General features: G+C 31.6%; 1 protein-coding gene across 1 annotated transcript; it reads left to right on the forward strand.

Annotated features, from left to right (window-relative positions):
* The first annotated feature begins 11,497 nt into the window (after positions 1-11,497).
* On the forward strand, positions 11,498-14,371 carry LOC139882379 (trihelix transcription factor GT-3b-like). The gene is made up of 2 exons (XM_071866712.1): positions 11,498-11,895; positions 13,805-14,371. The coding sequence occupies exons 1-2, from the start codon at positions 11,638-11,640 to the stop codon at positions 14,345-14,347; spliced, it is 801 nt and encodes a 266-aa protein (XP_071722813.1). The 5' UTR covers positions 11,498-11,637; the 3' UTR covers positions 14,348-14,371.
* Positions 14,372-144,179: the final 129,808 nt, after the last annotated feature.

Consider the following 144,179-nt stretch of genomic DNA (forward strand, 5'->3'; position numbering starts at 1 on the left):
CGTCTTAGTTTGACCGTGGCGACGGTTTAAGTGCGAGTAGGTCAGAAATTTCAGCACAACGTTACAAAGGCGTAGTACTTTTCGGAAGGCTATAAATCCTAAACCGTATATCAGATTTAGGCGAGGCCTAAACAAAAAGTCATCTACTCGAAATGAACTATCCGAAAATTAATTTTCCAGAAGTCCAGGAGTCTGATCAGACCCAGAAAAACAGCAAACATGTGCTCCGGTACGATTCTTGGTGCTTGATGCTCATCACGGTTCTCATCCTTGATGCTTGTAGCTTCAAGTGTACAACTCATTGATGTGTTAGCATCACTTTGACCAAGATTCAACTTTCAACACACAATATGTTAAGACCAAGTAAGAATACAACTCACTTAGAAGTTTTAGAAGGATGATGAACCAAGGTTACATCATATTCTTAGTCTTAACACAAATACAAGTTCTATTTACAACTAAAGCTACAAACTTTCCTTCAATCAAACAAGTATGAACACAAACTTGATCAAACAAAGTAATGAAACCCTAAGCTAGAGAGATTGGATCCTTTTCACACAAGTTATGAGATTACAAAGCTAGAAAGCTTGAATCTTTGGTGTTCTTGAAGATCTTGAAGCATAAAGCTTAGATCTTCAAGTTACATGAAGATCATAAACACAAGTTTTGATCTTTATAACAAAATAATGAGATCATAAGTTAGAAAACTTAGATCCAACAAAAGAAATGAAGATTCAAAGCTATAAAGCTTGAATCTTGGTTGTTCTTGAAGATCTTGAAGCATGAAGCTTAGATCTTCAAGTTACATGAAGATTACAAACACAAGTTTGAATCTTTACAATAAAATAAAGAGATTAAAAGCTACAAGATTTAGATCTAACAAAATAAGTGAAGATTCAAAGCTAGAAAGCTTGAATCTTCCATGTTCTTGAAGGATTCAAATCCAAGTTTGAATCTACAAGATATAACAAGATCTAAAAGCTAAAGAGCTAGACCCTTTGATGATCATGATGTCGTGAATGAGAAGGGAAGAAGAAGAAGAAGAAAGTTTAAGACTTACACTTTTTAGAGTGAGAAAGACTAGAGAGAGAATTAGAGAGTATGTGTGTGTAATTTGTGAATGAGATCAAGTGTGAAATGGGATAAATAAGCTTGGTATTTATAGAAGGTGAGGGTGTGGGGAGCTGGTGGTGGCCGTAGGTATTGATGAGGGGACAAGGGGGACAACTTTTGTTTTTTGGTTAATGGTTGTCTAAAGTTGGTGCTTATGTTGGGATCCCATGCAACATTAAGGATAATGGTAAGCAAAAATGCTAGTATGTTGGCTCTTATAAATGGGAATTTGTCTTACATTAATATGGGTCACTAACTTATTAAAATTGGGCTAATTAAATAGTCCACTAGCTAGTGTAGGGTGGGCTAAAGTCCAACAAGGTAGAAAGTCCAACAAGACTAACTAGTGTGTTCTAGTAAATTACTAAGGGTAATTAAGCATCCAAAAACCCAAGTAATTGTTATTATAAAATAACAATTAGTATTTCGTAGTCATAATATTCCGATTATGACCAAAGTTAAACGTGTACCGACAAACATAGCTCGTTCTAAACGTTAAGTGACACTAACGGTCGTAAAGGCTTTCGGGGATCAAGTTAAGTAACCTACGTACTTAAAGGCACGCTTTAACATATAAACGAAAGTAATCCACATGTAGTAAGATCCCAGAGTATAATATACCTCAGTACGCACAAATACGCAGTTTCGTGAAAGCACAAAGCACAAAAGCAAGTCGAAAAAGTCGGGTTGTTACACCATAAACCCAAAACACCAAACCCTAAACCTTAAACTCTAAACCGTTCGTGTTAAAAACTCAATCTAAATCCTAAATCTAAACCCTAAATCTAAACCCTAAACCCTAAATTTCTAAACCCTAATATCTAAACCCTATGAACCCTAATATTTAAACCCTAATAGCTAAAACCTCAACATACGCTCGAAAAACATGATAATTGTTATATATTACTTCTTCTAGCGTTTTCCCGCCAAAATAAAAACATTTATCACAAAGTGTCTTTATTAAATGTTCATATTTTCATCTCATCTATAATGTTCGTGAACAAAGTTTTTTCAAAAAACGAAAAAAAAAGTTTTTGCTTCCCCCCGCTTCCCCCCGATTGGTTACTTCTCTCTTGATCCTACCACTATATATATATATATATATATATATATATATATATATATATATATGAACAACGATAACTTCTTTATCTGAAAAATTAAATCTCACTACCACCACTATTAAACTCGTCTCTTTTTTATGAACACATCAAAACTAACTTCGTTTCCATCTGACACTTAACGCGCCACACGTGATTACACGTTAAGTGTCAGATAGCAGCGATGATAGTACTGTTGAGTTCGTAAAAATGACACGAGTTTAACGGTCGTGATGAGATCTAATTTACATGGATTAGAGAGTTCAGAATTTATAGGGGTATGTTTAGATTTTGAATGAGCGAGAAAAGATAGAAAAATGAGTGTAGATTCATTAGCAATATTACTTTATTCTTTATTCCATAGATTAACCCTAGATTACTTTTTTCTATCAATATTAATATTATCAATAAATGTAACAGCTAACTTATTGATAACTCCTAAATTATACAGTTTTTTAATAACATTTTAAAGAGTTATCTTAGTATTTTAAAAACATTTTAATCCTAAAACACACTAAAATGGGTAGTATGGGGAAAAAAGTAATTCTAATGATTTTATCAAAATTATGTATCAAACAGGGTCAAAAACAAGGAAAATTTCAAGAAAGGCTATGAAGCCACCGGCCAGGGTTCAAGGAAGCCGCCGGCTTTGGAGTAAAAATGCCAGAATGTTCTAGAATTGCTCGCAGAATTGAATAAACTTGTTGATCAAGTAAAATACAGTTAAAGCCACCGGCTTCATATTGAAGTCGCCGATCTAAGTCACACGGTTTCTCGACTTGTTGACCAAGTTCATGTAAAAATGGAAACAAAATCAAAAAGATTGCCGGATCACTGAAGCCGCCGGCCTGCCATCAAAGCCGTCGGCTTAATTATGACGGTTACGTGTTTTATGCTTGCAGATCAAGGTTAACTTGCAAAAGGAGTCACTGACCCAAGGAAGCCGCCGGCTTCTTCCTGAAGCTGCCGGCTTGGCTACCGATTTTAAACAGTATAAGTAGATGGCTCCTGTTACAATTTTCAATGTACAACTCAATACACTTCAGTTTAGTTCCGTTTTTTTTAGGGTTTTCTCTAAAACCCTTAGATTAGATTTATTTTCCATTGTAATCAAGAATTATTCAAGTTATCTATTGAAGTTCTTTTCGTCTACCTTTTAAGGTATGATTCTATCTTTACTTTATTGTTTAATCTGTTTTATTTACTTTAATTGTTCATGTTCGTCTTCTGCTATGAACTAAACGTTCATAGTGGTTACGTGGACGAAAACTAAACTTTCGTCTGGGAATCAGATGAAGCCGCCGACTTCACCAGTCCAAGCCGCCGGCTTGGCTGGAACAAAGCCGCCGGCTTCATGCTTCATTCGTACAGTTTCTGGTTCTTTTCCATATCTGTATGGTCGAGTTTCTGTGATGACATTTGAATTGTTTTGAATCTGTTATGCTTTAATATACTTGTTTGCCATGCTTAATGATTAGATAACATGATTTTAGGATTGATTAGTACTTAATCCGATGATCTATTATTCAATTCATGCCACTTGTTTAGATCTAGTCCATCAAACTTGTTAAATTGAATTGCATTCAACTAGCTTAAACAACATAATGGTGATAAACTTGTTTAATTTGAATTACGCTTATATATTAAAGTTTGATATTGTTAGGCTTAATCGAAGAACCTTTGTTTAGATTTGTTTAATTAATGATTGCATGAGAACTTAGTAGTAATTGACTTTCAGCTAGTAACTTGAGTTGATCTACTTGGTGTTTAATATCTTATATAAATTGTCAGTCTATTTGCATGCTGATCCTCATCACAAGATTAATATATATCATGTAATTGAATTAAATATGAGGAATTGAGATGTTAGTCATGCACATCACGTGTCTAGCATATGCTTTAAGTCCTATCTATTGAATGATATGCAACACTTAGCTTAACCTATAAAGGAATAATAGTTGGTCTATGATTATTATTCTGCTTTGTGTTAATATAAGTTATGAAACTTGCCTAATATGATTCTCATATGAGTTATTTGTTCATATAACTGCTTTTACTTTTAATTGTTTATTATGAATCTTCAATTCCTTGTTTTGTTTTATTATTTTGTTTATCTTTTAAAATCATCTCTTTCCTAAGAGATAAGAATATATCCTATAAAAGACATAAAAATTTATCTTTAATTTTTAACAAGAATTAAACTAAATAAAAAACAACTCTTATCCGCATCTACGCTCTCTTGGGATGATAACCTAAAATACTACATCTGATTGGGTTTATTGCTCGTTAGAGTGTTAAAGTGTATTAAATAAAGGTTTTATAAATTTAAAAGTTGAAAGATAAGTTAAGCACTACTGCACACACTTTTGACACATCACTTATCTGTCCAAGAGGATTCACATTAGATAGTTATTCATCCGTTAGATCACAGATAATGCTGCATTTGTCCCTCGTTTCCCGCGTACATGGTAAGACAAACACCCCACATACACTAGTACTGGGGCGTTTGTGAGCGTTTGTCGGCCGACATTTGTCAAACTAAAACTTTAAATGAGAGAAGGGTGAGATTGAGGTGGCTAGCTGTGATTGGTGGCTGGAAATAGTCGTTGGTCACTAGGATTTTGATGTTGATGTGAGAGGAGTATTGTTTTAGCCATGATAGGTAATGTTTAGTTATGAGTTAGTAATAGGATTTCGATGTTGCTGTGGTGCTAATGTAACATGTTAAGAGGATGAATTGTTTAGCAAGCAAGCTTTGCATCAGTGTATCATTTATTTCAACGACACCTATCATTTGCACAAACACACACGTTCGGGAGGAAACTCGAATCGCATTACAGGAATTCGATCCTTTAACCATCCCGAGGGGCAGGCGGACGGGGTTTGAATCCTGAATGGATCCGGGGAAAAACCCCCCCTTGGGGTCAATCTGGATATTCATATTTCAGGCAGATTAATTAATAAGATGGGTAGAGCGAGGCTCGAACCCATGACCTAACCTCCAGCCCCAACACACAAGGTGAAGAGGATGACGTTGAAGCAATGCTTCGTTGACGTCTTAGGTCATGTTTGATTTGTATTTAATGAACCTAATAGAATAAAGATTAAATGTGGAGAGCGTAATAGAGTGACATTTGTTTTTAACTTATTAAATAAGATTAGGATGCATCTTAATAAAACAGTTCAAAAAATAGAGGTTAATCTGGTATAATCATTTATTTATATCGTTATTCAGCATATTAAACAAATAATAATTATTTATGTATCACTTTTTACTCAAATACATCTTATATGAATTCAGACTATAAGATTTAATGAGGAAAAAAGGGCTTTTAATTATAAATTGTAATTGTAATTATAGTCCTCATACAGTTATATTATATTAGAGATATTGTGAAGTAATTAACTATTGTATAAAAAGTGAAAAAGAAAAACCGGTCATAAGTCACTGAGAATCTAAGACCCACCAATTATTCTTTGGTAAGCATGACTTATGATGATGTAATGCGAAAATAAAAGTTACAAAAAGCTAATCTGAATTGTTTCATCTTCCATTCGAGGGGGCTGGTTCAATCCGGAAGCTTGGGCGCACAGTGTTTATTTACTAGAACACTCTTTATTTTCGAGAGTTATGTGCAGTAGTTAGAGTTTTTTATGCTATTTTGCAAATTATCTACTTTTTTTTTTTTATAGCGATTTTGTATCAGCGAATCATTTATTTCAACGACTTTCATCATTTGCACGTAACACAAACGTTCGGGCGGAAACCCAAACCCGATCGAGGGTACACGGAACACATCCATACGGGTAGTGTCCGGGTGGAAGTACGTGAACGGATCTAGTAAAACCTCTCAACCGGGCTTATTTTAAAGAGAGACATTTTCTCATGAAGAGATTTAAAAAGGTGACATCAACTCAGACATCCCACTTAATGTGGGGGTGAATATGAGAATTAATTGTGTGTGTTAAGATTCGAACTCGCATCTCCGATGTGAGAATAATACGTTAATCCACTAAACCACATCCACAAATTCAAATTATTACTTATTACTAGTTAAAGACCCGCGATTTCGCGGGGTTTTTGAAGGGTGAAATCATTTAGTAATACCATATTACGGAGTATATTGTATTTGTTATTTTGCTTTGAATTTGGTTATCCGAACAATCTAACAATAGAAGTTGATCAATATGAAGTTGATGTTTCCATAAAAATACTATTTCTAATATATTTATATTGTCAATTTTTTCTTTAATATACAGAAGAATAAGATTATATAAACATAAGATCATATATTTTAGTTGTTTAGTTGCAACTTGTGTTTAATGATAAGATCCGTAGCATATAAAAATTACCATCATTCATCGATTGACATATCATAAAGTTCAATTACATGCCAAACTATTCAATGGTTACCATAAGTTACATCTTAAAATGTTTAATATTTACATGTCTAAGCATCAAAATAGAAAGAAACTAAATCCATATACATTAACACTTCTGCACAAACTAACGGACAACCTGCATAATCAAAAGACTTTGATACCGAAACAAACTGTTACACCGGGTGAGTTCCATCTAGGACCATGATGAACCTGCGTTCGTCACGCATGAACGCAATCAAACACTTGTCGTCCGGAACATACCCATTTACAGTTAAGAACTTTAGCCACCCTTTAGAAACATACTTTTTCTTTGATATTTTTTCTTGCTTCAAACACCATATATGAATTTTTTTTGTTCAGATCGAGACACTCATTGTCATAATTACTTGGTAGTTCAGGTAGTTTTTGAAGCTCTTCCGGCAGCCGCTAAATCACATTCATATTATAATCGTTAAACAGTCCATAACTATTTGTTAATAACATGTTAAAAAAAGAAGTAAAGCATATATAATTAAGCTTATATATATATATAATTAGAGTTGTACCATAAATGAATTTAGTTTGTACTATAAGTATATATAATTAGAGTTGTACCAAAAATATTCAAAGGATATTTAACCATAGAACAGTTACATCTTAGTTAAATACGTCTCAAGGCTTTTTTATAAACAACATTCTTGGTGGTATTTAATCATTTCCATTGTCGTCCAATATGATTGGTTTTAATCTGTTTATTGTAGTCAAATACGCATGTTTGCAATGATTGTTTATTCATTTTATTAAAAGAAGTAAATACATATTAATAATTTTTGTAATATGATGTATATGCTACATGACAAATATAATTTATCATTTTTTTTGTTGTCATCACAATGGATGATAGAATGTATGTTGTAGGAAAATTTAATGGCTTGAACAATTCAGTTTGAGAAAAATGTATTCGGTCATATTAAACATAACATCATGTTGAATGTATTAATGTGGGTTAAAAAAGTTAGAATAAAATGTGTTGAATTGGGAAAACTCATTGATTACGTCATTAGACCAGGATGTAGACTAATGAAAAGTATGGTCAACTATTTCAGGTGTTTTTTTGTACTGTTGGGCTTTGGTTTGTATTTGATCGTTGTAGTGTAATTTTAGAAAAAATTGCATATTTTTTAGGAAAAATGTACCTCTTTCCTTCTCTCCCCAAATGCTTCTCCATGGATATCTTATAAACAAGCTTCTATTTTTTTTATGGTTCTAAAATCATTTGTCTCATCATCAAGTCAGATATCTTTTACTTTTCATAGATTATAATTTTTACAAATCTTCTTACATTTATCTCTATTATCTTTTCAATTGAGATTTTTTAATTTTTATTCAATTTTATTGATTTCTACTAACTGATATAGGTATTGAATTGAAATAATTTTCATAAAATTTATTTTGAGACTAAATGTGTTATTTGAAGTACCCACACCTACATTATGCCCAGCTTGCAGCTCATCTTTCCCAAGTCCTAACAGACCATTAGCGAATCTCTTAATGTCACCCTTAAAAACCATATAAAAAATTATGCACACATTAATCCAGACAAGAATAATTTATATGGCTAATAAAACTCAAATATTATTCAATTTAGGTTATTTCACATATATAATAGGTCAGATGGGTATAAAAAGTTAAGCTTAACTCAAACCGTTCAGGTGAGCTAAGAATCACCCAACGAGTACTCAAATATCTAAACCTCAATATCATATTTTTTTAGACTTAAAAGAAAAGAGTTTTAACAATACCATTTTTATATTACATTTTGTTTGAGCTAACGCAAAAGACAATTGTTACCGACAAGATCTACTCGAAACTCTGAACCAGTTTAAGCCTTGAAAAAATAACTCAATTTGTCATGTTACCTAGCGGTTCCCGTCTTCATAAGAGGCAAAAGAATTTCTCTAACCTCCATCTTCATCATTAATGCCATCAAAAGTATAATATGATGCCATCATAAAAAAAGAAAGAAATACAAACACTTGTAGAAAAAATATGAATCCACAAGCAACAAAATCATAAATTGAAACCGACCAAAACTCTAAAACTTAAACCCTATAACTTAAATCCTATATCATAAATTCAAAAATCTAAACCCTAAACCCTAACCTGTAAACAATAAACTCTAAACACTAAATCATAAACCCTATACACAAAACTCTAAACCCTAAACCCTATATCTAAACCCTAAACTCTAGAACCTAAACCAAACCTAAACCTTAAACCACCAACGCTATACCCTAAACACTAAACCCTAAATTCTAAACCATATACAATAAACTCTAAACCATAAACCCTAAATCCTAAACCACCAACCCTAAACACTAAACCCTACACGCTAAACCCTAAACCCTAAACAATAAACCCTAAACACTAAACCCTGCACATTAAACACTAAACCCTAAACATTAAACTCTAAACTCTAAACTATAAACACTAAACCCTAAACACTAAACCCTAAACTCTAAACCCTAAACACTAAACCTTAAACCCTAAACCATATACACTAAACCCTATATCTAAACCCTAAATCAACCTTAAACCCTTAACCACCAACCCTTAACTTTACACACTAAACCCTAAACCTTAAACACTATACCCTAAACTCTAAACCATAAATTCTAAAATCTAAACCCTAAACCCTTGTACAAAGAACATGAATCCACAAACAACAAAATCATAAATTGAAACCGACCAAAACCCTAACATAAATTCTAAACTCTAAACCCTAAACTTTAAACTTTAAACCCTAAACTCTAAAATCTATACCCTATAAACTAAACCCTAAACCCTATATGTGAACCCTAAACCATAAAACCCTAAACCGTAAACCCTAAAATTTATACCATAAAAACTAAACCCAAAACTCTTAAGCCTAAACTCTAAATCCTAAACCCTAAACCCTTAACCCTAAACTCTAAACACTAAACCGTAAATCCTATACACTAAATCATAAATTGAAACCGACCCAAAATCCTAAATCATAAATTCAAAAATCTAAAGTAATTTGTAAACAATAAACCTTAAACACTAAATCATAAACCCTATACACAAACTCTAAACCCTAAACCCTATATCTAAACTCTAAACTCTAAAACCTAAACTAACTCTAAACCCTAAACCACCAACGCTATACCCTAAACACTAAACCGTAAACCCTAAATCCTAAACTCTAAACCCTATACACTATACTCTAAACCATAAACCCTAAACCACCAACTCCCTAAACACTGAACCCTAAACCCTAAACACTAAACCCTAAACACTACACACTAAACCCTAAACCCTACCGAACCCTACACACTAAACACTAAACCCTAAACAATATACCCTAAACTCTAAACCCTAAACACTAAACCCTAAATCCTAAACACTAAACCTTAAACACTACACACTAAACCCTAAACCCTAAACCCTATACACTAAACCCCAAACCCTATATCTAAACCCTAAACCTCAAACCCTAAATCAACCCTAAACCCTTAACCACCAACCCTTAACCTTACACACTAAACCATATACCCTAAACCTTAAACATTATACCCTAAACCATAAATTCCAAAATCTAAACCCTAAACTCTAAAACCTATACCCTATAAACTAAACTCTATACACTAAATCCTAAACCCTATATGTAAACCTTAAACCCTAAACCATTGTCAAATGAATTTAGTTTGTACTATAAGTATATAAGTATATATAAATAAAAAAGGAATAAAATGTGCAATGAAGAAGAAGTTGGAGTTGCAGGCGTTATGTAATTATTTTGGGTATGTTAAAGCCAAATATATTACTCGTAATTACCTATTTGCCTATTGGAATAAGTAAAGTAATTTAAATAGCAGGTTAGTAAGTTCGGTGTTTAAGCTAATACCGAATCTAATTATTTTGAAGGGTAATTAAGGAACATTAACATAAAAAGATGATTTATTACCTAATGGTGACAAGGGATGAATATAAGTCTTTGGATCAAAGGGTATGTGGAAGTCATTTTTTGAACCAATGGTTAAGATGGAGGTTTTACAAACATTTATTACTTAATAAAAACCCTTAATGTATAGTAGGATAGGATGTAGCAGTACTAATTAGTCATTTTTAAATGTACTAGATCGGCAGATCATACAAATCTATTACGGAGTAATTTATTTGCTTTTAGTGTAGTTTGTTTAGTCGTTTGTCGGTGATTGTTGGTGATTGCTCGTGTAGTAGTGTAACTTTATTTACTGGTCACACATCGATGAGTTGGTCCTATTCTATATGTATTTAATTTTTTATTTTTTTTTGGTAAAAAAGTATACATGTATAGTATGTTTGCACGTCCCTACAATATATGCGAGTATCTGATAATGTACGTAATCAAAGTATGCGCATTGTTTTACCAATTTAGTACTGCCAATTTTAAAAAAGTGGCAATAATAAAAGTATGATACTGTTTAAAAGTCTTCTGTAAACAAAAATTAAGCTGATAGTTTCCGCGTAGAAGGATGAGAACAAGAAGATATTGGAATAAAGTCAATATACAATAATATTAATATTTAATATTTAATATAAATATTTAATTATATTTATTTGGTTCCTTCAACTATATATATTTTTATTTTTACGGTAATCTTTGTAAAATAGTACTCCTTACAAAAAAGATAAACAACGCATATGGACACAATTTTTATAAAAGATATTTCGTTTTCATGCCAAAAACACAATCAAATTACAACTTGGCATTCTTTTTTGCCACCTTAGCAAGAAATACAATTATTAAAATTCATGCGTATAACCATTTCACACCTTGAATTCACACAAACACGCTAAATCCATCATATAAAGCCTTTCAAATTCTTCTCAACCTACCTTCTTTCAATCCTCCCTGATTCATCTACTACACCACCAACAAATCATACTTTCCACCCATCTCAAACCTTAAACAGCATACATGTTTATATCATTTATGATTTATGATATAATATTATAATATAATAAAATATATAAATATAAATATAAATATTTATTTATGGAGCACGGACACCTTCATCATGGTATGGATCCAAGTATAGGTAGTGGCAGCAGTAGCGATAGGTTTCCGCAATGGAGTGTTCAAGAAACACGCGATTTTTTGATGATACGAGCAGAACTGGATCAAACGTTCATGGAAACAAAACGTAATAAGGTTTTATGGGAAGTGATATCCACAAAGATGAAAGAGAGGGGGTATAATCGCAGTGGTGAGCAGTGCAAAGCTAAATGGAAGAATCTTGTCACCCGTTATAAGGTACGTTTGCGCAATTCGAGTTTCGATAGATCTAGATAATGATAATATGGATACAGATAGAAATCACTTGTTTATGATTAAGGCTTTCTTAGTTATAAACCCTAAATGCCATTTATGTTTAGTATGTGTGTATATATATGTATACCACACTCAATATTTCTTAATCAAACGGTCTATTTTTTTGTAGACAATTAAATTGGAACACACTATTAGGATTTAATTAAGTAATTAAACTTGGTAAACTGATTAATGTTCTACCTAGTTCTTGCTAAGCCGAGGTTGTTAATAAAATAGTTGTTCCGGCAAAAAATGTTTTACATAGTGCTTCCTTTCTTAATTAAACAGGATATTTTTTGATCTGTAGACGATTAAATTGAAACAAATGACCTATTAATATTTGAGTAATAAAGTTGGTAAAGTGATTAACACTTTACCCAGTTCTTGATAGGTTGAGGTTGTTAATAAAACGGTTGTTCCAAAAAAAAATGATTTACCTAGTTCTTCCACATTATAGTGCTGATCATATAGAAGATAAACCATAAGATTACACCTAAACTTTGATAAAGCAACTTCTGCAACTCTGCAAGATATACAGATACTCTAAGTTTCCATACAAATAGATTCCTTCCTTTAATTCTAGTAATATTTTTCTAATGAAGCTTCCCTCATTCTATTTATCGAGCATAATTAAAATACGTAAACTCATTGAATTTTTTTATCCTTACGGTTAAGAATGTTCCATAAAAGGTATATATGTAACCCAGATCTAGCAAATGCGAGTGAAAATTCAAAATTGTATGTGAAAATTATTTATGATATGTATTCTTATTAGTATTATACATATGCTGAAGCTAGTAGATCGACATTGTAGACGTCGTAGGTTAATTAATTCAAGATCAAATGCATGTTGTTCCCTATTTCTCATGTTACTTTTTATATTAAAACTATACAGTAGCTAGGGTCATCAAGGCTTTTTAAATTCTTATTATGGACCATAGATTGTTTTACATAAAAAAATAAAAATAAAACAAACGTATCTTGTTGTCATGATCGGTCAAGTGAGAATATATCCATTGGTTATAATAATGAGCATAACATATGAATTCAGTAGTGACGGAGCTTGAACAATTTCAATTAAGAAGGTGAACATGACATATTAAATTACTTGAAAGATTTGATAATGATTTTAGCCTAGAATATAAATTTATAGTGTGTTAGATTACATATATGTATTTGTCAATCAATACGAATAGTAAATAAACTATAATGTATAGAGATTTCAGATAGGACACTATAAATATGAAGTAACCATAAAACTGAAATTTGTAGCCCTTTGAGTTACGCCCGTCTAGGTTTTTAAATCTACTAAATTGGAGTAAGTATGTAGTAGATATGACTAAAACGGTGACAGCTCGCAAATTTTGTGAGCCTTCACTATTTTGGTCTTATCTCCTTCTTACGGACTCCGATTTCGTTGGTTTAAAAGCCCAAATTTGCGTAACTCAAAGGGTCACAAACTACATTAACTACTAAAATTTTTGAGGTGGTCAAGGCCCCTCTCCGCTCTCATTAGGCTCCGTCATTACATATGATAATAGTGTGTTAATTAAGAAGTGTTTATCTTGCTGCTGCTGTTGTTGATGATGAGTATCTTACATTTAGTCTTAAGTAAATTAAATGTACTCTTATTATTGCTATGGTTTGCAAGCAACCCAAACTTCTATTACATAAGGATCTAAGCTTTAGATTGATCAATTATTAGATGGGTGCATGTATATATATGACTGTATGAGTAACTTACCAAGATTTAATTTACTTCCTGTAATTAAATGATCATATATATGGTAAGTATGTGTGTTTATTTATGATATAATGTGAAAAAAGCTAATATCGGTTAATAAAAATGTAGGGATGTGAGACGATGGAACACGACGGTATGAGGCAACAATTTCCGTTCTACAATGACTTGCAAACGATTTTCACAGATCGGATGCAAAGGATGCTATGGATGGAATCAGAAGATGTAGCAACTGGATCCAAAAAAAGAGCGATGCAATTATCATCAGACGAAGAAGACGAAAATGAAGAAACCGATCTAGAAAAGATCATGACAAGTGGTATCAAACACACGAAAAAGAAAGCTAAAACAGGTAGCATTGGAAACAATCTTAGTGGGAGTGTTGTTAGTAGCATAAAAGATGTACTAAATGAATTCATGAAGCAACAGATGCATATCGAAATGCAATGGATGAAAGTGTTCGAGGCTAAAGAAGAAGAGAGACGATTGAAGGAACTCGAATGGCGACAAAAGATGGAAGCGTTGGAGAAGGAAAGAATGGTTATGGATCAAAGATGGAGAGAAAGGGAAGAACAAAGAATGATGATAGAAGAAGTAAGATATGAAAAACGAGATGCTCTTATTAATGCCCTTTTGGATAAGTTTAGAAAGTGAGATATGTAATTTAAGTTAATATTGTTTTTTCATTTATTTAGTTATAATTCAACTCACCGACTAATTTCAAGATAATTATTTCTTTTGCAAGCGGCCTAAGGCCATTTGTAGTGGTAGTTCTTGTTGTAGGTTCGTGTTGTGTATTTTTTGCACTTTTTTGATGACTAGGACGTGTTGTGTTGTTCAGTGGAGTAGTGGTGGTATTGTGAGTTGGTGTTGTGAGTTGGTGTTGTGTTAGTGGAATGCTGATGTGGTATTTAATTTTGTATTTTTCTGTTTTATTTATTTGTTTTATTTTATTTTTATTATTAAAAATAAAAATAAATATTTGTTATAAAACTAAAAAGACATAAAATTAATAACATTAAATAAAATAAAGTACATAATTAAAAATCCAAAATAAAAAAAATACATAAATTAAATACTTAATATAAAAAGATGAAATAACATAAAGTGAATCTAGGCATTCAGGTTAGCGTCGATGTTCAAGTTGTCTTTCATCTGTTTAGGAGTCCCGAACGCCAAAAGATTTGATAACGAACGGGTACTTGAGAGTGGTGCATCGTGATCATCAACATTTGCATTTTGTGAATTGTTTGGAGTGTTAGCCATTTTTTTGTAAATAAAGATGAAATTGGGAGTGTTTGAAGTAAATTGTGTGTATTTTTGTTGAGTAAAATGGGGATATATATATAATAGTAAAAATAATTAATTTTTTTTCCAATGGCTCCCTCATCAACAGATATATTTTTTTGTGGCCAACCAAAACCAGACACGTGGACAAAACGTCCGTTGAAAGCTCCGTTGGAGTCTCACCAACGCCGGCAAAACGCCGGTTGCCAACGCCGAGATACGGCGGCGAGTTGGCATTTTCGGCACTCCACGTCGGCACCAACGGAGTTGAATAGGGTGCGATACAAGTCGTCTAATTAATTAGTTTAATAAATGGGAAGTGATTCTCATACCTCACTTTTTGATCCATGTACATCTAATTACATATTTTATACTTAATTATACTTACAATAATAATATAAGTTTAACTCTCTAAATTAATCTAAGAGCATAACTGTAAATTTATAAGATAAAATTATATATTGATCAAAAGGTGGTATGAGAGAATCATCTTCCTTTAATAAAGTGTATGCTTAGATTTTTAAAACCAATTATTCATAAGAGATGTCTTTATCATATATAAATGCGTATCGTCTAATCAAATTATTCGTGTGATCGTTTTTAATAAGAAATACAGAATAATTAATAATTATAATTAATGTATATTATTAATTATTAAAGGAAACAATGTGATAATGATGACGTAATGATAATAATAATAATGATGATAATGATAATGATAATGATTTCAATAAAAAGATCGATTGATAGAGCTAAAGAAAATATAATTCACCGCGTTAACATCTCAAATCATGATTCATGACCACTTACAAAACGACGTCGACAACCGCTTTCATACAAACACACACGTACCTGGAGGGATTTCACATTCCTTCTTTTGACCCAATTGTTTGTTTATTATTTGTAATAATATATAATCAATTTGTAAAAATTTATTAAAATTGACTTCCTTTTTTAACATGAAGAGACGGATCAGGTTGACGCTTTATCATGTTTCAATATAATTATATAGAGTAAGAGTATATATCTACTCCGTATCATGTATCATCATGATTTATGATATAAGTAACTCATACGTGTATTTTAAAACGTTAAAAGGCAAAATAAATAAATACTTTAGTAGAACCAGTTTCTTATGAAAAATAATAAAATGTTCATATAAAATAGAATTGTTAATTATGATAGAAGCAACAAAAACGAGTTTTTTTTTTTTTTAAATACTTTAAGATTAACTATTAACTATTTTTTATAATATAACATCATTTCAACATTATTAATCGTATATATCATTTTTACTAAAAAAATGCGATACACAACTAATTTTATGATACATACTATAAAGGTTAAACCACTGTTGCAAAATACCCCGTCTCGAGCCGTCTCGACGCCCGTTGCGACGGTTTGGTGACTAGCCCGTACCGTCTTGAAGAAAACGTCTAATATGATAGTCAACGGTCAAAATTCGGGTCAAAGTTGAAAAATATTAGGTCAAAGTCTCTCAAAATTCGAAAAAGCAAGAAATTCGGTAAAATCGGTTAAATTTGTCGTATTTTAGTTTGAATTTTATGTATTATATTAACGGTGATAGCGATTATGAGTACAAATTCGGCAATTAAAGTCTTTGGCTTTAAAATATGTACACATATATACTTATATATTTAAAAGTCAACTTTTGTCAACGTCCGTCTCGACCATTTTAGGACCCGGCCGTCTCGACTCCGTCTCACGTCTTTTGTAAACTTGGGTTAAACTAATTACTATTAATGTAACATTTCAAGATTATTAATCATATATATCAATTTAATAAACTTTCGGCCACATCTATTTTTTAAGGGTGATGATATATTCACCATGATTTTTATTTCTTCCACCATAAGTTATGCATTAACAGGTTGTATCGTACAATCTGTTAATGCACAATTATGATGGAAGAAGTAAAATTCATGGTGAATATATCAATCTCCTTTTATTAAAGGTTAAACTGATTACTATTAATGTAACATTTAAACCTAAACCTAAGTAATAATAATATTAGTTGATACTTAATGGCCAAATATAACCAAATATAATTAAAATGATAATTTTCTGCTATCAAATTAAAGGTACTTGCAAAGTAGACCACTCATTCACGACAAAAACGTATACATTGCTTTTAGTTCACCTCATTTTGTTAAAAAATGGTTAAAGTGTAAGTTCTATTACGCGGAAGATTGAATTAGTTATTTTTGTTATAATGCATCAAATTATTGAAGTAGAAGTCAAGAAATGGTAGCTAACAATTTTATATAATTCACAAAAGTCAAATATGTAACACTCTTTGTAGTATAAATATGCATCAATATGTACAAGATAAACACACCATTCTAATATACTTACATCAAGTATTATACTTCTTTCTCTCATATGCATTCTACTCTTATAGTATAAGAAGTTTGTATTTAGATTAGCATACTAAAAGTTGTTATAAACAACTAAAATTATAACACGTTATCAGCACGAAGTGCTCCGTATAATCAAGGTTTATCTAAGCAAGTACAAGTCACTAATCAAGGCAAGTGTTCAAGTCCGGCAGTACACTGCTTCGGACCGGTGTACCCTGGAAACAGACGCAGAATCTGTTTAAGGGAATTGTGTCAAACACAAGCCCGGTTCAACCTTCAATTCGGTTAGATCGTTCTATCTTTTCGTTCTCATTATAATTATGTGTTATACATGATTATTATGTTTGTGATAATATGTATAATCGTTTCAGTTTCGTATATAATTTACCTACAAACTTAAACAGATTCGTTGTACGAAACTGAGTGTACAGATATACATTTTGTGATTTAAGGTATTACTGATTAAATCATTAGATTACATTAAGTTTAAATCAGACTATGTTTTATAAACTGAGCATACGAAACTCGGGCTGACTTTAAACAGATTGCAAAGTTGCTTGATACTTTATTGCCATAGCATGTTGATTTATTGATAATTGATTATGATTGGTGCATGTTTATATTGGTATCTTTGCTACATATGCTGCAATTCGAGGACTTGTTAACATGAATGCTTTAATTGGTCTTACATGTTATATAAGGCTATATGATTTAAAATAAATTATAGTTTATAATTTATATGCTTATTAAACTGTATCAGTAAAATATGTGTATCACCAGCTATATTAATTGGTGTCTTTAATTAATATGTGGTTATTAATTAATTAATGTTTATTGATTATTGAGGTTTATTAATGATGTTTAATAATCTATAATTTATATGTGATGTATATATATACATGTCTATGATACAGATGTGATTAATTCTGTTAATTGAGAATAACATAATATTTTAATAAAATATTTTAACTACTCCGTATTAACATAATATAATAAAATAATGCCTCTCAGATATTGAAAATAGCCATTTGAATTTAAGTATAGAGAAAAAGACGATGTTTGTATTGGATTATTGACTAGTGAGTTTGACATCAATAATTGAGAGGATAACAAACAGAAACACTGAATTTATACATAATCAATTAATTTGGTGGCTATGTAGGATAATATTTTAATCTATCCTATTATATATTATTAATCTATGCTTCACATGTATCAAATTGTTATTAGGCTAGTAGCCATATAACCTGAATATATGCTAGATTTATATGCGTACAGCGTACTTCACTATATGGTCTTATAGAGGCACATGTATTATGCCTACCTGCATGACGTCCCGTTATTCATACAGATAGTAATTAAATTTTAAATAGAATTTATGGCAATGGAGAATGCTATTCTTGCTATATATTTTCCGTTTATATATTGGTGGGAAGACCAGAATTTGACAAAGATATAAATGTTTATTTGTAATATATGTGAAATAAGTCATGGACGATAACTACTTTTATGTAAATATGCATAATTGATGATGTTCATGATGTTTTAAGATTTGAAGTAGAATCGGAGTATGTATAAGTGGTTGTCCACATTTATATGCAATTTTTGGTGAATATATTGTTGCGTGATTTCAATATGATTGGCTGTTAATTTTGGATAATTAATACTCTGTAGTAGGGAGTTCGTTTTATGAGGAGTTGTTATTCTCAACACGTGTACACGAGATTTATATTTCGCTAGTACAATCGTTGTTGGGACTGTACCACCACTGTCGAATGCGGGTATTTCTCATGTTGAGAAACCTGAAAAGTTCACTTGTGTGAAATTTAAGCGTTGACAGAAAAAGATGTTCTTTTATCTAACCATGCTGAACCTTGCGAGGTTCTTGGTTGAACTGCTCCCAAGTTAATGAAAGGGAAGATGATGCTCAAATTGTGAGCGCGATTAAAGTTTGGAATCATTTGAATTCCTTGTGCGTAACTATTTCTTGAATACATGAACATCTTATTTAGCTCTACAAATAAGTCCCAAAATAAAAGAAAACGAGAGTGAATCTGTTGAAAAATCTTGATTAAATAAACCCTGAGCTACCTTGAGACTTGAATGGTTTGAATTTTCTAAGATGCCTGGCTTGTTATGTATCACTCATAATTAAATGATTTTAGACCATAACACATATGTTTATTAAGTGTTATCTTTTATGTACTTCAGATTGTAACTTGTTTGTAGGTAATATAATTTGATTATCTTGTTGAAATATTACTCATTATTTGCTTATCTTATTTGAAGTTTTAGTATGAATCTTGCTGAAATACAGCATCAATTAAATGGTAAAAACCTATGTATTGTAGATAGTGGTAACATACACACTATGATCAAATCTAAGAAATATTTTATTGATTTAAATCAAATGAAGGAATTATAAATACTATATCAGGTCTTGCAAACTTGATATAAGGAACGGAAAAGGCAAAAATTCATATTACCAAATGGTATAAATTTTCTGATAAACAATGCCTTGTTTTCTCAAAATCAAAGAGAAATTGATTAAGTTTCTCTGATATATATATATATATCATAATGGATATGATTATCAGTAAACGATAACAGATAATGAGAAATATCTATGTAGCAACGGAAAATGCATATGATGAATGAAATGTCCCGTTCATATTGTTTATAAACGTTCCATATTAATTGATTTCGTTGCGAGGTTTTGACCTCTATATGAGACGTTTTTCAAAGACTGCATTCGATTTTTAAAACAACCATAACCTTTATTTTATCGATAAAGGTTTAAAAATATTACGACGATTATCAAATAATGATAATCAAAATATAGCGTTCTCACACGACCATTACATAATGGTTTACAATAATATTACACAACAATATATGTCTTCGAATGCAGTTTTCAAACAATATTATACAAGCATGGACTCCAAATCTTGTCCTTAATTTAGTATGCAACAGCGGAAGCTCTTAACAATTACCTAAGAATAAACATGCTTAAAAAGTCAACAAAAATGTTGGTGAGTTATAGGTTTAACCTATATATTTATCAATCGTAATAATGGACCACAAGATTTCATATTTCCATTTTTCGTAAACATCATCCCATACATAGAGATAAAAATCATTCATATGGTGAACACCTGGTAACCGACATTAACAAGATGGATATAAGAATATCCCCATCATTCCGGGACATCCATCGGACATGATATAAAAACTCGAAGTACTAAAGCATCCGCTACAACGGATGGGGTTTGTTGGGCCCAATAGATCTATCTTTAGGATTCACGTCAATTAGTAGACTGGTTTACTAATTCTTAGGTTACCAAGCAAAAAGGGACATATTCGGCTTCGATCATTCAACCATAGAAAGTAGTTTCACGTACTTGTGTCTATTTTGTAAAACATTTATAAAATTGCATGTATTCTCATCCCAAAAATATTAGATTTTTAAAAATGGGACTATAACTCACTTTCACAGATTTTTACTTCGTCGGGAACTAAGACTTAGCCACGGGTTGATTCACGAACCTATAACAAATATGTACATATATATCAAAGTATGATCAATATATATTTACAACATTTTTATTACGTTTTAAAGATTTGAGTTTGTTAAGTCAGCAGTCCTCGTTAGTAACCTCAGCAGTCCTCGTTAGTAACCTACAACTAGTTGTCCACAGTTAGATGTACAGAAATAAAGCAATATATATTATCTCGAATCAATCCACGACCCAGTGTCTACAAGTCTCAGACTCGATCACAACTCAAATCAAAGTATATATATTATTTTGGAATCAACCTCAACCCTGTATAGCTAACTCCAGTATTACTGCATATAGAGTGTCTATGGTTGTTCCAAATAATATATATAGATGGGTCGATATGATATGTCAAAACATTGTATTCGTATCTATGGTATCCCAAGATTACATAATATATGTTAGAATACATGTATAATACAATATAAGTTAGTTAAGTTATGATTTGTATAGATTTGTTACAAATTTCACGTAGCTACAACAAGCAAAATTATCCAATCTTGTTTTACCCATAATTTCTTCGTTTTAAATCCGTTTTGAGTGATTCAAGTTTCTATGGTTTCATAATGAATTGAAATTTATGAAACTAAACAGAAAAAGTATAAGTTTATAGTCAGAAATACAGGTTACAAGTCATTTTTTAAAGAGGTAGTCATTTCCGTCGAAAGAACGACATCTTGATGACCATTTAGAAAAATATACTTTCACTTTGAGTTTAACCACGATTTTTGGATATAGTTTCATGTTCATAAGAAAAATCATTTTTCCAGAAGAACAACTTTTAAATCAAAGTTTATCATAGTTTTTAATTATCAAACCCAAAACAGCGCGCAGTGTTACTACAACGGCGTATGTCCGGTTTTTCGGTGTTTTTCGTGTTTCCAGGTTTTAAATCATTAAGTTAGCATATCATAAAGATATATAGCATGTGTTTAGTTGATTTTAAAAGTCAAGTTAGAAGGATTAACTTTATTTGCGAACAAGTTTAGAATTAACTAAACTATGTTCTAGTGATTAAAAGTTTAAATCTTCGAATATGATAGTTTTATATGTATGAATTGAATGATGTTATGAACATCATTACTACCCCAAGTTTAGTAGGTAAACCTACTGGAAGTGACAAAATTTGATCTAGCATCAAAGGATTCTTGGATGGCTTGAAAATTCTTGAAGTAGAATCATGACACGAAAAACAAGTTCAAGTAAGATTTCCACTCGAAATAAGATTGTTATAGTTATAGAAATTGAATCAAAGTTTGAGTATGAGTATTACCTTGAATTAAAAAGATATATTACTGTAAATAAGAAATATTTCTTGAGATTGGATGATCACTTGAAATGGATTTGCAAGATTGGAAGTAAGCTAGTAAACTTGAAAGTGTTCTTGGTGTGTTCTTGAGTTGTTGTTTTGTATGTTGATCTAGGTTAGGATTTATGAGCTAGATTGAGCTAAATTTTAATGAAGATGATGAAGAACACTTAGAACAATGGAAGAACACTTAAGAGAGAATTGTTTGATGCATGAAAGTTGTGATCAAAATGTGTTTGTGTGTGTGCCCATTCACGTGAACTAAGGGTGTTCATAAAGGCTCCATTAGTTTGTAATTTTGTGTAATCATTCATGCTAGTTGCCAAATGATGGTTCCCACATGTGTGGGTGACTCACAAGGGCTGCTAAGAGCTGAATTATTATGTGTATATACCAATAGTATATACGTCTAGGAGCTGGGTATTGTACGAGTACGAATACGGGTGCATACGAGTAAGATTGTTGATGAAAATGAATGAGAATGCAATTGCAAGCATTTTTGTTAAATATAAGTACTTTGATATGTGTCTTGAAGTCTTTCAAAAGTGTATGAATACATCTTAAAATACTACATGTATATACATTTTAATTGAGTCGTTAAGTCATCGTTAGTCGTTACATGCAAGTGTTGTTTTGAAACCTTTAAGTTAACGATCTCATTTAATATTGTTAACCCATTATTTATTATATCTAATGAGATGTTAAATTATTACATTATCATGATATTATGATGTATGAATATCTTAATATGATATATATACATTAAAGTGTCGTTACAACGATAATCGTTATATATATGTCTCGTTTTGAAATCCTTAAGTTAGTAGTCATGTTTTACATATGTAGTTCATTTTTAACATACTTAATGATATAAATAATTATCATTTTATCATGTTAAGTATAGTGTAACAATATCTTAATATGATACATATGTACTTAGTAAGACGTTATCATAACGATAATCGTTATATATATCGTTTCGAGTTTCTTAATTCAATAGTCTCATTTTATGTATATAACTCATTGTTAATATACCTAGTGAGATACTTAACTATCATAATATTATGTTAACTATATATATGTCCATATATATATCAACATATAGTTTTTACAAGTTTTAACGTTCGTGAATCGCCGGTCAACTTGGGTGGTCAATTGTCTACATGAAACTCATTTCAAATAATCAAGTCTTAACAAGTTTGATTGCTTAACATGTTGAAAACATTTAATCATGTAAATATACCAATTTAATTATATATATATAAACATGGAAAAGTTCGGGTCACTACAGTACCTACCCGTTAAATAAATTTCGTCCCGAAATTTTAAGCTGTCGAAGGTGTTGACGAATCTTCTGGAAATAGGTACGGGTATTTCAGCTTCATTTGATCTTCATGCTCCCAGGTGAACTTGGGTCCCCTACGAGCATTCCATCGAACCTTGACGATTTGTATCTTATTTTGCTTGAGCCTTTTAACCTCACGATCCATTATCTCGACGGTTTCTTCAACGAATTGTAATTTTTCATTGATTTTATTTTCGTCTAAAGGAATAGTAAGATCTTCTTTAGCTAAGCACTTCTTCAAATTCGAGACGTGAAAGGTATTATGTACATTGACGAGTTGTTGAGGTAATTCAAGTCGGTAGGCTACTGGTCTGACACGATCTAAAATCTTGAATGGTCCAATGTATCTTGGATTTAGTTTCCCCCGTTTACCAAATCGAACAACGCCTTTCCAAGGCGAAACCTTAAGCATGACCATCTCTCCAATTTACAATTCTATATCTTTTCTTTTAAGATCCGCGTAGGTCTTTTGTCGACTCTGAGCGATTTTCAACCGTTGTTGAATTTGGATGATTTTCTCTGTAGTTTCTTGGATTATCTCCGGACCCGTAATCTGTCTATCCCCCAATTCATTCCAACAAATCGGAGATCTGCACTTTCTACCATAAAGTGCTTCGGACGGTGCCATTTCGATACTCGAGTGGTAACTGTTGTTGTAGGAAAATTCTGCTAATGGTAGATGTCGATCCCAACTGCTTCCAAAATTAATAACACATGCTCGTAGCATGTCTTCAAGAGTCTGTATCGTCCTTTCGCTCTGCCCATCAGTTTGTGGATGATAGGCAGTACTCATATCTAGACGAGTTCCCAATGCCTGTTGTAATATCTGCCAAAACCTTGAAACAAATCTGCCATCTCTATCAGAGATAATAGAGATTGGTATTCCATGTCTAGAGACAACTTCCTTCAAGTATAATCTCGCCAACTTCTCCATTTTATCATCTTCTCTCATTGGCAGAAAGTATGCTGACTTGGTGAGACGATCGACTATTACCCAAATAGTATCATAACCACTTGCAGTCCTTGGCAATTTAGTAATAAAATCCATGGTAATGTTTTCCCATTTCCATTCCGGGATTTCAGGTTGTTGAAGTAGACCTGATGGTTTTTGATGTTCAGCTTTGACCTTAGAACACGTCAAACATTCTCTCACATATCTAGCAATATCGGCTTTCATACCCGGCCACCAAAAGTGCTTCTTGAGATCTTTGTACATCTTTCCCACTCTGGGATGTATTGATTATCTGGTTTTATGTGCTTCCTTAAGTACCATTTCTCTCACATCTCCAAACTTTGGTACCCAAATTCTTTCAGCCCTATACCGGGTTCCGTCTTCCCGAATATTAAGATGTTTCTCTGATCCTTTGGGTATTTCCTTCTTCAAATTTCCCTCTTTTAAAACTCTCTTTTGCGCCTCCTTTATTTGAGTAGTAAGGTTAGTATGAATAATTATATTCATAGCTTTTACTCGTATAGGTTCTCTATCCTTTCTGCTCAATGCGTCGGCTACCACATTTGCCTTCCCCGGGTGGTAACGAATCTCAAAGTCGTAATCATTTAACAGTTCAATCCACCTACGCTGTTTCATGTTCAATTGTTTCTGATTAAATATATGTTGGAGACTTTTGTAGTCGGTATGTATAATACTTTTGACCCCATATAAGTAGTGCCTCCAAGTCTTTAATGCAAAAACAACAGTGCCCAATTCCAAATCGTGAGTTATATAATTTTGCTCGTGAATCTTTAATTGTCTGGACGCATAAGCAATTACCTTCGTTCGTTGCATTAATACACAGCTGAGGCCTTGCTTTGAGGCGTCACAATATATCACAAAATCATCATTCCCTTCAGGCAATGACAATATAGGTACTGTAGTTAACTTTTTCTTCAACAATTGAAACGCTCTCTCCTGCTCATCCTTCCATTCAAATTTCTTCCCTTTATGCGTTAATGCTGTCAAGGGTTTTGCTATTTTGGAGAAATCTTGGATGAACCTTCTGTAGTATCCAGCCAGTCCTAAAAATTGGCGTATATGCTTCTGATTTTTTGGGGTTTCCCACTTTTCAACGGTTTCAATCTTTTCTGGATCCACCTGAATACCTTCTTTGTTCACTATGCATTCGAGGAATTGAACTTCTTTCAACCATAATGCACACTTTGAAAACTTAGCGTACAGTTTTTCTTTCCTCAATAATTCTAGCACTTTTCTCAAATGTTCTTCGTGCTCTTGATCATTCTTTGAGTAAATAAGTATGTCATCGATGAAGACAATGAAAAACTTGTCAAGGTATGGTCCACACACTCGGTTCATAAGGTCCATGAACACAGCTGGTGCGTTAGTCAACCCAAACGGCATAACCATAAACTCGTAATGACCGTAACGCGTCCTAAAAGCAGTTTTTGGAATATCATCCTCCTTCACCTGCATTTGATGATATCCGGAACGTAAATCAATCTTCGAGTACATTGACAAACCTTGCAGCTGATCAAATAAATCGTCCATTCTCGGTAGTGGATAATGGTTCTTGATGGTGAGTTTGTTCAACTCTCTATAGTCGATACATAATCTAAATGTACCATCTTTCTTTTTGACAAACAAAACAGGATCTCCCCACGGTGATGTGCTTGGTCGAATGAAATCACGCTCTAAAAGTTCTTGTAATTGGCTCTGAAGTTCCTTCATTTCGTTGGGTGCGAGTCTGTATGGAGCACGAGCTATTGGTGCAGCTCCCGGTACAAGGTCTATTTGAAATTCAACGGATCGGTGTGAAGGTAGTCCAGGTAATTCTTTCGGAAATACATCGGGAAATTCTTTTGCAACGGGAACATCATTGATGTTCTTTTCTTCGGAATTGACTTTCTCGACGTGTGCTAGCACAGCATAGCTTCCTTTTCTTATTAGTTTTTGTGCCTTCAGGTTACTAATAAGATTTAACTTCGCGTTGCTCTTTTCTCCGTACACCATTAAGGGTTTTTCTTTTTCTCGTATGATGCGAATTGCATTTTTGTAGCAAACGATCTCTGCTTTCACTTCTTTCAACCAGTCCATACCGATTATCACATCAAAACTCCCTAACTCTACTGGTATCAAGTCAATCTTAAATGTTTCGCTAACCAGTTTAATTTCTCGATTCCGACATATATTATCTGCTGTAATTAATTGATGTTATGCGAGGTGTATACGAAATAGTTATATTTTTACTACGAAATACTATTAAATACGATACAATTTTACACAAGTTATTTATTTATTTATAGAGTGGATATAACTAAACCTTGCTACAACACTTATAGGCAGTGTACCTAATCGTACAGTAGTGTAGTTTTTAGTAAGTCTGGTTCGTCCACAGGGAACTCGCCAAGTTTAACACTATATTTTTAACTTATAATTGTAAAAATATAAAAATATATATAAGTAGTATTATTATTATAAAAGGGGGTTTTTACCGTTTAATGACCGGTTTGTCGATTTTAAAACTTTAGTCGCAGTTAAAACCTAATGTAAAATATTAAAAATAAATATAACTTAATTTAAAGCGTAAAGTAAATAACGATAATGAAATTGCGATAAATAAAAGTGCGATAAAATAAAATTGCGATAATTAAAGAGAACGATAATTAAAAGTTCAATTAAATAAAATGACAATAAATAAAAGTGCGATAATTAAAAATGCAATTAAATATAATGACAATAAATAAAAGTGCGATAATTAAAAGTGCAATTAAATATGAAATAAAAGAATTATGCTTATTTAAACTTCCATAATCATGATGTTTGACGTGTTGATTTTTAGTTTATTCCCATGGGTTAATTGTTCTTTGTCCTGGATTATTCAATATGTCCATACGGATTTGTCCATAATAGTCCATCAGTCATAATCATAAAATGCGGAAGTCTTCGTCAAATTATTCTTATTTCCGAAGTCAAATATTCCAACTAATTGGGGATTCGAATTGTAACAAGGTCTTAATACTTTGTTTAATGAATACACCAGGTTATTGACTGTGTGTAAACCAAGGTTTTACTACTTTTTTAAAAATTACACCAATTACCCTTGAATGTAATCCACCCCTGTTTCAACAATTCTATTAACTATTAATCCAGTTCCGTGTCCGGTAAAATGAACAATTATTGGTATTTATAGATATCCCGCCCACCGTACCCAGTCAAGCGTATGTGGTTATATATAAATACGTTAAATTATAAGTCTATATATTAAATTAGCGAGGTATCGTTTAGTTAATATAAAACCCATTAATAGCCCATAGTCTAATTTCCACAAGTGTCGTTCTTTTATTCAAACCCTAATTATGGTACAAAGCCCAATTACTCAATTTTAATATTTAGCCCAACATCACGTTTACTTCGGCTTAAATAAGCATAATAATAACTTAGCTACGAGACATTAATGAAAATAATTTAAACATAACTTACAGTGATTTATTAATAGCGTAGTGTTACACGGACAGAATTTCGACTTACACCCTTACAACATTCACTAACATACCCTTATTATTAGAATTAAAATTAAAATTAAAATTAAAATTAAAATTATAATATATATATATATATATATATATATATATATATATATATATATATATATATATATATATCTTTACGTATGATGAAAAGAAAAAGAAGTGTTAAATATCGATCGAATGCGTTGCCTTTTATAGGCCCCATTTCAGTTTTGGTGTGCTCCGCGATCTTGAAGTGTTTCTCCTTCACAGCTCCGCGATCGCGGAGTAGTGAATTACAGCTCATCCAAGTTTGGCTCCTAGCTTGTCGACGGATTTTTTTAATAAATAAATATAATATATATATAATTTTAAGAATTATTTATATATTATATTATATTTATATGCATAGTTGACTTGTAATTTTCGCTCCGTTGCATCGTGCGTTGAAAGTTGACTTAGGTCCCGGTTCCGGATTTTCGAACGTCCTTGCGTACAATCTAATATCTTGTACTTTGCGTTTTGTAACTTGTACTTTTGTAATTTCTAGACGCTTCTCATCAATAAATTGAAACTCTTGGATCGTACTTTGTACTTTTGAGCTTTTTGGTCATTTGCGTCTTTAAATCGTCAAATCTGCCTTTTGTCTTCACCTTTTAATATTTAAACGAATATCACTTGTAAATAGAATAATTGAAACTAAAAGCTTGTCTTTCTTGAGGAATAATGCTATGAATTATGTGTTCGTTTTTAGCATTATCAAATATTCCCACACTTGAGCGTTGCTTGTCCTCAAGCAATATAGTCTTGAAATAAAAATACTAGAATCACTTCTTTATTCTTCACACTTTGTACATCAGTGATTTATATACGGCGATATGAACAATGGTAGTAACGATGTGGTTTACAGTCCCACATGACTATGAAAATTTAGATCCTTAAGAAAATTGGATCTTTATGAAAACATTTGATCTTTTGAAAATTAAATCTAGCTTTTACCCTAGATAAGTTTTCTGAAATAACCCTTCACCGGTGTTTGCAAATTGTTTTTGTGGGTTTGGTGGGTTTCAGATTTGAAAATTTTAGCTCAAAACTTATGGTTTTGTGTCACCCACTTCCTAACCTTGTATTGGGAAAGCAACACGTCCAGTATACTTGCTTCGTATATTACCTTTCAGTAAACTACCATCCGGTTGTAAAGGAAAGCGTTGAACAAGCAACTGTTGAGGCAATGTCCCCTGACATGCTTTTAATTATGGTCTATAACGTGTCAGATGCAATTACTAACCTTTGTAGGAGCAATAGTAAAGCTTACTGATAATGCTAAAAACGAACATATAATTCATAGCATTATTCCTCAAGAAAGACAAGCTTTTAGTTGCAATTGTTCTATTTACAAGTGATATTCGTTTAAATAATAAAAGGTGAAGACAAATGATAGATTCGACGAATTGAAGACGCAAACGACCAAAAAGCTCAAAAGTACAAAATACAATCAAAGTGGTTTCAATTTATTGATGAGAAACGTCTAAAAATGACAAGAGTACAAGTTACAAAACGCAAAGTACACGATATAAAATAGTACGCAAGGACGTTCGAAAATCCGAAACTGGGACATGAGTCAACTCTCAACGCTCGACGTAGCAGACTAAAAATTACAAGTTAACTATGTATATAAATATAATATAATATATAATTAATTATATAAATTATATATATATTATATTTATATATTAAAACCGTCGGCAGACTAGGATCCAAACTTGTGTGAGCTGGGTTTACGAACTCCGCGACTTGCGGAGTTTGTAGTGTAAAGGGACCGTGACTCGCGGAGATACCCTGGACAAAAATGCCTATAAAAGCTAACGCATTTTGATCGTTTTATTTATTCTTTTATCAATCTCTCTATAAACGTATATATATATATATATATATATATATATATATATATATATATATATATATATATATATATATATATATATATATATATATATATATATATATATATATATATATATATATATATATATATATATATATATATATATATATATATATATATATATATATATGTATGTATATATTTATATTTTAATTTTACTTTTAATTTTAATTTTAATTTCTAATAATAAGGGTATGTTAGCGAATGTTGTAAGGGTGTAAGTCGAAATTCTGTCCGTGTAACGCTACGCTATTTTTAATCATTGTAAGTTATGTTCAACCTTTTTACATTAATGTCTCGTAGCTAAGTTATTATTATGCTTATCTAATCCGAAGTAATCATGATGTTGGGCTAAAAATATATAAATTTGGGTAATTGGGCTTTGTACAATAATTGGGGTTTGGACAAAAGAATGACACTTGTGGAAATTAGACTATGGGCTATTAATGGGCTTTATATTTGTTTAACTAAATGATAGTTTGTTAATTTTAATATAAAGATTTACAATTGGACGTCCCTATAAATAACCATATACACTCGATCAGACACGATGGGCGGGGAATTTATATGTACGAATAATCGTTTATTTAACCGGACACGGGAATGGATTAATAGTCTATGGAATTATTAAAACAGGGGTGAAATTATGTACAAGGACACTTGGCATAATTGATAACAAAATATTAAAACTTTGGGTTACACGCAGTCGATAACCTGGTGTAATTATTAAACAAAGTATTAAAATCTTGTTACAGTTCAAGTCCCCAATTAGTTGGAATATTTGACTTCGGGTATAAGGATAATTTGACGAGGATACTCGCACTTTATATTTATGACTGATGGACTGTTATGGACAAAAACCAGACGGACATATTAAATAATCCAGGACAAAGGACAATTAACCCATGGGCATAAAACTAAAATCAACACGTCAAACATCATGATTACGGAAGTTTAAATAAGCATAATTATTTTATTTCATATTTAATTTCCTTTATTTTACATTTAATTGCACTTCTAATTATCTCACTTTTATTTATTGTCATTGTATTTAATTGCACTTTTAATTATCATACTTTTTAATTATCGCACTTTTATTTATCACAATTTCCTTATCGTTATTTACTTTACGCTTTAAATTAAGTTATATTTATTTTTATTATTTTACATTAGGTTTTAACCGCGACTTAAGTTTTTAAAATCGACAAACCGGTCATTAAACGGTAAAAACCCCCCTTTTATAATAATAATATTACTTATTTATATATTTGTATTTTTATAAATTAAAACTAATATAGCGTTAAGCTTTGTTTAAAAGATTCCCTGTGGACGAACCGGACTTACTAAAAACTACACTACTGTACGATTAGGTACACTGCCTATAAGTGTTGTAGCAAGGTTTAAGTATATCCATTCTATAAATAAATAAATATCTTGTGTAAAATTGTATCGTATTTAATAATTTTTCCTAGTAAAATATAAGCTATTTTATATACACCTCTGCGCACATCACTCACCCTTATAATTTTTTGGTCTGGCACAAGGTCCTGTCTTTGACCATACTATGCAACCACCGTTCTTACGGTTGACACCCGATTTGGTTCAGGCGACCTAATGAATTCCAGGTGAATTCCTAGGATTTTACGTTCAATGGTAATGAACGCATTCAAAATAGGTTTTCAGAAAACAAATCAGTTTTATTTTTGATCAAAATATTTTCTCGTTCAAGCTCGAGTTTAGATATCATTGAATTCCATGAGTTTGTAATTCTCAATCTTTAAGGTCAATCTCAAGGATTGAGTAATATCAGTCTTAAAAGCTGATTTTTAATCTTTAAGGAGATTATCCTTTCTGGGGGTCTGATTCATTAGTCTTATCAAGCTAATTTGCACGGCGTCCTCCCCATTTTACGAGACAGATCCTCTCATGGTTAGGATAAGTCTGACCACTTGGCGACCCTGTTTGATGCTGAGGTCCGTGGATTTCCTGCTGATTTTAGTGATGACTTTTCTAGATTTTTCGTCAACCTACAGCTGGTCTGGACGACAACTTCATGACCTAAATCAAGAAGCGCGTGTCTTTTTCGGAAGACTTTACTTCCTTTAAATGATGGAATTGATTCATCGTGTAGATCCATCTTTCTTTCAAATATATTACAGTAAATCGGGTGAAACTGATTAGTTTAGTCTAAAGCAAAAGCATCTTCAGTTATTTGTACAAAAATCTGTGATATATGTTCAAAATAACTTGGTAAATTTTTCCCACACTTGGCTTTTATTTTCCTTTCTTTGTCTTTTTATTGTCCTCTATTCCATTTTGAATGAATTCTAACATTTTGGTTTGTTTCTCAATTTATGTCCTTTCTGAGGTAACAATAATTTTGGTGTTAACACCTAGTTTTATCGTTCATAAATATGTATAAACATGATTTTGAATTCATTTAGTTGAAAATTTTGAAAAATTTTACTAGAATTGGGTAGTCAGTATATAAGACTAGGGCTGTTCTTTATTATCAGTGAGCACTAGATTCTAATACAACTACTGCGTTACTAGTATTTCTAATGGTAACCAAGTGTATAAGTCAAAAAATTTTTTTTTTTTTTTAAAAAAATTCCGAAAGAATTTAACCTCTTCCCACACTTAAGATCTTGCAATGCCCTCATTTGCAAGAAATCAGTAACAATTTAAATTATTGAGGGTGATTAGCGTAGAAAAACGATTAAATTTTACCAAAGTTTCCAAACATATTGTTGTTTGTTTGTTGAATGATAAATGGTGCACATCATTTGTTCATTCCGTTTGTTGTTTCATCACATTTATTTGGCATCTTGTCGTCAAAATTAGTAGCTTTTGCTGAACTTAATGCCAGTCTTTGAAAATGCATTGTTTTACCCTGTTGTGTACATAAGATAAACTGCAAACATATATACATATTTTTGAAGTTTGGTATATTACCCCACATTCAAAAATTATTAAAATATAATAATAAAAGTTAGAAAATTATAAAAACTAATACAATACCAACATAAGTATTAAATATAGCAACATTACAAATAAATAAGATAAATAAGACTAAGTAAACTAGGGTTGATTCTGAAACCAGTAGGGGTTCCATGGTTCATTGTATCTATCTTGATATGCTTGAAATGGGTCATAGGTAGGAAAAGGTGGTCTCGTATCCTCGGTCCACGGAGGAAAATGGACTGGCTCAGTAGGAATGTAGTTCCTACCTTGGGAGGCTAAATAGGCTTTGATATATTCTTGATGATATTGCCAAGCCTGATACTCTTGTTGCATAGCCCGTTGGTATTCAGTTTGGGACATTATTCTTTGTATATCGGTCATTTGGTTTCCTCCTCCCACATTACCTTGTTGTTGACCTCTTTCTACCTGTGGATGATTCCCTTGATATGGAAGTGCAACATTATTTCTTTTCAACAAAACCTTTGCACCAGCATATACCCGCATATCAATCCGATCACGAGGAATGGGTACTTGTACTAACTCCCTTACCCGAGTAATATCCACATCGAGGTACTCGGCAATTAAAGTCACAAAAATACCACCTCCTATAATACTATTGTTTCGCATTCCCTTTATCATATCCGACAAATAATAGCCCACACAATAAGGAATATTTACAAAGCTCTGTGGGTCTCTAATACACATCAGATAAAATAAATCATCTTCAGTCACTTTATCTTTATTTCTACCCCTTTGTGTAATAGAGTTGGAAATGAATCTATGGATTACCCTAAGCTCAGCTCTATGTATATCAGTATAAGAATAATGACCTCCACGAAAACGATTATGGCTAGTCATTATACTCCACAACTCATTCTTATCAAAATCATAATCAACCCTTCTACCATTACTTATCAACTGTCTACAATCATTAGTTAATAATTCTTCAGCCGTATAAATACACAAAGCTTCAGCCATATCTAATAAAGACATACGGCGCATCATACCTCCTAATAGAAATCTAATAAAACTTCTATCCGTTAAACTAGTTACTTCATCATTTAGTTCAATAGTACTTACTAACTCAATGCACCATTCCTTATACACAGGTCTACGTATAGTGAATAGATTAATCCAATCATTGAAAGTAGAATTACCATACCTTTGTGTAAGTAATTCTCTTATTGGCTCGGCCAATCCTACTGTCTCTAATGGTGCCCAATCTATCACCCTGGACACTTCAACATCTTTGGGATAAAGGATGCTCAAGTTCCTCTGATATTTTGGATAGTCTATCCAAAATCTGTCAAATCGTAAGTTAGGGTGTAGATTTGCTTCAACTGATCACGACAATGAAATTAAAGGATGCGGTTGATTCTGTTTGTATTGTTCATTGAGATCTTGATCCTCGTCACTTTCATTATAAGTATTCAAATTTTGTGGCGCGGATGAAGATTCACCTCATTCATTCTGCTAAACACATTAAACAAAAAGGAATTGTGCATCCAAAAATGCATTGGTATTAGCAAAATAACAATTAAAAATAACTAACATGACATGTTTAATCCATATTAAACTCATGCTCATTTTCATATTTTTAACAATTCTACACTTTTTCAAATAAGCATATATGAAAATGTTTACCAAGTTTATAAGCATTCTACTCAAATAACATGTCAAAATAATCATTACTAGCAATTAAACAAGTTTCAAATGGCTTTTATATCAAATTAAGCAAGTTCATGAATTTTAGACTTAAAAAGTCCACTTTAATTCTCAAAAATCATGTTTAGGATCAAAGTTTTGATCATTTAGCTACCTAAACATGTTACACTACTTAATTTAGCAATAATTCATGACAAAAATCGGCCATAACCTGTTTATATCAAAAAGCCCCAAATTGTTCAAGAACACAAACCCTAGATTCCTAAAAATTTTGAAGTTTTTGGCTTCAAATCATGTTAAATAGCATCAATCTAGGTTATACATGCATAATATATCAACAATTTAACACTAATTACACTAAAAATTAACAAAAATTAAATTAAAAAAATAGCTCAAGAACAAAAAAAATTCGAATTTAAGAGTGTTAGGGGTGTATAAATTACCATTCTTCTTGAAAGGGATCTAGGTAGGAATCTCTACATTAATTTTTAGCAACAAATTTGATAAAAAAAACTGTGCAAAATGGCGATTTGTGTGTGTTTTTTGTGGTATTTTCGCAGAAATATGTGTGGTGTGTGTGTATGAAACTGGTCTGTCGACCAGTTTATCCTTTCTGGGTTTTGGTTGCTCCTCGATCTCGAAGGAAGATAGCCTCCTGGCTCCGCGATCTCGAAGGGCCTCTTTTTTTTTTTTTTTTTATAAAACCTTTATCTTTTAAAATAGAAATTACATAATTTAAAAATTTTGTTTTCCTTGTTATTTAGGACGAGGTTGTTTCGGATCGTTGTCCTAGTCCGTCCCTCGACAAAATTTTAAAATTTGTCTTTTTGAATCGTCGTTTTAAAAGCAAAGATTTTTGGGTTTTTTTTTAAAAAATATTTTTGGCATACTTTAATTCAGTAAGATTAAAAAAAAATAATGATAATAAAAGTTCTCGTCCCTCCCTTGGGTAGAGAAATTTCGGTTTAACGACCTAGTTTTCAACTCACGACGAATTTTAAAAATCAAATTTTTAACTTAGCAAAATAAAGTACATTTTTGCTTTTAAATTCCCACCAAACTTAAAATTAAAATGCATAAAATTAAAAATTTATTTTATTAAAAATTCACACCAAACTTATATTATATTTTTGTTTTTATACATATAAACTTATATTAAAAACATAAAATTTTCAAATATTTACAAACTTAAATATATTGATTTTAAAAGTTTACAATAATAATTTAATATTAATGTATTAATAAACAAAGTAAAAATAAAATTAAAAATCTTTTTGGTCTTTTATCCCACTTTAATCAATCAAATATTATCAAAAATATACGCCCCTCTTTTCGGTAAAGTAATTTCGGCTATATTACCTAGTTTTACTCCTGACGAATTTCTGAAATATTTTGGGTTGATTGATTAAAGATATTTATACCTTAAGAATAAACGGTAAATTTCGCAGTGATGTAATAAATTTTTGTATGATATTAATAATTTCGGTCGCAAAACCTAATTTTATTGAATATCAATTTAATACTTTATAGCGAACGATTTAGCATTTATTATCAAAAGGCTAAAAGCAATAAAATAAAAATAAAAAGTGTACAAACTTACCTGTGAGAAAGAATTCTCAGTGACCTGCTTTAGCCCACTCATAAGATATTCGGACTAATTGGTTTTCCATAGCTACATAGGCATAACCTCGAGCATTCAACATTTTTTCTTCGAAACATATGAACGGTCTATCTCTGCATAAAGTAACAAATTCGGTATTGGAATATGTCTGATTCGTCGAGCATTTTCCTTCGTGTGACCATTTTCCGCATTTGTGACATCTTTCAAGGTGTCGTGCTCTTCTTTTCGCTGCGGATTTTGATTTTTCTTTACCAAACTGTAACTTATTATTTTCGTTCCTGGATTCTTTTCTTACTCCGTCCAATTTGCCTCTGATTAATGATACCAATTCACTTGGAAGGGTGTCATTATTATGTTTAGTGATCAAAGCGTGTAGCATTAGACCATGGTTTAATTCACAGGAAGTCTTCATCTCGTAAAACCTAAAAAAAAATAAAAATTCAGAATGGGGGGAGAAGACTAGTTCTTTAGGGTCTGCTAGGGAAAGACCATTCGGATTCCATTCTCGAGAACTACACGAAAACAGAATATTTAACTCTAACAGAAATACATATTACCCTAAAAAGATTCGAACCTCCCCACACTTAGTTGGATGTGGTGTTGAAATTGTGATTAACTTTGTTTTTAATTGGACTATCAACAACTTGTATATCTTTGACTTTTTCTTCAATCCATTTGTTGATTTCCTCCGTAGCTTTCACAAATTCAACTAACGTCGCCTTTTCTTTTGGCGATAAATTGGATACTAATCGGTTACATAACTTAAGGTTTCCCTTAATCTTAGCATCGTGAATACGTTTATAAAGTTTCTTCGTTGAACTGTTAAAAACGGGTTCATCTAATTTCTTATCATCAACGGGGTTCTTTGTGATCGGATCATCATTAAGTGTTTCTTCATCTTCCCCATACTTATGCGTTTTTATTGGTTTAACAGTTTTGGTTGGTGGAGATCCAAACTTTCGGTTCACAAAGGTGATCGATTTATCACCATCCCTAAGTGTCATTCTTCCTTCTCTTACATCAATGAATGCCTCGGTGGTTGCTAAAAATGGGCGACCTAAAATTAGAAGAATATCAAGGTTTTCCTCCATATTAATCACTATGAAGTTTGCAACAAAGGTCAAACTTCCCACATTAACAAGTAAATTATTTTCTATTCCAACCGGGTGTTTAATGGTTAGGTCAAATGATTGAACTCCTATTTTAGTTGGTTTTAATTTACCCATACCTAATCTTTTGTATAAGAAAAGAGGCATAATATTTGCACTTGCTCCTAAATCTGCGAGTCCATTATATACAGCACCATCATTAAGCAAGCAAGAAATGATAAATTCGCCCGGGTCTCCTACTTTAGTAAGTCGAGTTGGTTTGTAAACCTTTTTCGGATGTTCTTTTCTTGGTTCTCTCACTTCTATTTGAACTTCTTGTTCACATTTTTCTTCGTTTCTTGGAATGGGAGGTTTATATAAGAATTCTTCTTCATCACTCCAATTTGAATCCTCCCTATTTTCCAATTTTGATTTTTCATATGTTGTTGATAACATATTTATGTTTTCATTTTGAGGGTTTTCTTGGGTGGTGAAATTATGATTGACTTCATTGTCAACTTCCATCGGACCATGTATGTAATGTTTAACTCTGTGACCATTAACTTTAAATTCAATCCCATTTGAATTTATTAACTCTATTGTTCCGTATGGGAAAACTCTTTTGACTATAAATGGTCCAGACCATCTTGATTTTAATTTTCCAGGAAATAGCTTGAATCGTGAATTGAAAAGAAGAACTCTGTCTCCTTCTTTAAATTCTTTTAAACTTTTGATTCTTTTATCATGCCATTTCTTCGTTCTTTCTTTATAGATTAACGAATTTTCGTATGCTTCATGTCTTAATTCTTCTAATTCATTTAATTGACTTAACCGTAGACGTCCGGCTTCATGTAAATCAAGATTACATGTCTTCAAAACCCAAAATGCTTTGTGTTCAATTTCTACTGGAAGATGACATGCTTTTCCGTAAACGAGTTTAAAAGGTGTGGTTCCAATTGGAGTTTTGTAGGCTGTTCTAAAAGCCCAGAGTGCATCCTCTAATTTCATGGACCATTCCTTCGGATTTGATCCTACGGTTTTCTCTAGAATACGTTTTAAAGCTCGGTTGGTATTTTCAACTTGTCCACTTGTTTGTGGATGATAAGCGGTTGAGATTTTATGAGTTACTCCATATCTTTTGAGAACTTTATCAAGTTGATTATTACAGAAATGAGTACCCCCGATCACTTATTAAAGCTTTCGGTGTTCCAAACCTAGCAAAAAGACGTTTTAAAAAGTTGACTACAACTCATGCATCGTTAGTCGGGAGAGCTTGTGCTTCCGCCCATTTAGATACATAATCAATGGCAACGAGAATGTAGAGATTATTATGAGATTTTGGAAATGGACCCATAAAGTCAATACCCCAAACGTCAAATACTTCACATACTTGAATGACATTTTGTGGCATTTCATCATGTTGACTTATTTTTTCGGCCCTTTGACAAGCATCACAGGATTTGCAAAGAAGGTGTGCGTCTTTGAAAATTGTAGGCCAATACAATCCAGCATCGTAAATTTTTTTGCTGTTAGTTGAGGCCCATAATGTCCTCCTGTTGGTCCTGTGTGACAATGGTTTAAGATTTGACTAGCTTCATCTCCGAATACACATCGGCGTATTATTCCATCGGGACAACTTTTAAACAAATGTGGATCTTTCCAGAAATAGTGTTTTATATCACTAAAGAATTTCTTTCGTTTTTTGTACGATAATCCTTTTTCAAGGAATCCACATACTAAGTAGTTTGCATAGTCTGCAAACTATGGAATTTCATTACAATCTATCTTTAATAGATATTCATCAAGAAAGTTGTCTTGTATGACCGATTCATTTAGAACTTCTAATTCAGGATTTTCAATACGAGAAAGATGATCAGCGGCGAGATTTTCTGCTCCCTTTTTGTCTCGGATTTCAATATCGAACTCTTGTAAGAGTAAGATCCAACAGATTAATCTTGGTTTTTCATCTTGTTTTGAAAATAGGTATCTAAGAGCAGAATGGTCAGTATAGACCACCGTTTTAGCTAGAATGAGATATGAACGAAATTTGTCAAAAGCAAAGACAATAGCAAGGATTTCTTTTTCAGTAGTTGTATAATTCGTTTGTGCTCCTTGTAATGTCTTACTAGCATAATAAATAGGTTAAAATCGTTTTTCAATCCTTTGTCCTAAAACGGCTCCCATTGCAAAATCACTTGCATCGCACATAAGTTCAAACGGTAGATTCCAATTTGGAGTTATCATGATCGGCGCATTAGTGAGTTTCTCTTTAAGAATATTAAAAGATTTGATGCATTCATCCGAAAAGATGAATGGAGCATCTTTTTCTATGAGTTTATTTATAGGAGTGGCAATTTTAGAAAAATCTTTTATGAAACGTCGGTAAAAACCGGCATGCCCTAGAAAACTCCTAACTCCTCTAACATTGGTGGGATGTGGAAGTTTAGCAATTACATCTACTTTAGCTCTATCCACTTCAATTCCTTCCTTTGAAATTTTATGACCAAGAACGATACCTTCTTTAACCATGAAATGGCATTTCTCCCAATTAAGTACTAGATTTGATTGTTCGCATCTAATAAGCATTCGTTCAAGATTAACTAGACATGTTTCAAAAGTATCCCCGAAGACTGAAAAGTCATCCATGAAAACTTCCATGCATTCTTCTATCATGTCGTGAAAAATCGCCATCATGCACCTTTGAAAGGTTGCAGGGGCGTTGCAAAGTCCAAATGGCATGCGTTTGTAAGCAAAAGTACCATAAGGGCACGTGAATGTGGTTTTTTCTTGGTCCTCGGGTGTTATTGGAATTTGAAAATATCCGAAAAAACCATCAAGAAAACAATAGTAACTATTTTCGGCTAATCTTTCCAACATTTGATCAATGAAAGGTAAGGGAAAGTGATCTTTTCTGGTGGCGACATTTAATTTTCTATAATCAATACAAACACGCCATCCTGTTACAGTCCTAGTAGGAATAAGCTCATTTTTCTCATTTGTGATGACAGTCATGCCACCCTTCTTAGGTACGCATTGAACTGGGCTTACCCATGGACTATCAGAAATTGGATAAATTAAACCTGCATCTATTAGTTTAATAATTTCTTTCTTAACAACATCTTGTATATTAGGATTTAGTCTTTGTTGGCGTTGCACATACGTTTTATGACCTTCTTCCATAAGGATTTTATGTGTGCAATACGAAGGACTTATTCCTTTAATATCATGAATCTTCCATGCAATAGCTGATTTATGAGCTTTTAGCACAGAAATGAGTTGAGATTTTTTATTTTCAGTAAGAGAAGACGATATTATTACAGGTAATTCAGATTCACCATGTAAATAAGCATATTCCAAATGGTTTGGAAGTGGCTTTAACTCTAATGTCGGTGGTTCTTCTATCGATGATTTATATAGATATCTGTCTTCCTCTTTTAGCATTTGAATTTCTTCTGTTGTTGGTTCATATCCATTAGCCATAAGTGTAGCTAACATTTCAGTTTCATCAATTGGTTCAGTTCCTTCTCCTAAAGAACATTCTCCTGTTCCTTGTAATTCTGGAAATTCTTCTAACAATTCTGCATGTGAATCTATAGTTTGAATATAATAACATGTATCATCTGCAGATTGCGGTTGTTGCATTGCTCTATCAACAGAAAAGGTAACACTCTCGTCCTCTATACTTAGGGTCAGTTTCTTACCAAACACGTCTATTATTGCTTTGGCCGTGTTTTAGAATGGTCTTCCTAATATGAGAGGAACTCGAGAATCTTCTTCCATGTCTAGAATAACAAAATCTACTGGAAATACTAAAGTACCAACTTTAACTAGCATGTTCTCCATTATCCCTCTAGGATATTTTACTGATCGATCGGCTAGTTGTATGCTTATTCGTGTTGGTTTCAATTCTCCAAGGTCTAGTTTAGCGTATAATGAATATGGCATTAAATTTATACTAGCACCTAAGTCTGCCAATGCTTTTATTGAACTAAGACTACCCAGAAAACATGGAATTGTGAAACTTCCTGGATCTGATAATTTTTCTGGTATCTTATTCAACAGCACTGCAGAACAATTAGCATTCATAGTAACAGCCGAGAGTTCTTCCATTTTCTTTCTATTTGTAATTAGATCTTTCAAAAATTTAGCATATCTAGGCATTCCTGAAATCACATCAATGAAAGGAAGATTGACATTTATCTGTTTAAACATATCCAAGAATTTGGATTGCTTGGCTTCAAGTCTCTCTTTTCTCATTTTACTCGGGTAATGAAGTGGTGGTTGGTATGGTTTAACATAAGGTTTAGCCTTAACTGTGTTATCTTCATTAACCTTTTCAACTACCGGTTCTGTTTCCTTATTTTGATCAGGTTGTGGTTCTTGTGAAGTAGGAATAGCTTCATCAGAAATTACAGGTATTTCAGGTGGTTTAAGTGTAATACCACTTCTTGTGGTAATGGCTTTAGCTGTTTCATTCCGGGGGTTAGCATTAGTATCACTAGGTAGACTTCTCGGTTTTCTTTCACCTATCAATCTTGCTAGGTTACTTACTTCTTGTTCCAGATTTTGAATAGAAGCTTGTTGATTTCTAAATGCTTGAGCATTTTGTTCATTGATTTGTTTCTGAGATTTGAAAAATTGTGTTTGAGATTCAACTAGCTTCGACATCATATCTTCAAAATTTGGCTTTTTATCATCAGTTTGTGGTGGTTTATTTTGAAAAATAGGTCTTTGCTGATTGTAAGTATTGTTGGATACTTGTTGATTGCTAGGACCTTGTTGGTTGTTGTATGGAACATTTCGGTTATAATTCTAATTTTGATTGTAGATTGGTCTTGGCGGTTGATAATCGTTCTGATAATTATTTCCAGGCCTTTGGTTTATGTATGAAACATTCTCTCTTTGTTCCATTGTTAGTTCAATACTGAAACAATCTTTTGTTAAATGTGGTCCTCCACACTGTGATGACCCGAAAATTTTCGACCAAATTTAAATTTTAATCTTTATATGAATTCGACATGATAAGCAAAGTCTGTTAAGTTAAACCTCAAGAATTTTAAATTATGTTCATACGTTCATTTAACCTCGACCAAGTTCCGACGATTCACGAACAATTGTTTGTAAGTAAATATGTATATATACATATAAATTGAAGTAATAAAATGTAATTGAAACATTAGAATTTAATATGTAAAATAAAATATAAAATAAATAAGTTGTAATTAAAGTAAATATAAATATATATGATTTCAATATATAATTATTATTAGAATTAGATTTATATGTATGAATAATAAATATTCAATATATGTCATGTTATATTACACAATCAATAACATGTAATATTAATATATTAAATTGCAAGCAAAATATAATTGATATAGTAATATTACTATTACTCTCATTATTACTATTATTATTAATATCAATATTAGTATTATTATTATTGTTATAATTATAATTAAGAGGTTTGTGAATATCAAAATAAAGATGTTAAATATAAATCTGATTATGAGAATGATTGAAACTATAATTTTAATTATTATTACTATCATAATTATGTATTATTGTTACTAAAAATTTCCATTTGTATTTAAATTTGTTATTATCATCATTTTATTACTCTTATCATTTTACTTATTATTACTAGGAATTATTTTGATATTATTATTATTAATATTATTATAAATGCTATTATTATTATTAGTATTAGTATTTTTATTATTTTGATATTAGTATTATTTAGTATTAATATTATTATCAAAATTATTAATATATTTATTTATTATTGATAAAATATATATATATATATATATATATATATATATATATATATATATATATATATATACACACACACACACACACATACACTAATTAAACTATATATGAATTATATATATATACACACATACACGACATGTAGTAATTAATTCGAATATTATATATTAAACTATATATGAATTATTGGACTGTCAACTGTGGACTATCGACTGTGGACTAATAACATTGGACAATTAAAATGAATTAAAATATTGATTATAACATATGAAACTAAACAATTCTTCAAGTTGCCACTTGAATTCATCTTAAACTTCATTTGTATCTCGACTATTACAATCTGCGTTCAAATCTTTCATGATTCTTGAAACCTCTCAATTAAGAAACAACTGAGAAGATGAACCAACCGCACTTCATCTATGGAAGAAAAGATTGACGCATATAGTTATGTACCTAAAAACTCCTGGACCTTAAGTAAAAGTTTAACACGTGTTTGTGTTAGCTCCTTTGGCATTGTTATTACCGAAATAACATTGCAACTCTTTTTCAAATTAGCCAATTTTATCACAGCTTCAACAAATCAACTTCAACTTCCATTCGAATTAGCCTTATTATAACCTCGATATATAAGTTTGCCTGTCGTCATCGCTACCGGAGAACCGTTTATATTTCACCACATTAGCAGTAAAATTACCAGCAACTTCAATGAATTTGGACTTTCCGAAAAATCATTATATTCATTGAAACCACATATTGTATTCATCTATACCCTGTAACAATAATTGCCATACCAATTACCGGGAATCAGCAATCAGTATTTCGAATCTCGTAGCATTTCTACATCAATAGTTATATGTATACATATAACAATTATCTCCTAGAATTACGATCTTCAATTCTGAAATTTTGAAAAGGCACCCAGTTTACGAATCGATACTCTGAATGTTGAAAAAGCTGAATGAAGCAGCAGAAACTGGAGGCAACCGTAAACGACCTTAGTCGTCAGAAGTTTGATGATAAAGAATAATATGTTGGAAAAGCTCAGAAACGTTGGAACTGGAAAACGGATAAAGTTAACCATGAAGGAGACCAAGGACAAATACAAGGACCATACCCTATATTCAAAGAATCCAGATAATTCTGGATCCGTTGAAATCTTTAGAGAATATCTTGCTCCGAAGTCATGTTAAAATCTTGCGGAAAATCTTTCTCCATCAACCATCGAACTTAGAAATTCCAAAATATCATCATCAATATCTTCGATATTTCTGAGGATATTTTCATAAATATTCTCGTCCAAAATTATATACCTCTTCGTGCTTCCTGTGTATCATTATATTGAAAACATTCAATAGAAAAATTTAGTACCGAAAGGCGGATTATGCGAAACTATGAAGGAAACCGTGGACAAATCACAAAGAATAAGTTTGACTTCAAAGAATCCAAAAGATTCAATGCCTGCTGAAGTCTTTAGCGAATATCTTGCTCCTTACTCTAAACCCTTGCGGACGAAAGTCTCCATCATCCTTTAATCTTAGTTATTCAAAGATATTATCGTATCTTTCATTATAAATATCTTCGATATTTTTCTGAATATATTTTCATAACTAATCTTATCTGAAATCATTAATCTCTTCGTGCTATCAGTGTTACATCATATAGAAACTGTTAGTTTCTATATTCTGTAAACTTTCGAGCTTAAAATATGAATGTTAATGAAGTAGTGTTGGGAACTGAAGCATGGGTTAGTATAATATAATGACACTTGATCAACGTGATTATATTACAGTAATTCATGCTGAGTTTATAATGAAACGTGATGATTCACAGTATCATCATCATGTGCCATTTACACGACTCTTGCATTCTACTTAATCTCCGAATATATTAAGAACATATCTTCTTGATAGTTATATCATTCGGGATATTCTGGTAATTTGACAAATCAAGATCGTGCCATTACGAATTCCTTCTTAGAACATTAGTTATGTTCATTCTGAATTTCATATCTACAAATTCTGGACCATTATTCGCTTGACTTAGAGTCGAGAAGAGAATAAAAAGGCAAAGAGCTCCGAAATATAAGGAAGGATATAAAGCCCAATGACAACACCGAAATTACAAACCGTGCATATCAATACGTATTGCCACGTAAAGGCACGAGAAAATTAACAACACTATAACCCCAAGATAATAGTGGAAGTAAATAAAATCCTCCGGTGGTAGAAGAAAAAGAAGAATGACAGATATGAAAGTTAAGAGTATATCAAGGACAAGGATGGGATGGAGCATATTAATGAATGCTTTAAAATATGAATTGAGGAGAAAGAATAGAAGGTGTGAGTTGTAAGGAAACGACGAGGGTGGGTTTATAGTAAAATATCCGACATAGCAATCAAAACAGATGATCACATTTAAAGCAGATCCTAATCTCCTTGATTACCGAAGAATCAAATCTTATTACGAAGATTTTTTTTCCAAATCTCTTGAACTTGGAAATCAATCCTATCTACGTCAAAAGATATGACGAATCTATATTTATTCATTTCACTCTTTTGTCATAATTTCACTCGTACGCTTCACACGATCGAATCGTTTTATCCATATTACTCAATGATGATAAAACTCTATTATCACCTTATATTCGTCATGAAAACATTTTTATAGTTAGCCATGACGACCTCGATCAAATTTCGGGACGAAATTTCTTTTAACGGGTAGGTACTGTGATGACCCGGAAATTTCCGACCAAATTTAAATTTTAATCTTTATATGAATTCGACATGATAAGCAAAGTCTGTTAAGTTAAACCTCAAGAATTTTAAATTATGTTCATACGTTCATTTAACCTCGACCAAGTTCCGACGATTCACGAACAATTGTTTGTAAGTAAATATGTATATATACATATAAATTGAAGTAATAAAATGTAATTGAAACATTAGAATTTAATATGTAAAATAAAATATAAAATAAATAAGTTGTAATTAAAGTAAATATAAATATATATGATTTCAATATATAATTATTATTAGAATTAGATTTATATGTATGAATAATAAATATTCAATATATGTCACGTTATATTACACAATCAATAACATGTAATATTAATATATTAAATTGCAAGCAAAATATAATTGATATAGTAATATTACTATTACTCTCATTATTACTATTATTATTAATATCAATATTAGTATTATTATTATTGTTATAATTATAATTAAGAGGTTTGTGAATATCAAAATAAAGATGTTAAATATAAATCTGATTATGAGAATGATTGAAACTATAATTTTAATTATTATTATTATCATAATTATGTATTATTGTTACTAAAAATTTCCATTTGTATTTAAATTTGTTATTATCATCATTTTATTACTCTTATCATTTTACTTATTATTATTAGGTATTATTTGGATATTATTATTATTAATATTATTATAAATACTATTATTATTATTAGTATTAGTATTTTTATTATTTTGATATTAGTATTATTTAGTATTAATATTATTATCAAAATTATTAATATATTTATTTATTATTGATAAATATATATATATATATATATATATATATATATATATATATATATATATATATATATATATATATATATATATATATATATATATATATATATATATATATATATATATATACATACATACATACACTAATAAAGATTGAATCTGTTTCCTTTCATTTTCAACCTTTTAAAATTTTTGTTTTTGGTCTGCTAGAGTACCAGATTCGTTTACAAAGTCAGATGCAAAAGCAAATTCAGTTGAGGGTTGTTTTCACCCTTTATTTTTTATTTTATTTATCGTACGTGATGGAATAATTCTGGTCGATCCACTTAAGCTATACAACAAACGTAATAGAGTCAATTAAGAAGTAATAATACCACTTAGCTTCTATATAATCTTCTGTTAAAGCAAATTGTGTTAAAACAGATAAAGCAAATCGAATTTTTTTTATAAAACTGGGCGATACCTCTGTTCTTGCTCAGTTAAATTAAAAACTCGAATTCCCATTTTATTTCAAAAAGTAAAAATATGATTTTGTTAGGATTAGTCTATGTAAATTTTCTGCAAAGTTTCAATCGCTGATTTATCATATTGAGATCGAATTTCGGAGTCAAAGATTTGTTTCAAAAAAAGTCAAACGGCTGTTCATAGCGAAATTTGAAATTGTTTTGAGGTTTTAATTCAAATTTATGATTCAGATAGTTTATATTAACCATTTGAAAACTTTTTCGTGTTATATGTATAGACTATAACATTCAAAATGATCGAATTTGAATTTGAGTTTTATTATTTATTTTTTTTTTCTTCGAACCCATTCCAGCTGTTCTAAATACAAAGTTTAATTTTCTTTTCTGTTAAAATATATTCGTAATCACAGATTATTATTAATTAAGTTTTAAAACTAAAACGAACAATTATTTGATGTTTGAACTGATGGTGAGTCGACGGGAAATTTCAAGGGAAGAAGAAGAACAGGTAAACTCGGTTTATATTTATATCCATATAGTTAATATCAGAAAATCAGAACAGAAGAAATGGTTAAGGGAGTGAGCGGGTATACGGGAGGTCACGGGTTCGAGTCCATGGGAGGCTGTTTCTTCTTGGAATTCTTTTTATGTGAGGTAGTCTATTTTCATTATTATTATTATTATTATTATTATTATTATTATTATTATTATTATTATTATTATTATTATTATTATTATTATTATTATCATTTTTATTATTATTATTATTATTGTTGTTAATATAATTGTTATCATTAGTTATTGTCACTAGTATATTAGTTATTAGTATTATTATTTTTACCAACAAAAGTAGTAGTTACTCTTTCAGTTTTATTATCAAAAATTATAATTATAAGTAGGATTATTACTATTATTATTAGTATTATTATTACTAAAATTATTATCATTATAAGTATTAATCTTAATTAGTATAATTATTAATATTATCATTAATAAGATTTCTATTATTATTAGTATAAGTGTTGTTATTGTTATCATTAAGGATTATTATTATTATTATGAAAATAATATAAGTTATCACTAATTTCCTTAATATTAGTATTAGTATCATTATATAAATATAAGAATTATTATTATTATTATTATTAACATAGGTATAATAATAAGTACTACCAACATTGTTAATATGATCCCAATTATTAGTATTGTTATTATTAAAATTACTACTATCATTACCAACATTTTTGCTAAAATTATTATTTAGATATCACTAAAACTATTATTTTTATTGTTATCAATATTATTAGGTAGTTACAAAAATCATTATCATAACCATCATTTACAGTAAAATTAATTTTTACAAGTATTATTATTAATATCATTGTTGTTACCAAAAGTGGAATTTTTATTAACATAAGAGTATTATTAATGTTATTATCATTATTTTTAATAACATTAAATTAGTATAATTAGAACTACTGTTTCGATAAACAAATGAAGTACATACATAAATATATATATATTTTACACACATAACATAACAAAATTTAATACTTTATATACAAAATGAACATATAAAACATATATATATTATTAACCTAAAAATGATATAACTAATACATTTATATATATATATATATATATATATATATATATATATATATATATATATATATATATATATATATATATATATATATATATATATATATATGTGTGATTAATTACAACTATGAATATTAATAAATATACAAATGATATAGGTTCGTGAATCCGAGGCCAACCCTGCATTGTTCAGTTATACAATATAGTCATATGTATTTTTACTACAAAATACATTAGGTGAGTTCATTTGATTCCCTTTTACTCTTTACATTTTTGGGACTGAGAATACATGCGCTACTTTTACAACTGCTTTATTAAATGCTTTTGAAATATATTTTGAACTGTGAATACATGCAAATGCTTTATTAACTGTTTTACAATATTTATATGCGTGAGTTTTCATTTGCCTTTTTACCCTTTATATTTTTGGGCTGAGAATACATGCGCTGCTTTTATAAATGCTTTTACGAAATAGACACAAGTAATCAAAACTACATTATATGGTTGAATGATCGAAATCGAATATGCCCATTTTTATTAAGTCTGGTAATCTAAGAATTAGGGAACATACACCCTAATTGACGCGAACTCTAAAGATAGATCTATCGGGCCCAACAAGCCCCATCCAAAGTACCGGATGCTTTAGTACTTCGAAATTTATATCATGTCTGAAGGAGGATCCCGGAATGAAGGGGATATTCTTATATGCATATTGTGAATGTCGATTACCAGGTGTTCAATCCATATGAATGATATTTTGTCTCTATGCATCGGACGTATATTTATGAGAACTGAATATGAAAATCTTGTGGTCTATTAAAATGATGATAATGGTTATTTATGTTAAACTAATGAACTCACCAACCTTTTGGTTGACACTTTAAAGCATGTTTATTCTCAGGTACGAAAGAAATCTTCCGTTGTGCATTTGCTCATTTTATAGATATAACTTGGAGTCATTCATGGCATATTTCAAAAGACGTTGCATTCGAGTCGTCGAGTTCATTAAGATTATTATCAAGTCAATTATAGTTGGATATATTATGAATTGGTATGCATGCCTGTCAACTTTCGATGTAATGAAAGATTGTCTTTTCAAAATCGAATGTAATGTTTGTAAAATGTATCATATAGAGGTCAAGTACCTTGCGATGTAATCAACTGTTGTGAATTGTTTATAATCGATATGGACTTCGTCCGGATGGATTAGGAAGGGTCTTCACAGTTGGTATCAGAGTGGTGGTCGTAGTGAACCAGGTCTTCCATTAGTATGTCTAACTAGTAGTCGTTAGGATGCATTAGTGAGTCTGGACTTCGACCTGGTCTGCATGTCAAAAAGTTTTGCTTATCATTTTGTGTCGAAAATTATCTGCTTATCATTCTTAGTCTAGACACGTCTTGCTGCATTGATTGCATGAATAGTGTATAGACAAGATTCATATCTTAGCGTATCTGTTACTGTAAACCTTACCTGGCGTATCCCGTAAATTCCTCCGTAATCTACGAAACCTTTTGTTCTATATATATGGATATTCTATGTAATTAAGAATACCATCCGTTAGCCAGAAAATCATTTCATATCTAAAAATTCTTTATTCAATCGTACGAAATGGAATTCGTCATTAGTTCAAGTCACTCGGATTCCGAAATGGAATCCCACTCAAGCTCCGAAAGCAATGTGACCGGAATGGATCAAACAATCAGTCATCATCTATTCTGGATGAATTGGGGATGGGTTCGTAGCCTCCTCAATCATTGGAGACAAGAAGAAGGTGATCCTTTCCATCCGCCACATTGCCCTATTGGCGAAGAACCTGAAGCACTTACCGATGAACCTGTTCGAAACACCATCTTTTCTCTCATTTCCAGAGTATCTCGCCACAATTATATACTATACCAAATTCTAGATTATATTTATCCGCTAGTCCGAACCGAAAATCACCCCAGTGTAATAGAAGAAGTCAACGAGCTTCGCGCTCGGGTAGTGGCTTTAGAGAATATGGTGCGAAGGTTACAAACACCAGCAGCAGCACCAGCAGCATAACCAGTACCACCACCAATGTCAACAGTACCATCACCACCACCAACATCAACATCCGCATCCCACACCTCAACATCTTAATCTATACCTCGAACATCAACGTCATACGTACCATGGATACCAAGGAGTACCAACAACAACAACATCATCACACGTCTCAACCTCGCAATCTATACCTCAAGCATAATCATCGTTCTACGAATCATTTTAGAATCGTTCTACATAAACTATCTTCATCCTTCATGGTGATTATGTAATCTCTAATATTTTAGAGATTATGTACTCTAGTTCTAGCCGTAAATCTGATAAGTTTAATATCACATTGACTCATTAAATCCATAATTATGTCTGAAGAAAATAAATATGTATATATGTTTTCATAAAGATTTTAATTAAAAATTTTATTGTACAAAATGTTAATGGTGAAAATATTTTAACGGGTAGGTAATATCCGAGGAATATTTAGATTTTGCATTAATAAGTTACACTGTACATTCTTCGAATCTGATTCAACAGTCATTTACTATTCTACTTGCAACCACAGCTATACGAATCCGTTCATCACAGAATAACCATTTTCATTCAATTTCATATTTGGATTTTGACCTATCAAAATCCGACAAGTGGCATAATGAAGAAAACATTGGACAAAATAAAATTTGTTAGAAACAAACAAATTAACTATGAGAAATTTTGTTAAGAATCCACGCTAACAAAATCCTAGCTAACTGTTCCTAGCTAACTGATTACATTTTATTTATCGCAATTTATTTTATCGCAATTTAATTCTCGCAATTTTATTTATCGTCATTTAATTTCTGTTATTTACTTTACGCACTTTATTTATCGTTATTTAATTTCTGTTATTTATTTTACGCACATTAAATATCGGGACATGTATACAAGGTTTTGACATATCATATCGACGCATTTATATATATTATTTAGAATAACCATAGACACTCTATATGCGGTAATGAACGAGTTCTCTATACAGGGTTGAGGTTGATTCTACAATAATATATATAGTTTGAGTTGTGATCGAGTTTGAGACGTATACGGGTCACGACATGTATTAATTAATTCGAATATTATATATTAAACTATATATGAATTATTGGACTGTCAACTGTGGACTATCGACTGTAGACTAATAACATTGGACAATTAAAATGAATTAAAATATTGATTATAACATATGAAACTAAAAAATTCTTCAAGTTGCCACTTGAATTCATCTTAAACTTCATTTGTATCTCGACGATTACAATCTGCGTTCAAATCTTTCATCATTCTTGAAACCTCTCAATTAAGAAACAACTGAGAAGATGAACCAACCGCACTTCATCTATGGAAGAAAAGATTGACGCATATAGTTATGTACCTGAAAACTCCTGAACCCTAAGTAAAAGTTTAACACGTGTCTGTGTTAGCTCCTTTGGCATTGTTATTACCGAAATAACATTGCAACTCTTTTTCAAATTAGCCAATTTTATCACAGCTTCAACAAATCAACTTCAACTTCCATTCGAATTAGCCTTATTATAACCTCGATATATAAGTTTGCCTGTCGTCATCGTTACCGGAGAACCGTTTATATTTCACCACATTAGCAGTAAAATTACCAGCAACTTCAATGAATTTGGACTTTCCGAAAAATCATTATATTCATTGAAACCACATCTCGTATTCACCTATACCCTGTAACAATAATTGCCATACCAATTACTGGGAATCAGCAATCAGTATTTCGAATCTCGTAGCATTTCTACATCAATAGTTATATGTATACATATAACAATTATCTCCTAGAATTACGATCTTCAATTCTGAAATTTTGAAAAGGCACCCAGTTTACGAATCGATACTCTGAATGTTGAAAAAGCTGAATGAAGCAGCAGAAACTGGAGGCAACCGTAAACGACCTTAGTCGTCAGAAGTTTGATGATAAAGAATAATATGTTGGAAAAGCTCAGAAACGTTGGAACTGGAAAACGGATAAAGTTAACCATGAAGGAGACCAAGGACAAATACAAGGACCATACCCTATATTCAAAGAATCCAGATAATTCTGGATCCGTTGAAATCTTTAGAGAATATCTTGCTCCGAAGTCATGTTAAAATCTTGCGAAAAATCTTTCTCCATCAACCATCGAACTTAGAAATTCCAAAATATCATCATCAATATCTTCGATATTTCTGAGGATATTTTCATAAATATTCTCGTCCAAAATTATATACCTCTTCGTGCTTCCTGTGTATCATTATATTGAAAACATGCAATAGAAAAATTTAGTACCGAAAGGCGGATTATGCTAAACTATGAAGGAAACCGTGGACAAATCACAAAGAATAAGTTTGACTTCAAAGAATCCAAAAGATTCAATGCCTGCTGAAGTCTTTAGCGAATATTTCGCTCCTTACTCTAAACCCTTGCGGACAAAAGTCTCCATCATCCTTTAATCTTAGATATTCAAAGATATTATCGTATCTTTCATTATAAATATCTTCGATATTTTTCTGAATATATTTTCATAACTAATCTTATCTGAAATCATTAATCTCTTCGTGCTATCAATGTTACATCATATCAGTTTCTATATTCTGTAAACTTTCGAGCTTAAAATATGAATGTTAATGAAGTAGTGTTGGGAACTGAAGCATGGGTTAGTATAATATAATGACACTTGATCAATGTGATTATATTACAGTAATTCATTCTGAGTTTCTAATGAAACGTGATGATTCACAGTATCATCATCATGTGCCATTTACACGAGTCTTGCATTCTACTTAATCTCCGAATATATTAAGAACATATCTTCTTGATAGTTATATCATTCGGGATATTCTGGCAATTTGACAAATCAAGATCGTGCCATTACGAATTCCTTCTTAGAACATTAGTTATGTTCATTCCGAATTTCATATCTACATATTCTGGACCATTATTCGCTTGACTTAGAGTCGAGAAGAGAATAAAAAGGCAAAGAGCTCCGAAATATAAGGAAGGATATAAAGCCCAATGACAACACCGAAATTACAAACCGTGCATATCAATACGTATTGCCACGTAAAGGCACGGAAAAATTAACAACACTATAACCCCAAGATAATAGTGGAAGTAAATAAAATCCTCCGGTGGTAGAAGAAAAAGAAGAATGACAGATATGAAAGTTAAGAGTATATCAAGGACAAGGATGGGATGGAGCATATTAACGAATGCTTTAAAATATGAATTGAGGAGAAAGAATAGAAGGTGTGAGTTGTAAGTAAACGACGAGGGTGGGTTTATAGTAAAATATCCGACATAGCAATCAAAACAGATGATCACATTTAAAGCAGATCCTAATCTCCTTGATTACCGAAGAATCAAATCTTATTACGAAGATTTTTTTTCCAAATCTCTTGAACTTGGAAATCAATCCTATCTACGTCAAAAGATATGATGAATCTATATTTATTCATTTCACTCTTTTGTGATAATTTCACTCGTACGCTTCACACGATCGAATCGTTTTATCCATATTACTCAATGATGATAAAACTCTATTATCACCTTATATTTGTCATGAAAACATTTTTATAGTTAGCCATGACGACCTCGATCAAATTTCGGGACGAAATTTCTTTTAACGGGTAGGTACTGTGATGACCCGGAAATTTCCGACCAAATTTAAATTTTAATCTTTATATGAATTCGACATGATAAGCAAAGTCTGTTAAGTTAAACCTAAAGAATTTTAAATTATGTTCATACGTTCATTTAACCTCGACCAAGTTCTGACGATTCACGAACAATTGTTTGTAAGTAAATATGTATATATACATATAAATTGAAGTAATAAAATGTAATTGAAACATTAGAATTTAATATGTAAAATAAAATATAAAATAAATAAGTTGTAATTAAAGTAAATATAAATATATATGATTTCAATATATAATTATTATTAGAATTAGATTTATATGTATGAATAATAAATATTCAATATATGTCACGTTATATTACACAATCAATAACATGTAATATTAATATATTAAATTGCAAGCAAAATATAATTGATATAGTAATATTACTATTACTCTCATTATTACTATTATTATTAATATCAATACTAGTATTATTATTATTGTTATAATTATAATTAAGAGGTTTGTGAATATCAAAATAAAGATGTTAAATATAAATCTGATTATGAGAATGATTGAAACTATAATTTTAATTATTATTATTATCATAATTATGTATTATTGTTACTAAAAATTTCCATTTGTATTTAAATTTGTTATTATCATCATTTTATTACTCTTATCATTTTACTTATTATTATTAGGTATTATTTTGATATTATTATTATTAATATTATTATAAATGCTATTATTATTATTAGTATTAGTATTTTTATTATTTTGATATTAGTATTATTTAGTATTAATATTATTATCAAAATTATTAATATATTTATTTATTATTGATAAAATATATATATATATATATATATATATATATATATATATATATATATATACACACACACACACACACATACACTAATAAAGATTGAATATGTTTCTTTTCATTTTCAACCTTTTAAAATTTTTGTTTTTGGTCTGCTAGAGTACCAGATTCGTTTACAAAGTCAGATGCAAAAGCAAATTCAGTTGAGGGTTGTTTTCACCCTTTATTTTTTATTTTATTTATCGTACGTGATGGAATAATTCTGGTCGATCCACTTAAGCTATACAACAAACGTAATAGAGTCAATTAAGAAGTAATAATACCACTTAGCTTCTATATAATCTTCTGTTAAAGCAAATTGTGTTAAAACAGATAAAGCAAATCGAATTTTTTTTATAAAACTGGGCGATACCTCTGTTCTTGCTCAGTTAAATTAAAAACTCGAATTCCCATTTTATTTCAAAAAGTAAAAATACCTATTTTGTTAGGATTAGTCTATGTAAATTTTTTGCAAAGTTTCAATCGCTGATTTATCATATTGAGATCGAATTTCGGAGTCAAAGATTTGTTTCAAAAAAAGTCAAACGGTTGTTCATAGCGAAATTTGAAATTGTTTTGAGGTTTTAATTCAAATTTACGATTCAGATAGTTTATATTAACCATTTGAAAACTTTTTCGTGTTATATGTATAGACTATAACATTCAAAATGATCGAGTTTGAATTTGAGTTTTATTATCTATTTATTTTTCTTCGAACCTATTCCAGCTGTTCTAAATACAAAGTTTAATTTTCTTTTCTGTTAAAATAAATTCGTAATCACATATTATTATTAATTAAGTTTTAAAACTAAAACGAACAATTATTTGATGTTTGAACTGATGGTGAGTCGACGGGAAATTTCAAGGGAAGAAGAAGAACAAGTAAACTCGGTTTATATTTATATCTATATAGTTAATATCAGAAAATCAGAACATAAGAGATGGTTAAGGGAGTGAGCGGGTATACGGGAGGTCACGGGTTCGAGTCCAAGGGAGGCTGTTTCTTCTTGGAATTCTTTTTATGTGAGGTAGTCTATTTTCATTATTATTATTATTATTATTATTATTATTATTATTATTATTATTATTATTATTATTATTATTATTATTATTATTATTATTATTATTATTATTATTATCATTTTTATTATTATTATTATTATTGTTGTTAATATAATTGTTATCATTAGTTATTGTTACTAGTATATTAGTTATTAGTATTATTATTTTTACCAACAAAAGTAGTGTTACTGTAACGACCCGGAAATTTCTGACCAAATTTAAACCTAAATCTTTATATGTCTCCGACACGATAAGCAAAATTTGTAAGGTTGAGTCTTAAAAAGCTTGAAACTATATTCATGAAATTAATTGCCCTTTTACCATTCCCGACGATTCACGAACAATTATTTGTAAATAAATATGTGTATATTATATAAACATAAATTTAAGAATATATAATTTTATGATCTAATAATGTATATCTTAATTAACCGGAAGGTAATAATTAGGATAATTAAGTTACTGTTAAATATATATATATATATATATATATATATATATATATATATATATATATATATATATACATATATATAAATATGTATAGAAATATATAAATGTTATTACGGGTCTATATAAGGTTACTAACAATAAATTATTATATTGTAATTAAAATAATATCATGTAACATGTTAAAAATTATTAAATAATACATAATTAATAAATTATAACGTTAATACATTAAATGTAATTACCAGTTTAATTATAGTTATTATATTACTACATTCATATTTATTAGTAATATTTATTATTATTGTTAATTTTATTAATATTTATTTTATTATTATTAATAATTATAGGTATAACTATTAGTTAATAAAATTAAAATAAAAGATAGATAACACGTGTAATTTTGTTCCTTTATCAGATCTATTATTTTATCTGTCAAACTGTATGACCCGTGATAATACAGTCGACTCCTTTTCAATTATATAAATCGAACCACATATAATACGTACTGGAGATTTCACAGAATCAATACTAATCCTCATCATTATCTACTTACCTGTTTTAAATTAAATCAAGTTAGATAAAGAAAGGAAACCGAGAGTCCCTGTACGTGTAACAGGTTCTGCGAAATCCCAAATACAAGTCGATTTTAAAAATCTATAAATGTGAAGTCATTGGAAAACTTTCATTTAAACTCTCTGCCAAGTTTCAAATATCAGTTTTAAGTATCGACTGCGAATTTTTCAAATCAAAGTTTTGAAATAAAAAGGTCAAACATTGTTCTATGATCGAATTCAGTTTATCTGTTATGTTTCTACTTAAATTAGAGATTCATAAAGCTTCCACGAACGATTTATAACCTCTTTTATGTTATAATCGTAAGTCAAAATAGTCTTAAATTCAACATCACGATTTGAGTTAGTATTTTTATTTTTTTTTTTATTTTTACAACGACTGGTTCTTTAATTTTTTTTTTCTGATTCTATGGTATCTATTAATTAAAATAAATGGATACCAGAAGTTATAGGTCGTTTATAAATCCTAAAATTTAGCAAGTAATTCGTTATTGTGGTGGATAAAAACTATCCCTGGTCGGCCTATTTCAGACGAAGAAGAAGATATAGGAGTATGGAATAATACGGGTTAAATATAAATCGGTTCAGTTTAATTTCGGATAAAGGGGCGACAGCCCAACGGTTGTGAGTGTTAGCGGGAAGCGAGTGGTCATGGGTTCGAGTCCCGGGAGGGACTATATTCTTTTTGGGCCGATTTTATTAAGGTAGTTTTAATACCAAAAATTTCCATAATGATTATTATTATTGTTATTGTTAGCATTTTAATTACTTTAATCCTAATAGTAAATTTATAATTATAAGTATTAGAAATTTTATTATCATTATTATTATTACCAAATGATATCATTAAGTAATATTATTTATTATTATTATTATTATTATTGTTATTATTTTTATTATTATTATTAAAAGTATCATTAGTATTATTATTAGCATTAACATTATTTTTATTATTAGTTTTAACAGTAAAATTATTATTTTTAACATTTTTACTACTAGAATCATTATTACTATTATTAAAACTATATTATTATTATTATTATCAAAATTATTATCATTATTATTACAATAAAACTAGTTATACAAACATATATTTAATAAAAACAATAATCTATAAATTATTTATTTAGGATACGTAAAATAGATATATTTAAATTATTATGAAACATATAATGTACTAAGATAACAATTATAATAAATAAATCTATTCGATTACAATGTGTTAATATATATACAAATGATATAGGTTCGTGAATCCGAGGCCAACCCTATACTTGATCAATGATGTTATATGTATTTTTACTACAAAATACAGTATGGTGAGTATATAGTCCCTTTTAAACTCTAAATATTTTTGAGCTGAGAATACATGCGCTGTTTTTATAAATGATTTACGTTATGGACACAAGTGATCAAAAATAAAATCTACGTTGAGTTGTACCATGGCATATTTCTTTATACTTGGTAGCTAATATTTACGTGAGGAGCGTAAACGCGAATCCTGTTGATAGATCTATCGGGCCTGACAACCCCAACCGGGCTGGACGACCAGTTTTAAACGGTTGCACAGTACTTCGTTTCGTTACTACACTTGGTACGGTGTAGGGTTTATTTAAGAATATGCTGCTGTGATTTAAATATTAAGTATGGTTACCAAGTGCTCAACGACTTTTCATAGACGAGGAGTGTATTATATATAAACATGAAATCTTGTGGTCCATAGTTATTATGCTGCTAGCATCAAACCTATATATCTCACCAACTTTATGTTGACGTTTTAAAGCATGTTATTCTCAGGTACAAATTAAGTCTTCCGCTGTGCACTAGCTTATATTAAGGACAATACTTGGAGTCGATCATCGCAATGGAACCAAATGTTGATGATTTCGTCCAGAGGGATAAGGACGGGTCATCACAGGTGGTATCAGAGCGGTGGTCTTAGTGAACCAGATCTTGCATTAGTGTGTCTGACTAGTAGTTGTTAGAATACATTAATGAGTCTGGACTTTGACCGTGTCTGTATGTCAAAAGTTTTGCTTATCATTTCTAGTCGGAAATTATCTGCTTCTTATCCTTAGGGAATTGCCTGCTTATCATTCATAAGTCTAGACACGTCTTACTGCATTTACTGCATCGATAGTGTATAGACAAAATTCATATCTTAGCGTATCTGATAATTCATATTTTATCGCATCTGTAGACTTGCCTGACAAATGCCGTAAATTGCTCCGTGGTCTACATAATCTTTAGTATTATATATATTCTATGAAGTTAGAATATCATCCTCTATTCGAAAATTATTTCACATCAAAGATCTTCTCCATCCACCAAATTGCCTCTTGGCGATGAACCTAAAACACTTACCGCCGAACCTGTTCGAGAAACCATTTTCTCTTTTCTTTTTCGAGTATCTCGTCACAATTATATACTATCCCATATTTCAAATCTTATTCACCCGCTCGTTTCAATCGTCAATCATCCCGACATAATATAAGAAGATAACGAACTACGTGCTCGAGTAATGGTTTTAGAGAATCTGGTGTGAAGGTTACCAACACCAGCGGCAGCACCGGCAGCATAACCAGTACCTCCAGTAACATCAACATCGCAATCTTCAGTACCAGCACCATCAACAGCATCACCATCATCAACGTCAATGGTATCCTTATCACCCTCAAACCACAACCACGTCGTAAATCTCAACGTCACAAATTACACCTCGAGTATAATCACCGTTCTATGTATCGCTCTATCCACTTTATTTTCATTCTACATATCGTTCTACATCGATTAACTTCGATTTACGTACCATTCTACCTCATTACCTCCGTTCAATATGGCGACTAAGTAATCTCTAATGCTTTAGAGATTATGTAATCTAGTATTAACAATAAACCTGATGAGTTTAATATTTTATTGACTCATTAAATCTATGATTACATTTGAAGAAAATATATATGCAAGTATATTTTCATAAAGATTGTAATTAAAAATTCTTTTGTACAAACTGTTAATGGTGAAAAATATTTTAACGGGTGGGTAATACCAGAGGAATATTTAGATTTCACATTAATAAGTTACACTGTACATTCTTCGAATCTGATTCAACGGTCATCTATTATCCCATATATGACTACCAATATACGTATCCGTTCACCACAGAACAATCATTTCTATTCAAATTTCATATTTGAATTTTGATCTATCAGAATCCAACAAGTGGCATAAAGAAGAAAATAATGGACAAAATAAAATTTTGATAGAAACAGATGAATTTACTAATTGAAATTTGGTTAGGATTACACGCTAACTGTTCCGGCTAACTGTTCCCAGCTAACTAATTAACATTTAATTTATCGCAATTTACATTCTCGCAATTTTATTTATTGTTATTTAATTTCTGCACTTTACATACCGTCGAGACACATGTACAACAATACGTCGGATTAATTCTGAGACAACACGTTGTATTATGGGTCATGATATATATATATATTTATTTTACGCATTTTAAATAACGGGACACGTATGCAAGGTTTCGACTTATCATATTGACCCATCTATATATATATTTTGGAACAACCATAGACACTCTATATGTGAAGGTGGGAGTTGGCTATACAGGGTCGGAGTTGATTCCAAAATATATATATACTTTGAGTTGTGATCGACACTGAGACCGGTACACGGGTCACGATACGTATTAATTAATTATATATATATATATTAAATTATGTATGAATATATTGAACTGTTGAACTATTGGACCATTGGACAATCTGACTAATAGACTGCAAACTATGGACAAGTAAAATGAATTAAAATATTGATTATAACATATGAAACTAAACTAATCTTCAAGTTTGCCACTTGATTCTATCTTAAACCTCAGTCGTATCTTGACGATTACAATTCGCATTCACATCTTTTCATGATTCTCAAAAACACCTTGATCGAGAAGTTGAACCCTCCGCACCTCGTCTACGGAAGAAAGATTTATGCATACAGTTATACATTTGAAAAACTCTTGAACCTAAATTCTTAGTTTAACACGTACCCATGTTGAATCCTTTATCATTCATTAGCAAAAACAACCTTACGATTCCTATTCAAAGTAGCCAAATTTTGTCACAGCTCCACTTCGACTTTTCAGTAAGACTACCCTTATTATAACCTCGATATATATACGTCATCCTTTCGCCATCGTTACCAGAGAAACCTTTTATATTCCGCAACATCATCAGCAGATGTACCAGCAGCTCATCATCTCTTTGGCGAAATCCGCAATCAGTATTTTGAAAATCTCGCAAAACTTTTCCGTCATATTTACAACGTCTATTCCTAAGAATTTCATACTTTAAATATGAAGTTTCTGAAAAATATCTCAACTGCGAACTAGTTCTTGAAATGCTGATGAAGCAGCAAAAACTGTAAACGAATTTAGCAGTCAAAATTTGACGATAAAGTATAATGTGTTGGTAAAGCTCAGAAAAAGAGGAGGTTTGGAACTGGAAAACCGGATTGAGTAAACCGTGAAGGAGACTCTGAACAAATTTCAAGAACTAAACTTGTACATAAAGAATCATGACGATTCTGTAGCAAACACCTTGCTTCTAAATCTAAACCCTTATGGGTCAATCTTCATCATCATCCTTCGACATTAGAAATTCCAAGATATTATCAAATCTTTCATTATAAATATCCCCAATATTTCTGAGGATGTTTTCACAGCTATCCTTATCTGAAATCATTTATTCCTCCGTAATATCTGCGTCACAACATAAAAGAAACTGTGATAGTTTCTAAATTCTGAAACCTTCGAGTTTAAAATATGGATGTTTTGAAGTAGTGTTGGGAACTGATGCATGAATTAGTATAATATAATGAAACTTGATCAACTTCATTATATTACAGTAAGTCATGTTAAGTTTCTAATGGAATATGATGATTCCCAGTACCGTCATCATGTGCCATGTTACACGGCTCTTACATTCTATCCAATCTTCAAACACATTAAGAACATATCACTTTGATAGTTCTATCTTTCCAGAATATTCTGGTGATTTGACAATTCGAAACCATTCCATTACCATTTCTTTCTAAGAGCATTAGTTATGTTCATTCCAAATTTCATACCTACGAACTCCGGACCATTATTCGCTTGACTTGAAGTCGGGAAGAGAAAACGAAAGTATGAGGCTTTGAAAAATAATGAAGGGTATAAAACCCAACAACCACCCAGAATTTACAAACCATGTATATCGATGCAGATAAAAATATAGAGACACGGGAGAACTAGAAACACTATAAACACAAGAGTATAATAGAAGTAAATAGATTCTTCTGGTGGTAGATGAAAAAGAAGAATGACAGATGTGAAAATTAAAAGTATATCAAGGATTAAAATGGGATGGAGCATGTTGGAAATTGCCATAAAGTAGAAATTAAGGAGAAAAAGTAAAAGATGTAGGATATGGAAATAAGGAAACGAAGGGGGGGTAGATTTATAGTGAAATATCCGACAAAGAAATCAAAACAGATTTGCCACATTAAATCAAAGGAGATCCTGTTTCCTAAATTGTCGAAGAACCAAATCTTATTACATAAGATTTTCTTTAAATCCCTTAAATTCTGGAAATCAATTCTAGTCACATCATCGGTTAAAACAATTCCATATTCACTCATTTCATTCTTTTATGATCGCTTCACTCGTGCGCATCACATGATCGAATCATTTTATCCATATCTTCCGATAATGATAAAACTCTATTATTACCTCATATTCGTCATGAAAACATTCCTATTGTTATTTATGACAACCTCTACCAAATTTCGGGGACGAAATTTCTTTAACGGGTGGGTACTGTAACGACCCGGAAATTTCCGACCAAATTTAAACCTTAATCTTTATATGTCTCCGACACGATAAGCAAAATTTGTAAGGTTGAGTCTTAAAAAGCTTGAAACTATATTCATGAAATTAATTGCCCTTTTACCATTCCCGACGATTCACGAACAATTATTTGTAAATAAATATGTGTATATTATATAAACATAAATTTAAGAATATATAATATTATGATCTAATAATGTATATCTTAATTAACCGGAAGGTAATAATTAGGATAATTAAGTTACTGTTATATATATATATATATATATATATATATATATATATACATATATATAAATATGTATAGAAATATATAAATGTTATTACGGGTCTATATAAGGTTACTAACAATAAATTATTATATTGTAATTAAAATAATATCATGTAACATGTTAAAAATTATTAAATAATACATAATTAATAAATTATAACGTTAATACATTAAATGTAATTACCAGTTTAATTATAGTTATTATATTACTACATTCATATTTATTAGTAATATTTATTATTATTGTTAATTTTATTAATATTTATTTTATTATTATTAATAATTATAGGTGTAACTATTAGTTAATAAAATTAAAATAAAAGATAGATAACACGTGTAATTTTGTTCCTTTATCAGATCTATTATTTTATCTGTCAAACTGTATGACCCGTGATAATACAGTCGACTCCTTTTCAATTATATAAATCGAACCACATATAATACGTACTGGAGATTTCACAGCATCAATACTAATCCTCATCATTATCTACTTACCTGTTTTAAATTAAATCAAGTTAGATAAAGAAAGGAAACCGAGAGTCCCTGTACGTGTAACAGGTTCTGCGAAATCCCAAATACAAGTCGATTTTAAAAATCTATAAATGTGAAGTCATTGGAAAACTTTCATTTAAACTCTCTGCCAAGTTTCAAATATCAGTTTTAAGTATCGACTGCGAATTTTTCAAATCAAAGTTTTGAAATAAAAAGGTCAAACATTGTTCTATGATCGAATTCAGTTTATCTGTTATGTTTCTACTTAAATTAGAGATTCATAAAGCTTCCACGAACGATTTATAACCTCTTTTATGTTATAATCGTAAGTCAAAATAGTCTTAAATTCAACATCACGATTTGAGTTAGTATTTTTTTTTTTTTTTTTTACAACGACTGGTTCTTTAATTTTTTTTTTCTGATTCTATGGTATCTATTAATTAAAATAAATGGATACCAGAAGTTATAGGTCGTTTATAAATCCTAAAATTTAGCAAGTAATTCGTTATTGTGGTGGATAAAAACTATCCCTGGTCGGCCTATTTCAGACGAAGAAGAAGATATAGGAATATGGAATAATACGGGTTAAATATAAATCGGTTCAGTTTAATTTCGGATAAAGGGGCGACAGCCCAATGGTTGTGAGTGTTAGCGGGAAGCGAGTGGTCATGGGTTCGAGTCCCGGGAGGGACTATATTCTTTTTGGGCCGATTTTATTAAGGTAGTTTTAATACCAAAAATTTCCATAATGATTATTATTATTGTTATTGTTAGCATTTTAATTACTTTAATCCTAATAGTAAATTTATAATTATAAGTATTAGAAATTTTATTATCATTATTATTATTACCAAATGATATCATTAAGTAATATTATTTATTATTATTATTATTATTATTATTGTTATTATTTTTATTATTATTATTAAAAGTATCATTAGTATTATTATTAGCATTAACATTATTTTTATTATTAGTTTTAACAGTAAAATTATTATTTTTAACATTTTTACTACTAGAATCATTATTACTATTATTAAAACTATATTATTATTATTATTATCAAAATTATTATCATTATTATTACAATAAAACTAGTTATACAAACATATATTTAATAAAAACAATAATCTATAAATTATTTATTTAGGATACGTAAAATAGATATATTTAAATTATTATGAAACATATAATGTACTAAGATAACAATTATAATAAATAAATCTATTCGATTACAATGTGTTAATATATATATACAAATGATATAGGTTCGTGAATCTGAGGCCAACCCTATACTTGATCAATGATGTTATATGTATTTTTACTACAAAATACAGTATGGTGAGTATATAGTCCCTTTTAAACTCTAAATATTTTTGAGCTGAGAATACATGCGCTGTTTTTATAAATGATTTACGTTATGGACACAAGTGATCAAAAATAAAATCTACGTTGAGTTGTACCATGGCATATTTCTTTATACTTGGTAGCTAATATTTACGTGAGGAGCGTAAACGCGAATCCTGTTGATAGATCTATCGGGCCTGACAACCCCAACCGGGCTGGACGACCAGTTTTAAACGGTTGCACAGTACTTCGTTTCGTTACTACACTTGGTACGGTGTAGGGTTTATTTAAGAATATGCTGCTGTGATTTAAATGTTAAGTATGGTTACCAAGTGCTCAACGACTTTTCATAGACGAGGAGTGTATTATATATAAACATGAAATCTTGTGGTCCATAGTTATTATGCTGCTAGCATCAAACCTATATATCTCACCAACTTTATGTTGACGTTTTAAAGCATGTTATTCTCAGGTACAAATTAAGTCTTCCGCTGTGCACTAGCTTATATTAAGGACAATACTTGGAGTCGATCATCGCAATGGAACCAGATGTTGATGATTTCGTCCAGAGGGATAAGGACGGGTCATCACAGTTACTCTTTCAGTTTTATTATCAAAAATTATAATTATAAGTAGGATGATTACTATTATTATTAGTATTATTATTACTAAAATTATTATCATTATAAGTATTAATCTTAATTAGTATAATTATTAATATTATCATTAATAAGATTTCTATTATTATTAGCATAAGTGTTGTTATTGTTATCATTAAGGATTATTATTATTATTATTATGAAAATAATATAAGTTATCACTAATTTCATTAATATTAGTATTAGTATCATTATATAAATATAAGAATTATTATTATTATTATTAACATAGGTATAATAATAAGTACTACCAACATTGTTAATATGATCCCAATTATTAGTATTGTTATTATTAAAATTACTACTATCATTACTAACATTTTTGCTAAAATTATTATTTAGATATCACTAAAACTATTATTTTTATTGTTATCATTATTATTAGGTAGTTACTAAAATCATTATCATAACCATCATTTACAGTAAAATTAATTTTTACAAATATTATTATTAATATCATTGTTGTTACCAAAAGTGGAATTTTTATTAACATAAGAGTATTATTAATGTTATTATCATTATTTTTAATAACATTAAATTAGTATAATTAGAACTACTGTTTCGATAAACAAATGAAGTACATACATAAATATATATATATTTTACACACATAACATAACAAAATTTAATACTTTATATACAAAATGAACATATAAAACATATATATATTATTAACCTAAAAATGATATAACTAATACATTTATATATATATATATATATATATATATATATATATATATATATATATATATGTGATTAATTACAACTATGAATATTAATAAATATACAAATGATATAGGTTCGTGAATCTGAGGCCAACCCTGCATTGTTCAGTTGTACAATATAGTCATATGTATTTTTACTACAAAATACATTAGGTGAGTTCATTTGATTCCCTTTTACTCTTTACATTTTTGGGACTGAGAATACATGCGCTACTTTTACAACTGCTTTATTAAATGCTTTTGAAATATATTTTGAACTGCGAATACATGCAAATGCTTTATTAACTGTTTTACAATATTTATATGCGTGAGTTTTCATTTGCCTTTTTACCCTTTATATTTTTGGGCTGAGAATACATGCGCTGCTTTTATAAATGCTTTTACAAAATAGACACAAGTAATCAAAACTACATTATATGGTTGAATGATCGAAATCGAATATGCCCCTTTTTATTAAGTCTGGTAATCTAAGAATTAGGGAACAGACACCCTAATTGACACGAACTCTAAAGATAGATCTATCGGGCCCAACAAGCCCCATCCAAAGTACCGGATGCTTTAGTACTTCGAAATTTATATCATGTTCGAAGGAGGATCCCGGAATGATGGTGATATTCTTATATGCATATTGTGAATGTCGATTACCAGATGTTCAATCCATATGAATGATATTTTGTCTCTATACATGGGACGTATATTTATGAGAACTGAATATGGAAATCTTGTGGTCTATTAAAATGATGATAATGGTTATTTATGTTAAACTAATGAACTCACCAACCTTTTGGTTGACACTTTAAAGCATGTTTATTCTCAGGTACGAAAGAAATCTCCCGTTGTGCATTTTCTCATTTTATAGATATTACTTGGAGTCATTCATGGCATATTTCAAAAGACGTTGCATTCGAGTCGTCGAGTTCATCAAGATTATTATCAAGTCAATTATAGTTGGATATATTATGAAATGGTATGCATGCCTGTCAACTTTCGATGTAATGAAAGATTGTCTTTTCAAAAACAAATGTAATGTTTGTAAAATGTATCATATAGAGGTCAAGTACCTCGCGATGTAATCAACTGTTGTGAATTGTTTATAATCGATATGGACTTCGTCCGGATGGATTAGGACGGGTCTTCACACACACTTCTCACAACTAATTCGTATTGAGTGAATATCTTTAGTCATCTTTTCCATTCGTCTCTCGACAGCATCTATCTTTGCAGAAATGGAATCTAAGTCATGGCTAGAATCGGCTCTAGCTGCTTTAGATGATCTAACGATATCTTTTTCTTGGTGCCACTCATGTGAGTGGGAAGCAGTGTTATCAATAATTTTGTAAGCGTCAGTTGCTGTTTTCTTCATAATGGAACCACCAGCTGCTATGTAGATGTCTTTTCTTGTAGTGATGTTGCATCCTTGGTAGAATATTTGTACTATTTGACAGGTGTCTAAACCATATTGCGGACATCCTCTTAATAACTTTTCAAATCTTGTCCACACCTCATACAGAATTTCGTTTGGCTTTTGTGTGAACGTAACAATTTCTCCTTGAAGTCTTACGGCTTTAGATGCCGGAAAGAATTGTTTAAGAAATGTTTCAACTAAAACGTCCCATGTATCAATCGCCCCTTCAGGTAATGATTCTAACCAATTTTTGGCTTCTCCCTTTAAAGTCCAGGGAAATAACATGAGATATATCTGTTCATCCTCCACTTCTCTTATTTTAAATAGAGTGCAGATCCTATTAAATGTACGAAGATGTTCATTTGGATTTTCCTTCGGCGCACCACTAAATTGGCATTGATTAGTTACCATGTGTAGAATTTGTCCTTTGATTTCATAATCTGGCGCATTAATGTCAGGTTGAGTAATTGCGTGACCTTGGCCAGTGCGTTTAGCTCGCATTCGGTCTTCCATAATTAGAGGTTCCAGATTTTCCATGATTGAATTTGTTGAATCTGAATCACTAGAGGATTCTGATTTAATGGTTGGTTCCTCAATAATCTCTGTTTGAATGATTGGTGGTTCCGGAGGAAAGATTAGTGGTTCAGGATCTCTGAATTGTCCCTGAATATCCTCCGGATTCTCAATTGTGAGGTCGGGTTCAAAAAATGGATTATCGAAAATTTGAATTGGAGTACTTGGTCGATTGGATGACGATTCTAAAGAAAAATCAACGGCGACAATATTTGCTAGATGTCTTGATTGGGTTACAGGTGGTGAACGTACAAAAGGTGGTGAACGTTTTGCTCGGTGCATTCACTGAATATCCTATTAGTTATAAAAATAAGAAAAATTATATAAGTTATCAAATTAATAGACTTTTTCGATTTTGCCCACATTTCGAATAGCCAAAAGTTGCAGCAGAGGGGCAGGATTCGATTGGTCTCTATATATTTGAGTACTGTTTGGCTTCAATAACCCGGTCCACGTACAAATCCAACTATTACTACGAACCAGAAAATTTTGATGTCTATCAATTTAACCACTTAAAATAATTTTTCGTTTAAATTTAAGGAAATTTTAGAGAAGAAATAGAAAATTCTATGTCCTAAAACTAGAGCGTCGAGAAATAAGAAAGAAAAAGAGTGCGTCAAAAAACGTCGAAAAATAATAGGCGTCGAAAAATAAAAATAAGAAAGTAGCGCGTCGAAACTTAAAAAGTCTAAAAACTAAGAATTAAAAGTTGCGTCTAAAAATATTAAAGCTTAAAAGGAATACTATATCCAAAATGGCAAAAACTTAAAAAGGTACTAAATTTTATAAAACGGCGTCGCAAAATTCTAAAGCACCTAAATCTTAGTCTAAAGAAAAAGCACTTAAGTAATTTTACGGCAAAGCCTAAAAAATCTAGAAATAAAAATAACTATGGCAAAAACTATGTCTTAAAACTAAATACGAGAGAAAAATACAAAAATTACGCTAAAATGAATAAAAAGATACAAAATATAAAAATAAACTTAAAGTTGTAAAAAGTACAATTTTTATAAAAATATTATTTTTATATTATTTATTTTATAAAACTATTAATTTTATATATTAATAAAACTAATTAAACTAAAAATACAAATTAATAATAAAAATAAAACTAATTAATTTAAAATTAAACCCTAATTAGGGTTTTAATAATAATAATAAATAATACTCCGTAATTAATGCAGAATTAGGGTTTGACCAGGCGTGTCATGGTGTGCTACGCGATCTCGAAGCTCTCTGCCTTTTCTACTCCGAGATCGCGGAGATGAATATTACCGAATTAAGTATTGGGCTAAAAACAGTTCGGCCCACTTCGATATTTAAATAAAAACAATGTTGGGCTTCGACGGGTTTCGGCCCAATTCTCAGTTTTAATTAATTTTTTTTTTCTGTTTTTGATATTTATATAAAATATTTATATAAATTAAATAAAAACTTAATTTTAAAAACTAAAATAGAAATAAAATTACTTTATAATTTTATGTATTATATATTTTGAACAAACTTTTAAAAATAAATATATTTTTTTTTATGTTTTTGAATTTTAATATTTAAAAATGTATTTTTACAAAACTAATTAAAACTTAATAAAAATCTTTTTTTTATAGCGTTTCGCTTTGGCTTTCCCCGGCAGCGGCGCCAAAAATACTTGGTGTTATGCGAGGTGTATATGAAATAGTTATATTTTTACTACGAAATACTATTAAATACGATACAATTTTACACAAGTTATTTATTTATTTATAGAGTGGATATACCTAAACCTTGCTACAACACTTATAGGCAGTGTACCTAATCGTACAGTAGTGTAGTTTTTAGTAAGTCCGGTTCGTCCACAGGGAACTCGCCAAGTTTAACGCTATATTTTTAACTTATAATTGTAAAAATATAAAAATATATATAAGTAGTATTATTATTATAAAAGGGGGTTTTTACCGTTTAATGACCGGTTTGTCGATTTTAAAACTTTAGTCGCAGTTAAAACCTAATGTAAAATATTAAAAATAAATATAACTTAATTTAAAGCGTAAAGTAAATAACGATAATGAAATTGCGATAAATAAAAGTGCGATAAAATAAAATTGCGATAATTAAAGAGAACGATAATTAAAAGTGCAATTAAATAAAATGACAATAAATAAAAGTGCGATAATTAAAAATGCAATTAAATATAATGACAATAAATAAAAGTGCGATAATTAAAAGTGCAATTAAATATGAAATAAAAGAATTATGCTTATTTAAACTTCCATAATCATGATGTTTGACGTGTTGATTTTTAGTTTATTCCCATGGGTTAATTGTTCTTTGTCCTGGATTATTCAATATGTCCATACGGATTTGTTCATAATAGTCCATCAGTCATAATCATAAAATGCGAAAGTCTTCGTCAAATTATTCTTATTCCCGAAGTCAAATATTCCAACTAATTGGGGATTCGAATTGTAACACGGTCTTAATACTTTGTTTAATGAATACACCAGGTTATCGACTGTGTGTAAACCAAGGTTTTACTACTTTGTTAACAATTACACCAATTACCCTTGAATGTAATCCACCCCTGTTTCAACAATTCTATTAACTATTAATCCAGTTCCGTGTCCTGTAAAATGAACAATTATTGGTATTTATAGATATCCCGCCCACCGTACCCAGTCAAGCGTATGTGGTTATATATAAATACGTCAAATTATAAGTCTATATATTAAATTAACGAGGTATCGTTTAGTTAATATAAAACCCATTAATAGCCCATAGTCTAATTTCCACAAGTGTCGTTCTTTTATTCAAACCCTAATTATGGTACAAAGCCCAATTACACAATTTTAATATTTAGCCCAACATCACGATTACTTCGGCTTAAATAAGCATAATAATAACTTAGCTACGAGACATTAATGAAAATAATTTAAACATAACTTACAGTGATTTATTAATAGCGTAGTGTTACACGGACAGAATTTCGACTTACACCCTTACAACATTCGCTAACATACCCTTATTATTAGAATTAAAATTAAAATTAAAATTAAAATTATAATATACATATATATCTTTACGTATGATGAAAAGAAAAAGAAGTGTTAAATATCGATCGAATGTGTTGCCTTTTATAGACCCCATTTCAGTTTTGGTGTGCTCCGCGATCTCGAAGGGTTTCTCCTTCACAGCTCAGCGATCACGGAGTAGTGGATTACAGCTCATCCAAGTTTGGCTCCTAGCTTGCCGACGGATTTTTTTAATAAATAAATATAATATATATATAATTTTAAGAATTATTTATATATTATATTATATTTATATGTATAGTTGAGTTGTAATTTTCGCTCCGTTGCGTCGTGCGTTGAAAGTTGACTTAGGTCCCAGTTCCAGATTTTCGAACGACCTTGCGTACAATTTAATATCTTGTACTTTGCGTTTTGTAACTTGTACTTTTGTCATTTCTAGACGCTTCTCATCAATAAATTGAACCTCTTGGATCGTACTTTGTACTTTTGAGCTTTTTGGTCATTTGCGTCTTTAAATCGTCGAATCTGCCTTTTGTCTTCTCCTTTTAATATTTAAACGAATATCACTTGTAAATAGAACAATTGCAACTAAAAGCTTGTCTTTCTTGAGGAATAATGCTATGAATTATGTGTTCGTTTTTAGCATTATCATTAATTTACCGTTTACTAATTCGAGTAAAAATTTATTATCCAAGGGCGTCGGTGGGCAACTTAGTTTAGCACAAAAATCTCTACTCAAATAGCTTCTATCCGCACCCGAATCAAATAAAACATAAGCAGATTTATTGTCAATAAGAAACGTACCCGTAACAAGCTCCGAGTCTTCCTGCGCTTCTGCCGTATTAATATTGAAAACTCTTCCGCGGCCCTGCCCATTAGTATGCCCCTGATTCGGGCAATTTCTACTAAAGTAGCCCGGTTTTCCACATCCAAAACAAACTATGGCGGTGTTATTTTGTGACGATCCTTCTAAATCCCTTTGGACGAATACATCATTCATTGATTTCATAGTGAGGTTTTGACCTCTATATGATACGTTTTGTAAACATTGCATTCTTTTCAAAAGGTACACAATAAATGAATATCAATTTCTAAGATTTTCAACATTTGATGATTTCTACATATAGACAATCACCATAAATAATAGTTTACCATAATACATTCATTGACAATGCAGTCAAAATAAGATACACGGTGATGATTTTGTGAATGCAAAGTTTTCTTGAATAAAGCATGTATGACTCCATGCACATAGCTTGTATCACATATAAGCAAACAGCGGAAGACTTCTAGAAACTTGAGAATAAACATGCTTAAAAGTATCAACACAAAGGTTGGTGAGTTCATAGTTTTAATGTTCTAGCACAGTTTTGAAGTTAAAGTATAGCTTTAAAAGATTTAGGAATCTAATAGGGATGATACCGGTTATATCTCGAATTGAATTCTGCGGTTTCAAAATCAGAATATGTAATTGAATTCGAATGAGTATGGTTGTTTTGATTTCTATGAAAGAATGTATATTGTTGTGAAAGTATTGAGTATAGTTGATGATTGCTGAATCAGATTCGAAGAATGTAACATATTATTTGTGAATTTATGTATCTTTTGGGTATTATCTACCCGTTAAAAGTTTCACAAATAATATTTTGTACAAGAGAATTTTATCACAATTTTTATGAAAATATTAGTATGTATATTTTCTTCAAATGTAATACAGATTTAATGAGTTAATATCATATTAAGCTCATTTAATTTTCAGCTGGAACTAGAAATGAATAATCTCTAAAACTTTAGAAATTTCGTAATCTTCGTGGATTATCTCTTCAACGTAAATGAAATTACGAATCAATACTTCGTTATTCATTTTTATTGATATTTTCTCGGTGAATGATGTTAGTGCTCGTGGAATTCTTATGATCTTCATAAGATATAAATGATGTTTTCTAGAAAGTTTCGAGTATATCGAAGATAAAAGTGTAAAATCAAACATGTAGTTGATTAATACACTAAGTTTATTATGAAATGAAATTCATTGAGTTGAAACAGAGATTGTAGTTAACCATGGTTAAGTCGTTAACGAAGGATGTACATCATAACATATTAGTAATATGAATTAACCGAGTAGTACCTACTAGTTAAGATTCACACGTAATAGCTTAGTACGAAAAGATTTATTTTGATTTCAAAATTCATATATATTAAATATACATATAATTTCTTCAGGGGAAATGATTTAATACTTCATATCTCGTTGATACAATATACACGTTGTTGATTTGTGATGATGTTGGTGATTACAGAATTGGCGGAACTTGTAGTGATACAGGTTTTGCCAGTGTTGGTGATACTGACGGTACTGTCGATGCTGCTGGTAAAACAAGTCTACCTTGTAAATCGTGCACCATTCCGGTCAGGGTTTCTACTCGTCCTTCTATCGTTTCAGTCCACTCATCTGATTTACGGTTATGGCTGGAATAGATAATTTCTAAGACTTTAGATATTACATAATCGCCGCAGAATATTTTTCCAATGAAGTTATGAATCAATATTTCATCGGTTATTGTTGTTGGTACTATGGTGAGTATGACGTTGATGCTCAAGGTACAAATTGTGATGTTGAAGCGTGGGATGTGGATGTTGTTGTTGGTGGTGGTGATGGTGTAGTGACCCGAACTTTTCCATGTTTATATATATTAATTGAGATTGATATTTACATGATTAAATGTTTCCAACATGTTAAGCAATCAAACTTGTTAAGACTTGATTAATTAAAATATGTTTCATATAGACAATTGACCACCCAAGTTGACCGGTGATTCACGAACGTTAAAACTTGTAAAAACTATACGATGACATATATATGGTTATATATATAGTTAACATGATTTTATTATAAGTATGTATCTCATTAGGTATTTTAACAATGAGTTATATACATAAAAATGATACTATTAATTTAAGAAACTCGAAAACGATATATATAACGATTATCGTTATAACAACGTCTTACTAGGTACATATGAATCATATTAAGATATTGATACACTTGGTTAATTATGTTAAATGATAAGTAAATATATTATTAAGTGTATTAACAATGAAATACATATGTAAAAATAAGACTACTAACTTAATGATTTCGAAACGAGACATATATGTAACGATTATCGTTGTAACGGCATTTAACTGTATATATATCATACTAAGATATATTATATATCATAATATCATGATAATATAACAATTTAACATCTCATTTTTTATAATAAACAATGGGTTAAAAACATTCAACAAGATCGTTAACCTAAAGGTTTCAAAACAACATTTACATGTAACGACTAACGATGACTTAACGACTCAGTTAAAATGTATATACATGTAGTGTTTTAATATGTATTCATACACTTTTGAAAGAATTCAAGACACTTATCAAAATACTTCTACTTAACAAAAATGCTTACAATTACATCCTCGTTCAGTTTCATCAACAATTCTACTCGTATGCACCCGTATTCGTACTCGTACAATACACAGCTTTTAGATGTATGTACTATTGGTATATACACTCCAATGATCAGCTCTTAGCAGCCCATGTGAGTCACCTAACACATGTGGGAACCATCATTTGGCAACTAGCAAGAAATATCTCATAAAATTACAAAAATATGAGTAATCATTCATGACTTATTTACATGAAAACAAAATTACATATCCTTTATATCTAATCCATACACCAACGACCAAAAACACCTACAAACACTTTCATTCTTAAATTTTCTTCATCTAATTGATCTCTCTCAAGTTCTATCTTCAAGTTCTAAGTGTTCTTCATAAATTCCAAAAGTTCTAGTTTCATAAAATCAAGAATACTTTCAAGTTTGCTAGCTCACTCCCAATCTTGTAAGGTGATCATCCGACCTCAAGAAATCTTTGTTTCTTACAGTAGGTTATCATTCTAATACAAGGTAATAATCATATTCAAACTTTGGTTCAATTTCTATAACTATAACAATCTTATTTCAAGTGATGATCTTACTTGAACTTGTTTTCGTGTCATGATTCTGCTTCAAGAACTTCGAGCCATCCAAGGATCCGTTGAAGCTAGATCCATTTTTCTCTTTTCCAGTAGGTTTATCCAAGGAACTTAAGGTAGTAATGATGTTCATAACATCATTCGATTCATACATATAAAGCTATCTTATTCGAAGGTTTAAACTTGTAATCACTAGAACAAAGTTTAGTTAATTCTAAACTTGTTCGCAAACAAAAGTTAATCCTTCTAACTTGACTTTTAAAATCAACTAAACACATGTTCTATATCTATATGATATGCTAACTTAATGATTTAAAACCTGGAAACACGAAAAACACCGTAAAACCGGATTTACGCCGTCGTAGTAACACCGCGGGCTGTTTTGGGTTAGTTAATTAAAAACTATGATAAACTTTGATTTAAAAGTTGTTATTCTGAGAAAATGATTTTTATTATGAACATGAAACTATATCCAAAAATTATGGTTAAACTCAAAGTGGAAGTATGTTTTCTAAAATGGTCATCTAGACGTTGTTCTTTCGACTTAAATGACTACCTTTACAAAAACGACTTGTAACTTATTTTTCCGACTATAAACCTATACTTTTTCTGTTTAGATTCATAAAATAGAGTTCAATATGAAACCATAGCAATTTGATTCACTCAAAACGGATTTAAAATGAAGAAGTTATGGGTAAAACAAGATTGGATAATTTTTCTCATTTTAGCTACGTGAAAATTGGTAACAAATCTATTCCAACCATAACTTAATCAACTTGTATTGTATATTATGTAATCTTGAGATACCATAGACACGTATACAATGTTTCGACCTATCATGTCGACACATCTATATATATTTCGGAACAACCATAGACACTCTATATGTGAATGTTGGAGTTAGCTATACAGGGTTGAGGTTGATTCCAAAATATATATAGTTTGAGTTGTGATCAATACTGAGATACGTATACACTGGGTCGTGGATTGATTCAAGATAATATTTATCGATTTATTTCTGTACATCTAACTGTGGACAACTAGTTGTAGGTTACTAACAAGGACAGCTGACTTAATAAACTGAAAACATCAAAATATATTAAAAGTGTTGTAAATATATTTTGAACATACTTTGATATATATGTATATATTGTTATAGGTTCGTGAATCAACCAGTGGCCAAGTCTTACTTCCCGACGAAGTAAAAATCTGTGAAAGTGAGTTATAGTCCCACTTTTAAAATCTAATATTTTTGGGATGAGAATACATGCAGGTTTTATAAATGATTTACAAAATAGACACAAGTACGTGAAACTACATTCTATGGTTGAATTATCGAAATTGAATATGCCCCTTTTTATTAAGTCTGGTAATCTAAGAATTAGGGAACAGACACCCTAATTGACGCGAATCCTAAAGATAGATCTATTGGGCCTAACAAACCCCATCCAAAGTACCGGATGCTTTAGTACTTCGAAATTTATATCATATCCGAAGGGTGTCCCGGAATGATGGGGATATTCTTATATATGCATATTGTTAATGTCGGTTACCAGGTGTTCACCATATGAATGATTTTTATCTCTATGTATGGGATGTGTATTGAAATATGAAATCTTGTGGTCTATTATTATGATTTGATATATATATATATATAGGTTAAACCTATAACTCACCAACATTTTTGTTGACGTTTTAAGCATGTTTATTCTCAGGTAATTATTAAGAGCCTCCGCTGTCGCATACTTAAATAAGGACGAGATATGGAGTCCATGCTTGTATGATATTGTGTAAAAACTGCATTCAAGAAACTTATTTTGTTGTAACATATTTGTATTGTAAACCATTATGTAATGGTCGTGTGTAAACAGGATATTTTAGATTATCATTATTTGATAATCTACTTAAAGCTTTTTAAACCTTTATTGATGAAATAAAGGTTATGGTTTGTTTTAAAATGAATGCAGTCTTTGAAAAACGTCTCATATAGAGGTCAAAACCTCGCAACGAAATCAATTAATATGGAACGTTTTTAATCAATAAGAACGGGACATTTCAGTTGGTATCCGAGCGTTGGTCTTAGAGAACCAGAATTTTGCATTAGTGTGTCTTATCGAGTTTGTTAGGATGCATTAGTGAGTCTGGACTTCGACCGTGTTTATTTGAAAAATGATTGCTTAACAAATTTTGTTGGAAACTATATATTTTTAACATATGAATATTATGTGATATATTAATCTCTTAACGCGTTTGATATTATGTGATAGATGTCTACCTCTAGAACAAGTCCCATTGACTCACCTAATAATAATGAAGAGTCAAATGTAAATTGGAATGATTCGTGGACTGATTCACAAGTTCCCGAAGAGGAACCGGAAGAAGAATCGGAACCGGAAGAAGAGTCGGAACCGGAAGAAGAATCGGAACCGGATGAAGAAATAGAACCGGTGGGGGAAATAATAAAACGGTTAAGTAAAAGAAAATCCTCAACCAACCGACCAAAGTTAATTATGGTCAATGGTGTTTCCGCCAAGGAAGCAAAATATTGGGAGGATTACCAATTCTCTGATGAATCGGATTCCGACGAGAATTCCGATGATGTTATAGAAATTACCCCAACTGAATTTAAAAAGGCAAAAGAAAATAATAAGGGAAAGGGCATAAAAATAGAGAAATCTAATTCCAACCCCGATGAACTTTATATGTATCGTCAACCCCCGAAGTCCTTAAGTTGTAACAATGACCCGGGAACCTCTAAACCACCGGGTTTTTCTAAACCAATGTGGAAAATTACGGCTCGTATTAGGGGAACATCATATATCCCTAGAAACTTGGCAAAACGAACCAAAACCGAAGAAGAAGAAACAAGCGAGTCGGAATAAGATAGTTGTATTCGTGTGGTGTAATATATGTAATATAGTGTGCTTATGCTTTATGATATATGTAAAAATTGCTTGTATTAATAAGTATTTTTTTTTATGAATCTAACTCTTGTCTATTTTACAGTATAAAAACACAAAATGGATAGACAACCCAATATTTTAAGAGACCTACCCGGAGACATGATTGATGAAATCTTGTCTAGAGTCGGTCAGAATTCCTCGGCACAACTAAATAAGGACGAGATTTGGAGTCCATGCTTGTATGATATTGTGTAAAAACTGCATTCAAGAAACTTATTTTGTTGTAACATATTTGTATTGTAAACCATTATGTAATGGTCGCGTGTAAACAGGATATTTTAGATTATCATTATTTGATAATCTACGTAAAGCTTTTTAAAAACCTTTATCCATGAAATAAAGGTTATGGTTTGTTTTAAAAATGAATGCAGTCTTTGAAAAATGTCTCATATAGAGGTCAAAACCTCGCAACGAAATCAATTAATATGGAACGTTTTTAATCAATAAGAATGGGACATTTCAGATGGTACTGTTGGTGTTGCTGATGGTGGTACTGTTGCTGCCGGTGCTGGTGCTGTTGCTGGTGCTTGTAACCTTTGCACCATATTCTCCAAAGCCACTACCCGAGCACGAAGCTCGTTGACTTCTTCTATTACACCGGGATGATTGTCGGTTCGGATGAGCGGATGAATGAGATCTAGAATGTGAGATAGTATATAATCATGATGAGATACTCTAGAAATGAGAGAGAAAATGGTATTACGAACAGGTTCGCCTGTAAGTGCTTCAGGTTCTTTGCCAAGAGGGCAATGTGGTGGATGGAATGGATCACCTTCTTCTTGTCTCCAATGATTAAGTAGACTACGAACCCATCCCCAATTCATCCAGAATATATGATGGCTAATTGGTTGATCCATTTCGGTTACACTGTCTTCGGAGTTCAGGTGAATATTCATATCGGAATAGCTGTCAGAGTTTAAAGAATTTGAACTAGATACGTGATCCATCTTGTATAATCAGGGAATTGATTTTGATATGAGATAGATTATAGGATTTAGTTTGGTATTCTCCGATACATAATTTACATATGTATATATAATACCAAAATCCCATAAGTTACGGAGAAATTTTCAGAAAGTGTAAGACAGAGTTTACTGTAATAGATATGCTTAAGATACGAAATTTGTCCATGCACTGTCTATGCAATCAATGCAGTAAAACGTGTCTTAGGCTTAAGATAATAACAGGTAATTTCTGACAAGAAATAATAAGCAAAACTCGGTAAAAACATATGCGGTCATAGTCCAGACTCACTAATGCATCCTAACAATTACCAGTTAAACACACTAATGCAAATTCTGGTTCCCTATGACCTCAAGCTCTGATACCAACTGTGACGATCCTTCCAAATCCCTTTGGACAAATACATCATTCATTGATTTCATAGTGAGGTTTTGACCTCTATATGATACATTTTGTAAACATTGCATTCTTTTCAAAAGGTACACAATAAATGAATATCAATTTCTAAGGTTTTCAACGTTTGATGATTTCTACATATAGACAATTACCATAAATAATAGTTTACCATAATACATTCGTTGACAATGCGGTCAAAATAAGATACACGGTGATCATTTTGTGAATGCAAAGTTTTCTTGAATAAAGCATGTATGACTCCATGCACATAGCTTGTATCACATATAAGCAAACAGCGAAAGACTTCTAGAAACCTGAGAATAAACATGCTTAAAAGTGTCAACACAAAGGTTGGTGAGTTCATAGTTTTAATGTTGCGCATAATCTGTATATAAAGGTGGATCACAAGATTTCAGTTGTTTCATCCAGAAACATTTATCAAAAGATTCTACGTAACAGAGCACCTTGGTAACTGAACTTTAACGTCTATATAATAAGTACCCTTTGTATAATAATCTTAATAATACACGCAAACCAACGTATACGCTTCTCAAATAGCATACGTCCGTTAAAATGCTAGTGCTCTAGCTCGGACGGGGATGTCAAGCCCTATGGATCCATATACTACTACTCACGCCCACCAGTTCTTATAACCGGCAGTTACTAGTTACCAAAGCTAAGGGATTTTTGGTTCAAACTCAGTATAGAATTTAGTATGTACTTGTGTCCATTGTTTTTAAAATAAAGTGCATGTATTCTCAGCCCAAAAATATAGATTGCAAAAGCAATTAAAAAGGGAGCAAATGAAACTCACCTTAGCAGCACATAAGGTCATTCACCAAAAAGTGACCGAAACTCGGAATGCAAAATTAACCGTATATCTCAACCTAGAGAACATATGTTGGTCAATACATGTCTAATAAGCTAGGTTTGGTCATAGTGTATCACAATCCTAATGCTCGAGATTATCATGCAAAAGTCAACAAAATATAACTTGACTCAAAATGATATCCAAAATCTATACTTGTTTATTATATAACATAAATATAGTCGTTTTAAATATATTTATCGGTTTTTATTAAATTAAATAATAAAAATTATTTATAAATACCAAAATTTATTAAAATTTATATATGATAAAAATATACTTTTATAAAATTTATGAAGTTCAATTAATATCGTGAAACTATAGTGATAGGTATTATTAATGTAATTATATTACGTGTGGTAAAAATATCTTTGTATCATATTTATTTAATAAAATAAAATTGACAATAATAATAATGTGTAAAAGTTGTATTATTTTGTAATAATAATAATTACGACGATAATAACGACGATAGTAATAATAATAATCATTTTAATAACAATACAAAAATTCAGTTGGTCGTATCTTTTAATCCGTTCATCGAAATCACACGAATTCTAAATGAAAAGTTCTTAATTTTTCTCCAGCTTTCCAACGACATGCATATCTTATGCCTTATCTCAACCGCATATGTAACTAATTCAAGATTCAACATAACCTATCTAATGGCAATATCAAAAAGTACAAGCATGCATAATCCTATATTATCGAGCACTAGTCAGGGATATACTATTAATATATATAAGTTAATTTATGAGTACTCACGTATTAATATTGAGATTCAATATTACAGGAAAGGTATGTAGATGCAGCAGAGATAATAAACACTAGATTGACCTCACGAGCATACCCATGAACATTACCCATCACCTCCATATCTATAACCCATAATTTCCTTAACTCTATCCCGCTTATAAAACTCGTCTTGAAAACACGCGAGCAGAACCTCGTCGTAGTATTTTATGTATAATACTAATAATAATAATACTCCTAACCATAAGATTAATAATAATATTAATTTTAATAATAATAATAATAATAATAATAGTAATAGTAATATAAATATAATTCAAAGGAAGATAGATGGAAAAATTATGTGTGTGTGTGACCAGTCTGCTAAATCACTAGATTTATAGATGTATCATGATATCCCCATCCATGCGATTGCATGGGTATGATGAGGTATTGTCATGCAATCGCATGGCAACTTTGTCCAAATCATAAACGTTGAAAAATGCATTGCCGACACTCTTCTCTTATTTCATACTACGTAATACATTGAATTTATATATTATTTAGTATATTTAATCTTTAGAATTAATTAAATACTATATTATATTTACGCTCATGGTAAAAATATAATTTTTACAAAAATGACACGGACGTGGTCTCACGACTCATGTACCACTTTCAGTTTTTCGACCGCACTTTCGTATGTTTAGAAAACTAGCCTTTTACATTACGCGACGTATACCTTTTACAAAAATTAGACTTAGACAACAATGAAACATTTTATAAGATATGTAACTTATATATTTGAGCGTTGTGGTCATTTGCTTCTACAAATCAGTGGCTCGTTGTTTATCAAAATATATTATTTTAAATCAGGACATTTTATGACTAAGTTAAAATATATATATATTTTTATTTAGAATTATAAATTTGTACGTAATATATATGTTTGAAATATTTATCTAATAATATAAAGATAAAGTTTAAATTTGTTCAGAAATTTTTGGGTCGTCACATATTTGTTCCAACATTATTTATTCTTTTAGTTCTGTTATGCATTGGTCCGTAGATCTCGCACTTTGTCGCACTATGACCATTTCTTTTACACCTGGTGCAAAATGTCATGCAGAACCCCTGGTGATGCTCTTCACACATTTGCATGGTTGTTTTTGGTTTTTGTTGCCATTGTTGTTATTGAGATTGTTGTTGGGATTGTTATTGTTGTCATTATTGTTGGGACGGTTATTGTAGTTGTTGTTGGGACGTTTGTTGAAGTTGTTGTTGGGATTTCGAATGTTGTTGCGATTGATGTTGCGGTTGTTGGGATAGTTGTTGCGATTGTGGTTGTAATTGTTGTTGTTGTATTGGTGACCCTTGTCATTGTTTTCCTCTCACTTTCTCTTGACTTGTTTTGTGTTGGCTTCTTCGGCCGCCTGTTCTTTAATCCTTCCCTCAGCCTGATTTATGAGTTTGTGAGCCATTCGACTTGCCTTTTGTATAGAGGCGGGCTCGTGTGAACTCACATCTTCTTAAATCCTTTCCGGTAACCCTTTTACAAATGCGTCGATTTTCTCTTCTTCATCTTCGAATGTTCCAGGACACAATAGGTACAACTCTGTGAATCGTCGTTCGTACATGGTGAAATGTCCCGTTCTTATTGATTAAAAACGTTCCATATTAATTGATTTCGTTGCGAGGTTTTGACCTCTATATGAGACGTTTTTCAAAGACTGCATTCATTTTAAAACAAACCATAACCTTTATTTCATCAATAAAGGTTTAAAAAGCTTTACGTAGATTATCGAATAATGATAATCTAAAATATCCTGTTTACACACGGCCATTACATAATGGTTTACAATACAAATATGTTACAACAAAATAAGTTTCTTGAATGCAGTTTTTACACAATATCATACAAGAATGGACTCCAAATCTCGTCCTTATTTAAGTATGCGACAGCGGAAGCTCTTAATAATCACCTGAGAATAAACATGCTTAAAACGTCAACAAAAATGTTGGTGAGTTATAGGTTTAACCTATATATATCAAATCATAATAATAGACCACAAGATTTCATATTTCAATACACATCCCATACATAGAGATAAAAATCATTCATATGGTGAACACCTGGTAACCGACATTAACAAGATGCATATATAAGAATATCCCCATCATTCCGGGACACCCTTCGGATATGATATAAATTTCGAAGTACTAAAGCATCCGGTACTTTGGATGGGGTTTGTTAGGCCCAATAGATCTATCTTTAGAATTCGCGTCAATTAGGGTGTCTGTTCCCTAATTCTTAGATTACCAGACTTAATAAAAAGGGGCATATTCGATTTCGATAATTCAACCATAGAATGTAGTTTCACGTACTTGTGTCTATTTTGTAAATCATTTATAAAACCTGCATGTATTCTCATCCCAAAAATATTAGATTTTAAAAGTGGGACTATAACTCACTTTCACAGATTTTTACTTCGTCGGGAAGTAAGACTTGGCCACTGATTGATTCACGAACCTATAACAATATATACATATATATCAAAGTATGTTCAAAATATATTTACAACACTTTTAATATATTTTGATGTTTTAAGTTTATTAAGTCAGCTGTCCTCGTTAATAACCTACAACTAGTTGTCCACAGTTAGATGTACAGAAATAAATCGATAAATATTATCTTGAATCAATCCACGACCCAGTGTATACGTATCTCAGTATTGATCATAACTCAAACTATATATATTTTGGAATCAACCTCAACCCTGTATAGCTAACTCCAACATTCACATATAGAGTGTCTATGGTTGTTCCGAAATATATATAGATGTGTCGACATGATAGGTCGAAACATTGTATACGTGTCTATGGTATCTCAAGATTACATAATATACAATACAAGTTGATTAAGTTATGGTTGGAATAGATTTGTTACCAATTTTCACGTAGCTAAAATGAGAAAAATTATCCAATCTTGTTTTACCCATAACTTCTTCATTTTAAATCCGTTTTGAGTGAATCAAATTGCTATGGTTTCATATTGAACTCTATTTTATGAATCTAAATAGAAAAAGTATAGGTTTATAGTCAGAAAAATAAGTTACAAGTCGTTTTTGTAAAGGTAGTCATTTCAGTCGAAAGAACGACGTCTAGATGACCATTTTAGAAAACATACTTCCACTTTGAGTTTAACCATAATTTTTGGATATAGTTTCATGTTCATAATAAAAATCATTTTCTCAGAATAACAACTTTTAAATCAAATATTATCATAGTTTTTAATTAACTAACCCAAAACAGCCCGCGGTGTTACTACGACGGCGTAAATCCGGTTTTACGGTGTTTTTCGTGTTTCCAGGTTTTAAATCATTAAGTTAGCATATCATATAGATATAGAACATGTGTTTAGTTGATTTTAAAAGTCAAGTTAGAAGGATTAACTTTTGTTTGCGAACAAGTTTAGAATTAACTAAACTATGTTCTAGTGATTACAAGTTTAAACCTTCGAATAAGATAGCTTTATATGTATGAATCGAATGATGTTATGAACATCATTACTACCTTAAGTTCCTTGGATAAACCTACTGAAAAATAGAAAAATGGATCTAGCTTCAACGGATCCTTGGATGGCTCGAAGTTCTTGAAGCAGAATCATGACACGAAAACAAGTTCAAGTAAGATCATCACTTGAAATAAGATTGTTATAGTTATAGAAATTGAACCAAAGTTTGAATATGATTATTACCTTGTATTAGAATGATAACCTACTGTAAGAAACAAAGATTTCTTGAGGTTGGATGATCACCTTACAAGATTGGAAGTGAGCTAGCAAACTTGAAAGTATTCTTGATTTTATGTAACTAGAACTTGTAGAATTTATGAAGAACACTTAGAACTTGAAGATAGAACTTGAGAGAGATTAATTAGATGAAGAAAATTGAAGAATGAAAGTGTTTGTAGGTGTTTTTGGTCGTTGGTGTATGGATTAGATATAAAGGATATGTAATTTTGTTTTCATGTAAATAAGTCATGAATGATTACTCATATTTTTGTAATTTTATGAGATATTTAATGCTAGTTGCCAAATGATGGTTCCCACATGTGTTAGGTGACTCACATGGGCTGCTAAGAGCTGATCATTGGAGTGTATATACCAATAGTACATACATCTAAAAGCTGTGTATTGTACGAGTACGAATACGGGTGCATACGAGTAGAATTGTTGATGAAACTGAACGAGGATGTAATTGTAAGCATTTTTGTTAAGTAGAAGTATTTTGATAAGTGTATTGAAGTCTTTCAAAAGTGTATCAATACATATTAAAACACTACATGTATATACATTTTAACTGAGTCGTTAAGTCATCGTTAGTCGTTACATGTAAGTGTTGTTTTGAAACCTTTAGGTTAACGATCTTGTTAAATGTTGTTAACCCAATGTTTATAATATCAAATGAGATTTTAAATTATTATATTATCATGATATTATCATGTATGAATATCTCTTAATATGATATATATACATTAAATGTCTTTACAACGATAATCGTTACATATATGTCTCGTTTAAAAATCATTAAGTTAGTAGTCTTGTTTTTACATATGTAGTTCATTGTTAATATACTTAATGATATGTTTACTTATCATAGTATCATGTTAACTATATATATATCCATATATATGTCATCATATAGTTTTTACAAGTTTTAACGTTCGTGAATCACCGGTCAACTTGGGTGGTCAATTGTCTATATGAAACATATTTCAATTAATCAAGTCTTAACAAGTTTGATTGCTTAACATGTTGGAAACATTTAATCATGTAAATATCAATCTCAATTAATATATATAAACATGGAAAAGTTCGGGTCACTACAGTACCTACCCGTTAAATAAATTTCGTCCCGAAATTTTAAGCTGTTGAAGGTGTTGACGAATCTTCTGGAAATAGATGCGGGTATTTCTTCTTCATCTGATCTTCACGCTCCCAGGTGAACTCGGGTCCTCTACGAGCATTCCATCGAACCTTAACAATTGGTATCTTGTTTTGCTTAAGTCTTTTAACCTCACGATCCATTATTTCGACGGGTTCTTCGATGAATTGGAGTTTTTCGTTGATTTGGATTTCATCTAACGGAATAGTGAGATCTTCTTTAGCAAAACATTTCTTCAAATTCGAGACGTGGAAAGTGTTATGTACAGCCGCGAGTTGTTGAGGTAACTCAAGTCGGTAAGCTACTGGTCCGACACGATCAATAATCTTGAATGGTCCAATATACCTTGGATTTAATTTCCCTCGTTTACCAAATTGAACAACGCCTTTCCAAGGTGCAACTTTAAGCATGACCATCTCTCCAATTTCAAATTCTATATCTTTTCTTTTAATGTCAGCGTAGCTCTTTTATCGACTTTGGGCGGTTTTCAACCGTTGTTGAATTTGGATGATCTTCTCGGTAGTTTCTTGTATAATCCCCGGACCCGTAATCTGTCTATCCCCCACTTCACTCCAACAAATCGGAGACCTGCACTTTCTACCATAAAGTGCTTCAAACGGCGCCATCTCAATGCTTGAATGGTAGCTGTTGTTGTAGGAAAATTCTGCTAACGGTAGATGTCGATCCCAACTGTTTCCGAAATCAATAACACATGCTCGTAGCATGTCTTCAAGCGTTTGTATCATCCTTTCGCTCTGCCCATCAGTTTGTGGATGATAGGCAGTACTCATGTCTAGACGAGTTCCTAATGCTTGCTGTAATGTCTGCCAGAATCTTGAAATAAATCTACCATCCCTATCAGAGATAATAGAGATTGGTATTCCATGTCTGGAGACGACTTCCTTCAAATAAAATCGTGCTAACTTCTCCATCTTGTCATCTTCTCTTATTGGCAGGAAGTGTGCTGATTTGGTGAGACGATCAACTATTACCCAAATAGTATCAAAACCACTTGCAGTCCTTGGCAATTTAGTGATGAAATCCATGGTAATGTTTTCCCATTTCCATTCCGGGATTTCGGGTTGTTGAAGTAGACCTGATGGTTTCTGATGCTCAGCTTTGACCTTAGAACACGTCAAATATTCTCCTACATATTTAGCAACATCGGCTTTCATACCCGGCCACCAAAAATGTTTCTTGAGATCCTTGTACATCTTCCCCGTTCCAGGATGCATTGAGTATCTGGTTTTATGAGCTTCTCTAAGTACCATTTCTCTCATATCTCCAAATTTTGGTACCCAAATCCTTTCAGCCCTATACCGGGTTCCATCTTCCCGAATATTAAGATGCTTCTCCGATCCTTTGGGTATTTCATCCTTTAAATTTCTCTCTTTTAAAACTCCTTGTTGTGCCTCCTTTATTTGAGTAGTAATGTTATTATGAATCATTATATTCATAGATTTTACTCGAATGGGTTCTCTGTCCTTCCTGCTCAAGGCATCGGCTACCACATTTGCCTTCCCTGGGTGGTAACGAATCTCAAAGTCGTAATCATTCAATAATTCAATCCACCTACGTTGCCTCATATTCAGTTGTTTCTGATTAAATATGTGTTGAAGACTTTTGTGGTCGGTATATATAATACTTTTGACCCCATATAAGTAGTGCCTCCAAGTCTTTAATGCAAAAACAACCGCGCCTAATTCCAAATCATGCGTCGTATAATTTTGTTCGTGAATCTTCAATTGTCTAGACGCATAAGCAATCACCTTCGTTCGTTGCATTAATACACAACCGAGACCTTGCTTTGATGCGTCACAATAAATCACAAAATCATCATTCCCTTCAGGCAATGACAATATAGGTGCCATTGTTAGCTTTTTCTTCAATAACTGAAACGCTTTCTCTTGTTCATCATTCCATTCAAATTTCTTCCCTTTATGCGTTAATGCAGTCAAGGGTTTTGCTATTCTGGAAAAGTCTGGGATGAACCTTCTGTAGTAACCAGCTAGTCCTAAAAACTGGCGTATGTGTTTCGGAGTTTTCGGGGTTTCCCACTTTTCAACAGTTTCTATCTTTGCCGGATCCACCTTAATACCTTCTTTGTTCACTATGTGACCGAGGAATTGAACTTCTTCCAACCAAAATGCACACTTTGAAAACTTAGCGTACAATTCTTCCTTCCTCAATACTTCTAACACCTTTCTCAAATGTTCACCGTGTTCTTGGTCATTCTTTGAGTAAATAAGTATGTCATCAATGAAAACAATGACAAACTTGTCAAGGTATGGTCCACACACTCGGTTCATAAGGTCCATGAACACAGCTGGTGCATTAGTTAAACCAAACGGCATGACCATAAACTCGTAATGACCGTAACGTGTTCTGAAAGCAGTCTTTGGAATATCATCTTCTTTCACCCGCATTTGATGATACCCAGAACGTAAGTCAATCTTTGAATAAACAGACGAGCCTTGTAGTTGATCAAATAAGTCGTCGATTCTTGGTAGTGGGTAGCGGTTCTTGATGGTAAGCTTGTTCAACTCTCGGTAGTCGATACACAACCTGAATGTACCATCTTTCTTCTTGACAAACAAAACAGGAGCTCCCCACGGTGATGTGCTTGGTCGAATGAAACCACGCTCTAAAAGTTCTTGTAATTGGCTTTGCAGTTCTTTCATCTCGCTGGGTGCGAGTCTGTAAGGAGCACGAGCTATTGGTGCAGCTCCTGGTACAAGATCTATTTGAAATTCAATGGATCGATGTGGGGGTAATCCCGGTAATTCTTTCGGAAATACATCGGGAAATTCTTTTGCGACGGGAACATCATTGATGCTCTTTTCTTCAGTTTGTACTTTCTCGACGTGTGCTAGAACAGCATAGCAACCTTTTCTTATTAGTTTTTGTGCCTTCAAATTACTAATAAGATGTAGCTTCGTGTTGCCCTTTTCTCCGTACACCATTAAGGGTTTTCCATTTTCTCGTATAATGCGAATTGCATTTTTGTAACAAACGATCTCTGCTTTCACTTCTTTCAACCAGTCCATCCCGATTATCACATCAAAACTCCCTAACTCTACTGGTATCAAATCAATCTTAAATGTTTCGCTAACCAGTTTAATTTCTCGATTCCGACATATATTATCTGCTGAAATTAATTTACCATTTGCTAATTCGAGTAAAAATTTACTATCCAAAGGCGTCAATGGACAACTTAATTTAGCACAAAAATCTCTACTCATATAGCTTCTATCCGCACCCGAATCAAATAAAATGTAAGCAGATTTATTGTCAATAAGAAACGTACCCGTAACAAGCTCCGGGTCTTCCTGTGCCTCTGCCGCATTAATATTGAAAACTCTTCCGCGACCTTGTCCATTCGTGTTCTCCTGGTTCGGGCAATTTCTAATAATGTGGCCCGGTTTTCCACATTTATAACAAACTACATTGGCATAACTTGCTCCGACACTACTTGCTCCGCCATTACTCGTTCCGACACCATTTGTTCCTTTCGTTCTATTAACCCCTGGTCCGTAGACCTCACACTTCGCCGCGCTATGACCATTTCTTTTACACTTGTTGCAAAATTTGGTGCAGAACCCCGAGTGATACTTTTCACACCTTTGGCATAGCTGCTTCTGATTGTTGTTGTTGTTGCGGTTATTATTGTTGTTGGGATGATTGTTGTAGTTGCTGTTGTTGTTGTTGTTGTTGTTGGGCCGTTTGTTGTAGTTGCGATTGATGTTGCGATTGTTGGGATAATTGTTGCGATTACTGTTGTAATTGCTGTTGTTGTTGTATTGGTGATTCTTATCACCGTTTTCCTCCCACTTTCTTTTGACTTGCTTCACATTCGCCTATTCAGCAATCTGTTCTTTAATTCTTTCTTCAATCTGGTTCACTAGTTTGTGAGCCATTCTACATGCCTGTTGTATGGAGGCGGGCTCATGTGAACTTATATCTTCTTGGATTCTTTCCGGTAATCCTTTCACAAACGCGTCGATCTTCTCTTCCTCATCTTCGAATGCTCCCGGACACAATAGGCACAATTCTGTGAATCGTCTTTCGTACGTGGTAATATCAAATCCTTGGGTTCGTAACCCTCTAAGTTCTGTCTTGAGCTTATTGACCTCGGTTCTGGGACGGTACTTCTCGTTCATCAAGTGCTTGAATGCTGACCACGGTAGTGCGTACGCATCATCTTGTCCCACTTGCTCAAGATAGGTATTCCACCATGTTAACGCAGAACCTGTAAAGGTATGCGTAGCGTACTTCACTTTGTCCTCTTCAGTACACTTACTTATGGCAAACACCGATTCGACCTTCTCGGTCCACCGTTTCAATCCGATCGGTCCTTCGGTTCCATCAAATTCCAAAGGTTTGCAGGCAGTGAATTCTTTATAGTTGCATCCTACACGATTTCCTGTACTGCTAGATCCAAGGTTATTGTTGGTATGTAGCGCAGCCTGTACTGCGGCTATGTTTGAAGCTAGAAAAGTACGGAATTCCTCTTCATTCATATTCACGGTGTGTCGAGTAGTCGGTGCCATTTCCTTCAAAATAGTCAAATGGAACAAGTTAATCATACAGAATATTAAGAGTAGTTAATAGTATTTCGTAGCATAATATGAACTCATTTATAAAAGCTTTTTCTTCATATTAGCATTTTATAAGTTTAAATTCGGGTAGTACCTACCCGTTAAGTTCATACTTAGTAGCTAATATACAATTCAACTACTACAATTCTATATGAAAAACTGATTATAATAATATTTCGCGTTCAAACTTTTACACAATATTTTACAAACTTACAATACCGCTTATTTTACATATAGCATGAAATATAGCACACAATAAATTTGATACAAGATGGTTGTGAAGATAATTCTAGCTAGTACACAAGTCGTTCAGCAAAGGCAATAAAGACACGTAATTCATACGTCCAGAAACAAGTCATGCATTCTGGTTTTACTAGGATTACTTCCCATCCTTGGTCTTGTGGAACATAACCGTTATGGCCTTTGATAAGACAGCGTATTGTAACGTCGTCAAAGGGACGAGGGTTACGTAATGTCCAACAGTCCTGTAACAATCTAAAAACCTCATTTCTTACCCCAATTACCGACTCCGTCACTTGTGGGAACGTTTTGTTTAATAGTTGTAGCCCGATGTTCTTGTTCTCACTTTTGTGAGAAGCGAACATTACTAATCCGTAAGCATAACATGCTTCTTTATGTTGCATGTTAGCCGCTTTTTCTAAATCACGAAGTCCAATATTCGGATATATTGAGTCAAAATAATTTCTTAACCCATTGCGTAAAATAGCATTTGGGTTCCCCACAATATATGCGTCAAAGTAAACACATCGTAACTTATGGATTTCGCAATGTGATATCCCCCATCTTTCGAACGAAAGCCTTTTATAAACCAAGGCATTCTTGGAACGTTCTTCGAATGTCTTACAAACTGATCTCGCCTTAAATAGTTGTGCCGAAGAATTCTGACCGACTCTAGACAAGATTTCATCAATCATGTCTCCGGGTAGGTCTCTTAAAATATTGGGTTGTCTATCCATTTTGTGTTTTTATACTGTAAAATAGACAAGAGTTAGATTCATAAAAAAAAAATACTTATTAATACAAGCAATTTTTACATATATCATAAAGCATAAGCACACTATTTTACATATATTACACCACACGAATACAACTATCTTATTCTGACTCGCTTGTTTCTTCTTCTTCGGTTTTGGTTCGTTTTGCCAAGTTTCTAGGGATATATGATGTTCCCCTAATACGAGCCGTCGTTTTCCACATTGGTTTAGAAAAACCTGGTGGTTTAGAGGTTCCCGGGTCATTGTTACAACTTAAGGACTTCGGGGGTTGACGATACATATAAAGTTCATCGGGGTTGGAATTAGATTTCTCTATTTTTATGCCCTTTCCCTTATTATTTTCTTTTGCCTTTTTAAATTCAGTTGGGGTAATTTCTATAACATCATCGGAATTCTCGTAGGAATCCGATTCATCGGAGAATTGGTAATCCTCCCAATATTTTGCTTCCTTGGCGGAAACACCATTGACCATAATTAACCTTGGTCGGTTGGTTGAGGATTTTCTTTTACTTAACCGTTTTATTATTTCCCCCACCGGTTCTATTTCTTCATCCGGTTCCGATTCTTCTTCCGGTTCCGATTCTTCTTCCGGTTCCGACTCTTCTTCCGGTTCCTCTTCGGGAACTTGTGAATCAGTCCATGAATCATTCCAATTTACATTTGACTCTTCATTATTATTAGGTGAGTCAATGGGACTTGTTCTAGAGGTAGACATCTATCACATAATATCAAACGCGTTAAGAGATTAATATATCACATAATATTCACATGTTAAAAATATATAGTTTCCAACAAAATTTGTTAAGCAATCATTTTTCAAGTAAACACGGTCGAAGTCCAGACTCACTAATGCATCCTAAAAAACTCGATAAGACACACTAATACAAAATTCTGGTTCTCAAAGACCAACGCTCGGATACCAACTGAAATGTCCCGTTCTTATTGATTAAAAACGTTCCATATTAATTGATTTCGTTGCGAGGTTTTGACCTCTATATGAGACGTTTTTCAAAGACTGCATTCATTTTAAAACAAACCATAACCTTTATTTCATCAATAAAGGTTTAAAAAGCTTTACGTAGATTATCAAATAATGATAATCTAAAATATCCTGTTTACACACGACCATTACATAATGGTTTACAATACAAATATGTTACAACAAAATAAGTTTCTTGAATGCAGTTTTTACACAATATCATACAAGCATGGACTCCAAATCTCGTCCTTATTTAAGTATGCGACAGCGGAAGCTCTTAATAATCACCTGAGAATAAACATGCTTAAAACGTCAACAAAAATGTTGGTGAGTTATAGGTTTAACCTATATATATCAAATCATAATAATAGACCACAAGATTTCATATTTCAATACACATCCCATACATAGAGATAAAAATCATTCATATGGTGAACACCTGGTAACCGACATTAACAAGATGCATATATAAGAATATCCCCATCATTCCGGGACACCCTTCGGATATGATATAAATTTCGAAGTACTAAAGCATCCGGTACTTTGGATGGGGTTTGTTAGGCCCAATAGATCTATCTTTAGGATTCGCGTCAATTAGGGTGTCTGTTCCCTAATTCTTAGATTACCAGACTTAATAAAAAGGGGCATATTCGATTTCGATAATTCAACCATAGAATGTAGTTTCACGTACTTGTGTCTATTTTGTAAATCATTTATAAAACCTGCATGTATTCTCATCCCAAAAATATTAGATTTTAAAAGTGGGACTATAACTCACTTTCACAGATTTTTACTTCGTCGGGAAGTAAGACTTGGCCACTGATTGATTCACGAACCTATAACAATATATACATATATATATCAAAGTATGTTCAAAATATATTTACAACACTTTTAATATATTTTGATGTTTTAAGTTTATTAAGTCAGCTGTCCTCGTTAATAACCTACAACTAGTTGTCCACAGTTAGATGTACAGAAATAAATCGATAAATATTATCTTGAATCAATCCACGACCCAGTGTATACGTATCTCAGTATTGATCACAACTCAAACTATATATATTTTGGAATCAACCTCAACCCTGTATAGCTAACTCCAACATTCACATATAGAGTGTCTATGGTTGTTCCGAAATATATATAGATGTGTCGACATGATAGGTTGAAACATTGTATACGTGTCTATGGTATCTCAAGATTACATAATATACAATACAAGTTGATTAAGTTATGGTTGGAATAGATTTGTTACCAATTTTCACGTAGCTAAAATGAGAAAAATTATCCAATCTTGTTTTACCCATAACTTCTTCATTTTAAATCCGTTTTGAGTGAATCAAATTGCTATGGTTTCATATTGAACTCTATTTTATGAATCTAAACAGAAAAAGTATAGGTTTATAGTCAGAAAAATAAGTTACAAGTCGTTTTTGTAAAGGTAGTCATTTAAGTCGAAAGAACGACGTCTAGATGACCATTTTAGAAAACATACTTCCACTTTGAGTTTAACCATAATTTTTGGATATAGTTTCATGTTCATAATAAAAATCATTTTCTCAGAATAACAACTTTTAAATCAAAGATTATCATAGTTTTTAATTAACTAACCCAAAACAGCCCGCGGTGTTACTACGACGGCGTAAATCCGGTTTTACGGTGTTTTTCGTGTTTCCAGGTTTTAAATCATTAAGTTAGCATATCATATAGATATAGAACATGTGTTTAGTTGATTTTAAAAGTCAAGTTAGAAGGATTAACTTTTGTTTGCGAACAAGTTTAGAATTAACTAAACTATGTTCTAGTGATTACAAGTTTAAACCTTCGAATAAGATAGCTTTATATGTATGAATCGAATGATGTTATGAACATCATTACTACCTTAATTTCCTTGGATAAACCTACTGGAAAAGAGAAAAATGGATCTAGCTTCAACGTATCCTTGGATGGCTCGAAGTTCTTGAAGCAGAATCATGACACGAAAACAAGTTCAAGTAAGATCATCACTTGAAATAAGATTGTTATAGTTATAGAAATTGAACCAAAGTTTGAATATGATTATTACCTTGTATTAGAATGATAACCTACTGTAAGAAACAAAGATTTCTTGAGGTTGGATGATCACCTTACAAGATTGGAAGTGAGCTAGCAAACTTGAAAGTATTCTTGATTTTATGTAACTAGAACTTGTAGAATTTATGAAGAACACTTAGAACTTGAAGATAGAACTTGAGAGAGATTAATTAGATGAATAAAATTGAATAATGAAAGTGTTTGTAGGTGTTTTTGGTCGTTGGTGTATGGATTAGATATAAAGGATATGTAATTTTGTTTTCATGTAAATAAGTCATGAATGATTACTCATATTTTTGTAATTTTATGAGATATTTCATGCTAGTTGCCAAATGATGGTTCCCACATGTGTTAGGTGACTCACATGGGCTACTAAGAGCTGATCATTGGAGTGTATATACCAATAGTACATACATCTAAAAGCTGTGTATTGTACGAGTACGAATACAGGTGCATACGAGTAGAATTGTTGATGAAACTGAACGAGGATGTAATTGTAAGCATTTTTGTTAAGTAGAAGTATTTTGATAAGTGTATTGAAGTCTTTCAAAAGTGTATAAATACATATTAAAACACTACATGTATATACATTTTAACTGAGTCGTTAAGTCATCGTTAGTCGTTACATGTAAGTGTTGTTTTGAAACCTTTAGGTTAACGATCTTGTTAAATGTTGTTAACCCAATGTTTATAATATCAAATGAGATTTTAAATTATTATATTATCATGATATTATCATGTATGAATATCTCTTAATATGATATATATACATTAAATGTCTTTACAACGATAATCGTTACATATATGTCTCGTTTAAAAATCATTAAGTTAGTAGTCTTGTTTTTACATATGTAGTTCATTGTTAATATACTTAATGATATGTTTACTTATCATAGTATCATGTTAACTATATATATATCCATATATATGTCATCATATAGTTTTTACAAGTTTTAACGTTCGTGAATCACCGGTCAACTTGGGTGGTCAATTGTCTATATGAAACATATTTCAATTAATCAAGTCTTAACAAGTTTGATTGCTTAACATGTTGGAAACATTTAATCATGTAAATATCAATCTCAATTAATATATATAAACATGGAAAAGTTCGGGTCACTACAGTACCTACCCGTTAAATAAATTTCGTCCCGAAATTTTAAGCTGTTGAAGGTGTTGACGAATCTTCTGGAAATAGATGCGGGTATTTCTTCTTCATCTGATCTTCACGCTCCCAGGTGAACTCGGGTCCTCTACGAGCATTCCATCGAACCTTAACAATTGGTATCTTGTTTTGCTTAAGTCTTTTAACCTCACGATCCATTATTTCGACGGGTTCTTCGATGAATTGGAGTTTTTCGTTGATTTGGATTTCATCTAACGGAATAGTGAGATCTTCTTTAGCAAAACATTTCTTCAAATTCGAGACGTGGAAAGTGTTATGTACAGCCGCGAGTTGTTGAGGTAACTCAAGTCGGTAAGCTACTGGTCCGACACGATCAATAATCTTGAATGGTCCAATATACCTTGGATTTAATTTCCCTCGTTTACCAAATCGAACAACGCCTTTCCAAGGTGCAACTTTAAGCATGACCATCTCTCCAATTTCAAATTCTATATCTTTTCTTTTAATGTCAGCGTAGCTCTTTTATCGACTTTGGGCGGTTTTCAACCGTTGTTGAATTTGGATGATCTTCTCGGTAGTTTCTTGTATAATCTCCGGACCCGTAATCTGTCTATCCCCCACTTCACTCCAACAAATCGGAGACCTGCACTTTCTACCATAAAGTGCTTCAAACGGCGCCATCTCAATGCTTGAATGGTAGCTGTTGTTGTAGGAAAATTCTGCTAACGGTAGATGTCGATCCCAACTGTTTCCGAAATCAATAACACATGCTCGTAGCATGTCTTCAAGCGTTTGTATCGTCCTTTCGCTCTGAACATCAGTTTGTGGATGATAGGCAGTACTCATGTTTAGACGAGTTCCTAATGCTTGCTGTAATGTCTGCCAGAATCTTGAAATAAATCTACCATCCCTATCAGAGATAATAGAGATTGGTATTCCATGTCTGGAGACGACTTCCTTCAAATACAATCGTGCTAACTTCTCCATCTTGTCATCTTCTCTTATTGGCAGGAAGTGTGCTGATTTGGTGAGACGATCAACTATTACCCAAATAGTATCAAAACCACTTGCAGTCCTTGGCAATTTAGTGATGAAATCCATGGTAATGTTTTCCCATTTCCATTTCGGGATTTCGGGTTGTTGAAGTAGACCTGATGGTTTCTGATGCTCAGCTTTGACCTTAGAACACGTCAAACATTCTCCTACATATTTAGCAACATCGGCTTTCATACCCGGCCACCAAAAATGTTTCTTGAGATCCTTGTACATCTTCCCCGTTCCAGGATGCATTGAGTATCTGGTTTTATGAGATTCTCTAAGTACCATTTCTCTCATATCTCCAAATTTTGGTACCCAAATCCTTTCAGCCCTATACCGGGTTCCGTCTTCCCGAATATTAAGATGCTTCTCCGATCCTTTGGGTATTTCATCCTTTAAATTTCTCTCTTTTAAAACTCCTTGTTGTGCCTCCTTTATTTGAGTAGTAATGTTATTATGAATCATTATATTCATAGATTTTACTCGAATGGGTTCTCTATCCTTCCTGCTCAAGGCATCGGCTACCACATTTGCCTTCCCCGGGTGGTAACGAATCTCAAAGTCGTAATCATTCAATAATTCAATCCACCTACGCTGCCTCATATTCAGTTGTTTCTGATTAAATATGTGTTGAAGACTTTTGTGGTCGGTATATATAATACTTTTGACCCCATATAAGTAGTGCCTCCAAGTCTTTAATGCAAAAACAACCGTGCCTAATTCCAAATCATGCGTCGTATAATTTTGTTCGTGAATCTTCAATTGTCTAGACGCATAAGCAATCACCTTCGTTCGTTGCATTAATACACAACCGAGACCTTGCTTTGATGCGTCACAATAAATCACAAAATCATCATTCCCTTCAGGCAATGACAATATAGGTGCCGTTGTTAGCTTTTTCTTCAATAACTGAAACGCTTTCTCTTGTTCATCATTCCATTCAAATTTCTTCCCTTTATGCGTTAATGCAGTCAAGGGTTTTGCTATTCTGGAAAAGTCTTGGATGAACCTTCTGTAGTAACCAGCTAGTCCTAAAAATTGGCGTATGTGTTTCGGAGTTTTCGGGGTTTCCCACTTTTCAACAGTTTCTATCTTTGCCGGATCCACCTTAATACCTTCTTTGTTCACTATGTGACCGAGGAATTGAACTTCTTCCAACCAAAATGCACACTTTGAAAACTTAGCGTACAATTCTTCCTTCCTCAATACTTCTAACACCTTTCTCAAATGTTCACCGTGTTCTTGGTCATTCTTTGAGTAAATAAGTATGTCATCAATGAAAACAATGACAAACTTGTCAAGGTATGGTCCACACACTCGGTTCATAAGGTCCATGAACACAGCTGGTGCATTAGTTAAACCAAACGGCATGACCATAAACTCGTAATGACCGTAACGTGTTCTGAAAGCAGTCTTTGGAATATCATCTTCTTTCACCCGCATTTGATGATACCCAGAACGTAAGTCAATCTTTGAATAAACAGACGAGCCTTGTAGTTGATCAAATAAGTCGTCGATTCTTGGTAGTGGGTAGCAGTTCTTGATGGTAAGCTTGTTCAACTCTCGGTAGTCGATACACAACCTGAATGTACCATCTTTCTTCTTGACAAACAAAACAGGAGCTCCCCACGGTGATGTGCTTGGTCGAATGAAACCACGCTCTAAAAGTTCTTGTAATTGGCTTTGCAGTTCTTTCATCTCGCTGGGTGCGAGTCTGTAAGGAGCACGAGCTATTGGTGCAGCTCCTGGTACAAGATCTATTTGAAATTCAACGGATCGATGTGGGAGTAATCCCGGTAATTCTTTCGGAAATACATCGGGAAATTCTTTTGCGACGGGAACATCATTGATGCTCTTTTCTTCAGTTTGTACTTTCTCGACGTGTGCTAGAACAGCATAGCAACCTTTTCTTATTAGTTTTTGTGCCTTCAAATTACTAATAAGATGTAGCTTCGTGTTGCCCTTTTCTCCGTACACCATTAAGGGTTTTCCTTTTTCTCGTATAATGCGAATTGCATTTTTGTAACAAACGATCTCTGCTTTCACTTCTTTCAACCAGTCCATCCCGATTATCACATCAAAACTCCCTAACTCTACTGGTATCAAATCAATCTTAAATGTTTCGCTAACCAGTTTAATATCTCGATTCCGACATATATTATCTGCTGAAATTAATTTACCATTTGCTAATTCGAGTAAAAATTTACTATCCAAAGGCGTCAATGGACAACTTAATTTAGCACAAAAATCTCTACTCATATAGCTTCTATCCGCACCCGAATCAAATAAAATGTAAGTAGATTTATTGTCAATAAGAAACGTACCCGTAACAAGCTCCGGGTCTTCCTGTGCCTCTGCCGCATTAATATTGAAAACTCTTCCGCGACCTTGTCCATTCGTGTTCTCCTGGTTCGGGCAATTTCTAATAATGTGGCCCGGTTTTCCACATTTATAACAAACTACATTGGCATAACTTGCTCCGACACTACTTGCTCCGCCATTACTCGTTCCGACACCATTTGTTTCTTTCGTTCTATTAACCCCTGGTCCGTAGACCTCACACTTCGCCGCGCTATGACCATTTCTTTTACACTTGTTGCAAAATTTGGTGCAGAACCCCGAGTGATACTTTTCACACCTTTGGCATAGCTGCTTCTGATTGTTGTTGTTGTTGTTGTTGCGGTTATTATTGTTGTTGGGATGATTGTTGTAGTTGCTGCTGTTGTTGTTGTTGTTGTTGGGCCATTTGTTGTAGTTGCGATTGATGTTGCGATTGTTGGGATAATTGTTGTGATTACTGTTGTAATTGCTGTTGTTGTTGTATTGGTGATTCTTATCACCGTTTTCCTCCCACTTTATTTTGACTTGCTTCACATTCGCCTATTCAGCAGTCTGTTCTTTAATTCTTTCTTCAATCTGGTTCACTAGTTTGTGAGCCATTCTACATGCCTGTTGTATGGAGGCGGGCTCATGTGAACTTATATCTTCTTGGATTCTTTCCGGTAATCCTTTCACAAACGCGTCGATCTTCTCTTCCTCATCTTCGAATGCTCCCGGACACAATAGGCATAATTCTGTGAATCGTCTTTCGTACGTGGTAATATCAAATCCTTGGGTTCGTAACCCTCTAAGTTCTGTCTTGAGCTTATTGACCTCGGTTCTGGGACGGTACTTCTCGTTCATCAAGTGCTTGAATGCTGACCACGGTAGTGCGTACGCATCATCTTGTCCCACTTGCTCAAGATAGGTATTCCACCATGTTAACGCAGAACCGGTGAAGGTATGCGTAGCGTACTTCACTTTGTCCTCTTCAGTACACTTACTTATGGCAAACACCGATTCGACCTTCTCGATCCACCGTTTCAATCCGATCGGTCCTTCGGTTCCATCAAATTCCAAAGGTTTGCAGGCAGTGAATTCTTTGTAGGTGCATCCTACACGATTTCCTGTACTGCTAGATCCAAAGTTATTGTTGGTATGTAGCGCAGCCTGTACTGCGGCTATGTTTGAAGCTAGAAAAGTACGGAATTCCTCTTCATTCATATTCACGGTGTGTCGAGTAGTCGGTGCCATTTCCTTCAAAATAGTCAAATGGAACAAGTTAATCATACAGAATATTAAGAGTAGTTAATAGTATTTCGTAGCATAATATGAACTCATTTATAAAAGCTTTTTCTTCATATTAGCATTTTATAAGTTTAAATTCGGGTAGTACCTACCCGTTAAGTTCATACTTAGTAGCTAATATACAATTCAACTACTACAATTCTATATGAAAAACTGATTATAATAATATTTCGCGTTCAAACTTTTACACAATATTTTACAAACTTACAATACCGCTTATTTTACATATAGCATGAAATATAGCACACAATAAATTTGATACAAGATGGTTGTGAAGATAATTCTAGCTAGTACACAAGTCGTTCAGCAAAGGCAATAAAGACACGTAATTCATACGTCCAGAAACAAGTCATGCATTCTGGTTTTACTAGGATTACTTCCCATCCTTGGTCTTGTGGAACATAACCGTTATGGCCTTTGATAAGACAGCGTATTGTAATGTCGTCAAAGGGACGAGGGTTACGTAATGTCCAACAGTCCCGTAACAATCTAAAAACCTCATTTCTTACCCCAATTACCGACTCTGTCACTTGTGGGAACGTTTTGTTTAATAGTTGTAGCCCGATGTTCTTGTTCTCACTTTTGTGAGAAGCGAACATTACTAATCCGTAAGCATAACATGCTTCTTTATGTTGCATGTTAGCCGCTTTTTCTAAATCACGAAGTCCAATATTCGGATATATTGAGTCAAAATAATTTCTTAACCCATTGCGACCTGTACTGCAGCTATGTTCGCAGCAAGAAAAACACGAAAGTCTTCCTCATTCATGTTCAATTTCTGACGAGTCGTCGGTGCCATTTCCTTCAAAATTAGCCAAAAGAATTGAGTTAATCATATAGAATTTAAGAGTAGTCAATAGTATTTCGTAGCATAATATGAACTTATTTATAAAAGCTTTTTCTTCATATTAGCATTTTATAGTTTTAATTCGGGTAGTACCTACCCGTTAAGTTCATACTTTGTAGCTACTATACAATTCAACTACTACGCTTCTATATGAAAAACTTATTACAATAATATTTCGCGTTCAAACTTTTATACAATATTTTACAAACATACAATACCACTATTATACATATAGAATGAAATATAGCACATAATAACTTTGCTACACGGCAGCTATAAAGGCAATTCTAGTTAATACGCAAGTCGTCCAGCAAAAGAAATAAAGACATGTAATTCATAAGTCCAGAAACAAGTCATGCATCCGGGTTTTACTAGTATTATTTCCCATCCTTAGTCTTGTGGAAAATATTCGTTGTGACCGTTGGCTAGGCAGCATGTTGTAATGTCGTCAAAAGGACGAGGGTTACGTAATGCCCAACAGCCCCGTAACAATCTAAAAACCTTATTTCTCACCTCAACTACCGAGTCCGTCACTTGTGGGAAGGTTTTATTTAAAAGTTGCAACCCAATGTTCTTTTTCTCAATTTGGTGAGAAGCGAACATTATTATCCCGTAAGCATAACATGCTTCTTTATGTTGCATGTTAGAAGCTCTTTCTAAAGAACGGAGTCCTATGTTGGGATATGTTGAGTCAAAATAGGTTCGTAACCCGTAGCGTAAAATTGCATCTAGGTTTCCCGCACTAAATGCCTTAAAGAAAACTTGGCGTAACTTAAAGTCTCCCCAATGTGATATGCCCCATCTTTCAAAGGAAAGCCTTTTATAAACTAACCTGGGACTGCACACGACCCGGTAGGCAGTTAGCATCCAAAGGGTGCACGGGGTTAAAGGTTCCCCGCCGATCTAACCTTTCTCATCTCAAATAAGCTAAGGCATACCTGGAATGTCTTTCAAACGTTCGACAAACTAATTTTGCCGTAAATAATTGTGCTGATGAATTCTGCCCGACTCTAGACAAGATTTCATCAATCATATCCCCTGGTAGATCTTCTAAAATTTTTGGTTGTCTATCCTTAACGTCCATTTTTGTTTTTATACTGTAAAATAAACAAGGATTAGATTCGTAAAAGATAATTAACAAACAATACAAGCGATTTTTACATAAAAAAATACAAACACACTACAATACATATATTACACAACATGATTACAACTCTTTATTCCGACTCACTCTTTTCTTCTTCTTCGGACTTGGTTCGTTTCGCTAATTTCCTAGGGATATATGGTGCTCCCCTAATACGAGCCGTTCTTTTCTCAAATGGTCTAGAAAAACCTGGTGGCTTAGATGTTCCCGGGTTATAGTGAAAGTTTAAGAAATACGGGTGCTTACGGTACACCCCATCAGGGTACTTCATGTTAACATAAAGTTCATCGGTTTTGGGCTCGGGTTTTTCTATTTTGATGCCTTTTCCCTTATTGTTTTCTTTTGCTTTCTCAAATTGAGTCGAGGTAATTTCTATAACATCATCGGAATCCTCATCGGGATCCGATTCATCAGAAAACTGATAATTTTCACAATATTTTGCTTCCTTGACGGAAACACCAATGACCATTTTTAACTTTGGTCCATTGGTTGAGGATTTTCTTTTATTTAATCGTTTTTCTGTAGTTATTAATATTTCATCCTCCGAAACCTCTTCTTCTTCCGGTTCCTCCTCTTCCGGTTCCTCCTCTTCAGGTTCTTCCTCGGGAATTTGTGAATCTTCCCAAAATATATTCGACTCTTCATTATTATTAGGTGAGTCGATGGAATTTGTACAAGAGGTAGACATCTATCACATAATATCAAACACGTTAAGAGATTAATATATCACATAATATTTACATTTTAATAATATATAATTTCCAACAAAAAGTGTTAAGCAATCGTTTTTAAAGAAAACACGGTCGAAGTCCAGACTCACTAATGCATCCTAACAAACTCGGTTAGACACACAGTAATGCAATTTCTGGCTCTCTAAGACCAACGTTCCGATACCAACTGAAATGTCCCGTTCATATTGTTTATAAACGTTCCATATTAATTGATTTCGTTGCGAGGTTTTGACCTCTATATGAGACGTTTTTCAAAGACTGCATTCGATTTTTAAAACAACCATAACCTTTATTTTATCGATAAATGTTTAAAAATATTACGACGATTATCAAATAATGATAATCAAAATATAGCGTTCTCACATGACCATTACATAATAGTTTACAATAATATTACACAACAATATATGTCTTCGAATGCAGTTTTCAAACAATATTATACAAGCATGGACTCCAAATCTTGTCCTTAATTTAGTATGCAACAGCGGAAGCTCTTAATAATTACCTGAGAATAAACATGCTTAAAACGTCAACAAAAATGTTGGTGAGTTATAGGTTTAACCTATATATATTTATCAATCGTAATAATAGACCACAAGATTTCATATTTCCATTTTTCGTAAACATCATCCCATACATAGAGATAAAAATCATTCATATGGTGAACACCTGGTAACCGACATTAACAATATGCATATAAGAATATTCCCATCATTCCGGGACATCCATCGGACATGATATAAAAACTCGAAGTACTAAAGCATCCGCTACAACGGATGGGGTTTGTTGGGCCCAATAGATCTATCTTTAGGATTCGCGTCAATTAGTAGACTGGTTTACTAATTCTTAGGTTACCAAGCAAAAAGGGGCATATTCGGCTTCGATCATTCAACCATAGAAATTAGTTTCACGTACTTGTGTCTATTTTGTAAAACATTTATAAAATTGCACGTATTCTCATTCCAAAAATATTAGATTTTTAAAAATGGGACTATAACTCACTTTCACAGATTTTTACTTCGTCGGGAAGTAAGACTTGGCCACGGGTTGATTCACGAACCTATAACAAATATGTACATATATATCAAAGTATGATCAAAATATATTTACAACATTTTTATTACGTTTTAAAGATTTGAGTTTGTTAAGTCAGCAGTCCTCGTTAGTAACCTACAACTAATTGTCCATAGTTAGATGTACAGAAATAAAGCAATATATATTATCTCAAATCAATCCACGACCCAGTGTCTACAAGTCTCAGACTCGATCACAACTCAAAGTATATATATTATTTTGGAATCAACCTCAACCCCGTATAGCTAACTCCAGCATTACTGCATATAGAGTGTCTATGGTTGTTCCAAATAATATATATAGATGGGTCGATATGATATGTCAAAACATTGTATTCGTGTCTATGGTATCCCAAGATTACATAATATATGTTAGAATACATGTATAATACAATATAAGTTAGTTAAGTTATGATTTGTATAGATTTGTTACAAATTTCACGTAGCTACAACAAGCAAAATTATCCAATCTTGTTTTACCCATAATTTCTTCGTTTTAAATCCGTTTTGAGTGATTCAATTTGCTATGGTTTCATAATGAACTGAAATTTATGAAACTAAACAGAAAAAGTATAAGTTTATAGTCAGAAATACAGGTTACAAGTCATTTTTTAAAGAGGTAGTCATTTCCGTCGAAAGAACGACATCTTGATGACCATTTAGAAAAACATACTTCCACTTTGAGTTTAACCATGATTTTTGGATATAGTTTCATGTTCATAAGAAAAATCATTTTTTAGAAGAACAACTTTTAAATCAAAGTTTATCATAGTTTTTAATTATCAAACCCAAAACAGCGCGCGGTGTTACTACAACGGTGTATGTCCGGTTTTACGGTGTTTTTCGTGTTTCCAGGTTTTAAATCATTAAGTTAGCATATCATAAAGATATAGAACACGTGTTTAGTTGATTTTAAAAGTCAATTTAGAAGGATTAACTTTATTTGCGAACAAGTTTAGAATTAACTAAACTATGTTCTAGTGATTATAAGTTTAAATCTTTGAATATGATAGTTTTATATGTATGAATCGAATGATGTTATGAACATAATTACTACCTCAAGTTTAGTAGGTAAACCTACTGGAAGTGACAAAATTTTATCTAGCTTCAAAGGATTCTTGGATGGCTTGAAAGTTCTTGAAGTAGAATCATGACACGAAAAACAAGTTCAAGTAAGATTTCCACTCGAAATAAGATTGTTATAGTTATAGAAATTGAATCAAAGTTTGAGTATGAGTATTACCTTGAATTAGAAATATATCTTACTATAAATAAGAAAGATTTCTTGAGATTGGATGATCACTTGAAATGGCTTTGCAAGATTGGAAGTAAGCTAGTAAACTTGAAAGTGTTCTTGGTGTGTTCTTGAGTTGTTGTTTTGTATGTTGATCTAGGTTAGCATTTATGAGCTAGATTGAGCTAAATTTTGATGAAGATGATGAAGAACACTTAGAACAATGGAAGAACACTTGAGAGAGAGTTGTTTGATGCATGAAAGTTGTGATCAAAATGTGTTTGTGTGTGTGCCCATTCACGTGAACTAAGGGTGTTCATAAAGGCTCCATTAGTTTGTAATTTTGTGTAATCATTCATGCTAGTTGCCAAATGATGGTTCCCACCTATGTTGGTGACTCACAAGGGCTGCTAAGAGATGAATTATTATGTGAATATACCAATAGTATATACGTCTAGGAGCTGGGTATTGTACGAGTACGAATACGGGTGCATACGAGTAAGATTGTTGATGAAAATGAATGAGAATGCAATTGCAAGCATTTTTGTTAAATAAAAGTACTTTGATATGTGTCTTGAAGTCTTTCAAAAGTGTATGAATACATCTTAAAATACTACATGTATATACATTTTAACTGAGTCGTTAAGTCATCGTTAGTCGTTACATGCAAGTGTTGTTTTGAAACCTTTAAGTTAACGATCTCATTTAATATTGTTAACCCATTATTTATTATATCTAATGAGATGTTAAATTATTACATTATCATGATATTATGATGTATGAATATCTTAATATGATATATATACATTAAAGTGTCCTTACAACGATAATCGTTATATATATGTCTCGTTTTGAAATCCTTAAGTTAGTAGTCTTGTTTTACATATGTAGTTCATTGTTAACATACTTAATGATATAAATAATTATCATTTTATCATGTTAAGTATAGTGTAACAATATCTTAATATGATACATATGTACTTAGTAAGACGCTGTCATAACGATAATCGTTATATATATCGTTTCGAGTTTCTTAATTCAATAGTCTCATTTTATGTATATAACTCATTGTTAATATACCTAGTGAGATACTTACCTATCATAATATCATGTTAACTATATATATGTCCATATATATATATCAACATATAGTTTTTACAAGTTTTAACGTTCGTGAATCGCCGGTCAATTGTCTACATGAAACTCATTTCAAATAATCAAGTCTTAACAAGTTTGATTGCTTAACATGTTGAAAACATTTAATCATGTAAATATACCAATTTCATTATATATATATAAACATGGAAAAGTTCGGGTCACTACAATGAAAAGCGCAGCGCATATGATTAAAAGCGCATATGATGAAAAGCGCATATGATGAAATGCGCATATGATGAAAAGCGCAGCGCATATGATTAAAAGCGCATATGATGAAAAGTGCATATGATGAAAAGCGCAGCGCATATAATTAAAAGCGCATATGATGAAAAGCGCATATGATTAAAAGCGCATATGATGAAAAGTGCATATGATGAAAAGCGCAGCACATATGATTAAAAGCGCATATGGTGAAAAGGATATATGATGAAAAGCGCATATGGTAATTAATGAAAAAGCACATATGGTGATTAATAAAAAAGCACATATGGTGATTAATGAAAATCACATATGGTGATTAATGAAAAGAATATTGAGAAAGAATCACCAATGTTTCTTGAAAGAATTCAAGGTTATATATATGGACCAATTCATCCATCATGTAGACCATTTTGATATTTCATGGTTCTAATAGACGCATCTAGCGGATGGTCTCATGTTTGTGTGTTATCAAGCCGTAATATGGCATTTGCAAAGTTTCTTGCACAAATTATTAAATTGAGAACACATTATTCTGATTACACCATTAAAAGGATGAGACTTGATAATGCTGGTGAGTTAACATCTCAAGCATTTAATGATTATTATATGTCTACAGGGATTGTTGTTGAACATCCAGTTGCTCATGTGCATACACAAAATTGGTTTAGCTAAATCAATAGATAAACGCTTGCAGCTAATAACTAGACAATTGGAAATGAGTACAAAACTCTCAATATTTATATGGGGACATGTAAATTTACATGATGCGACATTAATTCGCATTAAACAAAGTGCAAGTCATAAATATTCTCCATTACCAACTTAATTTTGGTCGAGAGCCAAATATTTTCCATCTTGGAACATTTGGTTGTGTAGTGTATTTTTAATTGCACCACCACAACAAATGATTCCTCAAAGAAGGATGAAAATATATGTTGGATATGAAACATCTTCAATCATAAGATATATTGAATCCATGACGGGTGATGTTTTTACAGCACATTTTGCTGATTGTCATTATAATGAAAATTTGTTCCCTATATTAGGGGGAGAAATGAAAAATAAAGAAAAAGATGTTTCATGATGTGGACATAAATTAAGGTATCTTGATCATCGCACAAAAGAATGAGGAAAAAAAGTTCAAAAATAATACATATGCAAGAACTTGCAAATAAATTACCCGATGCATTTACAGATATAAAAAAGAGTGGCTAAATTATATATACCAGCAGTAAATGCTTCAGCTAGAATTGAAATTCTAAAAGCTGGCAATAATATCACTCATGAGTCTTTGCCACGTCTGAAACGTGGAAGATTAATTGGTTCTAAAGATAACAATCCTCGAAAAGGAAAATCAGCTGATAATGAGGTAAAAGAGAGTGTTCAAGAAGAACTACAAATCAATATTCCTTCTGCAGAGGATATTGATAAATGTAAATACATAAATTGTAATAAATTATGCAATAATATGGAACCGAAATGGAATGACAAATATTGATGAGATTTTTTCATATAATGACATCATGAATAAAGATGATGAGCTGGAACCAAAATCTGGTATTCAATGTCAAAAATAGACATAACTATGTACGAGCTGAATTAGAATTGCTCAATAAAAGAAAAGTTCTCGGATAAATCATTATCACTTTTAAAGATGTGAAACTTATGGGACACAAATGAATTTTTACCCGAAAAGGAAATGAGAAAAAAGAAGTTACAAGGTAAAGCTAGACTTGTAACTCAAGACTTCTCTCAAAGACCAGAAATTAATTATGAGGAAACTTATTCTCCAGTTATGGATAAAATTACTTAATCAGCCTGGCAGTTTTTAAAGATTTAGAAATGCATCTAATGGATGTTATTAATACTTATTTAAATGAATCACTTGATAGTGATATATACATGAATATACATGAAGGGTTTAAGGTATCAGAAGCATCTAATGCAAAACACAAGGAAATGTATTCCATTAAATTAAAGATTGTTATATAATTTGATACAATGGTATAACCGATTAAGTGATTACTTGATAAGAAAAAGGGTATACAAATAATCTTATTTGCACATGTGTTCTTATTAAGAAAATAATGTCCGGATCAGTGATTGTAAGCTGTTTATGTCGATAATCTTAACATCATAGGTACAAATAAAGAGATCCATGAAGCCATTCAACTTCTAAAAAAAAAAAAGAATTTGAAATGAAAGATCTCGTAAAAACCAAGTATTGCTTTTTTTTTTTTTGCATATTGAGCATATGCCTAATGGTTTATTTGTACATCAAACAACTTATACCGAAAAGATTTTAAAATATTTTTAAAGACAAAACTATTGGTTGTTAGATCACTCAATATTGACACTGATCCATTTAATCCCCGTAAAGATCATGAAGATATTAACGGACCAGAAGTTCCATATCTTAGTGCAATTGGAGCTCTTATGTATCTTACCAATTGTACAAGACCTGACATTCCTTTGGCAGTTACTTTGCTGGCAAGGTTCAACTCAGCTACTACTAAAAGACACTGGAATGGGATCAAACATATATTTCGATACCTTCGAGGAACTACTGATTTAGGATTATTTTATTCTAACGAATCAAAACAAGATTTGGTTGGTTATGCAGATGCAGGTTATTTATCTGATCCACATAAAGCTAAATCTCAAACTGGATATGTATTCCTAAATGGAGGTACTGCAATATCATGGCGTTCTCAAAAACAAACACTTGTTGCTACATCATCAAATCACGCCGAAGTGATTGCATTACATGAAGCTACTCGGGAATGTTTTTGGTTGAGATCAACGACACAACTCATTACTGATTCTTGTGGACTAGAACGCGATAAAAGTCCAACAACTATCTATGAAGATAATGCAGCTTGTATAGCGCAGATGAAAGAAGGGTACATCAAAAGCGACCGAACAAAACACATACCTCCTAGATTCTTCTCATACACTCAGAATCTCATTAAGGACAACAAGATTGAAATGAAATATGTTCAATCCAGCAAAAACTCTGCTGATCTTTTCACGAAAGCAATTCCAACTGCTATTTTCAGAACACACGTTCATAACATTGGCATGAGACATGTTCAAAAGATGTAACAACTCAGCAATGTCTACTTGAGGGGGAGACAACTCTATACTGCACTTTTTTCCCTTAGCTAAAGTTTTTTTCCACTGAGTTTTCTTTAGAAAGGTTTTTAACGAGGCAATACAAGTTGTTCGCTACTAAAATTGTCATGTGTTATAATGCATCAATTATTGAAGTAGAAGTCAAGAAATGGTGGCTAACAATTAGTCAAATATGTAACACTCTTTGTAGTATAAATATGCATCAATATGTACAAGATAAACACACCATTCTAATATACTTACATCAAGTATTATACTTCTTTCTCTCATATGCATTCTACTCTTATAGTATAAGAAGTTTGTATTTAGATTAGCATACTAAAAGTTGTTATAAACAACTAAAATTATAACAATTTTCATAATAAATTAGGAGTAAACTATTATTATTATGTTATAATAATAACAATATTATTATAATGTGGATAGTCAATTTTGTACTAATACTTAATTAATATTGGGTAGCTTTGTTTTTGTATAAATAGCCATGTATTGCAAGCTAAAACACTTGCACAATTTCTCACACTTACAAAGTGTTTCCTTCTTTCTCTCCATTATCATCTTTGTTCTTACACTTCATTATTAGTATTCTTAATCAAGAATCAAACCACTAAAGGTAGTTATAAGCCTACTGAATTATAACACAATCAAACCATTAAAGGTAGTTATAAGCCTACTGAATTATAACACGTTATCAGCACGAAGTGCTCCGTATAATCAAGGTTTATCTAAGCAAGCACAAGTCACTAATCAAGGTAAGAAATTCTTTAACGATATCTTCTATTATTTATTAGTAAGGTAAATATTATTATCATCATAAGTAAAATTATATTTCTGTAATATAACTTTTATTAACTTCACTAACATTTATATTTATGTTATTTAAGTTATATATGGTCGGTTATACCGCCTGAATTATATTTATGTAGTCTAACTTTAATTAACTTCACTAACATTTATATTTTTTTATTTAAGTTATATATGGTCGGTTATACCGCCTGAATTATATTTATGCAATCTAACTTTTATTAACTTCACTAACATTTATATTTATGTTATTTAAGTTATATATGGTCGGTTATACCGCCTGAATTATATTTCTGTAATCTAACTCTTAACTTCACTAACATTTATATTTATGTTATCTAACATTTATGATTACTTATGCAATTAATCATTATTTATTTCATGCATACTAATGTTTATTCTTAAAATTTATTATTTATACATAATATGTTTATTCTCTTAATCTTCGTATTTATACTAAACGTATTTATATTAAATGTATTTATAGTAATCATATTTGTAATAATAAAATTCTTTTATTAAAATTATTATTAATACAACGAGTACATAATAGTCGTTAACGTCAACTAACGACGTTACAACGGTCATATATACATAACGGTTGTTAACGTCAACTGACGACGTTACAACGACTATATTTTTCAAATATAAAATAAACATCTCCGTTTTCACATTTTCACAAATCAATCTTCAGTTTCTCAGATTACCACTCTCAAAAAGTTTTTTGTAAAAATGATTCACACAAGGATGATTTTTCCTATTGTATTGGTCATACTAGCTATCATCATTGTTGATAATATACCACGGGGTGAACCTATATTCTATCCTGCTCTTGTGATTTTATCATTTGTAATCATGCCATTATTCTGTTGTTTGCTACTTATGAATTTAAAATGATTATAATTTCATTTTATTATTTGTCTATGAATAGAAGTTGATTATGATTATGATTTATGTTGTTCATCTTTTGATAATAGAAAATGTCGAATTTGAAAAGGCTTAATTTTGCTCCTTTAGAATCAAGTGGGAACAACTACTTAACATGAGTTATGAATGTAGAAAAACATCTCGAATCAATCGGTATTTTAGAAACCCTGAATAAAAATAACAATTGTTTCGAACAAGAGAAAGCAATAGCAAGTATTTTTCTTAGTAAACATATTGACGAGTCCTTAGAATCTACATATTATATGATCGAAGATCCAAGTGTATTATGGAAAATACTCAAAGATAGATACGATATTAATTATCAAGAAATAATGGTGATCCATAAAAGAATAAAATTGAAGATGTTAGTAGACGCTCTTATAAGAATCCCGTAGATTCTTATTAATGATCCGGTAACGTGGATCATCAGTCTAGTATTTCTTGAATACATGAACATCTTGTTTAGCTCTACAAATAAGTCCCAAAAGAAAAGAAAACAAGAGTGAATCTGTTGAAAAATCTTGATTAAATAAACCCTGAGCTACCTTGAGACTTGAATGGTTTGAATTTTCTAAGATGCCTAGCTTGTTATGTATCACTCATAAATAAATGGTTTTAGACCATAACGCATATGTTTATTAAGTGTTATCTTTTATGTACTTCAGATTGTAACTTGTTTGCATGTAATATAATTTGATTATCTTGTTGAAATATAACTCATTATTTGCTTATCTTATTTGAAGTTTTAGTATGAATCCTACTGAAATACAACATCAATTAAATGGTAAAGACCTATGTATTGCAGATAGTGGTAACATACACACTATGATCAAATCTAAGAAATATTTCATTGATTTAAATCAAATGAAGGAATTATAAATACTATATCAGGTATTGCAAACTTGATATAAGGAACGGAAAAGGCAAAAATTCATATTACCAAATGGTACGAATTTTCTGATAAACAATGCTTTGTTTTCTCCCAAATCAAAGAGAAATTTGTTAAGTTTCTCTGATATATATCATAATGGATATGATTAACAGTCAATGATAGCCGGAAATGAGAAATACCTATGTAGCACCAAAAAGCGCATATGATGAAAAGCGCAGCGCATATGATTAAAAGCGCATATGATAAAAAGCGCATATGATGAAAAGCGCAGCGCATATGATGAAAAGCGCAGCGCATATGATTAAAAGCGCATATGATAAAAAGCGCATATGATGAAAAGCATAGCGCATATGATTAAAAGCGCATATGATGAAAAAAAACATATGATAAAAAGCAGAAAAAAAACATATGATAAAAAGCACAACGCATATGATTAAAAGCGCAGCGCATGTGATTAAAAGCTCATATGATGAAAAGTGCATATGATGAAAAGCGCATATGGTGAAAAGGATATATGATGAAAAGCGCATATGATGAAAAGCACATACGATGAAAAGCACATATGATGAAAAGCACATACGATGAAAAGCTCATATGATGATTAGTGAAAAGCGTATATGATGAAAAGCGCATATGATAAAAAGCGCATATTAATGAAAAGTGCATATGATGAAAAGCACATATGATGAAAAGCACATATGGTGATTAATGAAAAGTATATTGAGAAAAGGAATCACAAATGTTAAAAGAATTCAAGGTGATATATATGGGGACATGCATATTTACATGCTGTTATATTATTTCACATTAGACAAAGTGCAACTCATAAATATTCTTCCCTACAACTTGATTTTGGCCGAGAGCCAAATATTTTCCCACCATTAGAACATTTGATTGTGCAGTGTATGTTCTAGTTGCACAACCACAACGCACTAAAATGGGTCCTCAAAGGAGGATGGGGATATATATATTAAATATGAAACATCTTCAATTATAAGATATATTGAACCTATAACGGGTGATGTTTTTACAGCACGTTTTGCTGGTTGTCACTTTAATGAAACATTGTTCCCTATATTAGGGGGAAAAATGAAAAATAAAGAAAAAGATGCTTCATGATGTGAACATCAATTGAGGTATATAGAACTAGCACAAAAGAATGTGAAACGAAAGTTCAAAAAATAATGCATATGCAAGAACTTGCAAATTAATTACTTGATGCATTTACATATACAAAAAGGAGTGACTAAATCATATATACCAGCAGTAAATGCTTCAGCTAGAATTGAAATTCTAAAAGCTGGCAATAATATCACTCATGAGTCTTTGCCACGTCTGAAACGTGGAAGACCAATTGGTTCCAAAGATAAAAAAAAATCCTCGAAAAGAAAAATCAGCTGATAATGAGGTAAAAGAAAGTGTTCAAGAAGAACCATAAATCAATATTCCTTCTGCAGAGGATATTGATAAATGTAAATACATAAATTGCAATAAATTATGCAATAATATGAAATCGAAATGAAATGACAAATATTGATGAGAATTTTTCATATAATGACATCATGAATAAAGATGATGAGCTGGAACCAAAATCTGTCATTGAATGTCAAAATAGACATGACTATATACGAGCTGAATTAGAATTGCTCAATAAAAGAAAAGTTTTAGGATAAATCATTTTCACTTTTAAAGATGTGAAACGTATGGGACACAAATGAATTTTTACCCGAAAAGGAAATGAGAAAAATGAAGTTACAAGGTAAAACTATACTTGTAACTCAAGACTTCTCTCAAGGACCAGAAATTGATTATGAGGAAACTTATACTCCTGTTATGGATGGAATTACTTAATCAGCCTGGCAATTTCTAAAAATTTAGAAATACATCTAATGGATGTTGTTAATGCTTATCTATATGGATCACTTGATAGTAATATATATATGAAGATACCTGAAGGGTTTAAGGTATCAGAAGCATCTAATGCAAAACACAAGGAAATGTATTCCATTAAATCACAAAGATTTTTATATGGGTTGATACAGTGGTATAACCGATTAAGTGATTACTTGATAAGAAAAAAAAAGGTATAAAAATAATCTTATTTGCACATGTGTTCTTATTAAGAAAACAATGTCCGGATATGTGATTGTAAACTGTTTATGTCAATGATCTTAACATCATAGGTACAAATAAAGAGATCCATGAAACCATTCAACTTCTAAAGAAAGAATTTGAAATGAAAGATCTCGAAAAAACCAAGTATTGCCTTGGTTTGCAGATTGAGCATATGCATAATGGTTCACTTGTACATCAAACAAACTATACCGAAAAGCTTTTTAAAACATTTTTAAAGACAAAACTATTGGTTGATATATCACTCAATATTGACACTGATCCATTTCATCCCCTTGAAGATCATGAAGATCTTTACGGATCAAAAGTTCCATATCTTAGTGCAATTGGGGTTATTATGTATTTTACAAATTGTACAAGGCCTGACATTTCTTTGCAGTTAATTTGTTGACAAGGTTCAGTTCAACCCCTACAAAAGGACATTGAAATGGGATCAAGCAGATATTTTGATACTCTTGAGGAACTGCTAAGTTAAAATTATTTTATTCTAACGCTTCAAAACAAGATTTGATTGATTATGTATATGCAGGTCATTCATCAAATCCTCATAAAGATAAATCTCAAACTCGATATGTATTCCTAAATGGAGGTACCACAAAATCATGGCATTATTAAAATAAACACTTGTTGCAACATCATCAAATCATGACGAAGTGATTGCATTATATGAAACTACTCGAAAATGTGCTTGGTTGAGATCAATGACACAAATCATTATTGATTCTTATGGGCTAGAACGCTATAAAAAGACCAACAACTATCTTCACCAACAACTATATAAGAAGATAATGCAGCTTGTATAGTACAAATGAAAGAAGAGTATCAAAAGTGACAGAACAAAATATAAATGCAGACAAGATGCTAAAGCCATAGAAGGTCTTAGCGGTCATAAGTTTGATGGGAAAGAACGGTATGTAGGTAAAGCTTAGAAAAAGACTGAAAGGGAATAGGAATTGAAACAACGTTGAGCTAACCATGAAGGAGACTGTAGACAAATCACACGGGCTACACTTGTACATAAAAGATTTAGATGATACAGTTTCAGATGAAAACCTCATATTCTTCTCATATACTCAAGATCTCATAAAGGCCAACCAGATTGAAATGAGATACGTTCAATCAACAACTCTGCTGATCTTTATACCAAAGCACTGTCAACTGCTATTTCCAGAACACACGTTCACATTATTGGCATGAGTCAAGTTCAAAAGATGTGACGACTCAATGATGTCTACTTGAGGGGGAGTCAACTCCATGCTGCACTCTTTTTCCCTTAGCTAAAGTTTTTTCCCACTGGGTTTTCTTTAGCAAGGTTTTTAACGAGGCAGTAACTTATAGTTGATTAGTTGATCTTCAAAAAAACAAAATTGATATCCAAGGGGGAGTGTTATAATAATAACAATATTATTATAATGTGGATAGTCAATTTTGTACTAATACTTAGTTAATATTGGGTAGCTTTGTTTTTGTATAAATAGCCATGTATTGCAAGCTAAAACACTTGCACAATTTCTCACACTTACAAAGTGTTTCCTTCTTTCTCTCCATTATCATCTTTGTTCTTACACTTCATTATTAGTATTCTTAATCAAGAATCAAACCACTAAAGGTAGTTATAAGCCTACTGAATTATAACACAATCAAACCATTAAAGGTAGTTATAAGCCTACTGAATTATTATTATTATTATTATTATTATTATTATTATTATTATTATTATTATTATTATTATTATTATTATTATTATTATTATTATTATTATTATATTATATTATACCTATATACTAAATGACTTGACGAACTCCGTCGTTTCAGTTATATCGGATTGCCGTTTTGAATTTGCGTTCACACTACAACCGGTCCCTCAACTTCTACTTAATTTACACAACGACCCCTCGAGTTTACACTTTTCCAACTACTTAATTTACACAACGACCCCTCGAGTTTACACTTTTGCAAGGGTAGAAAACATAAATATATAAATGACATGGCGAACTCCGTCGTTTCAGTTATATCGGATTGCCGTTTTGAATTTGCGTTCACACTACAACCGGTCCCTCAACTTCTACTTAATTTACACAACGACCCCTCGAGTTTACACTTTTTTAGGGTAGAAAGCGTAAATATATAATTTTATTAAAATAAAAGAAACTAATTCCACCCGAATTTTTAACGGGCCCTATCTTCTCGCTCGGTTCGAGTTAAATTTTTTCGAAATCACCGATCAACTCAGAAAAAACTCATGAACATAACGGGACTAACTACGCGCGAAACAGACATAGTTAAAAAAAACTAAATATTTCGGGCTATATTTCATATCGCTCGGTGCGAGTTAAATTTTTCCGAAATCATCGTTCAACTCAAAAAAATCTAACGAACACAACGGGACTAATTACGTGCGAAACGGACATCGTTAAAAAAAACACTAAACATTTTGGGCTGTATTTCATACAAATACATACACGTACAACAAACAACTCAACCTATAAGATATATTAGGTACCAAACAATATATATCCAAATTCGACCGCACGTTGAATACAACCGCAGCAACGCGCGGTCTAATTTTTTTTCTAGTTGTTATTATTATTATTATTATTATTATATTATTATTATTATTATTATTATTATTATCCTATAATCCTATATAATAAATAATAAATTCCACCCAAATTTCGATCGTTCCATTCATTACAAACACAAAAACGAGATTTCCCCAAAATCCATAAAACACGCTCATCTACATTCTTCCTGCTCTTCTGGATTCTTCTTCCCTAAACTCCCCAAATTAAACATCTGAAACCCTCTTCATCTCTTTATCCTCTACCATCTTCATCAGCAATCTTCCGCAGCCATCTTCATCAACCATTTTACTCTATTATCCTCTCTCAATGTTTATGTGATTATTCTCCCTATGTATGTGCAATTGTTGTTAAATCGTTCCTTATTTTGTTGCAACGATCGATTGCGATACCTTCGATTTTTTGGATTTTGTGGACAACCAGCGCCATCAACAGCGCCACCACCAGCGCCGCCACTCTCCAACGCAACAACTCCACTCCCATGGGAGCATAAACTAAAGGAAAGAGGAGACACGGGTATGTTTTTTTTTTTTTTTTAGTTTTTTGTTGGAATTTAGAGGTGAATTTTTAGTTTTTTTTTTTTTACTTTTATTTTGATGATTCAATTGGGTTAAGTTTTCTGCATTTTCTTTAATTTTTTTATTTTTTTTATTTTAGCTATTAACGGAAGCCTAAATTGTTGAAACTTATATCGGTGCTCATGTTGCTGTCAACTTAAGTTCAGTTATACTGTTGGGGATTTTTTCCATTTTTTAACATATGTTGGCAATAGAGAAAGGCAGACATCGCCATTCATTGGGAAAACAAAGGTTAATTTTGAAATGACGATTCAAAAACGAAGAGAAACCGAAGGTCAAGCCAAAAAAACTCCAAAAATGGCCAAAAAAATCTCATCGGATACGCTGCCACGATAAGAAAAAGGTAGGTGGATGATGGTATTTACACTTAATCGATGTCCGTTGTTTCTGTCATCGTCAATTTTACTGTTTACTGTACTGTTTAAAACCAAAGGTTATCGTTTTGTAATTTTGTTTTGAACCTAAATCGAATGACTTAAGCATCTGCAACACTACTCAATGACTATTTCATGGATTTGTTAATGTTATTGCATTTTTTTGTATGTTCTTTTGTGATCATTATTGCAGAAGAGAGGGGTAAGGACTCGAAGATGAAGTAGAAGGGGGAGACCTGAATCAGGATATGAAGGTACTTGAGCGTAGACACTTCTCATTTAAAAAAAATTCCTATGCCTATGTAGGTAATTTTACTTTACTTTCTATCTTTATCTGTGATTTTCGTGTCTCATTGGCAAGACGTTGGCATGGTTTTGTCGTGTCTATTATCGACAACGGCTGAAATCAATTGTGTACTCCATAAGGAGATTCATGTATGTGTCTTTATATTTTTACCCTTTTTTGGGTGGAATTGGAGGTCGATTTTAGGGTCTTCGTGTTGAATTTTGACTAGGCTCATAAGTTGTTTTATATTTTCGATTAGGGTCTTCGCTTGGAATTAGTTTTGGTCCATCCTTACAAAACTTTAAGGATTAAGGTACAACTCTCATCTTTTTAGTAATTCTAAGGTTTATGTGAATTTGGGATTTATATGGATGGATGATATAAATAAACATGTATTTGCTAAAGATGAAGTATTTGAGACCATATATTCGGATTTAATGGAATCATGGTGGTTATATGAAATGCATGTTGTTGGATGTTAAGTTTAATGGGTTAAAATTACTTCAAATCTTTATAGTGAACATAAGATAATTTTTTTATGTTCAAAGTGGTTTAAAATAATATCAAAAATGCTAGAAAACTTGTATTTTGTACCAAAAGTATTAAGAATAATTGAGCATGTTTTGTGGTATGTTCAAAAGCATTTTGGGGGCTGTTTTGCTGCTGTGTACAGTAGATTACAACAAAAAATAGCAGTTGCACTGCAGCAACAGCATTTCAGTTTTGGATCGAAATGAACCCTTATCTTATAAAGATCGTAGTGAATCAAAAACTCCGATCATCTTATATTGTTGGAAAGCTTATCGAGTTAAGTTTAACTAGAAATCAATTTCAGGAATTTACTCAGAGTATAAGTAAGTCAAATGACTGAAATAGTACAGAGTGTCAAAGCTGAAAAATTGAGTTTGGGTCGTAATTGCTACCTAAGTTGTTTATAGGTTGTTAGGCGAGATAACTTATATGTTTATCATATTATATATAGTTTTCAGGTGATGATTACGTATTAAGAAGCAAGTGTGATAAAGCTAAATCCCCAGGTGAGTACACGGACTTTTTGCAAACTGAAGACATACACTAAAATGCTATTTTGATTACAAATGCTTTTGATTTATAAATGCCGTTATGTGATGAATTGTTTGCTTTAGTTATTGTATTTGCAACTAAATATGAGTGCAGGTGGCACACGAAAGCCGAGGTTGACGAACCCAATGTACCTAACTTAGATCCATACTTTATAAGTTGCTTATTATGATTCATAAAACCTATGTATTCACTAAGCATGAAATGCTTACTTGTCATTGTTGTATGTCCTTAGGTCTTGAAGGTTACGGAAAGAATAGCGAAAACAAAGTTCAACTGAAAATGATGCGACGAAGTTAAAAGCTTAGAACCAACGGTTATGATATGAATTTGTTACCCTCTTTTGGATGTAAATATTTTTTAATATTGAAACTCATATTTTTGTCATGTGAATATGAATACGCACAAAGAATGTTCACTAATTTATTGATCATTGCAGAATGGAACAACCGCGTTCTTCGCCCGAACCACAAGTACAAAGTGACAGAATTGAAAGTGTATTGACGTTGGGTCACTAAACTAACTCAGAGGTCATCACCAACTGCTTACTGTTGTCCGCTCCTCGATGTTCATGTAATTGACTTAGAAAATACTACTTTGACATATTCAAATCGTAGAAAAAAATGAGCTAATCGTTCCAATTTACAATTTTTTTTACCTCTACTTCTATACCAATCACATGAAGAGTTTTGGACTGATTTTAGGTCACATGGATACATTGGATAAGATTTTTGGTCGTCAACCATTTTTGGTGTCATTGTGGGTATAAGTGTTAAAATGACTCTCGCTCATACTCCGAGGGCCCGTAACTTGAATATGGTTGAGTTCGAATAAAAAATTAATAATAAGGATATAAAGTATTCCCAACAAGCTTTCAAATGGTATATTATATGTTTGGTTTTCTCGACTGTAAACATGTTATAATAGGGCGATAAAATCAAGGGTTGCAGCTGTGCTGGATTACTGCTGAAATGTACCGCATTCAGGTATATAATTCAAGTTCAGCAATTTAAAGCAGTAGAAGGAACATGCGAAACAATGCAATTAAGTTCAGCAAAAACATGGTGGGATTGCCAGAATTCATCTTCCACCGCCACCACTACCAGAGGCAGCAACAAATGAACAACAACAACTGGTCAGGTTAAACTTACGGTACTTGCATCAACCTTTTCATCTTTTTTCCTTATATTTTCAACGATATCTGCCTATATAGAATGTAGAATTGAAGTTAAAGGTGATTAATAATGTGTTTGAAGAGTGTTTACTATGTAGAAGGCTTTGGATGATATTGGGAGACCTGTTCATTAAGTTAATTTAGTACTTCTTATCTTTTAACGATTCCAAATTGATTCTCGATTAGATTACGCTTACATGTTTATGAATGTAGACAACAACAATTAGAATTACTCGAATGTGTCACCAATTCATCATATGATCAAAAAAAATGTATATGTCTCTTAAATTCCCTAAGCAGATGCGTTCGTCAAAAGGTATAATCTGATTTATATTTTTTTTACGTTTTCAGATTAGTATATCTTTCTTTCGGACACGTATTTTATTTTGATGCTTTTTAAATTATACACACCGAAATTGGTTGCTCTTGAATGTTAGTTTCTTCAATGGTTTATATATATTATAGGTATCATTCAAGTATTCAACCATGGTTTTGGATTGCCAGTTAGGAACATTTCTTGATTATTTCCAATATATATATATATATATATATATATATATATATATATATATATATATATATGCCCCTATATAAGGGTATGATCAATAGGGAAGTAACCAATCGGGGGAGCGGGGGGAGCAAAAAGTTTTTTTTTTTTTTTTTTCGTTTTTTGAAAAAACTTTGTTCACGAACATTATAGATGAGATGAAAATATGAACATTTAGTAGACACTTTGTGATAAATGTTTTTATTTTGGCGGGAAAACGCTCGAAGAAGTAATATATAACAATTATCGTGTTTTTCGAGCGTATTTTGAGGTTTTAGCTATTAGGGTTTAGATATTAGGGTTTAGATATTAGGGTTTAGAAATTTAGGGTTTAGATTTAGGATTTAGATTGAGTTTTTAACACGAACGGTTTAGAGTTTAGGGTTTAGGGTTTGGTTCCATAAATCCAAAACACCAAACCCTAAACCTTAAACTCTAAATCGGGCTAAATTTTACTTCACAAAACATGAAAAAAAAATGTTCATATTCTTCACGAACAATATTATCTTGAATGTTATTTTTGTCGATCGTTTTTCCGCCTAAATAATAACATTCATCACGAAGTGTCTCTTCTAAATGTTCATATTTTCGTGTAATCTTGATGCCGGGGGAAAAAAATTTCAAAAAAAATGAAAAAAAAAAAAATTTTTGCTTCCCCCGATTGGTTACTTCCTCATTGATCCTGCCCCCAGTGGCGGATCTAAGATTCGTAAGCAGTGGTGTCACTAGTTAAAAGTTCAAAAAAAATTTACACTATTCCAGTGGTGTCAAAAAAAAAATTACACTATCTATTAGTATCACTAATTAAAAGTCCAAAAAATTTCTACTGCATCGTGTATTTCAGTGGTAGCCCGTGCTACCACTGGAGTAAAGGTAGGTACGCCCCTGCCTGCCCCTATATATATATATATATATATATATATATATATATATATATATATATATATATTTATATATATATATATATATTTATATTTGTATTCATTTTTTTTTAAATATATCAATATTTCACTTCGAATATATGAGAAGTAGAAGCCTTTAACTATTACTAAGCAATCATTATGAAAATATAATATTGAAAACTGGACGCCTTTAACAAGCAATTAACTATGCAGGCAACATGCACGATCCGAAAACTTAATCGGATAATACAAGGTATGTTGAAGAACGTAGCCATTTTGTGTATAAAAACAAATACTCGAAAGTTTACACCCAACACCAACCGCCGCAAGGCGCGGTCCAAACTTCATGTTGTTGTTGTGGTTGTGGTTGTTGTTGTTGTTGTTGTTGTTGTTACTGCGGCGGCGGCGGCGGCATGACGACGACCACCACTACCACCACCACCACCACCACCACCACCACCACTAGACATAGTCGCGTTACTATTGGTAATAAAGATAAATGTTTTCTCAATGAATAATACATTCTCATTATCCCAATATATATACACAAATAAATGGCCTTTAGGGTTTATACACAAATGAACCTATACTAAATTATATTGGGCTAGACTACATGATATACAATTCTAATACACCCCCGCAGTTGGAACGGGAGATAAAGAACGAACGTTCAAACTGGACTTGAAATCAGTAAACAATTGTGTTGGAAGTCCCTTGGTAAAGATATCAGCATATTGAGAACTTGAAGGAACATGAAGAACACGAACGGCTCAAGTAGCAACTAGGTCACGTACAAAATGAATATCAATCTCAATGTGTTTAGTGCGTTGGTGTTGAATCGGGTTGGTAGAAAGATAAATTGCACTTACATTGTCGCAGTAAACTAAAGTAGCCTGGAACAATGGAGAGTGAAGCTCACGAAGTAAGTTACGAATCCAACAAGTTTCAGCAACGGCATTTGCAACAGCTTTGTATTCAGCTTCAGCACTGGATCGAGGTATCGTAGCTTGGCGTTTAGAAGACTAAGACAGAATATTATCACCTAGAAACACACAATAACCCGAGGTAGAACGACGAGTACCACGACAACCACCCCAATCAGCATCGGAATAAGCTATTAGCTTCGTAGTGGAGGAGGCGAAAAGCTGAAGACCATTATCAACAGATCCACGAAGATAACGCAAGACGCGTCTAAGTACAGCAAAATGTGGTTCCCGAGGATCATGCATGTATAAACACAATTGTTGAACCGCATAAGTAAGGTTCGGACGAGTGAATGTCAGGTACTGAAGAGCACCTGCTAAACTACCGTATAATGTATGATCCTTAACCGGTGGTCCATTAGGTCCAAGTTTGGACTGAGTATCAACAGGAGTAAGACATGGCTTACAATTAGTCATATCAGCTCGTTCTAAGATGTCAAGAGCATACTGTTGTTGAGAGAGAAACATGCCATTTGTGGTATGTGTAGCAGAAATACCTAGGAAATAATTCAATGGCCCAAGATCAGTCATGAAAAATTCTTTGCCAAGAGAGGTAATAATCTTCCGTAATAGAGAGGTGGACGAAGCTGTGAGAATAATATCATCCACATATAGTAGTAAATAAGCTATATGAGTCTCATGTCGGTAAATGAACAACGACGAGTCACATCAGCTATGTTGAAAACCAACACGAAGAGCATACTAGGCAAACCGATGGCACCAAGCACGAGGAGCCTGTTTGAGACCATATAATGATTTGCGAAGATGACATACATAACATGGTTTTTTTCAGATCATGAAAACCTGGAGGCTGATGCATGTAAACAGTATCTGTAAGGTCACCATGTAAAAAAGCATTCTTAACATCAAGCTGATGAATCGGCCAATGTCGAGAAACAGAAAGGCTAAGAACAGCCCAAATAGTTTCCGGTTTTACCACCGGACTAAAAGTCTCACCACAATAAATACCAGGTCGTTGGGATTTTCCATTAGCCACCAAACGAGCTTTGTACCTGCCTAAAGTGCCATCAGAGTTTAACTTACGTTTAAATAACCACATAGATCTCACAATATTAACACCTGCAGGTCTCGGAACCAAAACCCAAGTACCATTTTTAATTAAAGCATTATATTCATCGATCATTGCATACTTCCAGTGAGGATCAGAAAGAGCCTGGATATGAAATTTAGGAATATCGGGTGGGGTGTTAACATTCAAGTTTAAGCGAGAGATGGGTTTATGAATTCTAGTTTTGGCACGGGTGAGCATGGGGTGTTGATTGTGTGTTGACGTAGTAGGGATGGTCGGACCAGTCGGAGATGAGGTCGAAGCATCAATGGTGGCTGAAGCGTCGACAGAAGGATGCTCTATGTTAGTGGAAGCAGAATCTGAAGTAGTAGTTGGAGGTATAGTAGGGTTATCGGTTCGGTGGTGGTGTGGATGAGGTTGGAACTTACCGGGAATGTCAAGAAATGAATATAATGGGGATGAGTTTGGTTGCATTGAACCAAATGGAAATATAGTCTCATCGAATGTGACAAGATGATGATCCTTTTGGTTTTAAGATCAAGACAACGATATTCACGATGATTGGTTGGGTAACCAAGGAAGATGGAGGCGGTGGAACGTTTGGCGAGTTTGTGAGGTGTTGGAAGATGTGGGTAACATAAACACCCAAACATACGAAGATGAGAGAACTTAGGTTGTTTGTTATAGAGTTTGATAAATGGAATATCATTAGAGATAGATGTGGAGGGAAGGATGTTGAGTAAATGGGTAGCCATGTGTAATGCCTCAACCAATATTCGGGAGGAAGACGAGCATGGAAGAGAAGTGATCGAACACTCTTGTTGACGGTTCAAATCATACGTTTAGACATGCCATTTTGTTGAGAGGTATGGGGACAAGAGAAACGAAATTCAATTCCATGAGTTGCAAAAAGATCATGAAAGGATGAGTTATCATACTCACCCCCGTGGTCGCATCGGAGGGCTTTAATGGTGGTATTAAATTGATTTTTCACATAGGAAAGAAAAAGTAAGAATTTAGAATAGGCATCAGATTTCTTTCGGAGGGGATAAACCCATAGAAAATGAGTGTGGTGATCTAAAAGCAACATGTAATATTTAATACCACCAACACTAATAACTGGAGATGTCCATAAATCAGAGTGTATAATATCAAATGGCTTAGAAACTCTGGAATCTGAAAGCTAAAATGGTAATTTAACATGATTGCCTAATTGACATGCATGACATAAAGTACCAGTCTTGGGCTTATTACAATGAAAGAAACCACGGGAAACTAAAGTATTTAAAACTTGATCACCGGGTTGACCCAACCGGTTATGCCAAAAGGGGTTGACTCGATGCAATTAAAGCAGTTTGAGAAGGAGTAACAGGGTAAAGGTCACCATCACTATCACAACGGAGGAGGATTTGTCGGGTCCGGGCATCCTATACAGAAAACCCAGATTTGTCAAATTCAATTGTGGATTTATTATCTTTATTAAACTGTTTAACAGAGATAATACTTTTTACAATGTTTGGTGTGAGTAGTATGTTGTGGAGATGTAAGGGTCGATAAGGGTTGGGTAAGATTGTGTGTCCGGTTTGATCAACTGAAATTTTAGATCCGTCACCAACAATTATCGATGAAATATTGCTTTTATTAAAAATAGTATCGAGTTTACCTGAATTCGAGGCAATATGAGCAGTCGCACCGGTGTCCATATACCAACTATTGTTAGTCTTGGATGCTTGAGTACTGGCATGTCGAGGTTGCTGATGTTGCTGATAAAAAAATGGCGTGTTAATCATAGGTCTCACATTTAACAATTACGCCCTCTATATGAGACGTTTCAAAGCAATCACATTTAATTTTATTAAAAAAGTTGACTTTCAAAACATAAGTCAATAAATCTCAAAGTAAGTAACACTGTTGTGATCGTAACACAAGCCAACAGTATTAAACAGTTGTAAAAGTTTTAAATGCGAAAGTAAATAATGTCTTTAATAAGCATGCTGACTCCACAGCCAGATAAAAGCATCAAACACAGCGGAAGTATACCTCTTAAGGACCTGAGAATAAAACACGCAAAACAGGTCAATAATAATGTTGGTGAATCTACAGGTTTAAATAATGTAAAAGTATCTGAAAAATAGTATTCAGAGAATAGTTTAAGTTCATTGACCACGAGATTTCAAAAGTACAACTCCAAGTTGCAAAACGTTTACATAATTCATGAGCACATGAATACTAGCATAAAGACCTCACCCTACATTATTATCTGTGGTGCATTTACTTTGAATAATAGATACACTCGAACAAGTGTATACGTTTTTATGGGGTAAATGAGGTCTTTATGCTAGTATTCATGTGCTCATGGCTTATGTAAACGTTTTGCAACTTGGAGTTGTACTTTTGAAATCTCGTGGTCAATGAACTTAAACTATTCTCTGAATACTATTTTTCAGATACTTTTACATTATTTAAACCTGTAGATTCACCAACATTATTGTTGACCTGTTTTGCGTGTTTTATTCTCAGGTCCTTAAGAGGTATACTTCCTCTGTGTTTGATGCTTTGATCTGGCCGTGGAGTCAGCATGCTTATTAAAGACATTATTTACTTTCGCATTTAAAACTTTTACAACTGTTTAATACTGATGGCTTGTGGTTACGATCACAACAGTGTTACTTATTTTGAGATTTATTAACTTATGTTTTGAAAGTCAACTTCTTAATAAAATTAAATGCGATTGCTTTGAAACGTATCATATAGAGGGCGTAACTGTTAACTGTGGGACCTATGATTAACACGCCGTCAGATGAGAATTTGGTGGGATGTTATAGTTAAATGTTTTCTCAATGAATAATACATTCTCATTATCCCAATATATATACACAAATAAATGGGCTTTAGGGTTTATACACAAATGAACCAATACTAAATAATATTGGGCTAGACTACACGATATACAATTCTAATAGGTAATAGTACCCCCAAGAATGATTTAAAATGTTGTATCTAGAGCTTTAAAAGTTGTACCCACTAGCAACCTTTACTAAAATATGCCAAACTTCCCATACTTGAAGGGCTAAAATGAAAAATACCTAAACTCTAATAAAACAACTTAAAACAACTTCAAAAAACCCAAACAAATCTTCGATGGACCACATCTTCTCGATCGCCGCGTTAAATTTTTTCTAAACCACCCTCCAACTCGAAATAAATTTACGAACACAACGCAACTAACTATACGCAAAATGGACGCTTTTTAAAAAACGCTAAATATCTCAGACTATTATTCATGCATATTGATTTATTATTATTATTATTATTATTATTATTATTATTATTATTATTATTATTATTATTATTATTATTCCTCTTAGAGTCTATTCTGGGCTTCCGCTGCGAAGCGCGGGGGCTCATTTTAAAAACAAACGTATAATCAGAGTCTACATTTATTATCCCAAAACAATTTCTTGAGATTTAATCTGCAAATTTTATTTATACTATTCCCTTCAAATCAAATACAAATCAAATACGCTATCACGAATCAAATATAACTCTCTCACACACATATAGGGTGAGGATTTTATGAGAATCAAATATCTCAGAAAACTCTGAGAACCAAGGGCGTATAAAAATTTTGATTTTTTGTTAAAATTCAACCAAAATTGTTGTGACTTCGGAAATTGTAGAACAACGAATTTTTTTTTGTTCGAATCGAGTTTTTTGTTCGACTTGACCTTTTTTTTTTGAATTCAAGAGATGTAGAACAAAGTGTAGAACACAAAATATTTCGAACATACACGAAATTGTTTGAACTTACACAAAATTGTTCAAATTCAGGATTTGTAGAACGAAAAATGTTCGAACATACACAAAAATTGTTCAAATTGAACTTTTTCTGTTCAACTTCGAGATTTTGAAGCACGAAAACGTGATTTCATATGCATCTCAAAATTATTCAACCAACTTAAAATAGTTTGTTCGTGCCCTTTTTTGTTCAACTTCAAAATTCTCAGAATTCTTTCCAATTAATAGTTCTTATTGTATCCTTATATATACACCCTTCACTACAAAAAAACTATTATCTTAGGATCCCTCGTCTGAGACCCCGCTAAAAACGCGTCCTAAGCAACCAAAAATTACGACGAGACAATTCTGGGGGTCCTATTAGATATATGCAAAAGTAGTGGTTTCCAAAAACGCGTTACGCTTATAAAGTGGGGTCCTAAAAAGTTATAGAATAGGACACATGATTTTTGGGCCATATTATTATATACGCTTATAATCTTGGTCCTAAAAGCTGTTTAATATGACACATTATTTGTTGGGGTCCTATTATTCTATATTTTTATAGGACACTTAGAAGGTGAGTCACACTATGATATGATTGTATAAAATGGTGTAATAAAATCTATATAATAGGACACATAATTTTTTGGTAATATTATCATAGGACGCTTGAGTCACTCATTTGATACACATGTTCATAACAATAGGACGCTCGAGTATTTAAGGTCCTTATTATCATAGGACCCTGAAATTATGGTTGCATAAAAATGGACTTATTAGGACTTTATCTTGTTGGTATCTCATAATGAGTGACCATCAAGATAATAAGGTCATAACATTAGGACGCTTGGGTATTTAAGGTCCTAATTATCATATGACCCTTAAATTATGGCTGCATAAAAATGGACTTATTAGGACATTATCTTGTTGGTGTCTCATAATGAGTGACCAACAAGGTCCTAATTATCATAGGACCCTTAAATTGTGGTTGCGAGAAAATGGACTTATTAGGACATTATCTTGTTGGTGTCTCATAATGAGTGACCAACAAGATAATAAGGTCATAAAAATAGGACGCTTGGGTATTTAAGGTCCTAATTATCATAGGACCCTTAAATTGTGGTTACGAAAAAATGAACTTATTAGGACATTATCGTGTTGGTGTCTCATAATGATTGACCAACAAGATAATAAGGTCATAAAAATAGGACGCTTGGGTATTTAAGGTCCTAATTATTGGTCAAAACGTGTATATTGGCAGAGACACGCTAACTCTGTGTGCCGTAGCACCCACCAATCCCACCCCGAAAGGGACCTGTGCCGGAAAAGCACCTCCTCCCAGGTACCACAGTGACGGCAAGGCGATCTTTACCCCAACTAGCTAGTCCCCCGAAGCACTTCACATATCCCCCCCCCCCCCCCCGGAGGGGAAAATAATTCCATGCGGGGCGCCCAGACTGAGAATCGAACTTGCGCCTTTATTGGTCAAAGCTTCCCCCACTATGGGCCCAGGGATCATGAACGGCCCAGGGATCATGAAAGGGCCCAGGGACATGCAGACACGGTCGAAGTCCAGACTCACTAATGCATCCTAACGACTATCAGTTAGGCACACTAATGCAAGACCCGGTTCGCTAAGACCACCGCTCTGATACCAACTGAAAGGACCCGTCCTAATCCATCCGGACGAAGTCCATATTGATTATAAACGATTCACAACAGTTGATTACATCGCGAGGTACTTGACCTCTATATAATACATTTTACAAACATTGCATTCATTTTTGAAAAGACAATCTTTCATTACATCGAAAGTTGACGGCAGGCATACTATTTCATAATATATGTAACTATAATTGACTTTAAATAATCTTGATGAACTCAACGACTCGAATGCAACGTCTTTTGAAATATGTCATGAATGACTCCAAGTAATATCTTTAAAATGAGCAATTACACAGCGGAAGATTTCTTTCGTACCTGAGAATAAACATGCTTTAAAGTGTCAACCAAAAGGTTGGTGAGTTCATTAGTTTAACATAAATAATCATTTCCATCATTTTAATAGACCACAAGATTTCGTTTCCAGTTCTCGCAAATATACGTCCCATGCATAGAGACAAAAATATCATTCATATGGATTGAACACCTGGTAACCGACATTCACAATATGTATATAAGAATATCCCCATCATTCCGGGATCCTCCTTCGGACATGATATAAATTTCGAAGCACTAAAGCATCCGGTACTTTGGATGGGGCTTGTTGGGCCCGATAGATCTATCTTTAGGATTCGCGTCAATTAGGGTGTCTGTTCCCTAATTCTTAGATTATCAGACTTAATAAAAAGGGGCATATTCGGTTTAATAATCTAGCCATAGAATGTATTTTTAAGTACTTGTGTCTATTTCGTAAAACATTTATAAAAACAGCGCATGTATTCTCAGTCCCAAAAATATATATTGCAAAAGTATTTAAAAAGGGAATAATGAAACTCACACATATAAATATTGTAAATCAGTTAATAAAGCATTTGCATGTATTCTCAGCCCAAAAATATATATGTAAAAAGGGAATAATGAAACTCACCTAATGTATTTTGTAGTAAAAATACATAGAACGACATTGCACAAGTATAGGGTTGGCCTCGGATTCACGAACCTATATCATTTGGATATTTATTAAAACATATAATAGAAATCACATAATTTTTCTTTATTAATTATATGCTATTTATGTGTTTGTAGTTTATATAATTTATATTCAATTCTATTTAAACATATATACTTTTATTATATTTTAAGGTATATGTTATATATATTTATGTTATATATATTTAAAATGATTAGAATATATACATTTAGATATATTAATATATATATTTAGTATTATATTAAAAATATCGAATTTGTTGTATGTAGGTATTTATATAAGAAATGTTAATATGTTTTATATATAGTTATATAGATTAGTAATATAATTGTAGTATATGTAATAAGTAGGTTTTATGTACCAATTATCTATTTGTTAAGAATGATAGTTTTGATATTAATGATAATTTTATATATAATGATACTAATCATAATAAAAATGATAATAATGATAATAATTATAATATTCATAAATTTATAGTAATACTCATAATATCATTTTTACATTATTAAGATTTTAATTTTTATCATTGCTTTGCCTTACGGTTCATTATCTTTTATTCGTTCCTCTCATTATCGATAATGTATAATCTTTTCTAAGTTTTGGAATTCATAATTTTAACCATCATTTAATTTGCACCTTATATTATCATTAAGTTTGTGATCAAAATTGTTATACTAATCTTTTATCATAATAATCTTCATGATATATAACCCTAATACTTTTATATTTCTTTTTAATAATCATATTCATGTTTATTTTTCCTAAGTTACTAATAATAATGATAATAATAATAATAATAATTATAAGTAGTAATAATAACAATATTAATGATAATTATAGTAATTATATTCTTAATTCTAACTATAACCATAATAATATTAATGATAAATGATAACTAATCCTTAAATGACAAGTTTACAATAATAAATACTTTAATAATGTTCACTTTACTTATATTCATAGTAATAATAATAATAATCATAATCCTATCAATATTTAATAATAATAACATTAATAAGTAATAGCAAAAATAACAATAACAATAATAATAATAATAATAATAATAATAATAAGAATTTTTAAAAGTTAAAACTACCTTTAAAGAGGCTCTTAAAAAAAACTGCCTATAGCAGGGCTCGAACTCACGACCACCCGCTAACTCGCAAACAACTTCAACCATTACTCCGTTTCTGTTTTATCTGATATAGCTTATAATTATATAAATATAATCCGTGTATACTGTCTCCTGTGTTTTCTTCTTCTTCAACTCACAATCGACTAAAGATCAAACCATCTTAACAGCCATTCGATTTATTAATTTGAAGTTTATAATTAACCCAGAAACGTTTAGAGATTAATCAGATAAATTAAAACAGAACAAAATTCAAAATAAAAGCTGTGACAGAAAGAAATACTCCGTTTTAAACTTCGAATTCAATATTAAATTTAAGAACGTTTTAGCCTTCGATTACAATATGAAAAAGGTTCTATATCTATCCTAGAAACTATCTGAATAATCAATTTGACTCAGAATTCTAATACGATTTCGAATTTGATGATGAACACAAGTTTGACTTTTTGAAAATAAATCTTTGACCTTAAAATTTGAAATGGTTACGAAGAATTGGAAGTTTAAACTTTGCAGAAAGTTTACCTGGAAGATTTCCAACTTGACTGTATTAAAAGATTTTGATATTTAAATCGAATTTATGGTATTTGTTTTGAGAACACAACGAGCAGAGTACTATCTGTTCGTTATTAAATTTATGTTTAAAAACAAATCGAATTTCAACGAGTTTTGGTTTTCTCTGATTAACTAAATGACTTCCAATACTTATAATCAATCCACAACCTTTTGTATTGATAAATTGGGTCGACGGTTTATTCAAACAGAATAAAAGAAAAAAAAAAAATAAAAATAAAAACAAACTGTAAAGTGGATCGTGACATTCACATTTTTGTAGTATTGTGGAATGGATGGAATCAAATTGCAGACAGGAAACAAAGATTTGTACTATAAGATCGTGATATCTAACAAACTCCTTTTATATATTTGATTTTATAATTCATATAATGTAATTAATATAAATAAACAAATAAGTATATTAATAATGATAATCCTAATAATAATAATTATAATAATAATTAATAATGGTAATAATAATAATAAAAATGATAATAATAATATCACTAATGATAATAATATTATTAGTAAAGATAATAATAATATTATGTCATTAATAATAACAATAATAGTGATTTTAATAAGTAAAAAAAAATGATATTAATGATACTAATAATATTACTTATAATAATACTAGTTATAATAATACTATTATTAATGATAATAATAATAAGACTTCATATATACCAAATTTCTTATCTATAGATATTGATAATAATAGTATTGACATTAGTTTAAAAAAAATTATTATAACAATAATTAATTTAGCAAATTAGTATTACATATTATTGGTTATGTAATATAATTATATAACTAATATTGAATATTAAATTTTATATCTTAATTCACCTATTTAATTTTAATGTGTAAATTACATTTTATTATTTCCAATTATCATCTAAACTATTATTTACATACATATTTATATATATTCATACATCATTAATTATGTATAGATTCATATAGATATTTATTTAAATAGTAAATTCATTATTTTATATACTCTTTTATCTATTCAATTCAATTGATTAAATTATATTTTATTTTACATATTTAATTTAAGTTATGTTTCATTACTTCTAATTATTATACATTCTTATATTTACATATATGTACATATTTATTTACACACAAAAGTTCATGAATCGTCGGGAATAGTTAATAGTTAAATGCCTTCATGAAAAAAATTTCAAAGTTTTTGAGATTCAGTTTAACAGACTTTGCTTATCGTGTCGGAAACATATAAAGATTAAATTTAAATTTGGTCGAAAATTCCCGGGTCATCACAGTACCTACCCGTTAAAGAAATTTCGTCCCGAAATTTGAGTGAGGTGGTCATGGATAACAATAAAAATATTTTCATGACGAATATGAGTTGATAAATTGAGTTTTATCATTATTGGGTACTATGGATAAAAATAATTTGGTTATTCGAAGAGTACGAATGAAGCAATCACCAAAGAGTGAAATAGTAAAGTAAAGATTAATCTTAACTTTTGACAGAGCCAGGGTTGAATTCCGGAATTTAAGGGATTTAAAGAAAATCTTTGAAATCTAAAGGATTTGATTCTTCGGTGAGTAAGGAAAATTAAGATCTCTAAAATTAAATACGGTGATCCGCCTCAATTACTCTGTCTGATATTTTCATTATAAATTTAACTCCTCCGTTCCATTATTCTCACCATTCCTATACTTTCCTTATTATTTCATACATCCAAAAGATTGTGAAAATGTTTAATCCAGTTCTAATCCTTGATATTTTCCTAATTATCATTCCCGTCATCCTTCTTTTCAATCTTCCACCAGAAGAATCTGTTTACTTCTATTATTACCTTGGGATGATGTTATTCTTAATTATACCGTGTCTTTATATTGCTATTCGTATTAATATCCACGGTTTGCAATTTCTGCGTTGTTGTTGGATTTTATATCTTCCCTTATATTTCAATGTCCCTGCTTCTGTCTCCTATAATTATTGTCATCTACAGTTAAGGCGCTCTCTTATTTGCTTCGATTTATACCCTCTTTCTATTTCGGAGCTTCATGCTTTTGTTTACTTTTCGTAAGTAACGGTCCAGAATTCATAGGTATGGGGTTTCGAATTATCATAATATACAAGGTAGAAAGGAAAGGTAGTAGCACGATTTGTTTTGTCAAATTACCTGAATCACTGAGAATAGAACTATCAAGAATATATTTTCTTGATAGGTTCAGAAGTTAAGTAAAATGAAAGAGTTATGTAACATGGCACATGATGACGTTATGATCTGTGAATCGTCACATTTCATTAGAAACTCAGCATGAATCACCGTAATATAATCACGTTGATCAAGTGTCATTATATCACACTAACTCATGCATCAGTTCCCAACTTTACTTCAATAACATTCATATTTTAAGCTCGAAAGTTTACAGAATATAGAAACTAACAGTTTCTATATGATGTAATACTGATAGCACGAAGAGATTAATTATTTCAGATAAGAATAGTTATGAAAATATCTTCAGAAATATGGAGGATATTTATAATGAAAGATACGATGATATCTTGGAATTTCTAATATCGAAGGATGGTGAAGAAAATTTGTCCGCAAGAGTTTAGATTCGGAAGCAAGGTATTCGTTAAAAATTTCATCAGAAACAGAATCATTTAGATTCTTTGAAGTCAAACTTATTCTTTGTGATTTGTCCACGGCTTCTTTCGTAGTTTCGTATAGTCTGCTTTTCGGTACTAAATTTTCTATTGAATGTTTCCAATATAATGATACACAGGAAGCACGAAGAGTTATATAATTTCGAACGAGAATATTTATGAAAATATCCTCAGAAATATCGAAGATATTGATGATGATATTTTTGGAATTTCTAAGTTCGATGGTTGATGAAGAAAGGTTTTTCGCAAGATTTTAACATGAGTACGGAGCAAGATGTTCATTGAAGGTTTCATCGGATCCAGAATTACCTGGGTTCTATGAATTTAGGGTATGTTACTTGTATTTCTCCTTGGTTTCCTTTATGGTTAGCTCAATCCGTTTTTCAGTTCCAACTTTTCCGAGTTTTTCCAACAAACTATTCTTTATTATCAAACTTCTGGCTGTTAAGATCGTTTACGGTTGTCTACGATTTCTGCTGCTTCATTCAGCTTTTTCAATATTCAGAGTATTGATTTATAGACTGGGTGCTTTTCAAAATTTCAGAATGGAAGGTCATTATTCTAGAAGATAAATGTTATACATATAACTGTTGATGTAGATATGCTGTGAGTTTTCAAAGTACTGATTGCCGATTCCTCAACATTTACTGCTACCATATTCGAATCATTGGTTATCAATCCGAGGTGATTTTAAGAGAATTGTGTTTTTTAGATGATTAAACGCTGACGGTAATATGGTGGAATATAAAAGATTCCCCGGTAACAATAAAAAAAAACATACATATAAGTCAAGGTGATAATAAGGTTGTTTTGAACGAAAAGTCGAAGTTAATTTGCTGAAGCTGTGACAAAATTTGCTACCTTGAAAAGGGATCGCAAAGTTATTTTTGCTAATAAATGCCAAAAGGATCTGACGCGGCTACGTGTTAAACTTTTACTCAGTTGCCGAGAGTTTCTCAGGTGCATAACTATATGCACAAATATTTCCTTCCGTAGATGAAGTGTGGTTGATTCATCCTATCGATTGAGGTGTTATCAAGAATCATGAAAGGTTTGAACGCAGATTGTAATCATCAGGATATAAATGAGGTTTAAGATGAAATCAAGTGGCAACTTGAAGAATTGTTTAGTTTCATATGTTATAATCAATATTTTAATTCATTTTAATTTTCCAATGTTATTAGTTCACAGTCGATAGTCCACAATTGACAGTGCAATCATTCATATATAGTTTAATATATAATATTCAAATTAATTAATACATGTCGTGACCCGTATACGTCTCAGACTCGATCACAACTCAAATTATATATATTATTGTAGAATCAACCTCAACCCTGTATAGCTAACTCCCGCATTACTGCATATAGAGTGTCTATGGTTATTCCAAATAATATATATAGATGCGTCGATATGATATGTCAAAACCTTGTATACGTGTCCCGATATTTAAAATGCGTAAAAATAAATAACAGAAATTAAATGACGATAAGTAAAATTGCGAGAATGTAAATTGCGATAAATAAAATGTAATCAGTTAGCTAGGAACAATTAGCTAGGAACAGTTAGCGTGGATTCTTAACAACATTTTCCTCGTAGTTAATTTGTTTGTTTCTAACAAGTTTTATTTTGTCCAGTGTTTTCTTCATTATGCCACTTGTTGGATTCTGATAGGTCAAAATCCAAATATGAAATTTGAATTTGAATGAAAATAGTTATTCTTTGGTGAACGGATACGTATATCGGTGGATGTAAGTAGGATAGTATATGACTGTTGAAACAGATTCGAAGAACGTACAATGTAACTTATTAATGTGAAATTTAAATATTCCTCGAATATTTTCATCATTAACAGTTTGTACAAGATAATTTTTAATTACAATCTTTATGAAAACATATATACATATATATTTGTTTCAGATGTATTCATGGATTTAATGAGTTAATATGATATTAAACTCATTTGCTTTTCGGTTGGAACTAGAATAAATAATCTCTAAAACTTTAGAGATTACATATTCGTCATGTCGAACGAAGATAAATGAGGTAGAACGATACGTAGAACGAAGATCATACTCAAAGTACAGATGATGATATTGAAGCATGGATTGTTGATGGTACTGGTGCTGTTATTGATGGTACAGCTGGTGCCGGTGATGTTGCTGAAGCTGGTATATTTTGCACCATATTCTCCGAATTGATTATTCGAGCGCGAAGTTCATTGACTTATTACTCCAGGATGATTGTCGGTCGGAACGAGCGGATGAATAAGGTTCAGAATTGCGGATAGAATATAATCTTGTCGAGTTACCCTGGAAATGAGACTGAAAATGGTGTCTCGAACAAGTTTGCCGGTAAACGCTTAAGGTTCATTGTCAAGAGGTGAATTCGGTTGGTGGAAGGGATTACCTTCTGCACGTTTCCACTAATTAAGTCGACTACAAACCCATCAGATGAATTGATAATGGCTGATTGGTTGATTCATGCCGATGACGCTGTTTTCGGAGCTTAGGTGAACATCTATGTCGGAATAGCTGTCGGAATAACTATCGGAATAGCTATTGGAATCTGAGGGACTCGAACTGGTTGCAGGATTCATCTTGTACGATCAGATGAAGGATTTTTGATAAGAAATAGATTATAGGATGTAGATTAGTACGCCGCAATACATAATTTACATATGCATATATAATACTAAAATCTCATAAGTTACGGAGGAATCTACGGAAGCTGTCCGGCAAGGATAACAATAACAGATACGCTAAGGTATGAATTAGCAGATACTCTAAGATATGAATTAGCAGATACGCTGAGATATGAATTAGCAGGTACGCTAAGATATGAATTTTATCTATACATTATTCATGCAGTCAATGCAATAAGATGTGTCTAGACTAAGAACAATGAGCAGATAATTTCCTAAGGATGATAAGCAGATGATTTTCGACACAAATGATAAGCAAAACTTTTGACATGCAGACACGGTCGAAGTCCAGACTCACTAATGCATCCTAACGACTATCAGTTAGGCACACTAATGCAAGACCCGGTTCGCTAAGACCACCGCTCTGATACCAACTGAAAGGACCCGTCCTAATCCATCCGGACGAAGTCCATATTGATTATAAACGATTCACAACAGTTGATTACATCGCGAGGTACTTGACCTCTATATAATACATTTTACAAACATTGCATTCATTTTTGAAAAGACAATCTTTCATTACATCGAAAGTTGACGGCAGGCATACTATTTTATAATATATGTAACTATAATTGACTTTAAATAATCTTGATGAACTCAATGACTCGAATGCAACGTCTTTTGAAATATGTCATGAATGACTCCAAGTAATATCTTTAAAATGAGCAATTACACAGCGGAAGATTTCTTTCGTACCTGAGAATAAACATGCTTTAAAGTGTCAACCAAAAGGTTGGTGAGTTCATTAGTTTAACATAAATAATCATTTCCATCATTTTAATAGACCACAAGATTTCGTTTCCAGTTCTCGCAAATATACGTCCCATGCATAGAGACAAAAATATCATTCATATGGATTGAACACCTGGTAACCGACATTCACAATATGTATATAAGAATATCCCCATCATTCCGGGATCCTCCTTCGGACATGATATAAATTTCGAAGCACTAAAGCATCCGGTACTTTGGATGGGGCTTGTTGGGCCCGATAGATCTATCTTTAGGATTCGCGTCAATTAGGGTGTCTGTTCCCTAATTCTTAGATTACCAGACTTAATAAAAAGGGGCATATTCGGTTTAATAATCTAGCCATTGAATGTAGTTTTAAGTACTTGTGTCTATTTCGTAAAACATTTATAAAAACAGCGCATGTATTCTCAGTCCCAAAAATATATATTGCAAAAGTATTTAAAAAGGGAATAATGAAACTCACACATATAAATATTGTAAATCAGTTAATAAAGCATTTGCATGTATTCTCAGCCCAAAAATATATATGTAAAAAGGGAATAGTGAAACTCACCTAATGTATTTTGTAGTAAAAATACATAGAACGACATTGCACAAGTATAGGATTGGCCTCGGATTCACGAACCTATATCATTTGGATATTTATTAAAACATATAATAGAAATCACATAATTTTTCTTTATTAATTATATGCTATTTATGTGTTTGTAGTTTATATAATTTATATTCAATTCTATTTAAACATATATACTTTTATTATATTTTAAGGTATATGTTATATATATTTATGTTATATATATTTAAAATGATTAGAATCTATACATTTAGATATATTAATATATATATTTAGTATTATATTAAAAATATCGAATTTGTTGTATGTAGGTATTTATATAAGAAATGTTAATATGTTTTATATATAGTTATATAGATTAGTAATATAATTGTAGTATATGTAATAAGTAGGTTTTATGTACCAATTATCTATTTGTTAAGAATGATAGTTTTGATATTAATGATAATTTTATATATAATGATACTAATCATAATAAAAATGATAATAATGATAATAATTATAATATTCATAAATTTATAGTAATACTCATAATATCATTTTTACATTATTAAGATTTTAATTTTTATCATTGCTTTGCCTTACGGTTCATTATCTTTTATTCGTTCCTCTCATTATCGATAATGTATAATCTTTTCTAAGTTTTGGAATTCATAATTTTAACCATCATTTAATTTGCACCTTATATTATCATTAAGTTTGTGATCAAAATTGTTATACTAATCTTTTATCATAATAATCTTCATGATATATAACCCTAATACTTTTATATTTCTTTTTAATAATCATATTCATGTTTATTTTTCCTAAGTTACTAATAATAATGATAATAATAATAATAATAATTATAATTATAAGTAGTAATAATAACAATATTAATGATAATTATAGTAATTATATTCTTAATTCTAACTATAACCATAATAATATTAATGATAAATGATAACTAATCCTTAAATGACAAGTTTACAATAATAAATACTTTAATAATGTTCACTTTACTTATATTCATAGTAATAATAATAATAATAATAATAATCATAATCCTATCAATATTTAATAATAATAACATTAATAAGTAATAGCAAAAATAATAATAACAATAATAATAATAATAATAATAATAATAATAATAATAATAATAATAATAATAATAATAATAATAATAATAATAATAATAAGAATTTTTAAAAGTTAAAACTACCTTTAAAGAGGCTCTTAAAAAAAAACTGCCTATAGCAGGGCTCGAACTCACGACCACCCGCTAACTCGCAAACAACTTCAACCATTACTCCGTTTCTGTTTTATCTGATATAGCTTATAATTATATAAATATAATCCGTGTATACTGTCTCCTGTGTTTTCTTCTTCTTCAACTCACAATCGACTAAAGATCAAACCATCTTAACAGCCATTCGATTTATTAATTTGAAGTTTATAATTAACCCAGAAACGTTTAGAGATTAATCAGATAAATTAAAACAGAACAAAATTCAAAATAAAAGCTGTGACAGAAAGAAATACTCCATTTTAAACTTCGAATTCAATATTAAATTTAAGAACGTTTTAGCCTTCGATTACAATATGGAAAAGGTTCTATATCTATCCTAGAAACTATCTGAATAATCAATTTGACTCAGAATTCTAATACGATTTCGAATTTGATGATGAACACAAGTTTGACTTTTTGAAAATAAATCTTTGACCTTAAAATTTGAAATGGTTACGAAGAATTGGAAGTTTAAACTTTGCAGAAAGTTTACCTGGAAGATTTCCAACTTGACTGTATTAAAAGATTTTGATATTTAAATCGAATTTGTGGTATTTGTTTTGAGAACACAACGAGCAGAGTACTATCTGTTCGTTATTAAATTTCTGTTTAAAAACAAATCGAATTTCAACGAGTTTTGGTTTTCTCTGATTAACTAAATGACTTCCAATACTTATAATCAATCCACAACCTTTTGTATTGATAAATTGGGTTGACGGTTTATTCAAACAGAATAAAAGAAAAAAAATAAATAAAAATAAAAACAAACTGTAAAGTGGATCGTGACATTCACATTTTTGTAGTATTGTGGAATGGATGGAATCAAATTGCAGACAGGAAACAAAGATTTGTACTATAAGATCGTGATATCTAACAAACTCCTTTTATATATTTGATTTTATAATTCATATAATGGAATTAATATAAATAAACAAATAAGTATATTAATAATGATAATCCTAATAATAATAATTATAATAATAATTAATAATGGTAATAATAATAATAAAAATGATAATAATAATATCACTAATGATAATAATATTATTAGTAAAGATAATAATAATATTATGTCATTAATAATAACAATAATAGTGATTTTAATAAGTAAAAAAAAATGATATTAATGATACTAATAATATTACTTATAATAATACTAGTTATAATAATACTATTATTAATGATAATAATAATAAGACTTCATATATACCAAATTTCTTATCTATAGATATTGATAATAATAGTATTGACATTAGTTTATAAAAAATTATTATAACAATAATTAATTTAGCAAATTAGTATTACATATTATTGGTTATGTAATATAATTATATAACTAATATTGAATATTAAATTTTATATCTTAATTCACCTATTTAATTTTAATGTGTAAATTACATTTTATTATTTCCAATTATCATCTAAACTATTATTTACATACATATTTATATATATTCATACATCATTAATTATGTATAGATTCATATAGATATTTATTTAAATAGTAAATTCATTATTTTATATACTCTTTTATCTATTCAATTCAATTGATTAAATTGTATTTTATTTTACATATTTAATTTAAGTTATGTTTCATTACTTCTAATTATTATACATTCTTATATTTACATATATGTACATATTTATTTACACACAAAGGTTCATGAATCGTCGGGAATAGTTAATAGTTAAATGCCTTCATGAAAAAAATTTCAAAGTTTTTGAGATTCAGTTTAACAGACTTTGCTTATCGTGTCGGAAACATATAAAGATTAAATTTAAATTTGGTCGGAAATTCCTGGGTCATCACAGTACCTACCCGTTAAAGAAATTTCGTCCCGAAATTTGAGTGAGGTGGTCATGGATAACAATAAAAATATTTTCATGACGAATACGAGTTGATAAATTGAGTTTTATCATTATTGGGTACTATGGATAAAAATAATTCGGTTATTCGAAGAGTACGAATGAAGCTATCACCAAAGAGTGAAATAGTAAAGTAAAGATTAATCTTAACTTTTGACAGAGCCAGGGTTGAATTCTGGAATTTAAGGGATTTAAAGAAAATCTTTGAAATCTAAAGGATTTGATTCTTCGGTGAGTAAGGAAAATTAAGATCTCTAAAATTAAATACGGTGATCCGCCTCAGTTACCCTGTCTGATATTTTCATTATAAATTTAACTCATCCGTTCCATTATTCTCACCATTCCTATACTTTCCTTCTTATTTCATACATCCAAAAGATTGTGAAAATGTTTAATCCAGTTCTAATCCTTGATATTTTCCTAATTATCATTCCCGTCATCCTTCTTTTCAATCTTCCACCAGAAGAATCTGTTTACTTCTATTATTACCTTGGGATGATGTTATTCTTAATTATACCGTGTCTTTATATTGCTATTCATATTAATATCCACGGTTTGCAATTTCTGCGTTGTTGTTGGATTTTATATCTTCCCTTATATTTCAATGTCCCTGCTTCTGTCTCCTATAATTATTGTCATCTACAGTTAAGGCGCTCTCTTATTTTCTGCGATTTATACCCTCTTTCTATTTCGGAGCTTCATGCTTTTGTTTACTTTTCGTAAGTAACGGTCCAGAATTCATAGGTATGGGGTTTCGAATTATCATAATATACAAGGTAGAAAGGAAAGGTAGTAGCACGATTTGTTTTGTCAAATTACCTGAATCACTGAGAATAGAACTATCAAGAATATATTTTCTTGATAGGTTCAGAAGTTAAGTAAAATGAAAGAGTTATGTAACATGGCACATGATGACGTTATGATCTGTGAATCGTCACATTTCATTAGAAACTCAGCATGAATCACCGTAATATAATCACGTTGATCAAGTGTCATTATATCACACTAACTCATGCATCAGTTCCCAACTTTACTTCAATAACATTCATATTTTAAGCTCGAAAGTTTACAGAATATAGAAACTAACAGTTTCTATATGATGTAATACTGATAGCACGAAGAGATTAATTATTTCAGATAAGAATAGTTATGAAAATATCTTCAGAAATATGGAGGATATTTATAATGAAAGATACGATGATATCTTGGAATTTCTAATATCGAAGGATGGTGAAGAAAATTTGTCCGCAAGAGTTTAGATTCGGAAGCAAGGTATTCGTTAAAAATTTCATCAGAAACAGAATCATTTAGATTCTTTGAAGTCAAACTTATTCTTTGTGATTTGTCCACGGCTTC

This window comes from Rutidosis leptorrhynchoides, chromosome 1 (genome assembly GCF_046630445.1).
Source record: "Rutidosis leptorrhynchoides isolate AG116_Rl617_1_P2 chromosome 1, CSIRO_AGI_Rlap_v1, whole genome shotgun sequence".
Lineage (NCBI taxonomy): Eukaryota > Viridiplantae > Streptophyta > Magnoliopsida > Asterales > Asteraceae > Rutidosis > Rutidosis leptorrhynchoides.

What these genes read in the sequence shown, in the direction of transcription:
- LOC139882379 (XM_071866712.1), top strand. Translation starts at nt 11,638, where the DNA reads ATGGAGCACGGACACCTTCATCATGGTATGGATCCAAGTATAGGTAGT. An exon ending in ATCTTGTCACCCGTTATAAG is followed by an intron (nt 11,896 to 13,804) that starts GTACGTTTGCGC and finishes ATAAAAATGTAG; the next exon opens with GGATGTGAGACGATGGAACA.